General features: G+C 39.8%; 4 protein-coding genes across 5 annotated transcripts; 1 reads left to right on the top strand and 3 right to left on the bottom strand.

The window, feature by feature from the left end:
• Positions 1-17,799: 17,799 nt before the first annotated feature.
• On the bottom strand, positions 17,800-111,790 carry LOC124212784 (ornithine decarboxylase-like). Its single transcript, XM_046613231.2, has 8 exons — positions 111,496-111,790; positions 76,273-76,488; positions 67,700-67,776; positions 30,322-30,497; positions 25,094-25,394; positions 20,434-20,673; positions 18,479-18,685; positions 17,800-17,960 (listed from the first exon to the last, which is right to left on the bottom strand). Exons 2-8 carry the CDS (start codon positions 76,445-76,447, stop codon positions 17,931-17,933), a joined length of 1,206 nt encoding a protein of 401 aa, XP_046469187.1. The 5' UTR covers positions 76,448-76,488; positions 111,496-111,790; the 3' UTR covers positions 17,800-17,930.
• Positions 59,490-64,928, bottom strand: LOC138190311 (uncharacterized). Of its 2 annotated transcripts, XM_069133851.1 has the most exons (3): positions 64,674-64,928; positions 63,294-64,365; positions 59,490-61,687 (listed from the first exon to the last, which is right to left on the bottom strand). In XM_069133851.1, exons 2-3 carry the CDS (start codon positions 63,640-63,642, stop codon positions 59,640-59,642), a joined length of 2,397 nt encoding a protein of 798 aa, XP_068989952.1. In that variant the 5' UTR covers positions 63,643-64,365; positions 64,674-64,928; the 3' UTR covers positions 59,490-59,639. The 2 variants fall into 2 exon arrangements, with proteins under 2 accessions (XP_068989952.1, XP_068989951.1); XM_069133850.1 differs by having other exon boundaries at positions 63,294-64,928.
• On the bottom strand, positions 80,940-85,440 carry LOC124212276 (uncharacterized). The gene is made up of 3 exons (XM_069133178.1): positions 83,517-85,440; positions 83,198-83,411; positions 80,940-81,327 (listed from the first exon to the last, which is right to left on the bottom strand). Exons 1-3 carry the CDS (start codon positions 85,438-85,440, stop codon positions 80,940-80,942), a joined length of 2,526 nt encoding a protein of 841 aa, XP_068989279.1.
• Positions 111,791-125,936: 14,146 nt separating the features above from the next.
• LOC124211997 (uncharacterized) lies at positions 125,937-127,553 on the top strand. Its single transcript, XM_046611644.2, has 2 exons — positions 125,937-127,379; positions 127,499-127,553. Exons 1-2 carry the CDS (start codon positions 127,044-127,046, stop codon positions 127,523-127,525), a joined length of 363 nt encoding a protein of 120 aa, XP_046467600.1. The 5' UTR covers positions 125,937-127,043; the 3' UTR covers positions 127,526-127,553.
• The last annotated feature ends 2,126 nt before the right edge of the window (positions 127,554-129,679 follow it).

Here is a 129,679-nt window from a genome sequence, read left to right as displayed (position 1 = left end):
CACGAGCGAGGGAGAAAAGGAGCGTCTCCTGTCGGCTGGCGTTCCACAGGGGTCCGTCCTCGGCCCCCTACTGTGGAACATCGTGTACGACGACCTGCTCCGAATGACCCTACCCGACGGAGTGAAGGCGATCGGCTTCGCGGACGATGTGGCTCTTGTGGTAACGGCAAGAACCCCTGAGCTGCTGGAACTGAAGACCACGGAGGCCATCGAATCTGCCCGAAGCTGGCTGACGGACAGAGGCCTGGACCTGGCGGAGCAAAAGACCGAGGTCGTGGTTCTCACCCGACGCCACAAGCTAAGGGTGAACCCGATCAAAGTCAAGGAGCACAGGGTTAAACCGGTAGCCAGTGCCAAGTACCTTGGCGTCATTATCGACGCCAAGCTGAACTTTGCCGATCACATCCGGAGCGCGGCGGACAAGGCCACGAGGGTGGCAAGCATGATAGGGAGGTTAATGCCCAACGTAGGTGGTCCGGCCTACACCAGGAGGAGGCTGCTGGCCAGCGTCACATACTCTGTGGCGCTCTACGGCGCCCCGGTGTGGGCAGACGCCCTCGAGATCGCCCGGAACAGGGCGAGGCTAGCAGCGGCGGGGAGGACCTGTGCCCTCAGGGTAGTCTCCGGGTACCGCACGGTATCAACAGCAGCCGTGATGGTGCTCGCCAGCCTGATCCCTCTCCACCTCCTGGCGAAGGAGCGAAAAGCGATCTCGACAGCGGAGGCCGAGGGAAGACTGGGCAAGGCCGCAAGAAACCGGCTTAGAAAAGAGGTGGGGCAGAGGACCTTAGTCGAGTGGGACAAGGAATGGTCGGAAGAGGAGAGCGGGGCATGGACAAGGAAAGCCATACCCTCAGTGGTACCCTGGGTGGACAGAAGGTTCGGCCAGATGGACTTTCATCTCACCCAGGGCCTCACGGGCCATGGATGCTTCGGTGAGTACCTCAAACGAATAGGTAATGAGGTAACACCGAGGTGCCATCACTGCAGCAACCGCAACGACGATGCAGACCATACCTGGTTCCACTGCCCGGCATGGGAGGAACTCAGGGAGGAAATGAGGAAGGCCACGGGACAAGTCGAAGGCATCGCTGAATTGGTCAAGGCGATGCTGGAGAGCACGGAAAAGTGGAACGCGGCCGCCCAGTTTATAGGCCGGGTGCTGCGAGATAAGGAAGAGGCCGAAAGGACGAGGAGACAAGGAGGCCAACCCGGACGACAAGCCAGGCAGGTGACCAGACTAGTAGGCAGGCTGAGGGGGGGGGGCTGCCGGGTGCGCGTGTGACCTATCATACGCACACACGGTGTGCTTCCGCAGCGGCGGCCTGCTGAAGGACCTGAAGGACCGGAATGATCGCGAAACAGGGCACCCGGAGAAATGTGGTATCGACGCCACTTTCAGAAGGGTGGAAGACTTGGCAGCCGACCACGCGGCCAAACAGATCAGACGAGGGGAGCCCCGGCCTCCGGGTACCAGGCCAACGGAGGAGGAAGCGATGGTCCGGATGACCTACGGTGATGTGAATTACCTGGGTAATAACCGGGCCATCCTCTACCTCAAGAGACGGTATGGGGGGACCCAGCAGCTGGTCAATTCGACCAGTCCGCTGAAAATGCACCCCCCCTGGCGTGACGCGGTGGTGCTGGACGGGACAGTGTTCATCGCCAGCTGTCAGTGTGGCAGCTCGGCGGAGCACAAGCGTATGTTCCCGCACTACCGCACCACCGTGGAGAACGGGACTACCAAGTCTAACTGGAGGGTGACGGTGGAGGCGGCAAGAACCGGCGTGACAGTGCAGAGGGGACACCACATCCGCACCACGCAAAACATGCTAGTGCGGTGCGGAAACAGTGAGGTGAAAGGTGACGCATGGAGGGGGTGTACAAGAAAAGGTGCGCGAAGACACCCCCCCACGAACAGGTGAACTAGTAAAAGTGGTCACATCGTAGATTAGATTAGATTAATAGGAATAGGTGACTAGGCTGTTTAATGAACTGATTAAACAACAACAGCCAGTAAGACAGGACTGCATACAAACTAGCGTAAGAACATCAGTTGGTACGCTAGCGTATGGTTTAGAATAAGTAAATAGGATAAAAGTGATATTAGTAGGGACACGGCGCGCGGCAGCCTGGCTAAACAGGTCAGTGCCACGCCACAAGAGGAAGTGAGAGGCCAGGAAAACAGGCCGGCCACAGGGACGGGGTGAAGTAATGCGAAAGCGGTTCCGCCCCGTCCCGGATGATGAGCGGAGGAGGGGTTTTAGCCGGTAGGAATCCGGCACTATCCGACGATATCCATACGAACAACCGGATGTCTTTGAAGATTTCCCCTTCGCCGCTGGAAAAAAAAAAAAAAAAAAAAGGTTGTGTTAAGTTGGAGTAACGTTGACGTAGGTTAGGTTATAGAAACCTCGAAGCCGTCGCGCCAACCGCGAATTGCTCAAGAATCATTGAACTATCGAAGCTAGCGATCAAGCTTGATCGAATAAATCATTTCAGAAAGTATTTTATCAATTTAGGTTAGGTTGGACAGTCTTGGATTAGGATAGGTTTATATTAGGTCGGGTTGTAGTGTCTTGGGTCAAGTTAGGTTACGTTAGGTCAAGTCCTACCGTCTTAGGTCAGGTTAGCTTTTACTCCGCTGGGTTCGGTCGGGTTAGAGCTATGGATGATATAGGTAAGGAGGACTATCTCCGCGTACAGAAAGTGTCCGTAAAGCTGAGGTAAAGAAATTGAGATCGCGTCGCTGCGTGAAAAATTGTATCCATTTTTCAAACTTCACTGAGTTGACGAGTTATAAAAGTACATAGTTAGAAAAGAACAAAAATGGTTCTCCAATGAGAGAAGATTTCTGTAAGTACCAAGTTTCATCATCTTGCTCATTATAAATGTTTTTATCGTAATATGTTTAAGAGTTTTTGAATCGTTTAATTATTTGTGTTTATGTGTGCAAAGAAAAAGTATTCAAGTTTTGGGAATTCTTCATTTATTTTTATTGTTCATTGTTCATGATAGTGTTCTGCGGCACATGGTTTTCGCTCTTTTTATTCGAAGTGTTTGTGTAGCATTTTGATTTAAATTTGGTTGTTTATACTTGTTTACAGTATCTGCCGAGGACTCTAGAGTCCCTAGGGTGGGTCAGTATAAAGGATTTTAAGAAACGCCGCCAAGGTGGGGCGGAAATTCGAAGTGAAATTGCATATTTCCGAGGGCTAGCTAACTGCCGATGGCAGGGGACGATTTCTTAGACTTCTTCGGCATCAGATGGCTGATCGATGGGTGGTGGGGGCAATGCTGCCCCTTCGAGGATTGGGATCACCCGGCGTGGCACGCGCCGGAGGCATTGTGGGCGGTTTACCACCCGAATTACTAAACATCTCCCCCAATGACTTTCTTTGAATGTTTTAAAATAAAAACAAAGGGTTATATATCAACCCGTTATATATCATATTTGATTGTATCTATATATTAAAACTCATTTCCCCTCCAAATAGTTTGTAAGTTAGTTATAGATTATTTTCAGGTTTAGCTGTAAATTTTTTTCAAATATAGCGTCGTTTATCTTGGTTACGTAACGTTGGTAAAATTTGGTTCGATGTTGTGTCTTGATCTTTTTGTTTGGGGATTCATCCGAGAAATTTTATATGGTATTTTGATTTACTAAAATGCTTGTGCTATTCGTAATACCGTTTATTGTTTGCATTTCCACCTCTTGATTTTGATCTTGTGCTCGTCTAGTATCGTTTGATTGACTCGGTATTTTTGCCAGATCGTTATCTATGCATGTACGGAGATTTATTTATTGCTGTTATTATTATTATCATCCTTATTATCATCATTTTTATTATTATTATTGATGATATGTTACACCTGTATGCATAAGGGAAGAGAATGTGGAGATATTTTGTATGATTAAATATTTTATTGTAATTCTTAGACGAATCACAGTTTCCGTGTGAAAAATGTACATGCAGCGGGTTGCAAGCCGGTGTGTTTACCGATTCAAGGATAGTGAGCGGGGTGAGGTTGCGAAATTAATCAATATGGTTGTTCATCCGACTAAGCAAAAATCAAAAACCTGCACATCCCAACCAACGGGGGGTGGGGAGGGCATCTGATGGGAAAAAAAATCGGTCAACGAAAAAGCAGGTAGTGGGCAGCGCGCTGTGGTGACTGGGTGGAGGGCTGCAGTGATGGACCACCGCAGCCATCAAAGAATGAAAAAATTTTATGACAAACAAGTCTGAGCCTGCATACCCCAACCCTGATCAGCGTGGGGCATGTGATCGGAAAAATCGGTCAACGGAAAGGAGGTAGCGAGCAGTGTTTGGCGTGAGAAGAATCTTGTCTTGCCAACTCTTGGCCGGATGCTTTGTGCACATACAGTTTTATGGTTTATGACTCTTTATAGCGACCCAGTCCGAACCTGCACACCCTCAACCATATTAGCGTGGAGCATGTGTTGGGAAAAAATCGATCATCAAACTTCAGGTAGCGATCTCTTGAGAAAATTTTCCCAGCTCATACTGTTGTCGCGTTATATTTTTGCCTGTATGTCACGTGGTGTACACCCCATGAACGATTGGCTGATTGGTTTTTGCTAGGTAGAGGGTGAGCGTGTTTCCTTTCGTACAAATCCGAATAGCTGTTTGAAACTTCTCTAGCATTTTAAAAAATCCCTCGTGCAGAAACAGGTGTTTGACAAAGTGAGTGGTGACAAAAGGTGTTCATTCGAAAACCCGAAGACTTCAAAGAGTTTCTACTTTTGTGTGTACTTCATAGAATATATATATAGTGATACACCAATCCTCTTACGATACTTCGAATGCCGATTCAATTTTCGTAATGATTATCACATTTGATTAGTATGGTAACGAAGTTTTTTGATTTGTTTCAACTTTTCTGTATTCAGCATCATTCCCTCCCTTCCTCTTTCGCTCTCTCTCTCTCCCTCTCTCTCTCGCGCTCTCCCCCTCTCACTACGACGGGCCGCAATCACCTGGGCAAGGTTTTCTGCAGTTTCCTTCCTTGACCCTTGTACGAATGCGGGTGTTTCTATTGAGCATCTTAAGACAGCTGCAGCCGCATAATGATGGGCGCTAATCCATCTCTTCCCTTGTCCCACACAGGTCTACGTAGACATCTGGGGGGGCGCACTCTGACGGGTATGACGGGAACTGACAGCAAAAAATAAAATAAAATAAACAAATATTCAAAGCATCCAACTCTTATTTTTCAACTGTTCACCCCCAACCACATGATAAATAAAATTTACCATCTTGCGGCGAGCATTGAAAACATCACGCAGAGTCGATCGATGAAATATCGACTGATCGATAATGCGATGGAGGGGGCGCCACATACCACGAACCTGCGGTAACGGCCGGTAACACCAAACTGTCAGTAAGATCGGAGATGACAATTTCGTCGGTAGAATGTTTGCCATCTATCAATGAAAAAGTGTGTAATGTCTGCTCATCCGACGGTAAAAAAATCAAAATGGCTGCTCATCCCACGAAGCAAAAAATCCCATTGTCAAACTGTCTGACGTTAAAAAAATTGAAAATGGTCGCTCATCCGACTAATCAATAATCGACATGACCCCTCACCTGACTGAGCAAAAATCAAAATGTCTGCACATCCGACTAAGCAAACAATTCATTGTCGAACTGTCTGTCGGTAAAATCGGGTGAAAATACAGGTAGCGCCATCTATGGTAACGCTGCAGTCGGTAACAATCTTGTGGGTAAGGCTCACCATCGCGGTGGTAACATACCGACTGTCGGTAAGGAATCGGGATACGCTCCCCGTACGCCGCCATTTTGTTGTCCGGAACTGTCGTCTATACACTACCCAGATTGTATATTCTGCGACGACGCTAACGAGCTGGTGGAACGTCTCCATTTGCTTATGGCATCTCAAGTGATTGAGAATACGAGTCACATAATGAAATTATGATGATTCTAATAGAATTACGGGAAGCCGGAGTCATTTATTAACCAATTGTCGTCGACTCTGTAATTATTTACGAAATGACCGTCGACGTGTTTAGACGTCAGCTAAATAAAAATACAGCTGCGAGCACTCGCGGTCCTCCGGGTGTCGGGTTTCAAATAACAAAATTCGGATGGGCATTACGATATACGGAACAAGAGACTGTGAATGTTCCAATGTGAATGTCGCAGATCCCGCAGAGCCAAACGATGCTGTAACTTTAAAAACCTTAAGACGAAAATTCAACGTGCTGCAAAAACAAATCGACAACCTTGACCAAATGATCAAAGCTCTGGAGATCACCACGGAGAAAGCCTTGGATACCTTTTACATGGACTTTAAAACGGGCAGAGACTTGTCGATTCGAAACGCAGAAATCATTTCCAAATTGTACGCCAGACTAAGAGCGTTGGAATATGAACGAGAAAAAGCAAGCACTAGTGACGGAACTGCATAAGCCTGCACGCCGGAATCACCCACGTCGACGTGTAGACGTGCGCGGCATCGACGAGACCTCGCAGGCGGATCTTGTTGATAAGATGTCGTACGCTGGACAAAACAAAGGCTACAAGTACATACTCACAGTTATTGATATCTTCTCAAAGTACGTGTGGGCTATAACGATAAAGAGCAAGTCTGGAGATGATGTTAAGCAGGCAATGGAATTTGTGCTTGTCCAAGGACGGGTACCGAAAAATTTACACGTCGACAGAGGAACGGAATTTTACAACTCGAAATCTGAATCTCTTATGTCACGCTACGGAATCAAACTTTACTCCACGTACAGTAATTTGAAGGCTTCGATCTGTAAACGTTTCAATCGTACGCTGGAAGGTAAAATGTGGACACCGTTCAGCACGCAAGGAAGCTACGAGTGGCTCGACATCTTACCCGATTTGATATCGACCTACAACATCACGAAACATCCAACCATACGAATGAAATCGTCGGATGTCACCGTTGCAAACGAGAGGCTGTTATTACGTCAGGCGTACCGAGGGCTTCGAGCGATATTTACCAAATCGGCAAAGTTCAAATCCGGATCAATTGGACGACTGAAATATTCACGATAAGTCGAGGGGAAAATACCCATCCTGTGACGTACAAGCTCAAAGACTACCGAGATCAACCCATCGCTGGTGATTTCTACGAATAAGAGCTCATGAAGGTTCAATATCCGGATATCTATCTGGTGGAGAAGGTGCTCAAGAAGCGTGAAAGAAAAATAAATGTTAAATGATTAGGTTTTTACAATACACACAACAGTTGGATAAACGAATCGGACATGTGACATTTGAATAAATGAATTTTTTGTAAAAACGTATGTGCCTCTTCATTTTCTACCGGATACATAACAAGTATTTTACATCTTAATTTTTCAGACAATCGACAGACATATGCATCGTTGTACAATTTTTATATTTCGGAGCGTTCTTATTCACTATCTTACATAATAATATTTTATACATCATGGTACAGTTATAAATTAAATCCTACATACATAACGATACGGTAATTACAAAGCTAAGGTGCAGGCTTATAGCCCCACGGAAGCGTGTCCGTTGTGTTTTGAATCACGATCCGCTTGTGGTCATTCCAGCTCAATGGCACTTTCTGCTGTTCTACATTGTATACCTCATGCTTTCGACTTAACATCAAATGCTGATTTGTAGACAAATTTTCACGTTTGAAAGCACATTCCAAATAATCGTTGAAAGTTATTTTTCTTAACGCGGATCCTTTGACACCTTTGGCACGTCTATTGTCTTTCTCATCTCCCAAGACTCGGAATGCGTAAAATTTTGCTCTTAATCCTACGAATTCCAACATTATTTTCCCGTTATTCTCATCTTTCATTAAGCCGAGAACTTTTTTGTTAGCTAGAGGCATTTCATAAGCGTTATCAAGCGGATAATCAGACGTATCGAATTTATGCAAGTCCTCCTTCATATGTTTGTATATGTCGGGAACGGTAAAGTTGTAAATCAAACTGTAAATATCCATATACATTAATTTTGTTCGGTTGCCAAATTTCCGTTTAATGTAATTATAATGAAAATCGTAGATGTATGTTTTAGTGTTTTAGACAATGGTTTATTCAACTTGACTTTCGTTTTACTTATTTCGACGATTATTATATCTTTGTCGAAAACGGTGCAGCTGTGAGAATTAGGTTTAGCTATGGTAGCTCTAGCACCGTACCGTCCATCCCATTAGGCGATCAATCAAACATCTCTGTACTTTAGTCCGTTTTCCATTGTTTTGCCAAAAACTGCGTTGTTCATCAGTTTGTAAAAATTTTTTTCGAATTTATTGTGAGATTTTTTCCGCACAAAGGTATTCAAATATATGTAATTTTTTAGCCACGGTGCTTCTCGAAATCTGAGAACTTTGTGAATTTTGAGTAATTTTAAGCCTAATTCCAAACATTGCTTCAATACGCGATAGTGAACAACGTAGTTTTTCTTGGAAAGTAGCGTGGTCGTCAGTTTTGGCTGTTTATTGTTCGAAATCGGAGGTACATAGTGCTCAGGACACAATGGTAAGTCTTTATGAATTTCATGTAACTCCTCAGGATATTCCAAATCTACCTCCAGTATCTAACCGAACTCCGTATCGTTCGGGATGGCAAGATCGTCGCACTCTCTGAAACCTGACACCCTTTCGAAGGACTGACATGGCAGAGCATAGCTCATAGCTGCACTGTACAAATTATTAACGTCAAAGTACACGAGGTAAGATTCTTCGACCTCAGGAATGACTACTTCACCCATGTACCTGTCGTTAGCTTTCGCGTATCCGTTCGAGCACTGTGACACACCACCACAAATACCTTTTTCGACAAACATAACCAGGTCTATGTCGGTGAGAAGCTCGAGTCCGATGCCTGTATATTTTAACATTGCATCAAACGACAGACCAGGCGCTGTAAAATAGTGTAACGGGTCCAGTTTGTACGTCGTCCAGCATTTTTGTCGAAAATTTTAAAAAACGTCAGCCAGTAAAAACACGTCCGTCTGTAACTACAAGTCCGAATACTCTCCCAAAATTGTAACGTTGAAAGTACGCCATACGTCGCACGCGTGTGCGTAATCGTCATCTGATATATTCCGGTCATTCAATTTTGAATAAAACTGTTCTTCAACTGGTAAATGTTTCTCCTCGAGCTTCTCCCAACTGTCTATGTATTCGTACGGGAAGACACCTTTCCTAGTCAATAACCGAAATTTGGTCAAGCTACTGCACAATTTACGTGTTGTTGTTTTTTGACAATCGTCCAGATACGATGATAATTTATCGAGGCTGCTAGGCATGAAACGGTACGAATCTATGAAATGGAACGTTACATCCGTTCCCTTAACGAATTTAGTGAAGGAAATGTACTTTTCTTTATTAACAGGTAATAGTTTAACAGTACCTTCGAATGACGTTGCCAGGGCTTTGATCAGAAAATGCGAATCGTAACCCAACAGATTGTGGAATATCACTGGGATAGTGTGCGAATTTTGGTAATTTAGATTACAGCTGCGGTGAGCAGCACCATGGTACTTTCCCGTGAAATGACAGTGATCCCGATGTTTCACGTCTGTGAGTGCAAACGGTTTTTCGCAACTATGACAGATCTTTGATAAATCAAATTCGTTGATCTGATTGCAATTTACTGCTTCCATGGGGACAACAGTCTTGTAATATCCCACTAATGAACGTGCCAATTCCTTCAACTCGTTTGTAAACGATTGGATGCAAGTCTCTCCGCGATTAATTTTGAATTTTGAAAGCAAATCGTCAAATGCACAATGTAGATAGTAAGCTATACTATATGGAAGATGCTTCTGATAAATTGTTCTTTTACCCATCTTTTTGAGCGTAGGTTCCAGTAAACATTCTAGATCTGCGTAGATACAAAACGGAACGGTTTCTTTGTGCTTGAAATTTTTGAGTTTCAGTATCTTTTCCTCCTCTGTAGGTAGAATAACTTTGGTTTTGTTTAAATTCATGCAATCTACATTATGCTTGAAAGAACACTTTTCAGATTGAAAGTGAGTCACACATCTATCACATAACCAAGTACGACATTTATGTTTAGAAATTTGGGAACTTGTTAATCTCGACAAATTTCGAATCCATGCAAAATTGACATTCTTTTCAATATTTTCCATACCATAATCATCATCATCATCGTCGTTTTCAGTCTCTATCACTAAAAGATGGATTATAGGTTTATCAGACTTGTTTCGGCTCAAATAAATGGGTACGATTTCACTGCGCTTTTGTTTTTCCGTACTATCTATACCATAAACGTTGATTGAAAGTTTGTTGAGTTTTTCAAATTTTGGAATCTGGTCTAAAGACATTGGAAAATGCAAACCGTCGTATTGTAGCACTTAGCTGAAATGTGGATATGAAGTGATTTCGCTGGGATTGTTGTTGGCTGGAAAGGGGGCTGCGGTGACCGACCACACAAAGCAATATGAGTCGCTGTTATGGATGTTGACGACAGCCTTCTTATCTTGAATATCTTTGGGTAGTGGTGTGTATGTGAACACACCGCCTCGCAGTGGCAAACCAGAGTCTTTCTCTTGAAAATCTTCCACCTTGGTCAACACTTTTTGCTTTGCGTTCTCTTCGAACCACCAGTGTATGTCAGCTGGCTGGAGGATGATCTGGTTTCTGGTGTTGGAATATTTCATTTCTTCAACAAGTTCGGCGTTTTTTGTTACGCCAAATTTGCAGGTTGAGATGCAGTTGGCTTTTAAACCTCCAGCCTTTCGTAGCATTCTCTACATTCTGACAACGATGAGGTGTTTGGAATCTTCGAAAAATCTGTTCAAGTCCTTGTGTCGTAGATTGATGACGGCTCCCGTTCGAATTCGGCTCTCGAAAGCTGTCTCCAAATCTTCCCACCGTACTTAATCGCCCCACCACTTTTCGAAATTATTTAAATTTGGCTGTCAACGATTTCAGAATTCCAATTGTAGTCAAAATTCTTGTTTTCTCCCCGATCGTTGAGGCGTTGTTGCGTAAGATTTTATTCAAAAGCCTGGTATTTTGGGTTCCGAATCGAACCCACTTTTGAATATCTGCCAGTGACGATTTTTCAGTTGAAATCTTGAACACCGTTTCCATGATTTGTATTAATTTCAAACACTTTTCGAAATCCATGTTTGTTTCTTCTTCTTTCGATCAGGCGATTGGCAAAGATATACTTGCAAAGCTTGATTCAGAATGACTGCTCTATGTTGGCACGGTCCCTTTTATGGGTAAACAACGAAGTGACTCACACATTACCGAAAATTCATGAACAGCCGTATGCAATATTCTTCAACGAAAAAAATTTCAAGATATTTCTCGAACGAACCTGCAGCACGTGTAAGATGGCAAGGCAGTTCTTGGAATTTGGCGAAGAAGTTTCGCACGCCTTATGTATGAGAGAGAGCTGTGAGAGTGAACTAATCGCTAGAGTTATACATGGAACTGTGATAGGCTTAGTAGATATCGTTCTCCAAGAGCGTTATGGGCATGTTTTACTTTGCCCACGGTGTCAGTTTCACGATTTCGAGGCCTACGCACTAGTGCAGTAGGACAGAGTGAGAAAGATATATCCTGCAAACGTAACCGACAAGTTTCAACCACTTTATGATTTGGTATTAGTTTAATTGTGAACCTAAAACATATGGAGAAGCTGTACGAAGAGTAGGGTGCTCCGTCCGTCTGATGAATTCATTAGCAGTCGATCTTTCGAACTGTTAAGGTGGGTGATTGAAATCAGTGCACTTATACAGTTTTTTTACCTTAAGTGTACAACAATTTTCGATTTTACTTGAGTGAATAGAAATAATTTAACGTATGTGCGTTTTTTCAGGTTATTTTCAAGAAAAAAACATTTCAAAACGTTTCAAATACATCGTGATTTCGATCGGTGAGTTGTACAAGAATATCAATTCCTTTTTTTTTTACAACATTCTGTGATCAATAATCAATACGTCAGCCATATATTAATTTTTTTTCAGAAAATGGAGTACGTATACATTTTATCCAATGTGCGTGTACCGCAAGAATGGGCCCACTACCTGCCCCGAGACTTCTTAGTTAGAGCGGTTCAACTCGCGATCACAGCCTACGGGGATGGTAGCTGGAACCATATTCTCCATTCACCATTAAGAGAGGGAAATGGCACTTTGTTATTCCAGAAAGTGTAAGGTGAAGAGTAATATGCGATGAATTTCATGACTTTTATAATAAGTTCCATTAACTGGTTTCTTTACTTATTAATTTTTTATTTTTTCGTTTTTTTTGACAACGAAAACCTCGAAACTTTTGTGATACATACATGTCTTACGTTTCTAAAATATCATTTCACAACTTTTAGAACAAATTTGATAAATACTTTTGTGTGTGATACATCATACCTTAAATTTCCAAAGTTATTGTATGTTTCAGAGAGCTGTAAACAACAACAGCATTCAACGTAACCAACGTAGTAGTAGTATATATACTTAGTTAATGTGGAGTATAGCAGAAAAATAAAAGCTTTGAGAAAAAATTTACACAATTTTCTTAAAGGTTATGAAACGTAGAATAATTGGAAACTTCTTCGAAAGTTTTTTGTTAAGTTTTTGAAATTGGTTCTTGATCACGTTTAGTAGTCGCACGGTCCATGCTGGTAAGAAGGAGACGCTGCACACGTTGTCTAGATACGGTGTACAAATTAGGCGTGAGTCGACGCATATTTGAATTCAATTTGACCATACTGGCCGCCCAGATACTGCAAGAGCAACTGCTCCTCCTCCATCGTCTGCACCAATTTCTGATATTGGGTCTCGTCCTCGTTCAGCAGTCGCACAATCCGTGTCGGTAAGAATACGCTGAATTCGTTGTTCAGGTCTGTGACGACATGGTGTCCAAACCTCGTTTGGATTCGACGAATCTTGGTGACTTTATAGATTTTGAAAATTTCCAGCTTCGTCAATTTCTTCGTCGGCAGAAATTCATTCATGCTTGCAACTTTGTTGAGTTTTGTGAAATCCTTTTTTTTTGGAAAGTCTTAGTAGTTACGTGTTTCTTGATAAATTCATATTTGCGAACTTTTTTGTCCCTTTGTTGAGTTCTGAGTTCTGGTTAATAACGGTTTCCAAGTCGTGAATATTTTTTAAGAACAGATCGATTCGTTGTTTTAATTCTGCTTTGTTTGACGTTCTCCTCATGAGAGCTGAAGATGCAAGACTATCTTTCTGGCTTGAAATTCAGACTTTCATAGCCGTATTCCTCACACCAGGCACACAGAATCCTTGAAAAACTTCTAGAAGCTACCGAAGCTAACCCATTTTGTACAGACGGTGAACCTGGTTGGATGTTACAGATTTCCGTTAGAGCCATTCAGAATTCGACGTCGCTTCGAAATCTATTGTTCGCAGACCGCTCGCCGTCAAGTCGAAACTCGTCGAATGCGTTGTTTATCAATCTAAGTTTCCGAGAATCTTTCGGGGTCAAAGCAGCTCTTTCTCACGGTCCCGGACTGCTCGCTGTCAAGTCGAAACTTGTCGAACGCATTGTTAGTCAGCCCACATTCGTTCAGGGTGGAAGCAGCCTTATACAAATTTCAGAACCTTCCAGAATTCAACGTCGCACCGCAATCCGTTGTCGGCAGGCCGCTCAATGTCGAGTCGAAACACGTCGGACGAATTGTTTGTCAGCCTAGATTCTTTCAAGGACGTTGCATGAGCCTCCTATCGTCGTACTCCCGCCCTCGAAACCTCTCGATCGCCGGAGAATCTTCTCGAACCTTCTGGAAGCTCTCAAAGCCTAACACATGCCAGGATTCTCGGTCGAACGTTCGAGGATCTACGGGGTCCGCTCGAACGCCTGAGGATTCACGGAGTGCGCTCGGTAATGCAGTTATCGATCCTGCTCGATGAACATGATTTTCTTTACCGACAAAGAGCACAATTTATCCCACAAGGGGTAATACCACGGCAATTTCAGGAATTTTTTACCAACGATCATGGTTATTTGGGAGATTTTCTTACCGAACCTGCGGTCTGCAGAGCACGTTTTATCTTACGAGAGTGAGGGTAACCTTCAAGGGTTTGCGTCTGGGATGCGCGGATAGGCGGCTTAGTCGGTAAAGAAGGTGTTTGTACTCAGAACCGGCCTTGTATATCTACTAACTACGAATTTCATGTGACGATTATTTACAAAAATTTCTACGATTAATTATAAATCGAGAAATTTGGACAAGTGCGTAGTTTTGGCATAGAATTTTTTCGTAGATTATTGTACTTTTTCATAGATGTTCGTACATTTTTGTAATCTGCTCTAAACCGTTGGAGTTAATTTTCCGTAGTAATACATATTTTTTGTGTAGATTATTGTGCATTTTCCTAAAAAATTTAATTTTCCGTAGATTATCGTAGATTGGCGTAATTTCCTTAACTTTTTGGTGTTGATATTTGTACAAAACCATAGTAGGTAGATTATCGTACTTTTGCGTAATTTATCGTAGTTTTGTTTTACTTCTCTGTAATCCTGTGGTCATAATTTCTATGAAAGTTGATAATTTTTCGTAGATCATCGTATTTTTAGATTAGTTTTTTTTTCTTATAAGAGTTACCTAATTGAGATAAACCTGGCGTAAATAATTTCTACGTCAAACTGCGGAAATTTTCCGGTTGTAGAAAATCGTAGATAATAGTAGAAAATTGCAAAAAAACGTAAAAGATGGTAGATAATCGTCAAAAGTCGTGGTATTTTTCGCAGAAAAGTACAATTTTCTGTAAAATATTACGAAAATCTATGACTTCCCACGGAAAATAATAAAAATTGAATATTACAAATGGATTAATTTTTTTTCGTAGAATTTCGTAGCAAACTACGCAGATTAACTAACAGTTATGAATATTTACGACTATCTACGAAAAATGACGAAAGTTGTATATTCGAAGCAGATTCGATTTTGTTTCATAGAATCTCGCAGAAAACTACACGGATCAACGAAAAAGAACGAATATCTACGACTTTTTATGAAAGATGATTTTATTTCTGTACCCAAATACTACGAATTTTCCTGCGTAGAACTTCGTTAAATTTTAGCAATGTGCAAATTTCGACGGAAAATTACTAATTTTGACGAAGAATTATGAAAATATACATTTTTCTATTAAAACTAATTACAATTTCGAACCTAAACCATATGCTAGATCTCGCATCTCTTTCATAAGGAAAACTTATTGCACACAAGTTAAGTGTTGGAGAAAATTTGTTTTTACCGCGCGCGATCTCAGCGCCTCTCTCAGCTCCTCTAGCACCCCCTTGCTTTCCCTTGGTCCTGCGCCCTTTTTTTCCCCTATATCATCCTTTTTGTAATCAAAACGCATCTTTATGTTCTCTAAATAAATCTGTTTCTTTCTCGTATATCCGAAGTGCAATCTATTTGTATCTGTAAAAAACCCAACATTAAGTACCGTGCAAAATTTGGTTATATATATGAAAACTGATCTTCTCAACTTCTGAGTACGATTTTAACGGATTTAGAGAATCTGTCGTGTATTTTTGAACTCATCTTACCCTAATTATGTGAGTCTTATGAAAGAAAAACTTAGCTCAAAATCGATCATCCACGAAAGAGTACAATCTTTTACGACAAAGTATAATAATCGACAGAAGACTATGATTTTGTACGAATATCAAGGCCACAACGTTGAGGAAATTACGCCAATCTACAATAATTTACATGGAAGTAGCATTTTTCACGAAAATCTACAATAGTACACAAACAAATACGCATTTCTACGAAAAATTAATTTAAGTTTAAAACTTGAGAAAAGTACTACATATCAATGAAAAAATTCTATGCCAGAACTACGCACGTGTCCGAAATCCTCTACTTAATCGTAGAAATTTGAAAATAAAATACGCAGATTGGCGTAGAAATTATTCCCACCAGGACAGATCAGTTCAAAATTATACGACAGATTTTCTAAATCCGTCTGGATCGTACTCAGAAGATGAGAAGATCAGTCTTCGGATATAGACCCAAGTTTTACTTGGTGCTCAACTTGCCTGCAATAAGTTTTCCTTGCGAGAGAGACGCTACATCTAGCAGATGGTTTGGGTCCGAAATGGTAACTGGATTTCATCTGTACTAATCGATGCCTAAACCTCTACTCTGACTAGTCTGGTCGATGTTTCAATCTCTTCTCTATGAAGTCTAAAATTGTTTTCAGACTATTCTGTTCGGCGTTTCAATCTCTTCTGTTTTCTGCACTGAATCAGGGTTGAATTGATGGAAAAGTAGAAGGGTTTAAGAGTCGCATTCTCTCGCTAGTGTAAAACGATTAAGTGAGGCTGATTAATACTTGAGGGTAAGGTTTCTGATTAGCGAGTAATATCTTGGCGGGGTGTTAGCGCGAGACGATTAGTTCAGGAAAGCAAGCAGCGAGGCGCTAATTGGTCAAATCGTTGTTAAAACAAAGGCACTATCCCTAGTTCTGAGAATAAGGGCTTTCTTATCTGTGAGCTATAATATCCATGGTTTCTCTTCCTACGTTTCCTGAAATCTATTGCAAGTGTTTATCGCTCTGTGAAATTGCGGCTGAGATTATAATGTGAAAGCTAATGTTGAAGGGTATAACGGTCAAATGTGAAAATTATATATACGCTGCTTAATGCTTCATAGATATATCAAGGAGAGGTATATGAGTTTGGCTGATGAAATAACGGGCAATATGGCGTGAGAGAACTATCGATACAAGGGTATTGCACGTTATGTTGGTAACCGTGTATGTCTGTATCAATCTAAGAAGTATGGTAAAAGTGCGTAAGGCTATCTTATGGTAACTGCACCTTGGTAAGGGCAGGCTTCAGAGAGGGCGCCGTCGTATTTATCGACTGGATTGTAACAACTATATAATAAGATGTCATAAGCAATAACCAATCGCAACTGGGATAAATGTGTCCTTTCTTCGGACTCGCTAATAACCTTACATGCTTTAACACCAAAGCTCTTAACCCTATTTTTAATAATAAATACCAGATTTACGATCTTACTGCCAACGGACATAAATGTACCTACATAAGCCTAGATCCGATGTATTGTAGGAATTTTTGGAAATGCCAAAGCAGAGATTACAGCCAATATGAATATTATTGAAGATTTTGATAAAAAAAGTGACAGGGTTCGATCTAGAATTTCGAATCAGAAAAGAATTTTTTGAAAAAGACGACAACATATATTAGTAATGTAGGCAGAACCAAAGGACTCGATTACTGTAATTTATCTGGTGATTTCGACATAAAATCTTAGTTCGGAGGAACCCTCATTAGTAAAGAAAACATTTTCTCAATTTCTGGAATAAAATCCGACTACACGTATTGATAGATATCGCCCACCCGCATGTGTTAGGTACTAACTATACACTCAATGACACAATACGTAAAAATGAGCTATTCAAAATTGCGTATGCGCCAACGTCGTCTTACCGCACCGTTTAAACTTTACACACGCTCCAGAGGTCTCAAAAATTGAACTTTCCAAGCAAATGATGCAAAAATGCATCCCCATGAATGCAGCAGTTCTGAATGAAATCTTACTAATGAACCGTAATAATTACAGACTAGTGTAAGACAGTCTCACGAGGTGTAGAACTTTCAATAAGGTCAAGGCTACGGTCGATTAGCATTGCAAATCCAAATTCTTGACCTTATGGTTACAATAAGTTTGCCGAGGATTTCATGGAATTATATCGTAGCATTGAAGCATTTTCTTTCAATTAGGTTTTACAGTATGTTTCGAGTGTGCACATATTTAACTGTGAATTTTTTATTTATTTTACTCTGTTTATTTTTTAACATACTTGTGAAATATGTAACAAATGTTGTGTGAACGAAAAGAGAACTCCATGCTTCTTTTTTCCGTCGAGCATATCAGGCATCTTTCAACAGCAAGCTTGGTTAACAATGAATTCCTGCAACCATGCAAATTGAATAATATCAACAGCTCCTGGAGAGCTTATAATATATTGAGTGACGATTCGTTTCTTAACAGTTTATACTTGTACGATTTTCAATACATTGTCATCAGTTGTACCCTTTAGTCGCCAAAAATATTAAAGATTGATGAAATGATGCAGCAAGCGGAAAGAGTAGCTGGTAACGTTGACCAATTTTGGAACCAATAAGTTTTATTATGTGTATGGTGATCGTATTGTTAAGAAAATAAAACTCTTTTGAAAATTATATTTTTTTTTATACGACCTCCAGCTTCAAAGATTGACACACGCGTACAAGTTAATAATTTTAACGGCGATTCTTTGAAGTTGAATCGAGCTTTGCAGAAGTCATACAATAGTCACAGAATTAGGACAAGTTCCGATTACCTTTTGATTGATGAACTGATCTGATTGGTATTTTATTTTAATTGAACGATCATAGAACTGAGGGGTCATGCCAAAGATTGCGTCAACCGAGCGACTTAGTATCTTACCATATCTTTTCGGGTAATTGAAAATACTGCAGGTCGGTGAAAGCCGTTGAAGTTTACAGCAAAAGACACCGTATAGGCGCCCATATTGGGCCACACCAGCCAATCGCCAATTTTCAATTCCGGGAATTCGCAATCACGCACGACGCAATCGTAGGTATCGCACGTTGGACCCCAAAACGAGGATGGATGGGTCTTTTCGTTCGGCGGCTGAAAACCGAAATTTTCAATTGAACAAATAAAGGTATTATTTTTTACCGTATCAGGTATATCGTTCTGCTACGATATTGCGTATTGAAAACGCTAATTCACTTGGTGCAGAATCGACTGTTACATGACAGGTAAATGCGACCCAAAACGTAAGTTCGCAGTCGCCACAGGGTCATGTTTTTTACCTTTTACCACACATTTAACCCTTTCAGTCATAGTGGGACCGCTACGGTCCCACCTTTTAAAAAATCACCTCAGAGCTCTAGTATTGAACCAAGGCCTCTGAAAATATGTATCTAGGGGCTTTTTGACTCGCTCATCACGAATATGAGGTCAGATTTTGAAAATTCAAAATGGTGGATCCGCTATAGTCGATCCAATTGGGCAATGTGACAATAAAAATTTCAATCACGTGAAATCTTACTTTATCAGGAATATTCCTGCGAATATACATTAGGAATAAATATTTCAGTTCATTTGAGATGAAATTTGAGATAATTAAAATCCGTGGTTCCTCATCATTATCATTCATATATATATGTGCGTGCGTGCGTCATAATAGGGATATTGAAAAAAAAACAAGTCGAAGAAAAAAATAATAAAAAAACACTAAAAGAAAAAAAAAAAACACGAAAAATAAAAAAAAAAAACACAAAAAACTGAAAAACGCAACAAAAAAAAACAGAAAAAAAAACAAGCAAAAAAGTGGAACTAGATGCTCTCCACGTCCTCGTCGTTAGTTCCGGATAGGGCTAAGAGAGAGACGCGAATATAGACAAAGAAAGATAAGATGGCATTTGCCATCTTGGATTTAGAAATTCTGAAGTTATGACTTCAGATTCGTGATCAGCCATTCCAAAATCCCCCAAATGACTAAATTCAGGCCAAAATATTGAGCAGAAAGATATAAGATATAAAACTTGACGTCCACCATATCGGATCCGCCATTTTGAGTTTTAAAAATCTAATGCCAGATTCGTAATCAGCGACCCTGAAAACCCCTAAGTACAAAGTTTTAGAAGAATTAATAAGTATTTGGAATTTCACGTCCGCAATATTGGATCCGCCATTTTGTATTTTCAAAATCTAATGCCGGATTCATAATCAGCGACCCCGAAAACCTCTGGGTACCAATTTTCATCGAAATCGGTGCAGATGAAAACTGCATGACTGAAAGGGTTAAGGTCATGTCTCTTACCTTTACCGACCGAGCAAACTCACTCCATTTCTTCCTATAATAAATAAACAACCGAACGGAAAAGACCCAAATTTTGACGGTGCATCGCTCTTTTGTAGCGGAATTCAGGAAAATTACTCATATCCCGAACATTGTCGAAAATAAGAATGTTTTTTTGACACATATTACTGTTCCCACATTTCCCGCATTTCAGGAGTCAAAAGGCGCATAGGCGAGATACTTTGTGCAATCCCGGAAAGAACGAGGAGTAAAATTTACCATCGTGAGACTGTTGTCAGGCAATATTTAGGTCGCTAGACGAAAATAAAGGAACGCTAGGCAAAGTCGTATCACGTATCAAAGACACACGCAATTTTTTGACGATTTTCGGAACATAAGTAACTTTCCAAAGTTCCACTAAAAAAGAGCGACGCACCGTCGAAATTTGAACCCTGTCCGTTCGTTGGTTTATTAATTATCAAAAGAGAAGGGTGAGTTTGCTCGGTTGGTAAGGGTAGGAGTATTACATAATCTTAAAGAACAAACCACGGACAAACCCATTCGGACTCACCTTATTCAGAGGACGAGGTATTCTGGTATTGATATTCATCATAATTTCGCCAAAGGATCCGTAAGTACCGTCGTTCATGTAGTACATGTATCTCGTGCCACTTTTTTCCTTTACAGTTCGTTTCCCGTAAACCAAACTTGCGAGGGTTAGGGCTGAGTGGACGTAATATCTTCCAGTTTCGCTAATTATTCTTATCGATGGATCAATTTCATCGAGCACCTCGTTGATTGCCACGGCAAACTGAGGAGAATTGAAAAATCATAAAATGTCACCTTATACCGTGGAGATGCTTTGTCCCGCGTCACGTTATCGACTGGATATAGAGATCGTGCGTAAAATTCACGGCAGCGCCAAATCGATTCTATTTGTCCCAACCGACGGTCATTTTTCCCTGTCTGTGCCAATGACTCAGCCAATCATAAATTTCCGTGGTTACGCCATGGCACGAAATTAATCAATCGTTTTGAATCGTCCTGTCGCATAGGGACAGTTAATAACGGTTTACTCGGTATTTCTGAGACTATTGTAACAACCGATAGCACAACAACTAACCTTCACTTTTCTTACACCGCGAGAAGGCATTTTTTCGGTAAACATATTTGTTCTTTCGAAAAAATGATGACAAATAACCGCCAGACTATTTGTCAAAGTTAACGCAAGTCGCGTCGATAGGGACAATTTTGGCTACTCGCGGTGCTACTCGTACTCACGCTCGGTCCCTATACATACCTAACAGCTGGGCTAGGTAACGTTCAAAATAGTTTTATGTTAAATATGCAATTTAAATGCAAAATGACATATTTCATTCTTTATTTCAAATAGATTTAAACAGGTCTTTTCTGTTTTATGTTTTATATGAAAAAATTTAAGCATTAAGCTATTTGTAAAATGCCTCTGTTGAAATAAATTTAAATCTTTTTCCTAAAATTCCGTGGCCAATCTTCTAAAACGACATTTTCTCACACTGTAATAAGCAATGACAGGTCTTCACTCAATTTTCAACTTGAAGAGAGTTTATTTAGCAATGCATCAATTCATTTGCTGGAATAAAGCTATGATTTCGTAGATATCTTGAATTTATTGCATGCATGAAAAGCAAACATGCCTATCTGTAGTCTGTCATTGAAGAGAGACAAGAGCGTTTTAAATAATACCACAAATAAACAGCATGGGATTGAGAAGATTCTGGAATTTCTGAAAACTGTTGAGGAACTTTTTAAATATAGTACGTGTATAACAGTATGAGGGTTTTCACCGTCTGTCTTTTGTTGCCAATAACCAAACAGTCCCTCACGAAACGTCATAATATCCAATCTTGTACCTAAATTATTCATATTAAGAGTCTATATATCTTTGGTTTGTTTAATGATGTTAAGTTATTGGTGACACTAGTTGAAATAAACTATTTTGTGAACTAAAAGTAACCACTTAAGATGATACACTTAATATTATAAAAATTCAAATAGTCACATACGATTAATTATCTTGAATCTTAAAAATTAATATTCCCACATCTCTTCCCGAACATCCTTTGTCTCCCACTGCCCCCCCCCCCCCCCCCCACCCCTCGCTACCACTACCAAGACACCTAGAAAGGATCTGGAAATAGTCAGTAAATAAACAATTGTTGATAACGATGAACATACCAAATTTAGACGGTATGCGGAACAAAATTGGCCGAATAGAATATGCCATCAATCATGCGATATGAAACAATACAAACAGACATGAACTCGGTAAATTGGCTACCAGGAAACCGCGTGCCTGACAACGAAGCTGTTGAAAGATATGGCTACAAAGGATGGAAGCAACAGACAAACCATAAAAATGACGAACCACTGGGAAGGGCAACCCAATCAGCAAAAAAAAAAGTTAAAGAAAAAAACATGAACCACCGAACCATGCATGGATCGAACTTAACAAAAAAAAAAAAATTAAAAAACGAAGTGAGATTTCATAAAATACTCAAAATCAATGGAGGAGAAGATATGAGATGGAGGAGGAGAAACATAGATGCAGTTAAAGAAAGATGAAAAGTAGAAACTATGACTTAAATAAAAAAAAAAAAAACGAAAGGACGACAAGCGCCATCCGCAAACATCATCTTTCCGGACATTTGCTCCGAAAACATCGTCTTTCCCGACATGCTCCCCCAGTGTTCTGTTCAGGAATGTGAAATGTAATTTTCTCAAATAGAAAAAACTGCCAGATTGCCCCTTGATATGCCTTACTTTGGAAGGTGGTTTCACCCCCTTAAAGTGTTTAATCGCAGGTGAAAAAAAAATACGCGTCGTTTAGTTTTTAATCTACTATAACATATTAAAAAAGAAATCAAATCTAAGAGATCGATCTGATTCGATCATATATTATTGTAGCAAGACTTGATATGAAAAAATCATCCATTCGAGTTTAGCTCTGTGTTAAAAATTAGCAATACCCGACGTTACCTGGGTTAAAATTGGTTTCTCATTAGTTAAAATTGGATTACTCGGAAGATTCTCATAAAGAAAAAATATAGCATTCACAGAAGAGAATTATCGAATCTTGAGGGTTTTTGACCCCCTCCCCCCTCTTTTGCCATCTTCTCTATCAGATTCAAAGGCCGCCCCTTCAAATCACATGAAAAAAATGCCCCCCCCCCCCCCTCCCCCGCGACTAACCCTAGTCTCCCACGGTTACCAGAAGGAATATGACTTTTTGCATATGACCGCGGAATTTCTAACTCCGCCCTACGGCCAATTACTTTTTGTCATGATCTGACAACAACCTGTCCGCCTTCTGCAAACCCGATCACGTAATTTATGAATGCTCCCAGAGATCTGCATAGGATGGTCGCGCGATCAGCAGCATTACAGATCTAGCTCCGCTTCTCCCACTTATGCCATATTTCCCCCTACCAATAACCTTACCTCGCTATGGGCAATCGAAGTGGTCGGTCAACGGTGGGTCTCAGCCATAGCTCAGTTAGTAGAGAACTTATAACATTTTAATCAATTATTGACTCAAAATTTTACCTAAAAAGTTGAATGTAACGTAACTTATAGCACTTCGGGAGCTATAAAGAACATTTTCAAAAAAGTTTCATCAAAATCCTGCAAATAGATTTTAAGTTAAATCTCCACAAACATATATACAAAGAATTTTATGTACTAAGTATAGATTTACAACCTGATAAACTTCCGAAATTTCTAACGCGGAATACAGTGCGATGTAACATAACACGAAATACATTCTACAATTATAGCAATTCCCTTTCCGCAAATATGATGCATGCAGCGGTGATCCGTAGTTGCTTGTGTCATACATTACAAGACAGAATAAATCATTTTCACAGGTTATGAGGTATACTCTAAATCGTATGCGTAGGGGGAAGTCCCGTAACGCCGGACGGCACCTAGTACCGGACACACGTCGTATATCCCAAAGTAAACAAAGTATCAATAGTTTGTTTGTGTGGTTGGAACTTGCACAATGGACGTAGCGATGTGGATGCGCTGCACGTGGCAGTGAGCGCCCGTGTATCGCCAAAAGACAGTTGAACATTTGAGCTGGCACAAATTTACGTCACGCCTAAGTTTCGCGTTTATTTATTTTAAACAACGCATGATTTTGTTCTTTTATTTTTGGTCTGGGATGTTTCTTGGTATGTATTCTTTCAGATAATGGTCAGTAAAAGTTGATATATTTGCAAACAAGCACATATTTCATTATTTAGCTGTGCATTACGGGTCCCTAATATCGGACACCCGATTTGTCCCCCAATTTTTTCTCTGAATTTGACTATTTATACAAAATTTGTTCTGAAGTGCTTTAGTGTTATTCTACCATGGCTAATCAATCAAAAATACTCGAAAGAGGAAAATGGTCCGAAGGAACTATGAAGAAGGCAGTTCAAAGAGTCTTGAGTGGCAACATGACAGGTAGAGAAGCTGCAGTGAAATATGAAGTACCATAAAGTACTTGTGCGATCGTGTGAAGATTATGAGAAGTAGAGGCGAATGTACTTTTAAGCCTCGAGTGGACTTCTTCACGACGCAGGAAGACTGAGAAAGTGCGATTTTGACTTCGTCGCCGTACGAGACCATGCTCGAAGAAAAAGAAAACGTCAAAATGTCAAAGGCAAATACAAGTACAAACAGAAGAAAGCCTATTGACAATAAACTTGCTGCGAAACCGAAAAAACGTAAGACAACTGTAGAGTTTGTTGGCGATTCTTCAATTGAAACACGCGAAGCAACGCAAAGAAAAACCATGTGCCTTGTATGCCTTGAAGAGAACGATGAGGATTGGATTCAGTGCTGCAATTCCAAGGAATGGGTGCATTAGATGTGCGCAGACATCCCTGAGAGCTTTGACAAATATATATGTGACCACTGCAAAATTCATTAAATTTTAAGACATTTTTTCCATCCGTACTATTAGTGTCCGGTACTAGGGGACACTTCTTTGACACCCTAGTTTTTGTTACTAAATAAAATTGTATTTCATTCTTAGTTTAACGTTATATACTAATTCCAAAAGTTCCTATATTGTTAAACATATTCTAAAGATTATAACAAAAATAAAAATAATCATGTTTTCACTTAAATAACGATTTTATTAACGAATAACCTTAGGTGTCCGTCACTGGGGGGACTTTCCCCTATGCATATTTACCCACCTGGTTGATTGAACTACCATTTTCGCCGACAAAGGCCTCCCCGATGTTTATCAGCTTAATCCCCTCTAGTCCCAGTGACTTGGCGAAATCAATCATGCCCAATGCCATCCTTAATCCGCGGGTATAGGCAGACGGCTTCGCATACTGATTACCCACGTTGAAACTAAATCCAACCACGCTAATTCCAAGTTCCTTAGCCTTTCTCAATATCTTCGGTACTTCATTGACAGGATCGCAACCTTGTTTCACTCCAATTCTTCTTACCTCCGTTGTCGAATCGCATCCGAAGTTAATGAGAATTCTGTCAAATTATGAAAAAGAAATGTTAGTCAGAAGGCGTGAAGTAAGAATAGTATATTATGCTACAAGTGCGGAAAATGTGCGATATCAGATCAGTGTGAAATTTGTAGCGTGAGTCACGGTGTAAGGAAGTAAGGTGTGTTCTTGCGCATTACTTCGGCCAATGAGAACGTACCCCCACATGGCGTTATTTTGAGCACTATTTTTAAAAGCTATGAAACAGCCATTCATTCTTACGTCCATCGAATCTTATTTGATGCGGGAATAATATTCAAATGTTAAATAATTGGTTACAACGGTTATGTTGTACTTTTTTCGACAGAAACAGAATTTTCGTCGTGACGTCATATGGGGATCAGGTGACTTTGCTACTGCACATCTCCGTTTAGAGCACGCCTTGTTTCCCTACGACATGGCGTGATCCGCAAACACTTTTGGCACGTCCCGCTAACTTCGTAGTCATGTATACCGTGAGTTTTCCTAGACGCGGAACGGCTGTGCGCCTGATTCAGGCAATCGGAGTTACAACTTATATTCAGGTTGAGCATTGTATTCCACTGCGGCCATCCCAAACATTGTAAAAACGAATAATATTCGACGTTGTCAAAATAAATAATATTTGACCTTTGAAAAGTTGAAATACTCGTAAACTACGCGTTGTTGTTAGATTTAAGAATACCTAACTAGTTCCAACTAGGCCTTTGAGCATCGTCGTTTCTGTTTATTTCCCCGCAATTCTACTTATACTTAATGCAGGTCACATCCAACCTTCAACAGGTTACGGGTCCAGGCCCAGAGTGGTATTGTAATTGTGAGAATTGTGATGGAGCGAAAGCACAAAGGACAAGTTCTCTAAACCAAGTTAATTTCGGATATTCAAGATGGCGTCAGCAAGCTTCGGTGCATCGATAGAAAAACTATCGGGACGTGAAAGTTATAACACATGGCAGTTCACGGTTCAAACATACTTGCAACATGAAGAACTATAAGAATGCGTCACAGGGGAAGAAACTGACGCTAAGAAAATCATGAAAGCAAAGTCAAAAATCATTTTGATTGAACCAGTAAACTGTGTACATATTCAAAATACGACGATGGCCAAAGACGTGTGGGATAAACTGAAAGCAGCATTTGAGGACTCCGGGCTCACAAGAAGAGTAAAATTACCAAGGACACTGGTAACGTCTCGTCTTGAAAGCTGTGAAATCGTAGCAGAATATGTCAATCAAGTAGTGAGTACTGCTCACAAATTGACCGGGATAAGATTTGAGGTCAGTGATGAGTGGATTGGCACGTTTTTATTAGCAGGTTTACCGGATGAATATAAACCAAAGATCATGGGCATAGAGAGCTTCGGCACCAATATCACAGGAGATGCTATGAGAACAAAACTTTTGCAAGACATTGAATCAACCTTTTCAACCACCGAGAGTGCCTTTTACAGTAAAAATGTTAAGAAAAAATATACTTAGAAAAAGGGACCGCATTGTTTTGGGTGCAATCGACACGGACACAAAACAGCAGACTGTCCTCAAAAAAACGACAAGGTAGTCGAAAACAAGAAAGTAGGAAATCAAACAAGTGAATAACAAATCGAAGAAGTCGGTAGCGGAGTTATGCGCGGGATTCTCAACTGGCAAAGCGAACTCCGAGGACTGGATTGTAGATTCAGGAGCGTCGATGCACATGACTATGCAAGGGGACTGGTTGAAGAGCACAGGTGACACTCAAATTAAAGAGATTGTCATAGCTAATGAGTCTAAAATGCAAGTAACTAAAAAAGGTACCGTTGAAGTTCAATTAAGCCTGTGTGGAAATGTCAAATCAATAGAAGTCAAAGATATTTTACATGTACGGAATCTATCTATTAACTTGTTTTCCGTAAGACGAATCATACAGAAAGGCGACCATGTGGAGTTCAATGCAAAAGACTGTCGAAAATTTGACGGAGCGAACCTAGTGGCAGCTGCAATGTTGGTGGACGACATGTTTAAACTGAATGTGCATAAAAGCCTTCGTCTAATGGCTTATATTAGCGAAGGTAACAATTTGAGGCATCGCAGACTGGGCACATCAATCTCAATGATCTTAAAAAATTGAAGAATGGCTACGTTACAGGAGTTGATTAAAACGACAGCAAAGACAACCACACCTGCACTGCATGTCTGAAAGGTAAACAAAGCAGACTAGGTTTTTCCGATTTTAAAACATGTACAACTGAGATATTGTAACTGGTTCATTCGGATTTATGTGACCCTATGGAAACCAAATCGTTAGGTGGAACCAAATATTTTTTCACATTGATTAACGATTTTTCACGTAAGCTGTATGTATATTTCCTAGAAAATAAGACTGAAGTAGCACAAACATTTGAAAATTTCAAAAATCTTGTAGAAAATCAGACTAGAAAAAGGATAAAATACCCTTCACAAAAAAAGGATAAAAACCTTAAGAACTGATAATGGCAAAGAATATTGCAATAATGAGTTACTTAGGTTATTGCAGAAGGCTGGAATCCAACATCAAACCTCAAACCCCTATACCCCAGAACAGAATGGGGCAGCAGAGGGAATGAATCGGACCATAGTAGAGAGGGCGAAAAGCATGATATTCGATGCTGGATTGAAGCCTCAGTTTTGGGCTGAAGCAGTTTCAACAGCAGCATACATCAATCGTTCGCCAACTAAAGGATTACAGAACCTGAAAAAAATTCCGGAAAAGGTGTGGTCAGGAGTCAAACCTGATTTCAAGCATTTGAGAATTTTCGGTTGCAAGGCCATGGTCTACGTACCAAAACAAAAACGACGCAAGTGGGACGCTAAGTCGTAAAAGCTGATTTCTGTCGGTTACTGTGAGGAAACCAAAGGTAATCGATTCATTCGACCGTATTCAAACAAATTGGTAAAGAGCAGAAATGTTGTCTTCGTAGAAAAACTAGCACCTACTCATGAAACGTCGCTCACCGAAAATCAAACCATACCAAAACCACTTATACTTCAGATCAAGAGGACAAAGAAGTAAGTGAAACTAATGAAGCGGCGACTGAGTCCGATTATGAATCGGCGTCTGCCTCGGAAGATTTCGCAGAATATCATACGACAGAAGACTCTACCGCAGAGAACTTGTCAATAGAAGCAGAACCACTAAACATAGGTGGGGACACAGCGAAAGCCTCCCGAAATGGACGATTACGTATTATACTTATCTCAAGCAAATGAAGCAAGTGATCCCTTGACAGTTGAACAAGCTCTGAATAGTCATGAAGCTCGACATTGGCAAAAGGCCATGGCAGAAGAATATCAGTCCTTGAAAGAAAATAACAGTTACGAACTTATAGATTTACCCCCGAATAGAAAACCTATTAGCAGTAAAACGCCAAGGTGTTTAAAACCAAAACAGACGATAAAGGTGATGTACTACGACACAAGGCCAGGCTCCTGATCAAGGGATGCGCCCAAAGAAAAGGTGTGGATTACGAGGAGACTTTCGCACCTGTAGTTGGGTATAGTTCAATAAGATATCTGATGGCTCTGGTAGCAAAACATGACTCGGATATTGAAAAGATGAATGCTGTAACCGCGTTTCCACAAGGGGATCTCCACGAAGAAGTATGCATAGTTCCATCGAAGGAATTCTACAATGGGAACAAAGTATGGCATTTGAGAAAGGCCATATACGGCTTAAAGCAAGCAAGTCGGTAATGGAATATTAAGCTAGATGCAGAATTGAAGAGAGCAGGGCTAAAACAATCCAGAGTAGACCCGTGTATATATTGTTATAAAGGGTGAAATCATCAATCACCCATGTTATCGTCTTTCTAATGATCTAGTAGTCATCTTAAACTGTAAGCTTTCATATGTCATAAAATGAATAGGGTTGCTGCGTCAACAAATATTATTGTAAAAACAGTCAGTCTCTGGACTTTAAAAAGAGAACTTCGTGTCAAAATATATCCACTTTCTTTCTCAAATAATCCTCGTTTCGTGAGACACCTTTGGCTCGGCGTACGCTTAATTCACACAGAGAACCCATTGATTCTCTTAGTCCATTCGTACTTTTCCCCGTTGTTACAATATTATAAAACATCGGGCGTGAAGATGCTGTTTTTGGCAGTGTAGGTCGACAATCTGTTGATTTTTACGAATGACTAACTCACTAAGGAAAATGTGAAGAGTAAACTGAAGAAATGCTTAAAAATGCTTCACCGTTTTCTTGATAAGAACTCCTATTTTAAAATTATCCTCTTTTCCAAACGCATCGCCCTTCTGCCTGTGTTGACTCCAATCTTATCTCTCTTCATCTCTTCCCTGACAATATATCCCCATGCTGTTCTATGTACCCAAAGTTCCCCTCCAAGGTATTTGCATTCCTTTTATCCCCTTTTATTCTTCCCAGCCTAATATTTCCACTCCACGAAAAATTGAATTATGAATTTATATCGTAAGTGGTACTTTAAAAATTTCAATTCCCAAACACTTTTGTAATTTATTTATGTACATGAAAAAAATTCAATTGAACGAAAATTGTACTATTTTATTCTCATACTTTTCATTTATTCTATCAAATGAACTGACGTTTGGTTTCAAGTCATAAAAGCTATCAATAATTGAAGTTTCTTCAGTTACTCATTATGAAGATAACTCGAGTTCATTTTTTTTCTTCTTTGATTCTCCCATCACAAAAGCAGCTCGTGATAGAATATTAATTGAGCACCGGTTACAAATTTGATTTTCTACTAAAAGTTTTTTAATTACACATTACATAAATAAATAATAATTGTATGTGTAATGGGATCAAAAAGGTATAAGTCAAAAACTAAGAACATTGCATAAAAATAAAGCGAACGTGGCTTGTAACTATAATAAATAAACATTGGAATGTACTACGGGAGAACAATTATTCGCCTTATATTTTACGAATATACTCACTTCGCCTCCGGAAATATGCTCTTGATTTTGTCCATTTCAAATTCATTGCAGTCAACCGTGAGTATGTCCACTCCGACTTTCCGAGCAAATCTGATGTGCGAATGCAGTTTTACGGCACTAGAGAAAATTACACGTTCCCTCGGTACCCCGCTCGATAGTACTTGCTCGATCTCATACTGAAACACATTTGGTTTTTATATCATCTTGCCTCGCATCGAGCTCACACAAGATCTGCAATGATATACCAGTGAGCATAATACTTACGGAGAGAACTTGCCAGCTATAACCCACGGATTTGCACGAGACTTCGCAGAATGAAAAAGTAATAAAAATAAACGAAGACTTATTTCGGCTTATCGAAAATCACTCGACCGTTTCGGAAGAAGTAATGGGTCAAGCAGATCAGTAGTGGCACAATTGCTAGCGTTCCGACGTCGATTTTTTGCGCCTCATTTTCAAGTCCGGACGAATTTTTGTTTCTTCATTTTTTCGTTAAAGTATGCTTCACGAATGTTCCTTATTTTATTAATAAATATAAGGGGGCTATATTTAAATTATAATTCGTCATTCCATAGCAATTTTCCGAAATATGGTACAGAGTATTAGGTTGAAAAATAACAGGAAATAACAAATGTACAATAGCGAGTAGTTTAATTTTTATGTTTATTGTTACATTATTACAATTTAAGGAAATCCGGTGTATTTCTCGGGGTGGTAATTATTAAAAAAAATATTCAAAACATAAAAATTCTGTACACCACGAGCAACGCACGAAGGCACTTTTCTCACAGTCACATTTCTCGCTATCTGGTGATAATATTACGACAAACCATGCATACCGAATCATTTTCTCACATGCTAGCGCTTGCAATTGATTATGAACAAGGCGTATATTTCAATTACGTCACGTCTACTTGTAATATAAGACAACATGAAATAAGACTGCAGCAAAAGTGCCTTCGTGCGTTGCTCATGGTGTGCGGAATTTTTATGTTACGAATGTTTTTATGATAAGTATGACCCCGAGGAATACACCGGATTTTCTTAAATTGTAATAATGTAACAATAAACATAAAAATCAAACTACTCGCTATTATACATTTGTTATTTCCTATTATTTTTCGACCTAATACCCTGTACCATATTTCGGAAAAATGGACAATTGTTATGGAATGACGAATTATAATTTACATATAGCGCCCTTATTCTTATCAATAAAATAAGGAACATAGGTGAACCATACTTTGACGAAAAAATTAAGTAAAAAAAAAAGTGTGTGTGTCAGCTCCGACGCACGACCGGAGTTTACTCCTTACGAGCGATAATTATGATATATATCGAATAGAAAAAGAGGGTAAATGAACGCATCCTCCAAAATGATAAGAGAAACAAACATATATCTGTAATTATTCGGATTATTTATATTACTTCAATAAAAGCGTTGTACATAAAAATACACGTATCAATGCATAGAAGTACAAGAAAACTTTAAAATCAAAACATTAAAGGTTTATGGTTAGGTTGCTGTTTGAGTACGTTGTATCGATACATTAATGCTACTATATTTATTTATTATACAGCATGCATACCCTGTACTCGGCAGCAGTATATGTACAAGTTGCGGCAGAACTTCGTAACACGCAGGGACACAACACTCACGTACAAACATACGCACACATTCAACTCTCAGACCAGAGGTAGTGAACTATACCGGGACAATCTCTTGAAACTATACATACAATGCGCATGCGCCAAATAATTCAATCTCATTGGTCGGTGAAATCGCCGTGCGGCGATGTTTTCGTCTGCTGAGCAGAGCGCCAACGTACACAAAATGAAACTAAAGCTGTAAATCTCTCGCGCGTAAAGCCGTGGATTGAGGTTATGCTGCTGTTTATTTTTACGTAACGTGAATTGTGTAAGAAGAACAGTATCGTTCAGCAATACCGCGGTCGATGTCGGAAGATATTCAACCGACGCAATAAAGAATTTAACGGAAAAGCAAATATCAAATGATACAGAAATTGGGTGTTATTTATTGAAAGAAGAAATCTGAAATTCAATGTGAAATGTCTTTAATTAACAAGTGGGAGTCTGGACAAACAGAGGTAGGTAAGTAAAAACAAAGTTTATTGTGAACAGATTCTTTATTTACATAAAATTAAAAATGCGTCTCATTAACGATTTATGTTTTGTGCATTTTATTGGAAATTAGTTGTATCAAAAAATACCAAAAGATCCTGTCTGATAATAATAGCTTCTAATATTTTCAGGTACGAAATAATTCATTGTCAAAGCGGGACTAAATTTGTCAGGCATGGAAGCATGTAGGTAAATTTCTAATTACGTGATCCTTGACTATTACAATATTTTAACATGGATTCAATGATAAAATTAGTTTTTTTTCAGCAGGCTCGAAGTTTAAACTTTGATTAACACGAGGAAAATTATGCCTTACCTGATGGTCAAAACGTTTAGGTGGCAAGGATCCTGGTTTCTCGAGCGGTGCAATCATTATAACCATCGAACCTGGTTGTTCCGTCAGACATCAGGTGCCAGAGTGAATTTCATCAGGCCATCGCCACCTTCTTAACATTAGTTGATGCAAAATTGAAGAGCGGGATATACTACAGATGATAATGGCTGAATATCCCATCATTTTACTTTGATCGAGCCAATAGCGATAAGTTTGTTACTTAACCGTTGCTGCCAATTCATTCTACCGAGGAATCATTCTGTGCACCATTGCAATTCAAGCATTATTATTGACCAGCATTGTTTTTCAAACTTTATACCATTTAATTTGGTATCTTATTTTGAAGCTCACTTTTACTCTCTTTGGCATTAAATTCAGATAAATAGTTTTTCAAGTCCTCAATTAGATTGTAGGGTTAAATTATGCTAGGCAAACTGAATCAATCTAAATCTAGAATTGTTAAATAACTTCAGTTAAAAATGTCTTTAAATTTAATCTTAATTGACGGTGTCATCAGGCTAGCTAGTTGTACGATAACTTAAAACCAAATTCAATTTTACACTCTTTATAGGGTCCTACGCTAAGACTGAAAGCTTGTGAATCTCCATTTACCACAATTATTTCTGCATTTCATGTTAGCATTGTCTGGAGCAAAAAAAATCTCATTTTGAGATTGGAAATGGAACCTGAAACGCAGGAGTTATTCGGTAGCACGAATTGAAAACCAAGAATTTTATAATGGTTCTTGCAACAAAGGGACTCCTTCCAAATATCCTTGTTACAAGGTGATGTTCGGAGAACTATGAAGAAGATATTGTATCGGATTACATTATTTGGAAAAAAATCTTCATAAACTTCGTTAAAAATTAGATATTAATTTATTTTGATGGAAGAAGGGACACAATCTTGAATCCGATAAGTCAATATCCTCGTAATAATTTTCTGACATTACTCTAAAACATGATTGTCCTTGAAGCTAATTGTGACGTTAAGGCGCATTTTGAGAAAGTTGATTTTCAACTTGTGTCATAGGATGTGATTTACGTTCCTGGTTTCTACGCTTCCGATTAGATTTTCTTTGTTTCGAACCGCACTAACATGAAATACAGAAATCATTTTAATAAATCTAATATTACTTGAATTTTCAATTTGAGTATTAGGTTCCCTTCATTTATTTAATCGAACATCATTGAAAATTTGCGAAAGAACTCTGATAATCATTAGAAAATTTTTAATAGTAGTAGGAATAATTTATTGATCGGAAAAAATACATTGACTATCGACTATTTGTAAATTTTGTTGAACTATTTTCGAGAAAAAAAAAGATTCACCATTCTGTTACAGATAGTGAGATATTTAAATTTCTTGAACGCTCGGTCTAATGTCTCATTTTCAAAAGTGATAAAATTTAATATTACCACCTGAAATCACAAGAGAGTGAGAAAGTTGCTTAGTTGCTTGAAAGTGGCGATGATCTTTGTACGTGTGATAAATTGAATAGGCAGATAACAAGAAATATTAGAGATGTAATTATTTTGGCCGTATCACCTGTTGATAGAAAAAAATTTCATTGTTATTTCTAATGTACGAAATAATAAAAGTGATCAAATAAAATGTTTTCACCTACCTCCTGCGTTTCTTCCAAGCACCCAACATTCAAACAGATTTCTCATGTCAGTCGAATAAAGCCAATTTTCAAAGAGCATTAGCATCATCTTTCCGAGTCACTACCTCGACTGTTTGAGATTCTAACTTCAAAAATTCGTATTAACTACATCGCCGCCAGAAACAGAGTTTGACATCTGAAACTCGGAGTGGCCAGCCTGTCCGAGCAGCCTATAAAACTCGCGCATGCGCATTGTATGTATACTTTCAAGAGATTGTCCCGGTACAGTGACACTACGAAGCACCGCACAAAGAGGAGACCCCGAGTATAGGATACGCTGTGTAATGTATTCCATCTCATTCTGTTGCACGTTCAATATATATGTTTGTCTCTTTATATAACGCCTCAAGTTTTCGTGTTACACTTGATTTTACTCCTCATATAATTTCCGTACCGGGCCCTGTAACTTAAATCGTTTCTTAAGGATAAACTCCAAAAATTGGTCGAGACTTGAATACGAGCGGTAAAAACTCACCGCTGTAACACTAGCCACTGCGCCACCGATCCGCTCTTGCGTGGTGCACGCGAGTAGATACATAAAGCGGTTAAAGTCGAAACTTTAACTGTTATTTTATTTGAAACGATGGTGTTGACGGATAAGCTGAAATACGTATTCGTTTGTTTTTATTACTTTTTCATTCTGCAAAGTCTCGTGCAGATTCATGGGTTACAATTGGCTGGTTTTCCCGCTGGGACCCATATTTTTTTTGCAGCTTTTTATTTATTACACTAATTTTTTCTTAACAACTGTCGAATTTTTTGGTTCCACATGGCCCCTGAAATATTGAGAGAGTATCGTTTCTACAAGTGCCGCTCTTACAATTTCGTTCCTCTCAATTCGCTTCAAAAGTTTCGTTTCTACACGTGCCGTTCCTACAAATTCGTTTCTCATACATGCAGTTGTCAATTCCGTACATTTTGATTTAATTCAATTCAATCTAATTTAATTTAAATTATTTGACCGCTATTTTTAGAAATGAACTCGTAGGATTGGTACTTATAGAAACGTTCCTCTTTCTGGTGAAAATTCTTACTACTATGATTTTCCACAGAAATTGGAACATTTCGTATTATTTCGTACAACATTGTATACATGCATAGATTTCGTAAAGAATTGTTAGTTTTCGTTAAAAATTGTATCATCTTGTAAATGTGTTACTGAAAATATATAAAATTTCATGAAAATCTATAAGACTTTCTGAGGAACTATGCATATTTACAATTTTTCAAGAAAACAATTTATTGTAAAAAATTGTGGAAAATGTTCCAATTTTAATGTATCATCGATTTCCATCGCATCCACTGCAAGTAGATCCAATAATAAATGCCACAAGATTTATAAATTATCTTGTACTGGTCGGGATAAACTTGGCGGGTGCTTGTTGTCTTGAACATGCTATTATACCTGTTACTCTCCAGATAGGTACGATCAAAAATCCCCGTGAAAAATAAATAGTATAAGGGGACGAAGAAATTAGCGGCCTGAAAGTGAAGGACCTGCAAAAAGGAATCATGTTCTAAAAGCTCTGTGACAGAGCACGCTGCTTTCAAAGCAAAACTTAAATTCTTACTCATAAATATGAGTTGTAATTTCAAGGAAGATATTATCGAAGAGGTTACCAGAGCATCAAATCCTACAAACTTGGGGCGTGGTCAATAGGTACAAATAAAAACTTTTTTGCAAGGGGAACGGGGTATAATCATTTCCAAGAATAATATAGCTTATATATTGTGACGTGGATTTTTCCCGCTCCTCGGTCACTCGGAGAAAATGACCGAGAACTTACCGCGTGCACAATAATTTGGCGTCCACGATGTACCCTCGATTTAAAAACAATATCGCGAAGATTTGTTGGGCGCCTGGCGTGATAAACACGCCTCGAAATCATTGATGCGCTATGCCGCGACGATATGCTCGGTAGCTCATTACCGCGGAGAGGGGAGGGGTAAGTTTTGGGTAGAGAGAAGGGTGTGAAATACGCAACGCCCACAGGTTATGTTATGAAGCAATGATAAGATCAACTAATGTATTTTCTTCCAACGATGATACAAAAAGAAAACTAATAACAAAAAGTTAATAATTCAAACGTCGCTCCTCGCGACTCCAAATACAAACGGGAAACAATAATTCTTAATTCGCTATTCGCGATTCCTACGCAAATGCTTAGATTTAACAAACAAAAAAAAAAATCATATAACAGAAAAGAAGAAAGAAAATTAAATGAATAAATCTGAACGACCTCTTAGTCCTACTTGCGCTAGTTGCTGCCTTAATAATAAACACCATCTCCAATACGAAAAAAAAAACAGAATTTTACTCGACGCGCTAACCGCGTCCGTCCTCTACTAACTACGGCGCTAACCGCCGCTTAACAATAAACCGCTAGACAAAAACTAAACCGAAATCATAATCGACGCGCTAACCGTCATCGATAATAAATCTATAAAATTTCTTAAGCCTCCGTGCGCTAATCGCCATCTTACTAATAAACAATAATTCATAAACTAAAACAAAAGAATGTGACTCGACGCGCTAACCGCGACCAAATTAATAAATCTAGTAAGCTTTTTATTCGTGCTTATTTATAGCGTATTATTACACATCCGAGCTCCAGTCGTAGTCGCCATTCCCAAAAAGTTCGCAAACGGTCCCGCAAATCCGAGCGTCTATGCACGTAGATGCGCGACCTATACGAGAGCTGACACTTTATTCACACGCAGACTCGACGAGACCCTGTAGTAGTATAGCAAGGCGGGTTCTACACGCAGATTCCTGTTACCGACACTTACCGACATTCTCCCCAGACTCAAACCTTTTCCGCGATGACGTTACAGTCTGCCGTACCGGCTTGCGGTCAAAACCGTGCAACCTTACCGACAGTTGTATCGGTCGGAGGTCAAAATCATGCTGTCTTACCGACAATCTTACCGACCGAAGGTCAAAGTCTGTAGTGCTCGCCTGCCAACGGTAGAGGGCGCAGCGGGGGCGAGAACTTTTTTACCGTCCCACATTCTTTTCCCACGATAGGACTGCTGATGTGTAACGTTAGACACTCCAAATTCTTTTTCCACGGTAGAACTGCTGATGTGTAACATCAACCACCCCCACATTCCTTTCCCACGTTATCAACCACGTGACATTCCAAAATTAATGGTTCCGAGAATTGTTTTTCACTTACTCGGATGTCGGTTTGACATTCAAGGTCGACCGATAGCCGCGGTACATTCAAAGCCATGGATCTGCGGTGTTGGGTTACTATCGCTCTGGGAATGCTGAAAGGTGCGCGCGCATACACAAACATACGTACAGCTACCCTATAAAAAGGACGCTCATCACTGCAAACGATCATTAAGTCACAACTTGTCAAGTTTACGTGAGGAAAAAGCTCAAGATGGAATCCGCGAAGTGTTTGAGATTGATCGATATTATGGAATCGGCGTACAAAATCTTGGACAAATCATCATCAACAGCAGAGATTCAGAAATGGATAAAATTTGGAAGTCAAAATATTCGGCTTCTAAACAAAATTTTGCGAAAGGCTTCATCGATTGGAGAAAAGATGAGAATTATCACAACGATCGGACTCTTGAAAGCGCTCGCGGAAAAATTCAAACGTCTTCAGAAAACGGGTGGAGGTACGCGGAAAGTAAGAAGAAGCGATCGAGTTCACTGGGAAGATTTGGAATCAGCTTTCGAGGAGAGAATTCGAACTGGATCCATCGTCAATTTGAAGCATAAAGATGTGGAGAGATTTCTAGAAGACGCAAAGGTACTAGCTGTGACGAGACTAAAAAACGCTCCGAAGAAAGACAGGAGCTTGAAAGCCAACGTTATCCTGGTTTGTAAATTTGAAGTTAGAAAAGATGATCGCACGGTGAAAGAGATCAAATTTTTTAATACGAGAAACGAAATCATCCTCCAGACAACGGATATCAACGAATGGTTCATCGAAAACGCGACAGAGCATTTGTTGAAAAAGGTGGAAGATTTCCAGGAAAAGGATTCAGGCTGGTCGCTGACTGAAATAATCAATTTGACTGTGAATATCAACAAGTACGTGTCACTACGAGGCGGTGTCTTCACATACACACCACTACCCAAAGATATTCAAGATAAGAAGGCTGTCGTCAACATCCGTAACAGCGACTCGTATTGCTTTCTTTGGTCGGTCACCGCAGCTCTGTTCCCAGCCGACAACAACAATCCCAGTAAAATTACTTCATATCCGCATTTCAGCTTAGTCCTACAATACGACGGTTTGCATTTTCCAATTTCTTTAGACCAGATTCCAAAATTTGAAAAACTCAACAAACTTTCAATCAACGTTTATGGTATGGATAGTACGGAAAAACAAAAGCGCAGTGAAATCGTACCCATTTATTTGAGCCGAAACAAGCCTGAAAAACCTGTAATTCATCTTTTAGCAATAGAAACTGAAATCACTGACGATGACGATGATGATGTCGATATGGAAAATTATGAAAAAAATAGAATCTTTCATTTTACTTGTATTCGAAATTTGTCTCGATTAACAAGTTCTCAAAGTTCTAAACGTAATGGTCGTACTTGGTTGTGCGATAGATGTTTGACTTACTTTCATTCTGAAAGATGTTTGACAAAGCACAATGTAGATTGCATGAATTTAAACAAAACTAAAGTTATTCTACCTACAGATGAGGAAAAAATACTGAAATTCAAAAATTTCAAGCATAAAGAAATCGTTCCATTCTGCATTTACGCGGATCTCGAATGTTTACTGGAACCTACGCTCAAAAAGATGGGTACAAGAACAATTTATCAGAAGCATCTTCCGTATAGTATAACTTACTATCTACATTGTGCGTTTGACGATTCGCTTTCAAAATTCAAAATTAATCGCGGAAAAACTTGCATTCAATGGTTTGTGAATGAGTTAGCGGAATTGGCACATTCGTTAGCAGTTTATTTCAAAACTGTTGTACCGATGGAACCGCTCAATTTCAATTTCATTTGTGAAAAACCGTTTACACTCACAGACGTGAAACATCGTGATCACTGCCATTTCACGGGAAAGTACCGTGGTGCTGCTCATCGAGGTTGGAATCTAAATTACCAAACTTCGCACACTATCCCAGTGATATTCCACAATCTGTCGGGTTATGATTCACATTTTCTGATCAAAGCACTGGCCACATCGTTCGAGGGCACAATTGAGCTTCTACCCGTAAACAAAGAAAAGTACATTTCTTTTATAAAATATGTCGAGGGGACAGATATAAAGTTTAGATTCGTAGATTCGTACCGTTTCATGCCCAGTATTCTTGAGAAATTAGCAACGCATCTCGGTGATGATCAGAAATCAATCACACGAAAATTTTATCGTAGCTCAAATAAATTTCAGTTATTGACCAGAAAAGGAGTGTTCCCGTACGAATACATAGACAGTTGGGAGAAGCTCAAGGACAGACAGCTACCATCCAAACAACAATTTTACTCAAAATTAAATGATCGGGATATATCAGACGACGACTATGCACATGCATGTAAAGTTTGGCAAACTTTCAACGTTCAAACTTTGGGAGAGTATTCGGACTTGTATTTACAGACGGACGTGTTTTTACTAGCCAACGTTTTTCAAAACTTTCGACAGAGCTGTTGAACGACGTACAACCTGGACCCGTTACATTACTACACCGCGCCCGGTCTGTCGTTTGATGCGATGTTAAAGTGTACCGACATCGAGCTCGAGCTTCTCACCGACATAAATATGGTTATGTTTATCGAAAAAGGTATTGGTGGTGGTGTGTCACAGTGCTCGAACAGATACGCTAAGGCTAACAACAGGTACATGGAAGAGAAATTCGATCCTGAGGTCGAAAAATCTTATCTCATGTACTTTGACGTTAATAATTTGTACGGTGCTGCTATGAGCTTTGCTCTGCCATAAAGTTCCTTCGAATGGTTAACAGACTTCGGACAATGCGACGTTCTTACCATCTCGGACGATGCGGAGTTTGGTTACATACTAGAGGTGGATTTGGAATATCCTGAGGAATTGCATGAAATTCATAAGGATTTACCACTGTGTCCGGAGCACTATATACCTCCGATCTCGAATAGTAAGCAACCAAAATTGATGCCCACGCTACTTTCCAAGAAAAACTACGTTGTTCACCATAGCGTTTTGAAACAATGCTTACAATTAGGCTTAAAATTACTCAAAATTCACAGAGTTCTCAAATTCACACAAACTCCGTAGCTCAAAAAATACATAGATTTGAATACCGATTTGCGCAAAAAATCTCACAACGAATTCGAGAAAAATTTTTACAAACTGATGAACAACGCAGTTTTTGGCAAAAGAATGAAAAATGTTAGGAAGTATAGAGATGTCAGGCTGATCACGAAATGGGATGGAAGATACGGTGCTAAAGCTACTATAGCCAAACCCAATTTTCACAGCTGCACCGTTTTCGACAAAGATATAATTATCGTTGAAATGAGTAAGACGAAAGTCAAGTTGAATAAACCATTGTATGCAGGTTTCTCCATCATGGATCTGGCTACAACATATATCTACGATTTACATTATAATTATATTAAGCAGAAATTCGGCAACCGAGCAAAATTAATGTATACGGATACCGACAGTTTGATTTACAATTTTACCGTACCCGATATATACGAACATATGAAGGAGGACTTGCATAAATTCGATACGTCTGATTATCCGCTTGACAACGTTTATGGAATGCCTCTAGCGAACAAAAAAGTTCTCGGCTTGATGAAAGCTGAGAATAACGGAAAAATAATGCTGGAATTTGTAGGATTGAAAGCTAAATTGTACGCATTCCGAGACTTGGGAGATGAGAAAGATAATAGACGTGCCAAAGGTGTCAAACGATCAGCGTTGAGAAAAATAACTTTCAACGATTATTTGGAATGTGTTTTGAACCGTGAAAATTTGTCTACAAATCAACATTTGATATTGAGTCGAAAGCACGAGGTGTACACCGTAGAACAGCAGAAAGTGGCACTGAGCTGGAATGACGACAAGCGGATCGTGTTTCAAAACACAACCGACACGCTTCCGTGGGGCTACAAGCCTGCACCTTAGCTTCGTAATTTATAACTGTACCATGATGTATAAAATATTATTATTATGTAGGATAGTGAATAAGAACGCTCCGAAGTATAAAAAATTGTACAACGATGCATATGTCTGTCGATTGTCTAAAAAATAAAGACGCATACTTGTTATGTGTTGGGTATAAAATAAATAGACACATACGTTTTTACAAAAAATTCATTTATTCAAATGTTACACATCCGATTCGTTTATCCAACTGTTGTGTGTATTGTCAAAACCTAACCATTTAACATATATTTTTCTTCCACGCTTCTTGAGCACCTTCTCCACCAGATAGATATCCGCATGTTCAACCTTGAGGAGCTCTTGTTCGTAGAAACCACCAGTGATGGGTTGATCTCGGTAGTCTTTGAGCTTGTACGTCACAGGATGAGTATTTTCCACTCGACTGTTCGTGAATATTTCAGTCGTCCAATTGGGAGTGTAACCTTTCTCGAAGACATTTTTGAATTCGCTGATTCGAATTTTGTCGCCGGATTTGAATTTTGCCGATATGGTAGGTATCGCTCGAAGCCCTCCGTACGCCTGACGTAATAACAGCCTCTCGTTTGCAACGGTGACATCCGACGGTTTCATTCTTATGTTTCGGTGTTTGACGTTGTTGTAAGCCGAAACCAAATCAGATAAGATATCGAGCCACTTGTAGCTTCCTTGCATGCCGAACCGTTTTCACATTTTACCTTTCAGCGTGCGATTGAAACGTTCACAAATCGAAGCCTTCAAATTACTGTACGTGGAGTAAAGTTTGATTCCGTAGCGTGTCGTAAGCGATTCAAATTTCGAGTTGTAAAATTCCGTTCCTCTGTCGACGTGTAAATTTTTCGACACCCGTCCTTGAACAAGCACAGATTCCATTGCTTTCGTAACATCATCTCCAGACTTGCTCTTTATCGGTACAGCCCACGCATACTTTGAAAAAATATCAATGACTGTGAGCATGTACTTGTAGCCTTTGTTTTGTCCAGCGTATGACGTCATATCATCAAGATCCGCCTGCCAGATCTCGTCGATGCCGCGCACGTCTCCACGTTGACGCGGGTAATTCCGGCGTGCAGGTTTATGCAGTTCCGTCACCAGTGCTTGCTTTTCCTCGTTCATATTCCAACGCTCTCAGTCGGGTGTCCAATTGAGAAATGTGATCAGCGTTTCGAATCGACGGGTCTCTGCCTGTTTTAAAGTCTGTGTAAAAGGTATCCAACGCTTTCTCCGTGGTGAGCTCTAAAACTTTGATCACTTGATCGAGGTTGTCGATTTGTTTTTGCAGCACGTTGAATTTTCGTCTCCAGATTTTCAAAGTTACAGCATTGTTCGGCTCTGCGGGATCTGCGACATTGCACAGTCTCTTGTTCCGTATATCGTAATGCCCGTCCGCTGTTATTTGAAATCCGACACGCGGAGGACCGCGAGTGCTCGCGGCCGTGTTTTCATCCAGATGCCGTCCAAACACGTCGACGCTCATCTCGGTAATGAATGCGAAAACGATGAGAGCTGCTTAACAAATGATTCCTGCTCCGCATAGCTCTTCGATAATGGAGATTATTTCGTTATTGTGACTCGGATTTTCCGCTGCCTGAGATGCCAGGAGTAAACGAAGACGCTCCACTAACTCGTTTGGATCATCCCAGACGACGTATTCCGTTTCAACACCTTGTCGAGTGATCATAGCTTGCGGAAGTAGACCTTTACCCTTTCGGCGAGGTGATAGGGAATAATCCACCAATTCGGCAACGACATTTTTGAATTTGTAACTGTTATCGTTTCGAACAGCCCTATCGGATGAGTAATACTTCTTATCGCGTTCGTTGCGAGGATTATGTTTTTAAAATTTTCCCGATCTCCGGCGCTCACAGAAGAACCGTCAGGCTTCTTTTTGAACAAAAGTTACAGCAAACCCTTCGTTTTCGGGTAACGCGTATCGCCAATACGAACGTAGTCACTCTCAAAAGATATCAACGAATCACCAATCATTAGTCCGTTTGAGAGGTTGCGTACACCGTACACGTTGTCCAATTCGCCTTTTGTCTTCGCATCTCTCATCAGTGCAAAATACTCATCCTCGATTTTCTCGACCGGTGTTTCTACGATTGTTTCATCTCCTGCCGAAGCAAAGGAATCGTCCATTTCCGAGACAGTTTCATTTTTCGTTTCATTTTTCATCTGCTTTATTTCTTCTTTAATTTCTTCCACCTCTTGTTTGACAGGTTTGGTATTTTTTGTAACATTCACCAGTTCTTGCAACGGAGTCACTACTGGTTGGAAAACGTCACTCAATTTCTGAGTCGTAGATTCCTTGCCCGACTTGAGCAATCTGTGTTTTCGACGGATCGCAGCACTTGCTTGAGCGATCTGATATAGGACATCATTTTGTTTGGAAATTTCGGAGCTTTGCATGTTGACGCAACTGAGTCTGCAACGCTACTGCGTCTCTCGCTGGAAATCGTTAGATTCTATTTCTTTTCCAGGCTAACGAAAGAATCGAATCCCCTTCTGTATCGTCCTTCGTCGAGCTCACCGTCTTTGTCGATCACCAGAAACCCGTACTTCTCACCGTTCCAGCATGCAGAGCACACACTTTCAAACTCTGTGCAAGACATATCGGTGTTTACATGGTCGTTGTATACGTGTCTCAGGTTCATATCGTCTTGTTTGAATAACACGAGTAAGTTTACGTTGTCGCGCACGAGATGTTGGGGAATACGCGCGTACGTCTGACAGAGATGGAAACAGTCAACGTCGTGATGTCTACCCATGCAAAAGTAGGCTCTAATATTGTCCTGCTTCTCGCACGCTACATCGTCAAATATGATTATTGAGTTGGGCCGTGCTTCTTTCGGTGTAATCACTTGCACACGCTCGGTAAACGCAAAATACTCCGTATTCTCAACATGGTCCAACAATTGCTTCAACAATCGGCATTTAGGTTGGTTGAGAGATTTTGAGTAGATGTAAATATTTTCAAATCTGAGACCGTTGGGATGGGTTATAAGTGGGAGCAACGCATTAGTTTTACCACAATTCGACGGTCCACAGAATATTGCACGTACACTATTCGGGAGTAATTCACCGTGCCGTTTGTGCCTTTTGACATTTTGCTCCGAAAGTTTGTCAAAATTCATCACGGGAAGCTTGGTAGCTTGTTTCTCAAACCGCATCTCGGACATGACTGATCGGATTTGCTATAAATACCCCGTTTTGAAGCACTTTTCTTTAATCAACGCACGAACATGATCGCGTACAGAGGTAAACGAAGCAGCAGCAGCAGGCGGCAACATCGTGGCAAGGGTCTGGTGAATAAAATCATCAACAGCCTTCCAGTCGAATTGCATGTACCTGGTTATCAGTACTGTGGGCCTGATAAAAAATTAACAAAGCGACTTGCGCGGGGTGATCCGGGAATCAATCTTCTCGACACAGCTTGCAAGGACCACGATATTGCTTACCAGCAGAATCGTGAAAATCTTGAAGTTAGAAACGAGGCTGATAGGGTGTTGGCTGAGAAAGCTTGGAAGGACGCAAATTTGGGTGAGAAGGTAGCCGCTTGGGCAATAGCTAATACAATGAAAGTAAAATCAAAACTCGGAATGGGAATTCGAAAGACAAAAAATGTAACCTTGAGAGAAATTATAAATGCTGCAAAACGTTCTATGGTTCCAGGCAACGATGCAAAAGTAGCTATCAAATCTGCGCTAAAGGGAGCTGAGAACGCCGTTAAAAAATCGGGTGGTAAATGCCAAGTGCGAACACCTCGCGTCCTACCGGTACCTTCAAAAGTCGGTGGTTTTCTACCGTTTCTGATCCCTATTTTCGCCGGACTTAGTGCTACAGGCGCGTTAGCCGGTGGTGCGGCAGGTATAGCAAAAGCTGTGAACCATGCAAGTGCTGCTAGACGAGAACTGGGAGAGAGCAAACGACACAACGAAACTATGGTGGCTATCGCGTTGGACAAAAGGCTTTATATGGAACCGTACAAAACAGGTCTTGGTCTCCATCTTTCAAAAGACTAGATGCGATGCTACCACGTCGAGCATTGACTGATTGTGACTTGTTGAAATATGCAAAAATTTTTAGGGTTCCGCATTTCTGCGGTGTTTTTATGCGCAACGAAATGCCCAAAAACGGTCCACGAAAAAACGAGTCAGCTATAATCAACCTTGACGACAAAGACGGTCCGGGAACACACTGGGTTGCATACAAGAAACGCGACAATAATATCGAATACTTTGACAGTTTCGGCAACCTTCAACCACCCTCAGATCTCATAAAATACCTCGGTGTTGGTAGCGTCAAGTACAATCATGAAAGGTACCAGGATTATGATACATTTGAATGCGGACACTTGTGTCTGAAATTTCTAAGTGGTGAGCTATTTAAACATGGTGCGTGATTCACAAAAGTCAGTCTACCACTCGCAGTCATGGATGGTTCGTTAACGTTAACGATTTCGAGAACCTCTTCGATACTTAAGGCACAATATTTTCCACCGATCGAACTTGCTCGTGATAAAAGTTATGCTCTTGGCTTGGTAGGATTGTTAACCTTTAATTCGATTCCCAACGTTGATGTCGGTCACAATAAAATTTACGTAGCTGATAAGGTGATCACCATACCTACCAGCAGCTACGAGATCAAGGACATAGAGAAGTATCTTCAAAACGTGCTAAGAAATACAGATATCAGGCTCGTCATCAAACCCAACAATAATACATTGCGCAGCGAAATCACATGCAACCACACGATTAACTTTGAGCCGAATGATTCCATTGCTCAACTTTTGGGATTCACACAACGTGTATTGGAGGTTGATAAAACTCACGAATCAGACGTGCCTGTAACTATACTCAAGGTCAACGCGTTGCGAGTCGAGTATAGCATTACAACGGGCGCCTACGTCGATTGACGCAAAGTACACACTATTCACGAGTTTTTACCGACTGTCCCACCAGGATATAAGATCGTGGAAGTACCGTCGCACGTCATTTACCTTCCGATCACCGTCAGGACCATAGATCACGTTCAGCTCCGGTTAGTGGATCAAGACGGGGACCTGGTTAATTTTCGTGGAGAAGTTATTACTGTGAGACTACATATCAAATCGCAATAAACGATGGGAATTGTATATAACAGACTGTCAAAGAGTAGGTATGTCAGTAAGTCGGCATGCCCCAATTAAGTCAGTCATCGATCGATTCTCGAACCGTTAACACCTCGGAACGTGGAGTTCCTGATAGCTCTGCGTCTGAAACTGACTACTTTTGGAAGAGGAATTTCTGACAACTAAAAATCCGATCCGAGGAAGAAATCTTAAACATTCAAACACCAGTCGTCTTTGACGAATCCGTTGCGCATCACGAGATTGACGCTCACAAACCTTACGCCTCGTCAACTTTCAATAGCAGCGATAAAATTCGAATGACCGCACAGCATCAGGATTTATGCATATTACCCAGCAAAAATTCGGAACATATCCATGGACGACTCCTCGAATTGATGTTACAGCTACTGTGAACACACAGCTCGTAAACAACGCGATCTGTCATCTGTTTGAAGAAATTCACTACGGAATTAATGCAGTTGAGGTTGATAGAAGCAAGAACGTTGGCTTGACAAGTCTCATGAAGGGTTACGCTTCCCTGCACCCTGGTCAGACTTGGCTGATGGAGAACGCTGGGTGGCTTGATGTAGAAGAAAAGAAAAAATTAAATGATGCCGAGGGTAATTTTGACGTACTGATACCGCTCAGCATGATATTGGGTTTCACTGAAGACTACCGCAAGATCGTTGTCAACGCTAAGCATGAGTTAATTTCGACGAGATCAAAAACTGACGTCAACGCTATCATGCAGACTCAAGGGGAGGAATTCAAAATCACGATCAATGCAGTGGAATGGCTAATACCGTATTTGAAACTCGCGGATCAGAAAAAATTTGACCTACTAAATTTCATTCAGGAAGATCCACCCATTTCGATGAGCTTCCGCAGTTGGGAATTGTAAGAATATCCCTTACATCCCACAACATCGAAACACGTTTGGACCGTGAAAACTTCCACTTAGCTTGAAACACCTCATTACGTCATTTTGGGTTTCCAAACAAGTAGAAAGAACAAGACCGGCAAGAACGCTGGTCATTTCGATCATTGCAATATCACGGACGTCAAGCTATTTTTGAACTCTCAATCTTATCCGTACGGTAACCTGAACCTCAACATGAGTCGTAATCTGTACGCGCTCCTGTATGAGATGTACGCAAACTTCCAAGCGACCTACTACGACAAGAACCCCGAGCCGTTACTAACAAAGAGTCAATTCCTTCGAGACGTCCCCTTATTCGTTATCGACTGTTCAGAACAAAACGAATCTTCGAAGTACGGACCTGTCGACATCCGTCTTGAATTTGAAGCTAAAGCCAACTTTCCCGCTGAAACGTCAGCGTACTGCTTGATTGTTCACGATCGTATTGTCGAATACAACCCGCTCAGTGGTGGGGTGAAAAAGTTGGTATAAAAGCTGACCCGTTCCCACCATCTCGCACAGTTCAAAGATGGAGCTTATCGTTGACATACAAGGCTTTCGTAGACCTTTCAACAATACCTTCACATTGAAAGAATTGGCTATAATTTCAATCTACTCGGAAGCATCTCCATCAATGTTTTTCTTCAAACCACCTTACGAATGGGATTGTCTGGACGTCAAATACAAAAGCCAAAATTTTTGGTTAGAACGCGATTTTCACGGTTTACCTTGGAGCTGTGGAACCATACCGTTTGAGGAAGTTGAGTGGACCATTGAAGACAGCCTGTGCAAAGCTGAAACCGTGTACGTAAAAGGAGAAGAAAAACGAGATTAGTTGCTTAAAATTGTCCCGAAAGTTCAAATCATCGATATGCTGGACTTTGACTGTCCGTCGCTTCAAACCTTGCAAAAAACTTCAGCTGTGTCTCTAAGATGCGACGTTTACACAATACCCAACGCAATCTGTGCAGCACAAAACGTTTTGATACTTCAAAAGTGGCGACAAAATCATCATACTGTTCGGATGGCGAGGGTGTACGATTTGTGTTACTACGCAGAAGCGTCTACAAGAACGGTCCCGCATTCCTGGCGAATATATCATCCTGGTTATGATACTATTGAATAGAATTATTGTACTATCGTTGTGAAGTAATTGTCAACTGTACCCTAAAAATTGTACTCAATAAAACTGTTTTTTAAAGAATATTCATGAAATGATCTTACATCTTCACCTTCACCTTAGCTCGTAAGAGAGAATTTTTTTCAATACAAAGCTTATGTAAGATTTAACCTTGCTCTCTATGCTTGACCGAGCTTTACACAAACCGAGTTATGTTTTGCATTCCTAGAGCGATAGTAACCCAACACCGCAGATCCTTGGCTCTGAATATATACTACCGCAGCTATCAGCCGACCTTGCACTCTGGTCTTGTCTTGACCAGTCCAAAATTCATCGTAGAGTTCACATGACAGTTACAAGACGCTAACGCAGCTCGAAACCCTCCATCGTTGCTCCGTGGTGTTCGGAGTAGCATTTTCTTAGATTTTAAGACTCAATTCTAGATACAATTACAAGGTACAAAACGTACGTAGGATCAAAGGTATACAAGATGTTTAGGCGATAAATGAAAAAATATTCATAATTTCAATCTTTTTTTTCTTTTGTTTATTGAACGTAAGACTTCCACAGGACACTGGATATTTGAATGTGATACTCAAATTATATGTATACGAATTCAAGTTGACCGTACGGTCCGTCAAGATAGCGTAGATGCAACCGTATCTCCTTACTGGCTGTCGTCACCTTCTGGAACAAATCTTCATCTTCTTGGAGGGCCTTGGTCAGTCGGTTTGGTAGAAAAATCGTGAAAGAGACCTCCAAGTCCAGAACGATTCTATCACCAAATTTGGTTTTAACCCGACGAACGCCACTGACTCGGTATTCGAAGTATACTTTGAGGTCCGAAAGCTTTTTCAAGGGCAGAAGTGTCTCCAGGCGAGCGACCTCGTTTAATTTTGAAAAGTCCATGATCGTTACTGTCGAGTTATATGTGCTCAAAATCTCTGGTGAGTCGATTGAGGTCAGATCTGATTTTCAGCAGATGTTTAACTTCCCCAATATTCTTGATGAGCAGTTCTAGTCGTTTCTTAAATTCACGTTGTTGTTACAGAGCACTTCTCATTTGCCCGAAGAACAGCTTCAGACTGGCGATGAAGTTTTCACTTTTGACTTATATAACGTTCCCCCACCACATAATTTGAAATTTGGTGGAGGGTAAGGAATGTCACGTGGTTGATGTCAAATACGTATGTTTGTGTATGCTCGCGCACCTTCTAGCATTCCCAGAGCGATAGTAACCCAACACCGCAGATCCATGGCTTTGAATCTACCGCAGCTATCGGTCGACCTTGGATATCAAACCGACATCTGAGTAAGTGAAAAACAATTCTCGGAACCATTAATTTTGGGATGTCACGTGGTTGATAACGTGGGAAAGGAATGTGGGACGGTAAAAAAGTTCTCGCCCCCACTGCGCCCTCTACCGTTGGCAGGCGAACACTACAGACTTTTACCTTCGGTCGGTAAGATTGTCGGTAAAACAGCATGATTTCTACCTTCGATCGATACAACTGTCGGTAAGGTTGCACGGTTCAGACCTCAAGCCGGTACGGCAGACTGTGACGTCATCGCGGAAAAGGGTTTGAGTCGGGGGAGAATGTCGGTAAGTGTCGGTAACAGGAATCTGCGTGTAGAACCCACCTTGCTATATTACTCCTTGTGCAGTGGACTTTGGCTACACCTAATATCAAATCGAAATCGACTCCACTCGAAACCGTGACTACGCGAGACTTTACAGGAAATCAATCGACTCTACGCGTTATCGCGAAAATTCAGGCCACGGCCATCAACAAGGAGATCGGCAAACAAATTTCGAGTGCGACTCCAACTCAACAAGGAATTGGCCAACCGTTTACCGGTGCGCCGATCTAAATTGCACTCGAAATGCGTTCGCAAAGAATTAATAGCGCTTACCGCTTCGCAACCACACCAAGAACTCTCCGACACCGGCTTCTGCCATGTCACACACAATTCTCTAACTTTTAATTTACTTAACCGTGACCACCGCGAAACGTCACCAGGACTCAAGTATCGAGCTCCGCAAATCGGAGCCGCAATTCGAACATGCCTCGAACATAGGCGCTATCCGTTGTCAAAATTCTCCCGTTCTAATTGGCGTTTTCGTTACGAAATTCTTATAGCGTAACTTATCGCTATCGTTGATTCCTGCTGTCGCGGGGTATTGATTGGTTGTCCAGTCTCTGGTATCCCGTAGTTCGACAGTGGCGTGGTGACGACTTAGCGAGGTTGCCTGACGTCTGTGTGGAGAGGGGGAGGCTACGGCTCGCCGGCCACCAACGGGAATCTCGTCCGCCTTGAGTTCCCTCGCGGCAGAGCCTTACGTTGTCGCTCTCTCCGTAGCCTCGCGCGAGGCCCTCCTGTCCTCGCGATTCGTCGCGACGGCAATTCTGTAACGTCGTTCGAATTTGCCGCTGATCCCGTCTATGATGCCGCATGTACTCGAAACCAAAAAAAAAATAAACAAAAATCCTGAAAAATCGTCTTTGCCAAACCGAAAATTGCCCCCCCCCCCCCCCCCCCCCCCCCCTCGGAGTATCGGATGCGTGACTGTTGTCCTGGCGCTCATTTTTTTAAAGGATTCGCGGTCTGATCCGTGGGATCCCTAATTTCGAGTTCCATCTAGGGTTCGGGGAGCCGTTTGGAACGCGCATTGAAAATGCCACGTTACAATATATATATCTTATATTCCTCGACAATAATAGGTGATTTAGATAATTATGGAAAGGTAATAGTTCCAGACTTAGAAAATCTATTTGAGCAAGAAGAGTTGCATTTTTCGCCAAGCAAATGTAATCCATGAAGGCACTAGGCAAATACCAAACAAATTCTTGAAAATCTTAACGTAAAACTGGCTATTACAGACAATTAGTTTGTTCAATAAGATGCTGCAAAAGAGGAAACACCTGACTCATGGTCGGACATTATTACAAAAATTCTGTATAAAAAAAGGGGGATAAAATGGGGTGCGTGTATTCGTTGTGCTGGAGTATGAGGCATAATGTGTGTGTAAGAAACACTGGCGCTCATGGATAAATGTGCCATTTGGTGCCCTTCCACGACCGTGCGTATCACGAGAATTAGCAGATCAGCTGTCCTCGTTAGGCTTCGAGTTGTAAGCGTTAGTTCTCACGCAAGCCAATTTGTGGCGCTACGTGCCGGTGCAGGTGCAGCGGCGCCAGTTTAGCACCCACAGTGCGGGGTGGGGAAGCAAGAAGCTCAGTTCCTGGGCCGGATTCCGAACATCAAGCGAGTTCGAGTTAGTAAGTTCTACGGTGTTCCGCTCTCCATACTGTTATTATAGTCGATGGTTAATGAACATCACGATCGGTACAGAGCTTATCGATGTTAAATATTATTACAAAGTGGCACATGGACAAGTGGCAAAGGAGAGAAAAATAGATGTTAGTTCTGACGTTTGTTTGTATTAACCATACATAACCTCTTATTTCTTCTCAAAAGTTTGGGTGTTGAGTATACTGCATACTTCTCATTTTAGAGTTATGCTAGTGTGTGGGTAATTACCACGAGCAGATAGAGAACGATTTATTAGCCGCTAGATGGCACAGACCGCAAGTTCCTGAGCCATACACTATTCAGGAAAGAAGAGATTGACATGACACTCCAAATTTCCATTTCCACAAAGACGAACACGAACTCGCTTGATGTTCGGAATCCGGCTCCTGAGGAGACTCCTAGAACAGAAACAAATAGAAGCATATCTGCAGTACTCCGACGTGGGGACAAGTTTTCCTGCAGTTAGCGCCACTTACCTTTCCGTGGTTGCAATCAGTACTAAAGAGTAATGAGGAATTGGTAGTGGGAAATTCGAATTTAGAGTAGGAAATGCTTTTTCACCTATTATAAAATTATTACTATAAGAAGGGTAATTGAATAGATAATTCAATCAGACTAGTATATATTTGATGTCTTACGCAAAATATGTTCATCGCAAATTTCGCTAAATCTTCAGTGTTGAACTCGATGTTTCCGTATAAGAAATACATCTTTCTCATTTCTTGGAAATCTATGCCACACAGATGTTACATCAAAACAATTTAAAACGCAGCACTTTGCTTTTTTAGGCATATTTGCTTACAAACATTTCAAAACACTTTTTATATTAGCGCTATCAGAGTGAACGCGTTCAATCAACAGGTAGTTGTGAAATGTAATGAAATGTAAGATGGCGGCGACGTCACCAGTGCACTGCAAATTGCCCGGAACTGTTGCGCTAAGAGGCGTGCCGTGGTTGAACGCAGTACTAAACGGGAACCAGTCGGTCTATGACAGTTTCCAGGCCTTGACGACTCCGCGCAAGGGGTACGGTCGCCAATATTTGTGCAAACTTTTTAATAAAAACCGGTCTCAATTAAACTTCCGCCTTTACTTAAGAAACCTTCTGAAAACCTTCCACACTCCCCTTACAAAGTGTATCTCTAACATAATACAACGTTGTATATCGTCTAGTCATTCTGCGATACAGTTACTTAAAATGAAATCTATTTTCTGTTAGTGTTTTGCATCTACATAAAACGTTTCGATACTTTAACTAACCCTCTCCTTTCGCTTGATTAAGACTACAATTTCCTTAGCGCAACAAATGGAAAGCACTAGCTATTGACTCTAGTAAAAAATAAATAACTGATTAGCTAAGGTTTTCACGCAAAAGATAAACTCGAGAATGCTACTCTGGGCTAAGAAAGAAGCCATAATATCAGAGTGGCAAGTGAGTTTCTGAGAGGGCCGAGGATGTATAGTCAATTTATTCAATAATTTAACAATTTATTGAAAACACAAAAGCCACCAGTTCCTCCAGAATCACGCTAATTCACTCACTTGGGTAGATCGTAGAATGTTCACTTTTAGTAGTTTTATTCGCTTGTCAACTCCATTCTGACGTTTGCTTCTCGCGTATACGCAATAAATGATTTCGAGAAGATCGAACGTATCCAAACTGTGTTTATCAAGCGGCTACTAAAAATTCCAAACTGTGTATCAGGATATGCGCTAAGGTTGGAATTGGGGTAACCGCATACCTCGATGAACACATAATAAATTGGATAATGAAGGTACTGGATATGGATGATACAAGATATCAGAAAATTTATTTACTAAAGTAGCTTCACCTAATAGAATTTGATAAGAAGGGTGCAAAATGTAAGTGGACATTACAAACTAAAAAATTATTTTAGATCCAATGAATAAAGCATCAATATGGGACAATCTCACTACTGCGTCATTAATATCTCGTAAACAGGAACTATGTGAGAAGAAGGACAAATATTTGTGTAGTGTTGACCAGGGAAGATATGCAAATTCCAGTAGTCCCATTATTTACCCAGAAATTAAACAGAACCATGGAATACAAAATTGCCTTACAATGAATTGACTCGATAACAAATTCCAAATTAAATGGCAAACCAGATTATCAAATTTCTACAGCCGTAGAATAGTTGTGGGCGACACTATATATATGCTGAACAAGATCCCACCCTATTGTCATTATTGTGAATAGCACTGTATTAACTCGCTTATTGAATGTAAAAAATACGTTGAGGAAAAAGAAGAGTTAGAACTATCGAATAGCAATGAGCGTTTAGATCTCTTCGCACAGTTCAAACATCCAAACCTCGACGTAATTACCAAGTTTATAGTGCTAGTCAAACATGTTTTGAGCACACTCGGAATTATGCGAATAATCAATAAGTGCTACGTATGTGTGTACTACGAGCAAAGAGAGCTATGACTCCCATTGTAATACTTCTATGAAGTGAAACGATAAATTTGATCGATTACTTAATATTGAGCAATCCACGAACTGCGCCTACGAAAAATAAAGGGTTTCCTGTGCGTTTCAAGGGAATAACGAGTCAAAAAAATCCCACAAAAAGAACAATGTGAAAAAAGCAATTTTTATTTGGAATAGGTGTTCTTGTTTTCAAGTCTCGATACTGAATATTTTTACAATAATATTCGCTGGCTAAGTAACCACACAAGGGACAAATGATTAAACTCCTGACGAACACTACATCGGCCAGTCATGCCAGGGTGTATAAGGGGTGTGAACACAACTTCGGTACAGAATATATACAAAAATTAAAGACAGACTATTTAAAAATGAATAAAGAAAGATAAGAGAAACAATTCGAACGATAGAAAGACAATTTACATTTACAATTTTAACGTTATGAACGTTTTGACAAATAATTTATGTATTGATTGACTGAACGAATAAATATACAATCTGATTTACGGCTATTACTACAAGATTGAAGGAAACCCAATAAAAATTTCATTTTTATAATTTATACATTAAACATGGCATGAAACGTATAATTAAACGATCAATCGAACTTACCTAAGTGAAGTTCTATCGTAATTGTAAGAAGCGCCTTCTCCGATGATCAAATGGTAGTACCCCTTCCTTGCCAGTGCTGCCACAACGTTTATGGTGACGAAAACAAACATCCCGCGAGCCCTGACTTCTCAGTCCGCGGCGTCCGTTCCAATTCCGTCATTGTTTTTAAAGTGCTACGGTATCAATTTTTCGGGCTATCGCATTATAGTAGGGAATAACCAAGGGTGGGACCTGATCATCGGAGAAGGCGCTTCTTAACATTACGATAGAACTTCACTTAGGTAAGTTTGCTTAATCGTTTAGTTGTATTCCGCGCCTTCTCCTCAGATCAAATGGTAGATGTTTATAGTAGATACGGTAGATATATTCTGATGAATTGTGCTTAACACATAAGTTATTATAATTAATAAACAAAATAACTCGACTTATCTTTACAGTTTTAAAATTGCTTTGGCGAAACTATCTTGCTCTGATCCTATTTCCCTATTGTAAAACCTTGCGAAGGTTTTTGACTCCGTCGTCCATCCTGTAGTTTTTCTAATCGTGTCTACACTAACTCCCCTTCTCTTTGCAGCTGATGTTGACGCGTGCCTTGTACTATAGGCCGAAAAAATAGACGTGTCTATTCCACTTTTTTGCAGCGTATTCTTAATCCATTGACTTAAGGACTGTGATGAAACTGCCTTGTGGGGTTTTTTCAAGAGATGAACAAAGCGTTTTCTTCTTTCCGAATGCTTTCCGTCTTTAAAATATATTGCTCTACTGCTGAAGCAACACAGACCGCTGGATTCTCGTGAAAAATTGGCAAAATTATTGTTGGCTGTATACGATTGTGTTTTGAAGTTTTCAACGGCGCTGGAATCTTTATTTCAATTCTTTCGCCGATTTTCTTACAATTTCTTCTATCAATTGCTGCCAACGTTTGTATTCTGTGACCTGTAGCGAGCGCTAAAAGCGTGACTGTTTTTTGGGAAAGTATTTCCAACGACATATTCTCATATGGGAACCATTTTCCTACGAAATCCAATACAATTTTCGGATCCCAAATTCTGTCGTATTTTAGCTCCGCTGGTCGTAACTTGGATAGGCCCCTACAAAACCGTTTTATCAAAGGATTTATGCCGATCTCTGGTCCCAGAATTAAAGCGATGGCTGACCGCGCTGAGTTTATCGATCCATATGCCGCCCCATTTTCAAATTCGTTTGTGAAAAATTTTAAAACATCCGTAATCTGCGCTTCGAAGATTCGCGTGTTTGACCGGTGACAAAATGCCCACCATTTCTTGAGTGTTCCTTCATATTGACGAAGCGACGAGTCACTCAGAGAGGCCAAAGCTACTTTGATTGATTCTTCCGGCATCCCCTTTTTAAATAAGCCTGCCGGATGATATTCCTGCTACCACGGAAAGTTGCGCCCACAGGGGATGTGGTGTCCTGTCGGAAAAAAGCAACTATTTTTTGTTAGGCTTGAAATTAATCGGTTTCCATGCGGATACCATGGCTGAGAAGGCCAGTTGGGTATCACTAAAATGCCTCTAGCTCTTTCGCTATCAATCTTCTTTTTTACTCTCGAAATAATTGCAAAAAGGGGGAACGCATAGAAAAATATTTTGCTCCAATCAACGGTAAAGGCTTTAATAGCTTGCGCATCTGGGTCTTTCTTCCACGAAACATACTCTTCACATTTTGTGTTGACTCTTGTTGCGAATAAATCGATATTTGGTTTACCAAATGTATGACAGATCTCTTTAACCCTTTCAGTCATGCATTTTTCATCTGCACCGATTTCGATGAAAATTGGTACTCGGGAGTTTTCGGGGTCGCTGATTACGAATCTGGCATTAGATTTATATCTTATATCTTTCTGCTCAATATTTTGGCCTGAATTAAGTCATTTGGGGGATTTTGGAATGGCTGATCACGAATCTGAAGTCATAACTTCAGAATTTCTAAATCCAAGATGGCAAATGCCATCTTATCTTTCTTTGTCTATATTCGCGTCTCTCTCTTAGCCCTACCCGGAACTAACGACGAGGACGTGGAGAGCATCTAGTTCCACTTTTTTGCTTGTTTTTTTTTCTGTTTGTTTTTTTTCCTGTTTTTTTTGTTGCTTTTTTCAGTTTTTTGTGTTTTTTCTTTTATTTTTCGTGTTTTTTTTTTTTTTTTTTACTTTTTAGTATTTTTTATTGTTTTTTTTTTACTTGTTTTTTTTTCAATATCCCTATTATGACGCACGCACGCACATACATATATCAATGATAATGATAAGGAACCATGGATTTTAATTATCTCAAATTTCATCTCAAATGAACTGAAATATTTATTCCTAATGTATATTCGAAGGAATATTCCTGATAAAGTCAGATTTCACGTGATTGAAATTTTTATTGTCACATTGCCCAATTGGATCGACTATAGCGGATCCACCATTTCGAATTTTCAAAATATGACCTCATATTCGTGATAAGCGACTCAAAAAACCCCTAGATACGTATTTTCAGAGGCCTTGGTTCAATACTAGAGCTCTGAGGTGATTTTTTAAAAGGTGGGACCGTAGCGATCCCACTATGACTGAAAGGGTTAAAGGCAGCTTTTGAGATCTCGGATTCAGTCTCTGGTTCGAGTCTTCTTGATTCGTAATCCGCGATAGTATTTTCTTCCGACTTTATATATGAAACAAAAACCCAGAGATTTCTTTTTTCGCACCACTGCCATTGTTCCGTAGGAAAAGTAAAAACATAAATATATATGTATATCAGCACATATATACACACACATAAACAAATAACATTTGCTAGCTCGCGAGAGTCTTCTTTCAAAAAAAAGGACTCTTGTTGTAGCAACTGAAGTTTCAGTTATCGCGAAACCTTTTTTTCGCACGCACGGAGTCCCGGAGCAAAAAACATATAAACCCATATAAAATCGAATACACCTTCTTAAAGCAATTGCCTTTGGCAAACGAATTATACGATCGAGCGCTGTCTCTCAACTAAATCATACGATCGAGCGCTGTCTCTCAACTGAATCATACGATCGAGCTTGTCTCTCACAATATAACGCGACGGGCTGACGAGCCCGTCCGTAGGAGTCGAGCATTTTCTCCTCCTGACTTTCCTCGTGGAGTCGAGCGGTCTCCTCCCAATTCCCACACTTAATCATTCACACGTTATTAAATATTCATACCTCTTCGATATTTAATTGATTTCATCTAACCTTTGCTCTTGTGTTGAAATATAAATAAATTTGGGTTTTTTATGCCTTACGGCTTTTTCCCAACTAAATTCCCTGGTCCAAGTTATTTTCACATAGAATAAGTGTCTTCGTAAGTTTCCTCGTTCATGAATAAACAGCCATATCAGTTTTGCTATTTTACTTAATTTTTCGATTTGCATTCCCCCCGTATGATTAATATAAGCAATCGCTGTGGTGTTGTCTATCCTTAAAAGGATATCGCAATCTGCCTTGTTTTCCGCGAAGCATTTTAAACCGAAAAACGCAGCTAAAAGCTCGAGATAATTGATATGGTCTTTCTGTTCCGTTTTACTCCAAAACCCGTGCGCTCTTTCGTCCTCTACACACGCTCCCCATCCTTTCAAGGACGCGTCAGAACAAATCTCCATGCAAAATTTCTTTCCTGTGATTGAGTCGCAGACCGCCGTCACATTTGAGTTCCACCACAAGAAATCTTCTCGGGTGTTCGATGATATTACCATTTGGGCCTCGTTTCCGTGACTATCCCTTAGAGCATAAAATTATTCTCGTTCAAGATCTTTCACATATACTCAATCATATTTCACCGCCTGACAATAAGAGCCGAGTTTCCCTGTCAACGACGCAAATTCACGTATCTTACACTTGCGTAGCTTTTTGAATTTTTTGATTAATTGCGTAACTGTTAATTTTTTCTCCATTGGTAATTCGATTTTCATCTCTCTTGAGTTCAAAATAAAGCCCAAATATTTACACTTTCTCATTGGAATTAGTTGACTCTTTGCTTGATTTATAATGAACCCTAATCTCTCTAATAATTCGCGTGTTTGCAGAACATTAGGGGCCGTACTTAAATTACGTAACGGAATTTGAAGAACTTTTCAACCCCTACCCCCCCTGTGTATCAGATCATAACAAAATGTCAACCCCCCCTCCCCCCGTCCCAAATTGTACGTAATTTTTCGGAATCAAATAACGAAATAGCATGAAATTTTATTAAAATCATTTGTATTTTTCATTATTCTTTTATTTATTAATTCTTAATTAATTATTAATTATTAATTATTAATTATTAATTATTAATTAATTATTAATTATTCAATTATATTATTAATTTAAGATAAAAAACTTGAAATATTCTTTTCTTATAAACTATTGTATTATATTATTTCTACTTAAAATATATTTTATTAAAATTTCGCATAAAAAATAAATCTTTCTATAAAATTTTTTTAGAAAACTTTAACGTAATATTTGGTAAGAAACTGATAAGTCTACTATCACTCATGATATTATTCGCAATTTGACTTTAGCAGTTAGTTTTAACTACATAATGTCATCGGTCCATGGAGTGTTAAGCCAGTCTCCAACGTTTTTAACTATTGGTATACAATCCTTACTGTCCAGTACTGAGTCATTTTCGAGTAGGATACAATCGTTATCAACACTTTCTATGTCAATCCATTCTGTTTCTTCAGTGAATGGTGATTCCAATTGACAAAGTAGTTCTCTGCCTCTACGAGCAATGACGCGTTGTGGTCTAATTCTCGAAGTTTCAAGCGGCGCTCCACGGGGATGGACATTTTTTCGATGTTTTAGAGCACCTTTTTTTGATGAAGTATAAAATCCACAAAACTGACATATTCTACTTGCAAGATCAGCCTGAATAGAAGGGCAGTAAAAATCATAGGGCAGAATTGAAAATTGTGATGATTCTGGCTTCATATTCAATGACAAACGTAAGAGAAGAGGAGCAAACTTAAACTCTGTTTTATCATTAGGTGGTGGTATCGTCAGACCTGAATCAGTCATTTTCAAGGGATATGGGGGTGGCAAATGTCCGTCAGGAAGTAATGACTTTAAATTACTCCTAAACTCTGTGCAGCATTCAGATCTTCCACACTTTACAATCTGTAAACAATACTGACTTTCAAAAACATGTCTACAATACCAGTTTGAGTTAGGAAGATCAACAGAAAGTACTGAAGCAGTTGATAGAGAAGATATATATTCTGCATGCACTGAGTATCCGTCGATTTCCATGCGGTTCCATACATCACAGAGAACATTTCCTGCGTGCTCAAAATTTTTTATTTCTAATTCGTTATCAATAGTCTTTCCTTGATCATTTAAATGTGACCCAAAATGATCGTAAGGTAAAATAAGACCGGAAAGTTCCCTGCTCAACGGTGCCATTCTTCTTTCAACTCGATTGAATGCGCTTCTACCTGGCGCGTTTGTGAAAATAAAGAGAGCATCCAGATCATGATCCTTAAAATGCTTAATTCCTTGAGCAATGACTTTCTCATACCTAGGGTTTTCATCTGGCCCACCATCTACTGACAACATCCAAATCGGTTTGGGAATTCCATTTATACTATTCTTCATAATTATCTGAAAACTATCGAGATCGAGCAGCCGTTCAAGATCATTAGCATGAGTAGCTGCAGCCGAAGAACTGTGTTTACCACTCCTAATAGCAATATAAGTAGGACCTGAATACGATACATCTTTTGTTTCTCCTTGGCCGTCTGGTTTGATAACAATGCCAGTATAAACTGATGGAATCAGTTTATGTCCACCAGCAATCACCCAGTCATGGTCAGGAAGACTTACTCTGTATTGTAAATGCATTAGAAGTGGAGCTTGAACTTTAGCTGCCGTTTTTCCTATTGGTACCCGCGCTTTATCGTCTTGTGAGATGAATGCAACTTGATTAGGTCCAAGGATTGAAGCTAAACATTCTAAACTTCTTATCGTAGCCATACAGAAATTTTGATCAACATGGCTCTTGTGTAAATCAGCTTGAGGTCGTGAAAGCTTTACAGGAACAGTCGCCACATGACGTTTCCCTTCGAGAGAACGCGAGCTTCGTGGTAGTAAACGGAGATAAGTGGCAGTTCGAGACAAATTAAAACCAGCTTCCGAAAGTTGCTCTCGTAGTTGGTCAAGAGTTTTACAAGCTCTAATTGTCTCAGAACGACGTCGAACATCTGCAGATGCGTTATGAGACGCAATTTCCACAATTGACTTAAAAATTTCAGGTTGATCAATTTCTATTCTTGGGCGTCCTGGCTGTTCTCTAATTTTCAAAATTTGTGCGTTATTTTTATTTTCTTCACAAATTAATTTTAACTGAGAATTACGTTCATTTCTAAATATTTTTTGTCTTTCCGCATTCTGTTGTAGACTCTTTAACTTCGATTTTTGCGTCTCTAAATCCAATTTTAATTTTTTAATAATTCTACGATTATCTTCATCGCCAAAACCTGCATCACGCTTCGCTATTTCAAAATTAAGTTGACTCTCACATTCTTGAATTTTTGATCGTAACGTATCTTGAGCTGGGGTAGAAATTTTCCGTTTCTTTGTACCTGTCATTTAAAAATAATTTGTTGGTGATTAACAATTATAATTTTTCGCGAGTAATATTTATAGGGCAGAAAACTAGATAATATATTCTTATAGAATATAACGAGATATCAAAAGTATACATAATAAAATAATTTTACCAGCCGTAATGGAAAGAGCTTCATCATTATCATTAGAAGAAACTTGAGGACTATTAGCAGATGAAGTAACATTGAGATTCGAAACAGAAGGTAGAGAGGCACAAGCTACAGCTTTTGTTGAACAGAAAGAGCTTGAGGCAGGCTTCTACAGTGTAAAAAAATTATTTAATTACAATTTTTACAGTGAAAAATAAAAAATTCATTGCAAAATTTGACTGAACATAAAAAAACTACAATCATAAATTATGTTTAAAATAATCAAGTGAAAAACAAACCTTCAAAAATAATAAGATATTTTCTGATTTTTTTTGCATCAACAAAGAGGTGTACTCTTTAATCTTTGCTTCTGCTTTTTCAGCAATTTCGAGTTTTGTTTTGCAAGACTCTTTTAACTCTTTCCAAATTTGATTCAGGTTAATTTGAGCTTGCTGTGCAGATATCTCCCGATGGCTTTTTTTGTATGCATCAAATAATCTTTGATATACTTTATTGAGATCATAATCCATTATGCAAATAAAATTATTACTTTCGTATAAGTTAAATCAATATGTATTGAATGTTTATAGATCACCAAGTATCATAGGTTATAAACTTATAAATCTACTTCTTTACCGACCTTATAAATTTATACTGTAAGTTGAGTGATCTAATGCCAAGAGCTACCGCAGCGCGCTAGTTTCAAAATGTTAAAGGTTTGGCTATAACAGAATCTGGCGCGGGAATTCAGTTTGAATTTTTTTATTAATTATCCAAAAATTTTACATTCAATTCAAAAAATTACGTACAAGCATCAAAAGACCCCCTCCCCCGTATCGTAACAAAGTGTAACAATCGAGTCTGACCCCTCCCCTCCCTTACGTTTGTTACGTAATTTAAGTATGGCCCCTTATCTGCACAATCGTTGCTATCTCTTCCGAGAAGCCAGATATCGTCCAAATAAATTACTGACGTATATCCGCGTTGCCTCAATTGCGAAACTACGGGTTTCATTATTTTTTTGAAAACGTAAGGCGCCGTATTTAACCCAAAAGGTAAACACGTAAACTCAAACAGATGCCCTTCGAATCGGAACCGTAAGTATTTTCTGTGCGATTCTTCTATTGCTATCAAATAATGTGCATCTTTTAAATCTGTTGTCGGCATGATACAATCCTTATGCATCAGATCCTTTACTGTACGTATATCTTCGAATTTGAAGTGCACGTTTTCATTGAATTTATTCAGCTTTTTTAAATTCAAGATCAGACGACAAGAGCCATTAGGATTTGGAATTAAAAATATATTCGAGATAAATTGCCCTGTTGTTTCCTGACATTTGCGAATTGCTCCATTTTTTAATAATTATCCGATCTTGTCATAAATTTGCTTCTTTTCAGTCTCCGACCAAACCTGTTTCTTTGGTGATATTTCCTGCCCAACTTTTTCAGCAAATGGTAACTTGTACCCGTTTACCCATTGAATAATTTACCTCTGTACCCTCGAGATTTTCCCAGGCCGACAAGAATTTTCTCAATCTCCCCGCCGGAGTACGCACCGAGTCTTCTACTTGCGGTTGTGCGATCGTCCTTTCGATGACGTCCTCCGAACACTCTTCCTCTCGATACTCGGGTTCTGCTTGTAATATTGCCCGTTTGTCTGTATTGCCTGCTCATCGTCGCTCCACGACCCCGTGTTGTCTGTCGGGGCGGGCCTTTCCAGTTTTTGCCTGTTGCTGGGAGGAAGTGGAGGCTTTTACTGCTGGTTTCAGCTCCTTTGACGAGCGTTCCAGCAATTTTGCTGTCTTGAGTGTCCCTTCGAGCTCTTTTCCGAACAGCCATTCATCCATAATCGTCGCGTTCAGTGTATCTTTCATAGTGGCGTTAAGATGTGCGAGGATTATCAAGCGTCTTGTCGTAGATTCTTGACGCTGTAGGTGTACGAGAATGTTTGACACATGGCTCAAGGTGGTCAGCAACAACATATTGTCCGGATTCACCCCTTTGAGAAGGTTAAATATAATAGGACCTAAGAACGCGAGACACAGCGATACGTCTTTTTGTTTCTCCACCATTCGCTTGGCTCTTGTAATAATCGGCTCGAGAAGAGATGCTTTTACTTCCGGATTCAATTTTAGTGGTTCCATTATTCAGTAATTTTTCGGAATTTGATATTCTTTGAAAATATCTCTTTTGGAAGGCCCTCTTTCAGGATGCTTATTTATCTGACTAAAATATCATTATGTATCGCTGGGCCGAGTTTCTTCTCCGCGTCTATACATTTCCCTATCGCCACCAGCAATTTCTCGTCGAGTATTGGCTCTGTAGTAGTAACTTGTACCTCTGAAATTGAGCTAATGTGCTTGTCAGTCATATCAGGTGGCGACGATGCTACTCGTGTTGACAATGGGAGAAATTTGTCCTACTCTTTCCCATGAGTCTGCTTGTCTTGAACTTCTTGTCTCACTTTACTTTAAGACGGCAGTAGTTGGTCCAACGGTATCAGCGGCGGCCTGTGGTGATGGATCTCCGATTCCTCTGAATCTTCGGAGGTAGACTTCGTACCTATAATATGTATACATACCAGATTGAGCCTCTCTGTAAATCTATTTTTTTTTTTTTTTTTTTTAAACGCCATATATATACATATATTCATATATATTGAGCTGGCTCGCCGTTATTATGCTTGCTTATTTTGAACCCTGTTCTGTAAGTCATTTCCCAGATCTTGTCTGTTTTATTTTCAGAATTTTATTCTGTACGTTATACGGCAGATCTTGTCCGCATTATCATCAGAAACTTGTTCTGCATATAACTCTCTTGTGACGCCGTACTTCGGTGCTGTCTGTGAACAGAAGTGAGGTTAAACTTACGTCTTTTCTCCAACCGACGAATCGTGTCCCTTTGCTTCTTCGATTCTTTTTTCAGTCGTTTTATTTCCTTCAATATTTTGTTTTCGTCCTTCTCCGCACGTTTCTTCTTGTGTCCTATAGTTATTTTCCCGTAACTAAGCACAATTTATTTCCATGACGTGGCTTCCTTGGCACAAAGAAAAGGAATGACGGAATTGGAACGGACGCCCCGGACCGAGGAGTCGGGGCGCGCGGGATGTTTTTTTCGACACTATAAACGTTGTGGCAGCACTGGCAAGGAAGGGGTATACCATTTGATCTGAGGAGAAGGCGCGGAATACAATAAATTTATTCAGATTGTACCTATCACTAATTGTATATATTTTAATATCAAGATAATATTGTTATTTTGTTTAATGACTTTTCAATTTTCCATTTGAGCATAATTAAATAAAAAATTATGAAATATTAAAAACTTCTTTTTGTAGTAAAAATGTTGTAATAAATGACAAAGTATTCCGTACTCTAAATTTGAATTTCCCGCGACCGATTCCTTATTAGCCTTTTTGATATCGATTGCAAACCTGGCAAGGTAAATGGTACTAACTGCAGGAAAACTTGTCCCTGCCTCGAAGCACGACAGTTACGGTTCTATTTGTTTCTATTCTAGGAGTCGGCCCCGCACTAGTAATAAAGAGATTGCATTCCCATTCCAAAGATGGGATAGTAAATTCGGCTCGAAAAGGAAAGGCGTCCGCCAGAAGGAAGAAATGGACAACGAGTGGAGCATGCGCAGTACGTTCGTAGCTACCTTTCTCTCTCGCAGAAAGTGCCAATGAGAGAGTTCTGACTATGGAGCGTATAGAAGGAGGGCACTCTCTAATGAATGGCGCGTTCAAAATGTGGACAAACTCGGGATTCAAGTAAGGATATACAAAATAAACGACGTGGTGCTGATTGATACTAAGTTGAGTGATGAAATTGAATGTGTTGCGGATCATGGAGAGAGGCTCCGGGCGATGTGCGACCTGCGCGACGGGGTGCGCGCTCATATGCATCGTGTATAATTGTGTCTCTTTTACACACGTTCTCGTTGCGGAGCCGAGCCTACGCCGGTCAGCCAGGCTTCACGTTAGTGAGTGAGCATTGGGCTAGGCTGATTGTGAGGCAGATAACAACGAGCCCAAAATATATTGAGATGACATAAAACTGGATCGGGATCCCAGATTTCGTCGTACTTTGACAGCTGAGGAATTAATTGCGCAACGCCTCTAAAAAATCTTTTAATTATACGGTGTTGCCTTATATTTTTTCAGACTATTAGTGCTAGAGCTAATTGATATGAATTCAATGTGCCATACATTCTAATGTTGCTTAAGCTACTTGTCAAAAACTCAATAGTACGTGCGATAGAAGTTGCAAATGGACAAATTTTGTTGTTTCGGAAAAAAATGCATCAGACATTCAATAGCTTACGATACTATTTAATTGTTTCTTCCGTTAACAATGCTATTATTACCGGTATAGCGGTACAGAGTCTTGAGGTAGTCCTATCAAGTTAAATGTTTACCCGATAACTTCCCGGCAACCGGCAAACTGACTCTCGAAACGGACAATGATGCCTAAAATTATCATTTAATAAATCATTTTGAGGTGTCAAGTGAATCAGCTCTGTTATGAGTAATTTTTGAAATAGGGGGTATCATGACTGTGTAGGCCAGAAGGGTACAACCAAAATACCTTCTGCTTTGTCCCAAATTATTTTCCTAATCGTCCTCAAAATTATCACAAACCGCGGGAACGCGTAAAGTATGTAAGTATGTCCACAAAACAATCAATGTGTCTATCACTGCAGCTTCCAGTTAGTTGTGCCATAAAACGAATTTATCACATTTCGCATTCACGTTTGGGGCGAACAAATCTACATTAAAATCACCAAAAAATAACTTTACTCTCTTATAAGCCCTAATAGCTAGTTTCCATACAGTTTCGCTTGGTCTGACTCTCGATTCCTCATCGGCTTCTTTATTATTGCTTAATATATGAAAAAAAAAATATATCCATAAATTGCAAGCTTTACACTACTTCCGAATTTCTTCGTCAAGTCTCAACAGTTCTGGAAGTTGAATACTACCCATGCGATTTATATAAGACAACACCGTTGTGTTGCCCACGTGGAGTAATATTTCACAAGAACGCTTATTTTTTTTCAAAATATTGTAGACCATAAAACACAGTTTTCAACTCTAGAAAGTAAATATTTTCCTCTCGTTCCTGACTATTCTAGAACCCATGTGACTGATCTCTGTCATAGCTAGCGATGCCCTTGACGGTTAACGATACATCACTAAAGATTCCCATCTTAAATTTACCTTCCCTAATTGGATTGATTATTACAACCGAAGACCACACTCCAAACTTCGCAAAAGTAGATTAAATAATAGCTGTTTATTTTACTCTTCAAGACTTTCGCGGTCTTTCACATATATGGATTTGACTATTTTCACGTATGGTTACTTCCTCCTCTTTCCTTTTCCTCTATCATACATCCATCACTGACCCTATATCGTGACTCCCTTCTCTCACTAAAATATTTACGTTACTTGGCCCGTCTCTCTTTCACCCTTTTCTCACTGACTGCGTCTTCTTGCCGCACTTGACTTACATATCTTCTCTTTACGCTGTCACATTTCCCACTTCCTAGATGTCGTCACTTTTCTTCCTAGCCACCTTCCCCACTTTTCCGGCCTCTTCTATTCTCATTTCCTCTTTCTTTCCCTACTCACCTGTCCTATTCTGCCAGATTTTCCCTCTTTTTTCGCACGTTCTCAATCATATGTGTCACTCACACTGCTCTGGGAACGGAAGTCTATGTAATTCTATGTAAATATCCGATTGGCTTAGGGCAAACGTACAGGAAAAGAGGCATGCTGCACACTGCTGTACTAACATAATGCGAGTCGATCACCCGGATTTGCATCAAAATAATCCTGTTTTCACAACTCACGTAGCCTATCAGTAATTGTAAACTGGTTACTGTATCTTACCTTTGATGCGCAATCAAAACCGATGTTGAGAGCAGCCAAACTTGCGACCACCGATGGATCAGGATTGCATCTCGTAGCTGAAATTGAGTATTTCTGATAAGCAATTGTTGTACATTGTAGAATCATTTCGAGGAGTGGCATGTTCGATAAGCTACTGAGGTTGAAAATAACGGCTGAGTTAGTAGAATGTAAGAATGCGTGAGAATGCTTATATTCTGTTTATTTTCCACGGACCGATCCGAGTCGCAGCTAAAGTCCAATTTCCTTTTGAAAACCATTCCCCTTGCATACGAGCTCAAAATTACTCGACACTGACTTGGAGTTAAAATTAATTGTTGTTAGAAATAGCAATCTAGTATTATCATAGTATTTCATTACGTTTAAATGCACGCGCATTCCCTTCGCTATGATGAGTGACATCTATACATTAAAACTATATCCATGTTACCGCTCCCCCTCCTCCTTTTTCCGTTTTTTATCTCAGTAGCAGTATGTAGACTTATTCATTAATTAATAAAATCCTTGATTTTCGTTGCAATCACGACTTCTTGTGTCAAATATAACCCAATACCTATAACAATTGTAGACATATGAAATCTAAAGTTAGTATAAGCCTAATAGTAATATGGCCTAATAGGCTAGTCAAATACCTAACGGTCAGTTTTACGCGACACACACAAGCAACAGCTGTCAGCTACTTGGAATAGTAGGGTCTCAATTCTGTGACTTTTGTGACTTTTCCCTCGCGTGACGCACTTTCACCTGTTCACCCTTTTTATTTCTGCAGGCACTGTTTCAATAGTGCGTGTGCATTTGCGCGTAACAGAATCAAAATCTGATTCTGTTACGGATCCCTACTGAGCACGCTAGTACTGTGTAGTAGGGGTCGTGCCTCTGGGGGAAATGCCGCACGATTGGGCCTCGATTCGATGAGATTGGTTCCACTCTTCTCAAAGAATCGAGACCCGACTGTAAAGATGCGACGCATGCCGGCAGACGCCGAGGTTAGCCGACGCCACCTATACGGAGTCGAAGGACACCGAGCGGCAGGACAGAGACAAGCTCGCGGAACACGGACACGCACAGGCTTATAGAGATAGCCCTACTGAAACCCTAATTAAAAAGAGAAAGTAGCCGCGGGAAACTGACCTCTTTCTCGCACAGTCCGAAGAGTGAGGAGCAGCCGCCCAGCGGGAAAATCAATAAAACAAGCGAGGAGGTATAGTTGTATGAGTCTATATGTTTTCCCCGCCAAATCACCGATTAGACTGATAGATCGGACTTCCGCTGTTACTTTCTCTTTCTTATTAGGGCTTCAGCTCGATGCATGGACTGTACAATCTATTTCCATAAGCGATGCGGACACGGTGTAGGAACGACAAACACCCAGGACAGCCGAAGCGAGTTGACGTCAACAATACTGAGTTGTGAGATTTTTGTAGGTATGGGGATATATATATGTACAAAGGGTTGGGTGTTGAATCCCTGATTCCTAGATGGATGTATATGTATATAGAAAGTGAAGAGTCAAGTCTTCATAGGTGTTGCTGTATATATTGTAACGTGGCATTTCGGACAGACATGCCCGTTACAAGGTACTCCCTGAACCTTGGGTGGAATTCAGGAATAAGGGTTTCGGAGATCGAGTCGCGAGATAATAATAGAGAGCGCCAGAACTGGAGTCACGCATCCGGGTTTCGACAGGGACGAAATAGCGAATTACGATTGAGATATTGCAGGCTTTTGTTTTTATTTTTTTTTCGAGTACACCGGCCACACGCCAGCGACCAACTCCGACGCCGAAGGTATTTCGAGGCAAGGCGAAACCGCGGAGATTTCGCGGGAAGGATATCGAGGCTGCAGAGGGGGAGACAACGGAGATCCCTGCAGCGCGGGAATCCAAGGCGGAAGCGATTCCCGCTGGCGGCCGGCGCGCCGCAGCCTCCCCGCTCACCCCACCTACACCCAACCGAGGCAACCGCGAGAGACCAGCTAGCGACGAGGGAGCACCATCCCGCCCAACCCTAGGACCCCGTAGAGCTGCGCGGAAGACGACATCACGATCTAGCGTTAAGTTCTGCGTCGCGTAGCGACGATAGGTGCGCGTCAGGTTGCGCAATCTCCAAAATCGATGACAGATCGATTGTTGCGCGTTCTTAGGGTAATGACGTTACGAAGGACGAGACCGGCGTTGCGGCCGATCGACCATGAGAGATCACTCGAGTTCTGGCGACCAACCCAGGTTGAAGTCCGTAGCGAAGTAGATTCGTGTTTCGAGTTTTGTCCGAAAGAAATTGGTAGTTGCGAGGGAGGATGGCTAGTGTGAATCACGAGGGAGTCGGGGCATTCGTCTTCTGGATGTGGAGCGGTAAGCGCTGCTAATATTCTTTCGAGAGAATTTCGAGAGACATCAATTAAAGGCTTGCCGAGGAACGGATAGTCATAGAGGGTTTGCGTTAGCGAAAGTACTCGAAATTCTTTAGCCGATAAATCTGCTTGGTGACCGTAGCCTGAGTTGCGCGGAACAACGTAGAGCCAATTTTAAGTGACCGACCTGGTCGAGTAGCTTCACGGGTTTCAGTCGCGGCAGGACAACTGTAATTTGAGATTAACCAAATTCCGTTACCCCGGGTCACGTCAAACCAAGTGCGATAAATTGTAGCTTCGCGTGTAGGTCGCGAATCGTCAAAAGGGGAAGCGTTCGCACTCGCGATAGGCGTTGAGACGTCGTGGAGAAAGTCGAGTTCGGATGCGTTTAAAATAACAGCCAGGCGATCCCAGTGGTGACCGGCGCTATTAAAAATACCGGCTCGAGATGTGATTCGCGCGTCGAGTTACGTTCTTTTGTTGTTTGAGTATTGAATAATTGTGTATTGTTAAGTGGCGATTAGCGCCGACGTTAGTAGAAGACGGTCGCGCCTGGCGCGCCGAGAAAAATTCTTTTTTTTTTTGTTTTGAAGATAGCGTTTGTTATTAACGCAGCGACTAGCGCACGTAGGCAGTAGAGGTCTTCTAGATCTATTACTTTTTTTTTGGTCTTTCTTTTTTTGTTAAACCTAAGCATTTAATTTTGAATCACGCATAGCGACTTACGGATTATTATTTCTCTGGCTTTGTAATTGGAATCGCGAGAAGCGACTTGTACAGCATTATTAATTTTATTTTTGTATTATCGCTGGCTAGAAATATATTATTGGAATTTTATATTAACTTGGCTAAATTACCCCTCCCCTCTCCGCGGTACTGAGCTGCCGAGTATCTGGTCGCGGTATATCGCATTACCGATTTCGAGGCGTGTTGATCACGCCAGGCGCCCAACAAATTTCGCGATCTCGTTTTAGGTCCAGGATACCTCGCGGACGCCGATTGATTGTGCACGCGGAAAGTTCTCGGTCATCTTCTCCGAGTGACCGAGGGGCAAGAAAAATCCCCGTCACAATATGTAGGGTGAAGGATTGAATCAGTAAAGGCATAATGGTACATACTGTAACGTGGCATTTTTGATGAAACCCCTGAACCCTGGGCGGGACCAAACTTAAGGGGTTTCCGAGATTCAGTAGCGAAGTATTTGTAAATAGGTGCCTGAACTGGAGTCACGCATCTGAAATTACGAGAGGGGACACTGTAGCGAATAAGATATTTCAGGCTTTTTGTTTTTCGAGTTTCAACGGCATCAAGTAGAAAATCAGCAACGAATTCGAGGAAATTTCGGGATGACGGAATAGCGATGATTATGACGGTGGGATGTCGAGAGGCTGCGGAGGGGGAGCCAACGAAGATCCCTGTATTGCGGGAATCCAAGGCGGACGCGATTCCTGCAGCGACCGGCGCACCGCAGCCTTCCCCCTTCGCCCTGCCAACAGTCGACCGATGAATTTGCAGCGAGCTGACTGACGACGAGAGAGCACCACCCCGCTCACCCCCGGGACATCATGGAGCTGCGCGGAGGACGAATTTGCGATCTAGCGTTCACTACTGCGCCGTGATGCTACGAAAGGTGCGCGTCGAGTTGTGCAATCTACGAAATCGATTACGGATCGATTATTGCGTATTCTTGTGAGTATGACGTCACGTAGGGCATAGCATATCGAGATCCGTGTTGCGGCAGGTCGTCAATTTGAAAGATCACTCTAGTTCTGGCGATCGTGCCAGATAGTCACGTTTTGGAGTTTCGCGAAGCAATGGAGCCGCCTGAGGATCACAAGGGGGTTGGAGAATTTGTTGCATGGATACAGAACGGTAAGCGCTGCTTATATCCTTGTGAATTAATTTCGAGAATAGTTTCGTAAAGGCTTGCCAAATAACGGATAACCATTTTGGATTTGCGTTGTCGAAAAGTACTCAAAATTCTTTTGCCGATTCTTTTGCTTGGTGACCGTAGCCTGAGTTGCGCGTGTTGGAATAGAATAAATTTTGAGTAGTTGAGAATGTTGAGTAGAGTGACGGTTTTGAGTTGCATCTTTCTCGTTTTTGAAATTACGTATAGTCCGAATTCCGCTGTACCGGGTTGAGCCGCGTTATCGCGTTTTTCGGTGTCACCTCTCGGATAGGTCGTGAATTTCCGAAATGGCGTGTTCGAATTAGCAAATAACGTTTTTGGGGACTTCGAGAAAATTTGAGTTCGGATGCGTTGCGATAGTGTTTAGTTGAGGTGACGTTTAGTTGCGTTTGCGTTTAGTTGAATCCACGTTTAGTTAAAATGTTTTGTCGAATTCACGTTAAGTAAAGATTACGTTAATTGAGTTACGTTAAATTGATATTGCGTATGATTGAGGTTGCGTTTTCATTGAGTCTAGTTGAGTAGCGGTTGAGATGAGAAGTTCGTGTTATTGAGTTTCAGTTGAGTCTGAATTATGTTGGCGGTTGAGAATTTGTTTCGTCGAATTTCACATAAGGTTGAACTCTGTGGATGTCGTTTAGTTGAGTTAAGTAGAAAATAAGGTTTATCTTAATTTAAGTTGTCAAGTTTAGCTTTTTTTCGGTAATTCAATCATATACTCATCTATCTTTCCATCTTATTATTAGCGGTTTTGTACATATAACGAATTTTGAAGAAGAACTCTGATAACTCGTTTGTAAACTCGTGCTTTTTCGTGAATGCTTTACTTGATGTATATATATTGTGAGGCTGATTTTTACTGCACTTCGGCCACCCGGAGAAATGACCGAGAACTTACAGCGCGCACAATAATTTCACCGCCCACGATGTGAGCTGAAAAAAAGATCTTATTACCGATATCGCGAGATTCTATTGGGCACCTGGCGTGGTTAACACGCCTCGAGATCTTTGTCTTCGCTAAACCTCGGGACTATGCTCGGTAGCTCAGTACCGCAGAGAAGAGAGGGGTAATTTTTGGAGCGAGAGAGACACTCGACAACAACACGCTATTTACCAAAAATGATATAAAATAATATATTTTACAATAGTAGCAATACAAAAACAAAAAAAAAAGTAATTCCAAATTCGCTCTTCACGATCCAAAATCACACAACAGAAAATTATTCGTAACCTACGCTATTTCTTAATCTACTGAGCTTCTAGCTCCCTAACTAAAATCGAACTCACTATTTACGAACCTGTAACACGCAACTCTTAATTCGAAACCTAGGACCTTTAACACTACAGCACTAAATGCTCGAAACCGAAACTATAACTAATTTATGGACGGTGCGCCACCGAACTATCGAACAGATGGCGTTCTCAATATCACCCGACTCGGAGTTTCGACGCTACCTCGAGCTGCCTTAAATGTAAACTTGACAACTTAAATTAAGATGAACATTATTCTCTACTTAGCTCAACCAAACCACATCTACGGAGTTCAACCTTGTGCGAAACTCAACTAAACAAATTTCGGCAATTCGCGACCTACTCGAGAGGTGACACTGAAAAACCCGATATCCCAACTCGACCCTGTAAAGCGGAATTCGGGCTGTACTTAAATTTAAAACCGAAAAAGATTTAACTCAAAACCGTAACTCTACTCAAAATTTTCGACTTCTCAAAATTTATTCATCTCTATAACGCGCAACTCAGGCTACGGTCACCAAGCAAAAAAATCGGCAAACGAATTTCGAGTACTTTTCGCCAATGCAAATCCAAAATGGCTATCCGTTATTCGGCAAGCCGTTACTAGATTACTCCCGAAATTCAGTCGCGAGGATATAAGCAGCGCTTACCCTTCTACGCAACAAATTCTCCAACACCCTCGTGATTTTTAGGCGGCTCCATTGTTTCGCAAAACTACAAAAAGTGACTATCTCGTACGATCGCCAGAACTAGAGTAATTTCCAAAATCGACGACCGGCCGCAACACGGATCTCGGTATGTTATCCCCTACGTGACGTCATACCCACAAGAATACGCAATAATCGATCCGTTGTCGATTTCGTAGATTGCGCAACTCGACGCGCACCTTTCGTAGCATCGCGTTGCAGAACTTAACGCTAGATCGCAATTTTGTCCTCCGCGCAGCTCCATGATGTCCTGGGGGCGAGCGGGGTGGTGCTCCCTCCACGAAGCAAGAGGGAAGGAGACCGAACTCTGCCGAGGCCGCATCCCAAAAGTGGGATCAATTTTCCAGCGATAAGTGAACAGTTCGCTGCGAAGAATAGCCAAGATGACGAGTCACGCATGCGCAGTATGACTCAGCTGCGTCCTTGTCTCTCTCGCATAAAATGCGAGTGAGACAGTTTTGTTATGACAGTGAGGTTAGTTTTTACGGTAAGATGTCAGCGTGACGTGTACTGCAGTGCAAAACCAAATATAAAGACAAAAATAACAATCAAACGTTGTTTAAAGCTCCGTCGGTACGTAACGTGATCATAGAGTGATGGTAAAACAAAATTATACTTCTATTTATGTTTATTACCAGATTGTACAATAAATTGAAATTGCCAACAACAAGCAAGAAATATCGTTTTTATGTATATATCTAATTTGTAAATCCTTATATCCTACATCCTAACCTTATCTCCTAATTCTCGTCACTGTCGCTGATAATTTCTATTATGTAAAACTTTTATATATCCTGATTCTCTCATTTCCTACTTTAGCTGATACATTTTGAGTATTAAATTGTGTAAAACTTGTATACATCCTGATTCTCCTATTTACCATTTACAATTTTCGTATTGAACATGATTGATAAATTGTTCACATTTAAAGCATGATTGTAAAGAATGGTTGTTCAATATCCTAATGATCTGGCAAAGGCATTTTATCTACGTTGTTCAGAAGAACAATAAACTGATCCATATTAACAAGGATAATACATTCTGAGAGCGGCCAAATTTTATTGTTTATGTCTATTTCAACGTGCATATCTGGTAAAACAGCAATCCTTTTCCTGATCCTACAATCCTTTTCCATCTTTTGTAGACCAAAAAATGTGTGATCTCCTCATGTAAAACCCCAACTTGGTGCTGGTAAAATACTTGCACATAGCTTTTTCCTAAAATACGTGTAATTAAATTCGTTACGTACTTGCTCCATATCTGTAAGAACGTCCAGAATGATTCAAATGCTCCACTATTCACGGCTTAAAGTTCCATAAACAACGTTCGTAAAATACTCACCTATGATTTCTGACTTCGCAGCGTTTTCACGTTTCTTTTTTGCAAATAATAAAGCGATATTTCTAATTCTACCATTATGCCAAGAAATTATTATGCACCATAACCTCGTGAACTTGCTGTCACAACAACAAAACTGTCTCACTTACACTTTATGCGAGAGATACAAAGACACAGCTAAATCGTACTGCGCATGCGTGACTCGTCATCTTGGTTATTCTTCGCAGCGAACTGCTCACTTATTGCTGGAAAATTGATCCCACTTTTGGGATCGGAGTTCGGTCTCCTTCCCTCTTACTTCGTGGCTCCCTCGTCGCTAGTCGGTCCTTCGCAAATTCGTTGGTCAACTGTTGGCGGGATGAGCGGGGGAGGCTGCGGCGCGTCGGCCGCCAGCGAGAATTGCGTCCGCCTTGGATTCCCGCGATGCACGGATCTTCGTTGGCTCCCCCTCTGCAGCCTTGAAATCCTTCCTTTGAAATCGTCGCTATTCCGCCATTCGACAATTTTCTCCAATTCGTTGCTGATTTCCTAATTGATGCCGTTGAATCTCGAAAAATAAAAAGAAACAAAAAGCCTGAAATGTCTTATTCGCGCTTCGGTACAGTGTCCCCTCTCGGAATTTTGGACACGTGACTCCATTTCTGGCGTTCTTTTGCAAATACTTCGCTACTCAACCTTGGCAAACCTTAATTTTATGCTTCACTCAGGGTTCCGAGAGCTACTTGTAACGGGCATCAAAAAAGCCACGTTACAGTGTACACACATATACACACACACTTATTGTTTGTACTCTTTAACTAATTATATTCTATCTGATCGGACACTTGCAGTGGATACCTACCCCCCAAGAAGTAATAAGGAATGTTAAAATACTTTATCGTTAACGCTGTAACGCAACCGATTAATAATTATATACCTATCTTACTCTGGTGGAATCCATGCGAATATGCAAACAATGTGCATACTGCAACACGGTTTTCAAGCTTTGTTGTACTCACCAAAGTACGGCTCTACCCTTGGAATTTTCGAACGCCAAGTTCTGTGTTTCTCAACGATGTCGCCGACATCCAGAATATAAAAAGCATCTTCTTGGTCATTACTTTCGATTATTTCCTTGATAACTGCAATGTTATCCATCTCATCGTTGATAAGCATAACCTTGTCCAAGTTCATGTCCAAGCCAGATTCGTAGTGAGCTATCGTCACAAGCACACCTATAATTTGAACAACATGAAAACTATTTATGTTGATACCTGGAATGCATTTGCATTGTATGTTACTCATTCGAAAATATGCGCACAGCTATTTCTGCATTAGTCAAGTTCATGATTTTTACTCGAACTTTAAAACTGTTTTGCTGTCAATTGGTGGCTGAGTCGGACTGAGGCACTATCATAAGAAATGAATTATCAAAATATCGATTTCTGAAATTTGACACACTCTTCTAGTCTGAAACGTTGAGTTTGTCCAGTTTTTAGAAAAAGTTCATGAAATTGACCAATCAGTTGTTATGGGGTCGATGGTTGTGGTCATGACGAGCGGCTTCAATGACCGCATCCATACCCGACCTTAATGTTACTAGTGCCTATTTCGGGTTCATAACCCGTCGACTACGCGTACATATAAAACCTAATTTCAAACATGGATTATACATCCATGATGCGGAACTTATTATTTTTCGACCAAAATAACAATGATATTAAAATACGCACTAGAAGTCGTTGATCGTCTGTTAAGAGATACATGCCAATGCAATGAACCATAACTATTTATAGTAGGAAGTAAACTATTCAAAGTTTTCGGAGTAGTATAGGTATGAGAGTTCTGAGTACAAACACCTTCTTTACCGACCAAGCCGCTCCGCGCACCCCAGACGCAAACCCTTGAAGGTTACCCCCACTCTCGTCAGATAAAACGTGCTCTGCCGTACCGACTCGAGGTCAAAAACGTGCAACCTTACCGACAGTTGTATCGGTCGACGGTGAAAAATCGCACTGCCTTACCGACAATTCTTATCGGTGGAGGGTCGAAATCATGCTGTTTTACCGACAATCCGACCGACCGGAGGTCAAAGTCTGTAGTGCTCGTCTGCCAACGGTAGAGGGTGCAGCGGGGGCGAGAACTTTTTTACCATCCCGCATTCCTTTCCCACGTTATCAACCACGTGACATCCCAAAATTAATAGTTCCGAGAATTGTTTTTTATCCACCCGGATATCGCTGATGTGTAACATCAACCACCTCACATTCCTTTTGTACGTTATCAACCACGCGACATTCCAAAATTGATGGTTCTGAGAATTGTTTTTCACTTACTCGGATGTCGGTTTGATGTCCAAGGTCGACCGATAACCGCGGTACATTCAGATCCATGAATCTGCGGTGTTGTATTACTATCGCTCTAAGAATGCTAAAAGGTGCGCGCGCATACACAAACATACGTGTTTGATATCAACCACGTGACATTCCTTACCCTCCACCAAATTTCAAATTATATGGTGGGGGAATGTTATATAAGTCAAAAGTGAAAACTTCATCGTCAGTCTGAAGCTGTTCTTCTTCTTGCAAAAGAGAAGTGCTTTGGAACAACCACGTGAATTGAAGAAACGACTAGAACTGCTCATCAAGAATATTGGAGAAGTAAAACATCTGCTGAAAATCAGATCTGACCTCATTCAACTCACAAGAGATTTTGAGCACATACAACTCAACAGTAACGATTATGGACTTTTCAGAATTGAACGAAGTCGCTCGCCTGGAGACACTTCTGCCCTTGAAAAAGCTTTCGGACCTCGAAGTATACTTCGAATACCGAGTCAGTGGCGTTCGTCGGGTTAAAACGAAATTTGGTGATAAAATCGTTCTGGACTTGAAGGACTCTTTTACGATTTTTCTACCGAACCGACTGACCAAGGCCCTCCACGAAAATGAAGATTTGTTCCAGAAGGTGACGACAGCCAGTAACGAGAGACGGTTGCATCTACACTATCTTGGCGGACCGTACGGTCAACTTGAATTCGTATACGTATAATCTGAGTATCACATTCAAATATTCAGTGTCCTGTGGAAGTCTTACGTTCAACAAACAAAAACAAAAAAGAATGAAATTATGAATATTTTTTCATTTATCGTCTAACCATCTTGTGTACCTTTAATCCTACGTACGTTTTGTACCTTGTAATTGTATCTAGAATTAAGTCTGAAAATCTAAGAGAATGCTACTTCGAACAGCACTAAGCAACGATGGAGGGTTTCGAGCTGCGTTTGCGTCTTGTAACTGTAATGTGAACTCTACGATTAATTTTGGACGGGTTCAGACAAGACCAGAGTGAAAGGTCGACCGATAGCTGCGGTAGTATACATTCAGAGCCAAGGATCTGCGGTGTTGAGTTACTATTGCTCTAGGAATGAAAAACATAACTCGGTTTGAGTACAGCTCGGTCAAGGATGGAGAGCAAGGTTGAATCATACATAAGCTTTACATTGAAAAAAATTCTCTCTTAAGAGCTAAGGTGAAGATGAAGGTGTAAAATTATTGCATGAATATTCTTTAAGAAACAGTTTTATTGAGTACAATTTTTAGGATACAGTTGACAATTACTTTACAACAATAGTACAATAATTCTATTCAACAGTATTATAACCAGGATGGTATATTCGCCAAGAATGCGGGACCGTTCTTGTAGATGCTTCTGCGCAGTAACACAAATCGTACACCCTCGCCATCCGAACAGTTTGATGATTTTGTAGTCAATTTTGAAGTATCAAAACGTTTTGTGCTACACAGATTGCGTTGGGTATTGTATGAATGTCGCATCTTGGAGACACAGTTGAAGTTTTTTGCAAGGTTTGAAGCGACGGGCAGTCAAAGTCCAACATATCGATGATTTGAACTTTCGGGACAATTTTAAGCAACCAATCTCGTTTTTCTTCTCCTTTTACGTACACGGTTTCAGCTTTGCACAGCCTGTCTTCAATGGTCCACTCAACTTCCTCAAAAGGTATGGTTCCACAGCTCCAAGGTAAACCGTGAAAATCGCGTTCTAACCAAGAATTTTGGTTTTTGTATGTGACGTCCAGTAAATCCCATTCGTAAGGTGGCTTGAAGAAAAACATTGATGGAGATGCTTCCAAGTAGATTGAAATTATAGCCAATTCTTTCAATGTAAAGGTATTGTTGAAAGGTCTACGAAAGCTTTGTATGTCAAAGATAAGCTCCATCTTTGAACTGTGCGAGATGGTGGAAACGGGTCAGCTTTTATACCAACTTTTTCACTCCACCACTGGGCGGGTTGTATTCGACAATACGATCGTGAAAAATCAAGCAGTACGCCGATGTTTCAGCGGGAAAGTTGGCCTTAGCTTCAAATTCAAGACGGATGTCGACAGGTCTGTACTTCAAAGATTCGTTTTGTTTCGAACAGTCGATAACGAATAAGGGGACGTCTCGAAGGAATTCACTCTTTGTCAGTAACGGCTCGGGGTTCTTGTCGTAGTAGGTAGCTTGGAAGTTTGCGTACATCTCGTACAGGAGCGCGTTCAGATTACGACTCATGTTGAGGTTCAGGTTACCGTACGGATAAGATTGAGAGTTCAAAAATAGCTTGACGTCCGTGATATTGCAATGATCGAAATGACCAGCGTTCTTGCCGGTCTTGTTCTTTCTACTTGTTTGGAAACCCAAAATGACGTAACGAGGTTTTTCAAGCTGAGTGGAAGTTTTCACAGTCCAAACGTGTTTCGATGTTGTGGGAAGTAAAAGATTTTCGTACAATTCCTAACTGCGGAAGCTCATCGAAATAGGTGCATCATTCTGAACGAAATTTAATAGGTCAACTTTTTTCTGATCCGCGAGTTTCAAATACGGTATTAGCCATTCCACTGCATTGATCGTGATTTTGAATTCCTCCTCTTGAGTCTGCATGATAGCGTTGACGTCAATTTTTGATCTCGTCAAAATCAACTCATGTTCAGCGTTGACAACGATCTTGCGGTAGTCTTCAGCGAAACCCAATATCATGCTGAGCGGTATCAGTACGTCAAAATTACCCTCGGCATCGGTTAATTTTTTCTTCTCTTCTCCGTCAGCCAAGTCTGACCAGGGTGCAGGGAAGCGTGACCCTTCATGAGACTTGTCAAGTCAACGTTCTTGCTTCTATCAATCTCAACTGAATTAATTTCGTAGCAAATTTCTTCAACAGATGACAGATCGCGTTGGTTACGAGCTGTGTGTTCACAGTAGCTGTACCATCAGGTTTGACGAGTCGTCCATGGATATGTACCGAACTTTTGCTGGGTAATATGCATAAATCCTGATGCTGAACGATGATTCGAATTTTATCGCTGTTGTTGAAAGTTGACGAGGCGTAAGGTTTGTGAGCGTGAATCTCGTAATGCACAACGGATTCGTCAAAGACGACTGGTGTTTGAATGTTTGAGATTTCTTCCTCCATGGTACGTAGCAGATGATAAAAAAGCAAAATCGGATTTTCAGTCGTCGGAAATTCCTCTTCCAAAAGCGGTTAGTTTCAGACCCAGAGCTATCAGGAATCGACGTTTCGAGGTGTTAACGGTTCGAGAATCGATCGATGACTGACTTGATCGGGGCATGCCGACTTACTGATATACCTACTCTTTGACAGTCTGTTATATACAATTCCCATCGTTTATTGCGATTTGATATGTAGTTTCACAGTAATAACTTCTCCACGAAAACTACCCAGGCCTCCGTCTTGATCCACTAACCGGAGCTGAACGTGATCTATGGTCCTGACGGTAATCGGAAGGTAAATGACGTGCGACGGTACTTCCATGATCTTATATCCTGGTTGGACAGTCTGGAAAAACTCGTGAATAGTGTGTACTTTGTGTACATTGACGTAGGCGCCCGTTGCAATGCTACACTCGACTCGCAACGCGTTGACCTTGAGTATAGTTACAGGCACGTCCGATTCGTGAGTTTTGTCAACCTCCAGTACACGTGGTGTAAATCCCAAAAGTTGAGCAATGGAATCATTCGGCTCAAAGTTAATCGTGTGGTTGCATGTGATTTCGCTGCGTAATGTATTATTGTTGGGTTTGATGGCGAGCCTGATGTCTGTATTTCTTAGCACGTTTTGAAGATACTTCTCTATGTCCTCGATCTCGTAGCTGCCGGTAGGTATGGTGATCACTTTGTCAGCTACGTAAATTTTATTGTGACCGACATCAACGTTGGGAATCGAATTAAAGGTTAACAATTCTACCAAGCCAAGAGCATAACTTTTATGACGAGCAAGTTCGATCGATCAGTTGGGAAATATTGTGCCTCGAGAATCGAAGAGGTTCCCGAAATCGTTAACGTTAACGAATCATCAATGGCTGCGAGTGGTAGACTGACTTTGATGAATCACGCACCATGTTTATGGGTAAGTAGTAGAGATACGAGAGTTCTGAATAAAAAAAATGGCGGCGTACCGGCAGCGTATCCCGATTCCTTACTGACAGTCGGTATGTAACCACAGTGATGGTAAGCCTCACCCACGATATTGTTACCGGCTGAAACGTTGACATAGACAGCGCCACCAGTATTTTTGCCCGATTTTACCGACAGACAGTTTGACAATGAATTATTTGCTCAGTCAGATGAGCAGCCATTTTGATTTGTTTATCGTCAGACAGTTTGATAATGGGATTTTTTGCTTAGCCGCATGAACTTCCATTTTGATTTTTTCATCGTCGGATGAGCAAACATTTCAAATTTTTAATTTTTTTTTTTTTTTCCAGATGGTAAACATTTCACCGACGAAATTGAAACCCCAATCTTACCGACAGTTGGCGTTACCGGGTGTGATAAGATGATAACTTTTTCATTTATCATGTGATCGGGTAAACGTTTCAAAATAAGGGTTGGATGCTTTGAATATTCGTCTATTTTATTTTATTTTTTGCTGTCAGTTCCCATTATACCTGTTAGAGTATGCCCCCAGAGGTCTATGTAGACCTGTGTGGGACAAGGAAAGAGATGGATTAGCGCCCATCATTATGCGGCTGCAGCTGTCTTAAGATGTTCAATAGAAACACTCGCATTCGTACAAGGGGCAAGGGAGGAAATTGCGGAAAACCTTCCTGGGTGATTGAGGCCCCTCTTAGTAGGAGGGGGGAGAGAGAGGGAGGAGAGAGAGAGAGAGAGAGAGAGAGAGAGAGAGAGAGAGAGAGAGAGAGAGAGAGAGAGAGAGAGAGAGAGAGAGAGAGAGAGAGAGAGAGAGAGAAAAGCGTTTATTCAGAATGTCCTGGGGCAAGGTACCCCCAATGTTGAACTCTCGATAGAACGTAAAAAACAGAAACATGTAACAGAGTGAGGAACATTTAAATTAAATTAAATCTATGCTTATTAAAGAACACATGCTATCAGGGTGGTACTACAAACCTAGTTAACTAATGAGCTAATCCTACAAGGAACATACATGTATGAGTCGTAATACATTGACATTTGGAAAATAAGATGTAGGGTATTTAGGGAACACACGATTATAATTTCTTCCAACGCCTTTATTAGTCCATACAATCTTCGAGCCGGACACCAGCACGGCTCGGCGACAATTGACTCGTCTCTTGACCACACACACACACTCTCTCATATCCTCGCTAGCTCACGCTACCCGTTACGGATACTACATAAGACAATCATATCTCATATGTTAAGTCAGACATAGGCAGTAAGAGTTACGAATGCGCAGTACGGCTGGCCAGGTATTCTTTAAGTTTCAGCTTAAAAACAGGCAAGGAAGATGATTCACGAATGCAGGTAGGCAATGAGTTCCACAGGACACAGGCGGATATCAGGAAAGATTTCTGATACACTGCAGTGCGGTGGACAGGGATACATAAATCGAGTGGGTCACCTCTAGTGTCTCGGTGACGTTTTGCCGACATAAACACTAACTCGTCAGACAGATAACTAGGTGTCCCAAGACTCAGAACATTGTATAAAAAGATTCCCAACAGGTACTTGTGCCTATCAGCTAGATCGAGCCATCCGAGCATATAGTAGTATGGGCTGATATGTTCATATTTATGCACATCAAATATAAATCTTACGCAGGAGTTAAGGGCATGCTTCAACTTAAGCTCCAAACCAGCCGTCATATCGCAGTAAACTAGTGAACAGTAATCGGGATGAGGTAGGATTAACGAGCTTACAAGCGACGAGCGCAGACGAGTTGGTAAGAGTTCTTTATTAGTTTTGAGTTGCCATAACGTACCATGCACTCTCCTCGAAACACTCAGCACCTGTTCCGACCAAGTCAAGGTATTATTAATTATAACACCCAGATTCCTAGCTTGGGTGACATACGGGATAACCGCGTCACCGACTCGTATAGGGGGGACATCCGATGATCCAATTAAGCTACGGTACCGAGCACTACTGATTATAAGAGCTTTTGTTTTGGAGGTATTGAGTAAAAGCATATTCCTCTGCACCCGTTCATATATTATCGCGACGTCCTCGTTTACGCTCACCACAGCCTGAGAGAGTTCATGAGGATAACAGTGTAAATAAATTTGTAAGTCATCCGCATACATCATATGCTTACAATGTTTCAACTGATAGGGCATGTCCTTTATGAAAATAGAGAAAAGAAGAGGCCCTAAAACAGTGCCTTGTGGTACACCACAGGAAACATCCTTCCACGAGGAAAGCTTGCTGTCCTGTCCTATAGTAGCCTGTTTTCTGCCGCACAAGTAGGACAGAAACCAGTTCAAGGCCGAACTAGATACCTTAAGGTCCGCAAGCTTGGTGATCAGGAGTGGATAATTTACCATGTCAAATGCCTTACGTAAATCAAACAGGACCAGCACCGTGCATTTTCTGTCATCGATGGCACGCCTTATATCGTCTGTGACTCTGATAAGAGCAGACTGCGCACTATACCCCTTCCGGAAACCCGATTGGTACGGATCACGATAGTCGTTAAGGTCAAGATACCGAGAAACTTGGTCGAACACAATTCGCTCAAGTGACTTGGAGAGTGAGCAGCCAATAGATATAGGCCGGAAGTCCTGCATACTACCAGGGATCTTAATTTTCGGAATAGGTCGAACGAGCGAGCTTTTCCAGAGCGTAGGATGAACATTGTTTGACAGTGAGAAGTTGAATATATCGAGGATAGGCAGGAGTATCGTAGGCATGCACAATTTCAGAAAGGAAAGTGGAATAGCGTCGATGCCCATGGTATTAGATTTAGATTGGAACAGGTTACGCATGAGCCATTCTGGAGTAACTGCATTAAAATAAAAGTTATCGTCTCTAAAAGGTATAAGACGTGGCACCATGGTAGCCAGTTTACCCACGGTACTGTGATGCATGTCGCGCTCGAATGGTTCTGCAAAGAAATTGTTTAAATCTTCCAGAGATATATTCTGCGGTAAATTAGCATCTTTTGATTTAACAATCCCAATACTTCGGAGTTCACGCCAAATTAACCTTTGATCCTTGATCCCTCTGAACTTATCCATAAAAAATTTGCTTTTAGCGGTCGAGATCAGCGACTTAACACGACCACGCAAGTCCCTGTATTTATCTCTAATAAGCGTTGACTTAGTTCTCCTGAAAGCTTTATACACAGAATTCCGCTGTCTTATAAGTATCTTAATATTGTCATCCAGCCAAGGGGCTGGAGGACGCCTCAAACGAGCCGTGCGGACAGGGGCATGCTTATTTACTGTGTTAGCTACGATAGTATTAAATGAATTAACTTTTAAGTCAATCGACGTAGCAGCAAATACCTGCGACCAGTCGCAGGATTCCATGGCAGTTTTGAAAGCCTGGGAATCAAAGGACTTGAAGTCCCTATATTTGATGACACGTGGCTCGATCTTACCCGTAGTAAACAGGAGGCGAACGCTAATCAAGTCGTGATTTGATAAAAAGGCGACAGGTGATTGTGTAAAATCAGAAACCCTAGAGAGGTCATTAACCACGCAGATATCAAGCCATATACCACTCGTAGCCGTGTGGTGCGTTGGACGGTACGGAATAATATTCATGCTCACGCTGGAGAAAAAGGATTTTAGGTTATTGGCATTAAAATTATTGGAACACAGGTCTGCATTAAAATCGCCCATGACAGTGATGCTATTATAGGCTTGATTATACTGCAGGAAGGCCTCTTCAAAATCTGACATGTGGCCAATCTTAGGCGGACGTTATACCACGCAGAAGGCCATCTTAGACATACTAGTGCTGGAAATTTCAGCGATCAAAAACTCCGGCCTCGCGGAGTAGGCAGAGGTGGAGGTTACAAGAACTTTTGCTTCAAGTGACCGATGAACATACAACGCTACACCCCCGCCACCGATGACGGTACGGTCGCAACGAAGAATATTGTAGCCTGACAGGTGAACAGCTTGATCAGGTATATGTGGTTTCAGCCAGGATTTCGATACAGCAATTAGATAATAGTGTTTTGAGCAGAAATAGCCGCGAAACTCATCTATATGACATACCAACGACTGGGCGTTCACGTGGGAGGCATCAATATACTTACACACAGCCATTGCGAATATAATATACAACAAGAATATCAAAACAAGCTGATGGGTCACAGCCCAACTTATCATAGATAAATAGACCGGCACAAAAATAAACAGTGACCATACATTTGATGTGATTATCAACAGTAGCTAAAAGGCTACCATGTAAAAGGATTAACCCATAGCATGAGCAGTTTGAATACAAAGCAAAAAGTATACGCAGTAAACAAAATCAAAATCCTAATGCGAGCAGCTGAACAAGCAAGTAATCAAAACAAGAGGTAAGTAAGAGTAGTTGCTATGAGGGTCTAGTTGGGATGTCGGCGATCTTCAAGATGTGTATAAGCGGAGCCCCATCTTTTTCCCTCGTATAAACATTGCCATTCTTCGTCCAGGCATACTTGACCACCTTCGCTCGTTTGGCAGCCCTTGCCGCCGCGAAGAGCTTACGTGATAAGGGCGTCAGACTTTCGCTGATGAAGATGTCGTGAACCTCGTTGTCCTTCCATTGTAAATCATGTGTTGTGAGTTTACCCCTTTGCTTACGGGCGCTAGCTACTAAATGTACCGCTGTGTCACGACGAGTGAAAACGGCGGTGATCGGGGATGGACGAGCTGCATCATTGGACGGAAGACGGTATATCGAACTGACATCCATAGCCTTGATGTTAAGTCCGAGTGAATCGCCGACAGAAGAGAGGATGTTACACAAGTCCTCGTTATCCCTAGACGGAACTCTACTGATTTCTACTGCGTTGAGGGCCAGTTTTTGCTGAAGCTTATTATTTTCCACCTGTAACGCGTCGACCTGTGATTTTAAGTTAGACAAGGCATCCCGAGTGGATTCACCTCCCGCATCCACCTCCACCAGCCTAGCTTCCAGCCCAGTAATCCTGACCGAATTAGCCTGAGTAACTTCGTGACACGCTTCTGAAGATTTTATTATTTCCACGGTTTGGCGATTCTGGCTCTCCTTGTATTCCCGTAGTGTCGCTGTATTAGCCTGAATAGCCTTCATGATATCCGATAACGAAGGCTGTGCACACGGGCTATCCCCACTGTCCTTCGCACCCTTGTTAGAACCAGCCATTGAGACGTTACGCGAGGAGAGTGCACCAGGTATTTGTCTTTTATTGAGACAAGAGCTGCAAGATCCCGATGAGGTTATAAACTTTTTACAGTTGGAACTGCGATTTGGGCCCAAACTCATTACGGTCAGGCAGCGACGAGTAGTGTGAAACCTCGGTATAGATCACCAACACACAGAAAGATAGCTAGGCGGTATTGCTTTGACCGTAAGAGAAGGATAGTCAGCACAACACAATAGTCCGAGCACGACAGGTTAAGCGCCAATAGAATTCGTCGGTCAACAACGAATCATCTGTCCCCAGAATCAGCTGATCTACGTCAAACTGACAGCCGTTACACTTCGACCACAGCGAAAAACTACACTAATATCGGTAAAAAAAAGAGAGAGAGAGAGAGAGACTCATAGGACTGGAAATCATAAGAAGGATATTGCAATGATATATTGTTAATATACACAGACCTGAGCCGAACCAAGAAGAAATCGGAAATAATTCATACTGAATTTAATAAATGAATTTATTATGCCTGAGCACTCAACAAACCCTGCTCTAACTGCAAAAAATTTGCACAAAGTTGTTATTTAAATGTATTTACAATAGGGGAGGAAGTGATATTAGCTGGTAGAGTGCCAGAGATATGCTGCAGTGAGTCGAAACGAGCAGTGATACGTTGCTGTTCTATGAAAAGGGATGTGAAAAATGGAGGAAGAAGGAAGTCGAAAAGAACGTCACAGATCACGGTCGAGTTTGGGAAGGAGAAGCTTTAGATAGAGAGGTGATTTCATAAAGAGGATACGGTATGTCATTATGCCAAGAAAATATCTTCGACGATTGCTCACATTTAGCCAATTCAGCTGTAGACGGTAAGGAGTAATGCGTTCATCACGACGTAAATTAAAAATGAAACGAATGGACGAGTTTATCAAATGCTGAAGTTTAGTATTTAGTTTGTCAGTTAAGTCATTATACATACATACTATATATATTTGTACTCCGTCACATGAGTTATAACAAAGCACTGCTTCATCTACAGAATAGCGTTAACACAACAATGGCACGTCTGAGGCCAATACCCCAAAGAAACGACTTGCTAATTTTAAGAGAGATTTATTCATTAAGCTAATACCTGTCTATTTTCTACTTTTGTATCGCACTACGAGGGTACCGGATATGGTGGCGCCGAGGTCATGGGCCAGGTCAACAGCAACATATCATCAGCCACAGAAGACCGAATATCGCTAATCCAACTTCAGATAGATTCCTACTTAATTGTGTACAGGGTCGTGCGTATTGCACAACGAAGACCTTCAATTTAGACTTCTTGGCCAGGAACCGATCCATCGAATACCGCTACTGCCGCTTAGATGCATCACCGATGGCATACAGGGCTGTGCGTCAAACCACAACGAAGGCTCCCATCGACGATTCTTATCAGCCTGGGGCTGAACAAACCATATCGCCAACTATTCCGTCAAATATTAAGCCACAGCGTGTTTGCCTGATGCACATGCTTTATCGAAAGGCTGCGGTGTGATAACAAGCCCGGAGTAGCGGACCACGTCGACCTGTTATATGCAATATGGGGATTCGGTACAAGAGCCATCGCCACCAGGACGTCTCAGTATAAGACCAATGAACGAGTACCGATGTGCAGCGCCGGAGAAATAGTCAGCACGGAGAGTACCAGCATAGTAAGGAGTCGGCAGAGGATCTGTACCTTTTTTATATCAATACCGCAATGTAGAGTCGGAAAACTTCCCAATATAAAAGGCTTCCGTGATTCTATAGTAAAAAAATGAGAATTAAAGGATGAGATATGGAACGAAATAAAGTAATCAAAACACTCGATTGAGCCAAGAAAATTATTGCAATTTATTAACTCGTAGGGGAAAAGTCGATGAGGCATAAAAACCCCTTATTATATAGTAATAAAATCGTGTCAAGAGTGTATGAGGTGTAAGTGTACGATCAATGGTTTTGTCTCGCATGTAGAGAGCTGCCGTGAGATTCAGAGGCCTGAAGGCGTGAACCTACGGAAGTTCGATTGACTGACGAGAACCTGCTGTTTGTAATTGGAGCAGAAAGAAACAGAGACTCAACTGAGAGGATGGGGAAAATGAGAATACCTAAGATGATCCGCGGCGATGTTATCGTTACCGTAGACTCGATCAGACTGAGAGCTATGAGCGTCAATTCCGGGTTATTTATCGCCATTCATCTAACGATCAGCGCCATCTTTCGCTATTAACGACGATCCACCGATTCGGGTACCCCCGCGATCGCACCTAAACTTGCCGCGGCTTGCTGTTAGCGGTAGAGATTCGAGGTATCAGACGGGGTAGAAAGCGCGCACGGACATGGGAAAGGAATGGATAAGTTTGGTCTGAACACGCAACATTGTGAGTAAGATCATTATATCCAATTATCGTTGCTCCACGTATAAGATCTGTTTACGCATCAATCAAAATACCGTGAGGGATACACCTTCCTCTCTCACACGTAGCAGCGGACCGCAATCCCTCTACATATTGCTTCACGGATCGATATTTCAATATATGTCAACGATGGAGGAGAAGACGAAGAAAGATGGACTACCGCCCATCTTAACTGCTGACCCGTCTCATGTGATTCTGCTGGCTCAATTAACGATTGCACCGGATGAAGAGAAAATCATGTGACGGTAGCATGCCGAAAATCGGCTGGGATTGCCAGGATCACTGCTCATCCCGGCACATTCAGCATTGCGACTATCTAAGAAATTTCTTAAGTCTAAAGAATCCTGTTAGTTTCTAAGAATTAAGAATTCTTAGACTATTTTTAAAGAAATTTCTCGATTGCTGATATCGTAACACTAAAGAACAGTTGCCGATAGTTCTGTACATATGTGCGTATTCGTTTGGCTCGAGGTCTTTAACATTTACCGACTCTCCACCGGAACTGAAATAGGGGGCTTGGAATGAGAATGGACTTGAACCACATTTAAATTTACCTTAATTCAATTTCAATCTCGTTACAAACCTTCAGATTTCCTAGACTAGTGGAAACTTGATATATACCCATTTATAACGGGCATATGGTAAGATGCGAGGGCACCGTTCGACAGAGTTTCAACTATTTCTTACACAGACACGGGGATTCGCCACGCAAGGAATCTGATGTACCCAAGGCAGAATGGTGCGTGGGTTGACAGCCGAACAGCGGGTGAGCGAGAGGTCCACGTTGTGAGACTCCAAGCGTAAATTGTTGTACAACTCGAGCTCTTTCATTTTTTTAATATATGTAGACAAAACATTTCAGACTTCGTAAAAGTTCGCGAAACAAGAAGAAGGTGTAAAGAGATTTTGACTCCTGTTTTATCCTGCGGCCAGTGCTTAGGGACGTGTAATCAGGTTTTTCACATCGTGTATAAACGTGGATAATTTTCGTTCTTTTATAGGTGGAATAATAAAATACCAATTGCCAAAATCTTTTGACAGTAAGATTCATAACTGCGGACTTATTTCATTTTTATACCATCCGATTTGATGTACACTCATGCCGTGCGGATAGGATAAAGATAAAATATATTTTTTCATCCTTTTCTTTTACCTTGATCATGAAATCTTAATTGATAAAACACCTTTAAATATTATTTATTCGCTGGGCTGAGTTCAGACGAATGCAGCTGTACATCGTCCAATGAACAAATGCATAAACGAGCTGGAAAAAACGACAACAGTCCGTTGACTCATATACGAGTAAGGTGTGTTCAAAAAGTAAGGTGACTTTATATTTTTATGAAAATCTATTTATTTATTCATCAATATTTATGTTGTCCCCTTCAAAGTAATCCCCCTCAGATATAATACACTTGTGCCAACGCTTTTTCCAATCCTCAAAGCACTTCTGATAAGCACTTTCTGGTATAGCTTTGAGCTCTTCCAGCGATGCAGTCTTTATCTCCTCAATCGTTGCAAATCTCCGTCCTTTCATAGGTCTCTTCAGTTTTGGGAACAGGAAAAAGTCGCATGGGGCCAAATCCGGTGAATATGGTGGCTGAGGCATGATTGTGGTGTTGTTTTTGGTCAAAAAACCTCTCACAAGCAACGATGAGTGAGCAGGTGCATTATCGTGATGCAAAAGCCACGAATTGTTTTTCCACAATTCCGGACGTTTCCTTCGTATTGCTTCTCGCAAACGGCGCATAACTTCAAGGTAATACTCTTTATTGACCGTACGACCTTTTGGTAAGAACTCCTGATACACTACGCCACGGTAATCGAAGAAAACAGTTAGCAAAACCTTGACATTTGATCGAACTTGGCGTGCTTTTTTCGGTCTTGGCTCTCCTGGGCTCTTCCACTGGGACGATTGGACTTTGGTTTCGATGTCATAACCATATACCCATGATTCGTCACCAGTTATGACCCTTTTGAGTAAATCAGGATCATCATTGACGTCATTCAACAGCTCCTGAGCGATGCTCATGCGACGATTCTTCTGGTCAAAATTAAGCAGTTTCGGAACAAACTTCGCTGACACACGTCTCATACCCAAAACATCCGAAAAAATTTCATGGCACGAGCCAACCGATATGCCAACATCCTCAGCAACTTCTCTGATAGTGATTCGACGATTTTCCAAAACAATTTTCTTCACTGCTTCAACGTTTTCATCTGTTGTTGACGTGCTGGGGCGTCCAGAGCGAGGTTCGTCATTGGCATCTTCTCGGCCATCTTGGAAGAGCTTGTACCACTTATAAACGTTTTTTTTACTAAGAGTAGACTCACCGTATGCCACTGTCAACATTTCAAGTGTTTTGGAGCACTTAATTCCATTTTTTACACAAAATTTGATGCAAATTCTTCGATCCATTTTTCTTGATAGCAAAAAATCGCCGAGCACACCAAAATACGTCTCACCTTTGTATCTGTCAAAAACAAACTAAACATGCTATACACTTGAAACTGTGTACAGATGTTCGGGACAAGTGTACCAACATAACATAAAAAAAAATCGAAGATCGAACGGACATAGCCCGCGAAATTAGAAAAGTCACCTTACTTTTTGAACACACCTCTATACAAATATATAATTTGAATTAGGACCTGGATCCCGCCTAAACGTTTGTTATGCAAAAGCGCAAAAGGCGACTGCTATTGCGTTTCAAAATTTGCAACAAAGAATGTACAACCGTTGGAGGCAAATCGAATTTAAGAAAACACGATGCCAGCGAAAAGCATTGTGCAAAAGCTAAAGCCGTTACCGTAAAGCAACTTTGTATGTCAGCCTGCTTTAAAAAACTACCCTGCTGTCTCAACGAGAAAAAAAGACGGAAATTCGGCTACCGGCGTTTATACCCGAACGCAATATAGCATTGAACGTAATCGATTGTATGGTTCCGCTGCTACAATTAATCGCCACAGATTCCGAGGTGGTCAAAAAACATTACGTGTAGCAGAAGAAAATGCACGCAGATCATCAAGAACGTAACTGGCGTGATCAGTTTGGAGATGATTGTTCAGTCTTTACGAGAAAATAAATTGACAGACGTGAGTTCTTTCAAACATCTCTTTATAATCACCAGATATTTTGATGGAAACTTGATATTTGATCAATTTTTCGGATTGGTTCCTGTTTCTGATGCTATCGCTATAAGTATTTATTATTTAACTGGCGTTGTTTTCGCAACAAATGATATCCCAAAGAGAGAAAATTTTATCGGATATGCCTGAGACGGAGCAAGTAACATGTTTGGCATGAATCTAATGATGTTCCAAACCTCTTCACTATGGAATGTACTTGACATCCGTTTGCGTTATGCGCGACCTACGCGTGCGCCACGTCACCGCGGATAACTAAAGTGATTTGCGGAGATGTGTATAATCATCTGAACAACAGCCATAAGCGACTGGAGGAGTATTCGCTTTGTGCACGACGAAAAGTGGCGCCACTCGTGACCGGTACCGGCGTTCTCCGTTGCATGAATGTACAATGCATTGTACGAGTATATGCGAGTTGTTAGATGATATATACGAATTGAAAAGGGATATAGGTTATAGGCAATCTTTGCGAAGCGGTAAGAAATGGAGAGAAACCATATTCCAGAACTCTGAAAATGATCATAACGTACTTTTAACGTCTACAGATGAAATAAGCACACCCCGTCCCCCTCTGTCAGTTGTATAGTTCTGACGGGCGGGAAACAGCTGACCGCGGCGATTTCAATTCGAATCTATCTCGCACGTCGATTCTTTCAGCACTCGAAAAAATGGATGTACAGTAGACGCTAGATATATGGCCTTACTGCGGGGCCTGAGGAGAGGAGAATTCTCCGAAATGGCTCGCTGCCGAATGCTCCCATTGCTAGCGTCGGAAGCGAAAGCCGTGCGCGGCGAGGGGCGGGGGGGGGGGATGACAGTACTGCGCAGCGGGAGACGGGCGCGCTGAGGTGGGGGATGCCGCGTTGGGTGTTATGTGTGACCGTGCGTGTAGAGGGACATTCGCTCCCATGGCTTTATACTTAATGGCCATTTATCTAGCGCCTACTATACTTATAAGAACAGGCTATCAGGCCATTAGTCATTCAATAAAATTCGATATGGAAACTGAACATAAAGAAAAAGCGTTAGCTGCATCTTACGTCATTCGAGTAGAAAAGCTACGTAATGCAGAGGTGAGTGAATTGATACGCAGTAGTGTCATTTGCCAAACGTCTGTCTCTTCAGCTCCATTCAAGGTGAGATTGCAGGTAAGTTGGTGAAATATTTTAATTTAATAGAATGTTTTCAGAAATTCAGAAGTTGAAGCCGGAGTACACAAATGTGATTTTAAAGTATAGAAGTTCGATTGTTACAATTATGCAGTTGATTCTAAAGAAAAATATTATTACATGAATATTTTTATTACAAACGTTATCTGATATACCTCGATTTTTTGCAGCTCAACCCTGATCGACGCGTGATATTTGTATCATGCGTGTCACAGACAGGTGGAAGATGCAAGTACGTGTACAGCCTGATTTATTTCATTAACTCAGATTCGAGTTCAACTAGTCTGGAACAGGAGTGGGGTTACTGACAGATATCCAGTTGGGTAAAAATTTATATTCGAAGGGCATTGTCATCACGCAGAACTTCAACTTAAAGTCTCCAAAAAGTCATAAGTCGTTCCCTACTGCCTGAAACTTGCAGACCAACCATGTGCTCTATTAGCATACCTTCGAGAACATAATTCAACCGAAACATAGCGTGCTGTTAATATAGTTTTGGGTTTTGTATTTGACAAAGTTCTTTCGATCAGCAGACAGTTCAATTGTGAGGCATGTGCATTGACTTTAATTTTGTTTTCGAAAGAATCTGAATTGTATTCTGATAGTTTGAATACCGCAGATGAGATCCTTTTGGATCTTTATCGTCAACAAGTTTTGCTTACAGAAATTGCTATCGTTGAATTGGGCGTCCTAACGGAAAAATAGTCAAATTCTGAGATATGGTTTTCTGTTAGAAAACTTAGGATCTCTGCTTGTTCTAAAGCATATTCATATCAAAGTTCGAAATTAAAAGAGTGTAAGTTCTCTCCTTGACGATTTTTTCAATCCTTTTGATTTAAAGGGAGCGGCGAAGAAAGCTGTGGAGTATAGCACCAGAAATGAAATGGTAGCTATTTCAGAATATGAAAATACTTTCAACTCCGGGGCTGCACGCATAGGTCTTTTCGTTTTGCATTCACAACCATGGCTTCGTAGTCCGGTTAATTTAGCCATAAAAATAGTGATCGAAACACAAAAATTCCGACAGAACTGAATTTTGGTAGAGACCTTGGGTTTACCATTATAAAGAAAAAGAAAAAAATCCCCATCGATCCCATGGGTGCTAAAAAAGTTATTCAAGGTCAAAGGTCAAAATTTTCGGTTTTTTCGATTTTTTTTTCTCGTTAATGGCGTTACGTCCAGCATACCACTTCTCTCTATTTTTCCTACTTGCTAACTTTCCCACCGTTCTTATATGAATCTCATGGTCTCTGTCCTGTCCTCTTATCTCTACCTAGTATCACGCTATTCACTATCGCGCTTACTCATCTAATTCTATTCCCTTCCTTCAGCGTCTTCACACCTTTTCTGCACCCGTACGTTTCAATTCTCTAGCGACACTCCTATTCTAACTCTCAACAACTTCACATCTAGACTTCTTACATTGCTTCATACAGCACACTTCGTTTTTACCGCCATCTCAGCTTCTTCCAAATAAATATATAAGTAATATCTCAAACAAACCCTACGTTATTCGATCCTCATACTGATTTCCGGTTCACCTAGTTCGTAAAAGTGAAGCCAACCGGTTTACTCCTACCGCTCAGGAGTAAACTCCATTCACGGACGTAACAACGGTTAATTTTATCAAAAAAATAGCTCAGACCAAAATTGTAGATCATAAAATTATCCACTTATACTTTTTTTCCTCAGAATTATCATTTCTGAGATATCGCGATTCTGAAAGTCGAACGTGTTACATTCTATATAATATGCACGCATATGTCACGGATATACATAGTATATGTATAGCATATATAGTAGAGTGTCCCAAAAAAACCGACTATTTTTTTTTTTTCAAAGAACATTGAAAAATCGTCAGAGTATCTCTAGAAAATGACCCTGTGAAAATATAAGCTCTTAATATTAATATTTAGAGGTGGCGATTTGTAATTTTCTATTTCCCATTTAAATAACATGGGAAAATTTTTTTTTGAACTTTGGAATTTTGTGATGGGATAACGAGCTACTTCATAAGTATGACAAAATCAGGTCTTATAGGAAATTTGATGCTCTACAAAAAAGGTCTGATTGACATTTTGCGTAAATCCAGCCGTTTCAAAAATATCGAGCCTCAAACTTCGGACTGTTTAAAATTATGCTTTTTTTTTCGTAAATACAACAAAAATTAATTTATATGTATTATAAACCCAGAATTATCAACTGAACAATAAATATATGCATATATTTGACGGAATGCAGATCCGAAATTATTAATAATTTGACAAATGATAGTTTTTATTGATTTTTAGCGAAAAATATTTACTTACCTATTAATAAATAAACTGTCAAGTTGAACGATTATCACAATAAAATGTAATCAGTAGCGTAATGATACGAGAAGAAACATATAATAGTACAAAAGCTTGGAAGGCAATTATGTACAATAGTTGGTAGAGGGCGCAAATAAAAATTGTATTATTAATCCTACCGAAATTGGGATTACTAATCCACTTAACTTAGCAGATAACAGAAGAAAATTGATATGAAGTGAAATAGACTATAAACATATGACTATGCAAATAGTAAATATATTATTAATACATAATACAAATAAATTTATAATAAACTTCTACGAATTTTTTTAGGTAAGTAAATATTTTTCGCTAAAAATCAATAAAAATTATCATTCGTCAAATTATTAATAATTTCGGATCTGCATTCCGTCAAATATATGCATATATTTATTGTTCAGTTGATAATTCTGAGTTTATAATACATATAAATTAATTTTTGTTGTATTTACGAAAAAAAAAAAGCATAATTTTAAACAGTCCGAAGTTTGAGGCTCGATATTTTTGAAACGGCTGGATTTACGCAAAATGTCAATCAGACCTTTTTTGTAGAGCATCAAATTTCCTATAAGACCTGATTTTGTCATACTTATGAAGTAGCTCGTTATCCCATCACAAAATTCCAAAGTTCAAAAAAAAATTTTCCCATGTTATTTAAATGGGAAATAGAAAATTACAAATCGCCACCTCTAAATATTAATATTAAGAGCTTATATTTTCACAGGGTAATTTTCTAAAGATACTCTGACGATTTTTCAATGTTCTTTGAAAAAAAAAAAATAGTCGGTTTTTTTGGGACACTCTAATATATAGTATATATACATAGTGTATATATTAGGGTGTTTCAAAAAAAGACGATTTTTTTTTCTTATGGTGTCCCAAAATTGATAGTGTACTTGAAAACAAAAATTTTGGCGCCAATATGAGCTCTTAATATCAATAGTAAGGTTTGCCTCTATCCATTTCTTTATTTTCCGTTTAAATAAATCGGGAAATTTTTTTTTTTATTTTTGAAATTCTATTACTTTGGAACGGTTCATTGTAACAACAATCTTAAAAAAGAGATTTGTAGGAAATTTCACGCTCTACAAAAAATGTCTGATGGTCAAAGTTCCTCAGATCAACCGTTTCAACGATATCAGCGATCAAAAATAACACTAATCAAAAATTTCAAATATTTTCCAATAAAACTACAAAAAATTATCATATGTCATATTTATATTATTTTTTATGTAAAATTACTTTAACTACAACATAAATACTACATCAGCAATGTATAGAAAGGGCAAAACTTCAGTAGTAAAATTATTCGAAAAAAAAGATATGATTGACTGCGCAAAAGTATTTAAAGAAACTGATTCTTCTCCACAAACAATAATTACAGCAGGAATTCGCTTTCTCCTTGCTGTTTATGGAGCTCCAAAAAAAATTGATTGTCGAGATAAATACCGAAATTTAACCTTTGTCAAAAATACTCGACACAAGAAGCAAGTACAATTATGATGTCTCCCCCCAACATCGGCATCTGCTATTCAACGCTTGTATCAAATATTCTATCAAGTTCAGACATGGCTGGGCAATCAACTTAACCCAGAAGACTGGGGTTGAAAATTCATAGATAATACTTTGGAACCGATTCAAAATTTACTGCCACCCGCTCCAGAAAAACGCCTTAATTCTATTTTTTGCAATTGCAAAAAAGGTTGCAGTGGCAAATGTGGCTGCAAAAAAGTAGGATTACTGTGTTCTCCAGCATGTACCAATTGCCAAGGTCAGTCTTGTTCAAATGTCCAATTAAATACGACAGAGGAAGATTCATGTGATTTTGATGAAGAGATAACTGGTTCATCTGCATTTGAAGAATTGATGAACATCCAGCAAGAGGAAGGGGAAGAAGAAGAAGAAATCGAACAAGACATGACTGTTGAAGTAGACGTTGAAGAGTATGAATCAGATTAAAATATGAAAAAAATCAAAATTACAATTAAAGTCAATATCCAATATCAATATCAATATTCATTATGCATTTAAAAAAGTATTGTCCCTGAAAATTACATTATAATAGTTCGTGGAATAGGCTTACTGGGGAAACCACGTAAAAAAAAAAACGCGTCGAGTACACTACCTCACAGGTGGCGTGGAAATGTGTGCATATCATGTATAACGTGACTCTTACAATCGCGACATCTCAGAAATGGTGACTCTCGGAAAAAAAATTATAAGCACCATTTTTGTCGATAATTTTAGGATCCACAACTTTAGTCTGAGGTACTTGTTCAATAAAACTCACCGTTTTCGACAAAAATTCAAAAAACCTCAAATTTTGACCTTTGACCCCGAATAACTTTTGTAGCGCACATGGGATTAATGGGGACTTTTGAAACTTTCTTTCTCATGGTGAACCCAAGCTCTCCACAAAAATTCAGCTTTCCCCCAATTTTGGCTATTTCAAATGTCTAGATTGACCGGGCTACATGTCCTACACACGACGAGTAGTCTGACCAGCGAACAGCAACAGTCGATAAAAGGGCCGGGGGACCCTTCAACAGTCCACTGCAAGGGTTTGCAGGTGGCATTATCGACAAGCAGGGGTGGGCCCAACCAAATAATCCCAATCAGTGAACCATCACAGTCGATGTAGGGGCCGGGGGACTTATCGACTGCCCCCTGCAAACAGCCAGCTGAAACGGGTCAGAAGTTGGCGCCATCACCAAGCAGGGGAGGGCCTAACCAAGTAGTCGACGATCAGGAGGTTACGAACCCCTCGTCGCCTGCAGACGAGCAGCTCAGTGCGCCTGCTTTGTCACACCCTGGGCCAGGCATTGATGAGGATACATTGAGAATGCTTGGAAAGGACCACGAGTCGACGACTCAAACGTGGGGGTTTTACACCTGCAATCAGCAGCGAGATGGTCCAACTGGATTTCAGAAGTACTGAAAAAACAGGTCAATGAAGATCTGCTACAAACATATCCTCGAGCTGGCAATTGCCTCTTAGAGGCGCAAACTTTGAATCCCAAGGTTGCGGTTACTATGAACGACGCATCCTTAAAGCGGGACAAGTTTGCTTCTAAAATACAGAGCCTTACGGGCTCAGCGATGCTTGAGATAGCCCTGGGCTTGGCTATCTCTCTGATTCTGGATGAGAACGGCGAAGAAGGATTGGACAAGAATCAGCTATTGGAATACCTGTGTGACTCAGGTATATTATGGGCTGAATCACATCACCAGGAGGCTTTGTCAAGAAAATCTTTTATTCTTCCTGGAATGGAGAAAAACATCAGAGAAATTTTAGAAAAAAGTAAATCAGATAGATTTCTGTTCGGAGAAAATCTATCTGATAAAATCAAGTCGACAAAGTCTATGGAAAAAATAGCTGCTGACTTCAAACAGAAGACGACTTTCAAAAAAGTTTCGCTGAAACCATCCAATCAGTTAAATTGGAGACCCCCACCCTCACGGTACCTGGGACAGAGGGGTGTGGGTAACAGGAAATCCTCGACCATCAAATTCTCCAGGAACAAAATATCGACGAAACTAAAACTGGGCTAGAAACCCTCGACCTCACAAGCCCAGGACAAAACATCTTTTCACAGGAAGGAACACCAACTGAAGACTTAGAGATAAATAAGAGGGCGGGAAGGTTGAAATTCTTTCTCGACAAATGGAAATTGATTACCAATAGTACATTTGTTTTAAACTGTATCGAGTAATACAAAATTAACTTTACCAAACCTGTACACCAGGGTTGAAAACCTCCGAATGCGAAATTTGGCTCTCTCAAGGAGCTACAGGAATATCAAACTGTTATCAACAGGTGAAAGATATAGGCGCTATAGTCCCGTGCAGTTATGAGGAAGGACTATTTGTTTCATCATATTTTCTAGTCGACAAGCCAGATGGCGGTAAGAGATTCTTTTTAAACCTGAAGAGGTTGAATGAGTTTATGGCTGCAGAACACTTCAAGTTAGAAGATGTTAAAATGGCATCAAAATTGGTCACAGAGGGAGACTACATGGCTCATATAGACCTTAAGGATGCCTATTTTTCAATCCCTATGCATCGAAAACGCCGTAAATACCTTAGATTCCAGTTTGGAAATCACTTATATGAATTTGTTTGCCTAGCATTTGACTTGTCCACAGCACCTTTCGTATTTACTAAAGTTCTAAAGCCAGTAGTAAATTTAATACGTACAAAAGGTTATGTATCGGTTATCTATCTGGATGACATCTTATGTATAGGTCGAAATTTTGAATCATGCAAATCAAATGTGGTTTATATAATAAGCTATTTGCAAGCACTTGGATTTATTGTTAACGAAAAGAAAAGTAAGCTGTCTCCCAGCAACAGATGTCAGTTTTTGGGGTTCATCCTGGACTCCAGAAATTTCACCCCGGAGTTACCAGAGTCCAAAAGACATGAGATTCGGAACATGATTGAGGAACTCAGCAACACAAAATCTTGCAAGATAAGGAATTTCGCCCAATTTATAGGTAATCTGATAGCGGCCTGCCCAGCTATCAAATATTGTTGGCTGTACACTAAGCTTTTTGAAAGACAAAAATTTCTAGCATTATTAGTTAATGACAACAATTATGAGGCTCATATGAACTTGCCTCAGATTCTACAAGAGGATTCCACGTGGTGGAAATAAAATATTGTGTCGTCTTCTAACCCCTTTAATGCACATATGTTCGTGAGAATGATCTACTCAGATGCATCGCAGTCGGGATGGGGCGCTTTCTATAACGGAGAAGGGTCCCATGGACTGTGGTCAGCTGAGGAGAAAGCGTGTCATATCAATTATCTGGAGTTGCTCGCTATCTTTTTAGCCTTAAAAACATTTGCTCCTGACCTAAATAGCTGCGAGGTTTTCCTGCGGGTAGACAATACGACGGCAATCTCCTACGTGAATCGTATAGGTGGAATTCAATATCCACGTCTGAATAATCTTGCAAAAAAGATCTGGCAATGGTGCGAACTGCGGAGTCTTCGAATATTCGCATCATACATCCCTTCGAAGGAGAACGTCGAGGCAGACAGGGAATCAAGGCTCAATAATATAGACACTGAATGGGCACTCGGAGAGACAGCCTTTGAACAAATTAATGAACGTTTTGGATAGTCAGCGATAGACCTTTTCGCTTCTAGGGTTAATAATAAATACAAGGTTTTTTGCTCATGGTTCAAAGATCCCGAAGGATCTTTCGTTGACGCGTTTACATTAAACTGGTCTACATATCGTTTCTACGCATTCCCTCCGTTCTCTCTTATACCAAGAGTTCTGTAAAAAATAATAAAATAAAGCCTGTGGTATTGTGGTCTCCCCGTTTTGGACCTCACAGCCTTGGTTCCCCAGGTTCTACTCCCCCCTTTTGGAAGAATCATTGATATTACAACCGTCCAGGTACTTATTATTATCGCCTTGCAGATCAATCCAATATCCTCTGGTCAACAAACTATCATTGATTGTCGGCAAGTTATCAGGACAGCATTTACAAAGAGGAAAATCTCGATTCCTGCAGCAGAAACACTGATGGCTTCCTTATCCAAAGCAACTGTAAGGCAATACTCAGGCCCAATTAAGAGCTGGTGGCAATATTGTAAAACAAGGAAGATCGATCCTTATTATTTTAAGGAAACAGATTGGTTGGAATTTCTTTCGAACAAATTCCAGACAGGAGCATCTTACGGTTCCTTGAACTCCATGACAGCTGCAATATCTCTGATAGCGAAAGAAAATTTTCCATGAAATATAATCCTGAAGAGATTCTTCAGAGAAGTATACAAATGCCGTCCGTCGAAACCTAGATACAACAGAACGTGGGACCCGACTATAGTTTTAGATTACCTATCTAAATTGTACCCACTAGAAACTCTAAAACTATCAGAATTGACTGGTAAGCTAGTTACCCTATTGGCTCTCGGCGCGGCTCACAGACTCCAAATGCTATCGCTCATCAAAATCAGCAATATTAAAAGACTATCTGATGGCCTGGAGGTAGAGATTATGGACCTTATGAAAACTTCCAGAGCAGGAGTTAAACAACCTGTTCTGAAACTTCCCTTCTTCTCAGAAAAACCTCATTTCCGTATAGCCAGTACAGTAGGGAGATATTTGGAAGTAACCAAAGACTTGAGAAAAGACTGTGACGAGTTATTAATCACATAAGAAACCGTACAAAAAGGCCTCTATGCAAACAATTAGCCGGTGGATAAAAACTGTTCTAACGCAGAGCGGGGTAAACGAGGAATTTACAGCCTATTGTACTCGGCCCGCGTCGACCTCGCCCGCCTTACGAAAGGGCGTAGATATTAATGTAATTAAAGAGACAGCTGGTTGGTCGAAATTCTCGCAAGTATTTGCAACATTTTATAACCGACCCTTAAAAGAAACCGGAAGAACGTTTGCGGAGGCTGTGTTCTTATAAAAATGTTGCTTCATTAATGCCAAACTATTACTATTAGTATATTAGTAATAATCAAAGTTATAAAGCTATTGTTACTTAAGCCACAAATCGACTATATGTATGGTCGAAATATATGTACGATATATATACACACACATATATATGAGGTATTCCATGCCAACTGAGAGGTCATTTTCCCTGACCCCCGCCAATTTGCTTCATTATTTTTTTAAAAAAGAATGATTGGGACGAAAAATCTGAAAAAAATGGTGAGTGCTTTTTTTAGGTTGCAGAATCATATAAAAAATAATTAAGCTAATTTATAATTTGTATACATACAAAATAAGAAAAATTATTTCTCTAAAAAAATATTTGAAAAATACAAAAAATCAATTCTCCACACTGAACTACGGCTCAAAATGTTTGTTTTGGGACCCAGAAATTATGTGAATTTTTGTAAAAAATAACATTTTTTTTTAGGACCATAAAAGGGCTTGTAACATTTTTTAAAAAAGAATGTTTGGAACGAAAAATCTGAAAAAAATGGTGAGTGCTTTTTTAGGTTGTAGAATCATATAAAAAATAATGAAGCAAATTGGCGGGGGTCAGGAAAAATGTCCTCTCAGTTGGCATGGAATACCTCATATATATATAGATATATAGAGAGAGATATATATGAAAAAAGGGGTATTTTCAGATTGTATTTCAAAAGATTATAAAATAAAAGAGAACTCTAAACATCTACGTTTCATAATTCTGAGAACGAGACCAGATATAATTGATAGATCAAACGAGCTTACTATTATATATCAATGGTGTAACGTAAGGGTATAAATGATTACTCACAACACAGCGGGATGATATTTAACGTATGGATTTATTATGTATAAGGATACGGCTATGCAACGAGCATGCCGGAGTACATATGTGCTTGTCGGAGCCATGCACACAACTGACTCGCTCTCTGAACGTGAGAGTAGAGGCGCTACGGTATCACACATACATATGCAACTAGGAATGTATATCAATACATTACAACTTTCCCTCTTGTTTAATAAGAAGCCTCGGAGAGCGTCGTGGCATTGGTTTTATTAATTGATCTGAGTGTCGTTTATGCATCTCACCCGAGTCTGCTTGTACAGTATAGGTTTGCGGCGCAGTTTGCTTAACTATTTTACCATGAACTCTCTTCTCGTCTCTTACCCCGTGCGCATCCATATAAACATTATCGCCAACCTCGAGTATAACATTGCGATTACCGGCTCTCGCTAATATTTGACGCCTTTGTTGGCATTCCACATAATCAGATGCACTTGGCTTTAAGGTATCGAATTTGTTTCTTATCTCGCGGTTGTACATTATACTCGCCGGGCTTCTACCTGTAGTTATGTGTGGGTAATTTCTGTAATCAAATAAGAATAGATTTGTGGCATATTCTACACTCTTACCCCCTTTTACTATTTTTTTTACCTTATCTTTGAAGGTTTGTATAAAGTTTTCTGCCGCACCGTTTGTGGCTGGGTGGTACGGAGGCGAAAAGGAGTGTCGAACATTATTTAGTTTTAAAAATGTTAAGAATTCTAGACTTCTGAATGGAGGCCCTCCGTCTGTTACAACGTGCATAGGCAATCCAAATCTAACAAAAAGATTTTTGAATTCTTTTATGACTCTTTTCGCATCCGTATTGTTTTTACAATTTATTATTTCTGGCCATTTGCTACTCGCATCTATTACAATCAAATACGTATCATTTCCAAATTTGGCAAAATCACAATGTATTCGTCCCCACACTTTGGTAGGCCACGGCCAAGGTGTGAGTGGCATTTTATTTGGTGCTTTACGTTCGATTAAACACGTTTTACAATTATTTGCAATATTCTCTATTTCGGCGTCTATACCTGGCCAGTACACATACGAGCGGGCAAACATTTTCATTTTCACCATTCCAAAATGTGTGGCGTGAAGCTCGTTTAAGATAGTAGAACGCATTGACTCAGGAATGCACGCGCGTATTCCCCAAAACAGACAACCCTTTTCTACTGTAAGTTCAAATCTAATTTTATAATATTGTTTTTCTCTATCCGATAAGTCATCAAAATAAGGCCATTCTCTTGTTACATATCGTATTACATTTTTTAGAACCTCATCTTTTTTGCTTTCAGATTCTAGCATCTTGCTATCAAAAGCTGTTGCTGAATCTTCAAAAAAGTTTATATACAGTGGATCTTGATTACACATAATTGAAATATCTATAGGGTCCTCAATCGGTAGACGCGATAGCGCATCTGCATTTGCATTATTTTCAGACTTTACGTGCTCAATTCGATACTTAAATCCGGAAAGGAAATACGCGTACCTTTGTAATCTATTGTCTGCCGTTTGAGGTAATCCCTTCCTAGGCCCTAATATTAGCTCTAACGGTTTATTATCAGTGCGGAGAGTTATCACTCTGCCAAATATAAATTGGTAGAATTTTTTAAAACCGAAGACAATAGCCATCGCTTCTTTGTCAATTATGTTACGTTTTAGTTCCTTGATTGCAATTCTTTTAGAAGCGTAAGCTATTGGCCTTTCTGACTTATCTTTATAACGGTGCGATAAAATCGCGGATAACCCATAGTCTGACGCGTCGCATGCTAATATTATCTCTTCAGATGGGTCATAGTGTGCTAAAAAACTTTGTGCACTTAATTCAGTTTTTAGCCATATGAATGCATTTTCACATGCATCATCCCATTCTAGCTTTTTCTTACTCAGTAAGTCATACAAGGGTGCTAATTTTGTCGATCTATTCTCTAAGAATCGAGCGTAAAAATTTACAAGACCTAAAAAGGAAGCTAGTTGCTTATCATTTTTAGGGCGCGGGGCTTCAACCATTGCTTTTACTTTTGAATCGGATTTGTGTAATCCATCTTTGTCTATTGTAAAACCCAAAACCTCTATTTTATTTTTTAAAATGTTACATTTGAATTTATTTAATCGTAAGTTACAATCGTCTAATCTTTCACATGTTTTTAAAAGACTATCATCATGCTCTTCTCTATTTTTACCTGATATGTAAATATTATCTAGGTAAGCGATAACGCCTTTTATACCGCGTAGAATTTCGTCCATTTTGCGTTGCACATCTGCTGGTTGTTGTGAGACCCCCTCTGGTATTTTTGTATATCTAAATAACCCTTTATGTGTTGTAATAGTTAATAATTCCGCGGAGCTAGCATCTACAGGAAATTGCATGTACTGATGTTTCATATCAAGTTCCGAGTAAAATTTGCCACCTTGCAATTCTGCAAAAATTTCATCTATGGTATGCAGCGGATATTTATCAATTACTATGTGAGGGTTTAGTGTAAGTTTAAAGTCACCGCATATACGGATAACATCTCTCGATTTTGGTACCGGAACAATTGGTGTAGCCCACTCTGAAAATTCTACTGGAACAATATGTCCTAACCTTTCTAGTCTTTTCAATTCAATTTCAATAAGATGTTTTAAGGCATATGCTACGTGCCTACATTTTAGCGCAATAGGTTTTGTGTTTTCTTTTATGTGAATCTTTATAAAACTTTTGTTATATACACCCGGCGTGTCGCTAAATAATCTTTCAAATTTTGTTGTTATATAATCATACAAGTTATCTATTTTATATAATTGACATTTGTCTGAAGTTGGTAAATTAAGAGGCCACACTCCAAATTCTTTTAGCCACAATCGACCTATTAATGCCGGTCCCGGCCCAGGTAAAACAAAACAATTTAAAGTTTTCTCTACGTTATTAAATACTATTTTTACATCGATTAATTCGCCTAGTGGCTTTTGTGGTTGACCGCAATACGCTTTCAATTCACTTGTTGTATTATGTAATTTCAAGTTTGAAAAATATTGATCATAAATTCTTTTTGAAATAACAGTAGCGTAAGTGCCCGAATCAACTTCAAAATAAACATTGATGCCGTTTACATTTAATAATATAAACATAGGGGTTGCTTCAACATTTTGTTTACTTGTATGTTTATATAATGCATTACTCTCATTACTCTTAACCTTAGCACAATTGTAAGCGTCATTTTCTAATTTTGGATTTGCATTTACATTAACATGCGGTACATCGTCATTTACAATATTTGTTTTACAATCTACTATAGTTTCATATTCGTTATATTCAGTAAGATTCAATTTGAAAAAATCATATTCGCTTGACTCTTCGACTCGTTCATCATTTTCCGATTGCAGTAAGTTAACATTTGTATTTGTCGGAAATTTATTTCCCGTAAAACTACATACTTGGGCTAAATGCCCTTTTACATTACACTGATGGCACACCAAATCACGATATCTGCACTCCTCACGCGTGTGATTTCCCTTGCCGCAACAAGAGCACTTCACTACACTTGTTTTCTGCGTTGATCGTTGACCTTGCCATGCTTCGCTTGATGATCGTTGATTTCTGTGTTGTTGCTGCTGTCTTCCGTTGTAGTTATTTTTATATCCTTGGTTTCTTCCTTGATAACTGCTGCCTCGATGCTGCTGCCATGGTTGTCTAGCACCGCGTAATGCAAATACATCTGCTTTTGCATTTCTTGTATCTAATGCATTTTCTGAAGATGCGGCGTCTTTTTCTGCTGACTCTCGAGTGGTAGCAATTTCACATGCTATTTTAAATGTCAGAGATTTTTCTTCAAACAGTTTCACTCGGGTATTTCTATCTTTTATTCCGCAAACAAACTGGTCCTTCAGTGCATCATCCAGGTTACTAAAATTGCAATATAGCGATAGTTTTTTTAGGCGCGCTACGAAATCAGCAATAGTTTCGTTTTCTTTTTGACTGGCTTTGTGAAAAGTGCAGCGCTCCATTGTCTCTGATGGTTTTGGTTTAAGGTGGTCAGACATGAGTTTTATATTTTCGGCGAACGAAGTATCTTTTATTTTCTTTGGAGCCACGAGCTGTTTCAATAGTGCGTGTGCGTCGTCGCTTAAATGCGTAACCAAGTTTGCTATTTTAATCGACTCGTCCGTGATCTTTTTTGCGGTGAAAAAGAAATCTAATTTATCTTCAAACAGCTCCCAATCGTCGTCTAAGTTAAATTGAAAATGTGGATCGCCCATATCGCTATCTTTGTCTGAATCGACGTTGCTAGTGTCGTCGCTGCTGGACTTATCGTTTGCTACCTTTTCTTGTGTAGGTAACGTAGTTTTCTTAATTGGTTTTTTTGATTCCGACCCGTCTACTTGCGTTTGTGAGCTCGCTGCTTGCTCTGATGTTTCTTTCTTTTCACTTTTTTTTATTTCTGATCTAAGTAATTCACGCAACGTGTTATAATTTTCACCCTCTTCAAATGCTACACCTCTGTTTTGTAATTCTTGTATTATCTCTCCTTTGTTTAGATTTTGTATCCAGCCTGTTTTATTCGACATTAGTTTGCAACGTTGCTCCTTTGAATGTAATTTTATGAACTATTAGCCCCTTCCGACTAAATATAGTGACCGATTTATTTTCTTTTTTTAGAACAATTTTCACTGCGTAATACGCCTTTCCGTATTACGCTTAACTGCAAATCTTCAATTGCTTCCCGAACACGTGTTTGCCACTAACCTCAAAATAGTTTTTGAGCGCGTGGTAAAGGTTTATCTGTAATAGTACGCGGGATTCTTTTTCTCGTCGCCAGTTATTATATATCAATGGTGTAACGTAAGGGTATAAATGATTACTCACAACACAGCGGGATGATATTTAACGTATGGATTTATTATGTATAAGGATACGGCTATGCAACGAGCATGCCGGAGTACATATGTGCTTGTCGGAGCCATGCACACAACTGACTCGCTCTCTGAACGTGAGAGTAGAGGCGCTACGGTATCACACATACATATGCAACTAGGAATGTATATCAATACATTACACTTACCTGAAGTGAAGTACGATCTAAATTATATGCTGGTCTCGTTCGAGAGGATTACAACCCACCCCAAAGCTCTACCTAAAAACTGCTCCCCACCCCAAGGAAATATTAAGTAACAAACTGTCATTTCCTTATTTTATTATTTTATTATTTTAAACTTTAAAAATTATGAAGCATAGACGTAAGCAGATAGAGAGAGAGGGTATTCTCTCTTTTTACTCTGAACATGTGGTGGCATCGTAGTGGAACTAGCAATACTACGTTTTGTAATCCTCTCGGACGAGACCAGCATATAATTTAGATCGAACTTCAATTCAGGTAAGTTCGTTTGATCTATCAAATATCACTATGGTTGACTCTTAAGGTAGTACCGTGATAAATCACTTTTCTTACAATATCTTTCAATTTTTGAATACACATAATTTGAAGTGTCCTTTATACGTAGGAATTTTTTTTAATAGTCCTTGCGGTACTAAATTTTGCAATATTAGCGATCAAAAGTCGTACAATTTACATGTATTCCCTATCCCGACCGTAGTTAGAGTGAGCATTTTATTTAATAACAGCTATACTTTTCTTAGAATTTTTTTTAAAAACTGAGAATTATTAATTGAGGATATAACAAGTAATTTTTTTCAAAAAAAACATAAACAAGCAGTATTCATTTTTTTGTAAATAATTCTTAAAGTTTGTTGCTTTTAATGATTTTCAAACTTTCTCTCATAACCTGACCCGTGAGAAATAGTGACTTGGCAACGTTGCCCTACGCGGGAAGTTTAAAATGCCGTAAAGGCCCAACGAATTGAAATAAATGTCTAAATTTAATCGCGAAGTCATTGAGTATTATTTTCAGTCTCCAATTATAACTAACCTCAAATTGATTTCATAACAATACATTTCTCTACAACACCTGCTTGAGGGGCAAGAGATACTGAGGTAGAATGCAACGTTGCCAAGTCAGACAAAAGACGCAATGGGAAAATTTTTATACTTCTGCGCATGTGAGAGGAGGCACAAAGGTTTACTGTATCTCAACTACTTTTTACTTTAGTTATAATGTTTTATACAGGGGATATTTCTCTGGAAGTTGAGGACTGCTGCTATTACGGTACTACCTTAACTGCCTGACTTTGGTTGAATTTGATTATGTGTTGTTTCTCGTTAGTGAATGATCATTAGTTAGCTTAAAAATTCTCACAGTTTATCTTTGAGTCTTATTATCTTTTCTATATCTTCTCTGATTTGACTATAAGTTGCTTTATTATCGAATATCTGTGAGGAATTAATATCATAAGCGTACCGCGTGCGCGATCCTATACTGCTGCGCAGTATAACACGTCGTTCTTTGACTTTGGAATATTGCGCCGCACCGAATAACACCTTTCTTATTATTTCTCTTTTGGATAACCTACAGACTTAGATGTTTGTAATGGTGTTAGTATGAACATCTAAATCTGTAAGTTGTCAAAAGTTAAGTAAGTAAACAAAAAACATCCGATACAAAAATTCTTATAATCCTTGCTTAATTTAACTTTCTCTTCATAAATATTAATTTGTTTCAGTTATTTATAGATTTTGTTAAATGTAAACATACACCTAGCTAAGCTAAATATAATTAAATGACACATGTAATCCAAATCTATAACGTTGAGATGTACAAATCAATATTAATAAATTCAAATAGGTTTATATAAAACATTTAAAAAAAATAAGAGACAACATATGACATAAAAAATTATTGTTTATAGCGTGAAGATGGTCAGCAGGCAGCCCGACCGAAACGTTGTTATAAGAAATTAACGGTTCTACGTGACCTACTTCGAAGAATTACCTCACTTCATATGTTAATTAGTGATATCATTTTTATTGATTAGGACTGTATTAAATTATGTTGAACAAGGCTTCCTGCGAGAGAAATCATGGGCGCCCCTGTGCCACGTTTGGTTATCTCTCCGACATACATATTTTACACTAACTTCAGATGGGCGACTTACGTTCAACAGCGCCACCCTTATTTGCACCTAAAATCAGCTCACTTTTTATAACCCTAAAATATCTCTCCTTCTATACACTCCAGAATGAAGAGTGTTTTGATATGGAGAATTTTTTTTTATTGCCATCGAGATAGATCTTTTTGTTGCCATGGAACACAAATTTATTATAGAAAATTGAAAACAACTCTCATTCAAACCTGGTTTTACATTGCATAATGTTTAGAACACACGGCATTAGAAAGTTTGCTGGCGGAAAACGTTGCTACGTATCTGGCATATCTCGAAGAGAAATTCACGTAAACGAAGTATAAAATTGTGGTCGACGTCGCTACTAACTTTATGTCTTTTGCAGAGATTACAGCACATTCATTCAGATTTGACTTGATATGTGTAAAATCGATTACAGAAATTGCAATCAATTTCAATCAACAACTCTTAGTTATATTTTAAGGCGATGAGGTTTCGTTTATGTAAAGGTCAATGGTGTGTACATATTCATTACGACGTTTCGGTCGGACCTGGCCCACCACTTTCAGACAGTTCAAGTTCGAATAAAAAAATCCCAATTTCGTTATTTGAGAATCAATTTGGCGGAATTCAATAAGGAAGATACGACTACGTTCTGCTTCACCATTCTTTTCCGAACTTCAGTTAACACTTATGGATTGATATGCAAAGTATCTGTACATGCGTGTTTTGTACACATGTGTGAAATACATTTTTGCGGACAAAACTAGTGTGTGACAATTGGAGTGAAGATTGAAGTATTCGATTTCGTTGTCAGAGAGAAGAAAAGAGCAGATTCTACCGAAAAATGTAAGAATAGAGAGACACGCCAGGTTTTTTGGTAAAATCTACTTCGTAAAATGCAGAATTAACTTTAATATTATACATGGAGTTTGGCTAGCTACAGACACACACTTACTTATACATACATACGTACATTAGATTTACTTTAGATTCAGTAAAAACCAGTGTTTGGAGTGTAACATCTGCTAGATTTATAGTTAAAAATATAGTATTTCTTATCTACTCTTTTTCTTCTCTCCGTGTACACTGGACTGATTTTAAACCAAATATACGGTTACACATGGCAAGGAGACCGGTGGGAAAATTGCGATCAATATTCGAAAAATTAAAATATCGCTTCAGCCAATAGCTGACAAAAATCACACCACGAAAGTTTTTGAGGTTTTTCAGTAAAATTTGAAGTGCTTGCACTTACCGAAATAACGTGAATCAGGTCACAATCCAACCAACCCGTAATCTTGGCCGTCTCGAAACATACAATTTGCACTAAACTTAACAAACTGAAATTGATGAAATTTTGGTACGTGAAACGAAAAATAAAGATCTAGCGTTACGTTAGCTAGTCAAGAAAAGAGTTAGTCCGTCAAATCTCAACTGAGTGCCGATGTCATAAAAATATTTCTTATAGAGTAGGCAAGGAATGTGAGCGCGCAATATAAGTGGGAGCATCACAGATTCATAATCAGACAGAGAGCGTAAATACTAGGAATGGACATGTTTGTATGTTAGACGATTAAGCTGTAGCGCTCAAGACTATTCCTCTAATATATACGAGATCTTGGAGCAAGAAAAAAATATGTTGTAGAAAGGGATGGCTGTGTGGTATTCGATTATAGTAGTGGTGTACATGGACATGGTACAATCAGTCAAGCCATCATTTGAACAGGTGTCTTAGGTGCGCTGTCAAACGTGTTGTTAATTAATGCCACGAGGCTGAAGTTAATAACGTCAACATAACAAAACGTCAGAGGAAAAATCATTATTGTGTTGTTTTAGAATGACTTTCAAGGAGTGGTCTTTTCAATGAGAGTATATCTTGTTGATGATGGTTTACTAAATTTCAGATATTCCTAAAGGTGTGAAGTAACGATTTCTTCTAAATATGCATCGTTATAGTAATAGTGCTAACTTCATTCTGGTAGAATGAGGAAGGAATCGAGTTTCCTAAATATGAGTACTGTGACGATATTATAAATACAAAATTACCCGTGAAATTTTGCTTAGCACAGCAATCTCGATTCAGGCGTCAGGCGGGAGAAACGGCTTAGCATTTGAAAGAGTCTACGGAAAGACGCCCAACCAACCGGTTCATAATTCCCCGTCGTGATTGTTTAATAATTGTAAACGATAATTTAAATCAAAGTAACACATCGACCTCGACAGTAAACATCCGTACGAATCTTAACGTGTAAGTCAAAAATAAAAAACAAAGTTAAGTTACGAGATCCAAGGAATCAACAATTTTTACAAACTTCTTCGCATTACGGAATCGCCGCGAAGAAAACTCAAGACGACCGTGGATTCCAAATTTTATCAGAAGATTCGCAAATTCACATGGACAATTACACGACGGAGCTGCTGCCGAGTATTAAATCAAGGGATAAGTGATTTTTAATATATTTATGACTGACCAACTTTTTACCTCATCACTATAGACAATTTTATATCCTAGTGTGAATTCCGGCTTATTTTATCTTAATTTATTTGTGAATGTTTGGAATGAATGTGTAATTTTAATCGTTAGAACAATGGACAGGATTTAAAGAGTTTTTTGTATGTTATTTATATTTTAGTTATATTTCATCTACATTTTATTTATATTTCATTTATATTTAATTTTTTCCATTTATAGTCAATGTCATACTTACTATCGTACTCGTAATTTTTTTTTTTTTGTAAGCCTGTCCATTCACTTCATATTTTTTCTTTTATGTTGACAATAGACTCAAATTCTTTACCGTCCCCTTATTGACATATGTTTTTGACCTCCCACATTAATCAGAATATAGGCAAAAACAAAAATAAAAACATTTATTTACAGTACAATGTTTTGCTTTATATCACGATTTACTGAATCTCTGATAATTCTAAAGATGCAGAATAACAGTTTACCTTGAGAATTACATCAACGTTGCGAACTGTAACCTGATATGAGGCTGAAGTTACTAACTTTAACGTAACGATATATCAGGAGAAAAATCGTTATTGGGCAATTTGAGGATCACTTTCAAGGAGTTGACTGTTCAGAATTAGTTTATATTTTATAATGGTTTATTGAATTTCGGAAGGTCACAAGGTGCGACTTAGCGATCTTCCCCAAAGATGCATCGTTACAGTAACGTTACTAACTTCATCCTCATTTAAGTTAACCGGGGTGGTAAAATAAATTTACAAGGGCAGAAACTTTATATGCAAGATATGTATTAAATATAATGAAGAATTCTGCACGAAGAGACTTTTAGTATAAATATTGGTTTTATTGCGTATGAAAAATGATCACAAAATATAAGAACTTAGAGATAAACGAGATACTGTTACAAAAATTCACATAGTGGCTATAAAAATGCCAAGCTGAAATATGTTTTTAAAATAACTCATAAGAAATGTAGAATCTTGCATTAAGCGATTTTACAATTTTTATTTTATCCATATTGCACTTATTACAAGTATAATTACAAAAATAACAAATCACATCCAATTTTTCTGTATACATATAACAATATTTAATACCTTAGATTATGACCGTGGACTATGATTTTAGAATTGCAGAGGGAAAGTTTTGTCTTTTGGAAATAATGGATTGTAAATAATTGTTTTTATTTTTGTTTTTGCCTATATTCTGATTATTGTGGGAGGTCACAAACATATGTCAATAAGGGGACGGTGAAGAATTTGAATCTATTGTCAACATAAAAGAAAAAAAATATGAAATCAATGGACAGGCTTACAAAAAAAAAATGACGAGTACGATAATAAGTATGACATTGACTATAAATGGAAAAAATTAAATATAAATAAAATATAAATGAAATATAAATAACATATAAATAAAACGTGAATAAAAAATAAATAGAATATAAATGAAATATAAATAACATATAAGTAAAACTTGAATGAAAAATAAATAAAATATAAGGGGAATATAAATAAAATATAAATAAAATGTAGATGAAATATAACTAAAATATAAATAACATACAAAAACTCTCTAAATCCTGTCCATTGTTCTAACGATTAAAATGACACATTCATTCCAAAAATTCACAAATAAATTAAGATAAAATACGCCGGAATTCACACTGGGATATAAAATTGTCTATAGTGATGATGTAAAAAGTTGGTCAGTCATAAATATATTAAAAATCACTTATCCCTTGATTTAATACTCGGCAGCAGCTTCGTCGTGTAATTGTCCATGTGATTTTGCGAATCTTTTCATAAAATTTGGAATCCACGATCGTCTTAACTTTTCTTCGCGGCGATTCCGTAATGACGTTTAGATTCGTATGGATATTAACTGGCGAGGACGATGTGTGAATTTTAATTTTAATTCTCGTTTACAGTGATTGAATAATCACTACGGGGAATTACAAACCGGTTGGTTGGGCGCCTTCTCGTAGACTCTTTCAAATGCTAAGCCGTTTCTCCCGCCTGATGCCTGGATCGAGATGGCTGTGCTAAGCAAAACCTCGCGAGCACTTCCGAATCTATAATATCGTCACAGGATTTATTATAAAATGCTGCAAAACCATACGAATTTTCTGTCCGACCCACAGTAGGTCTAATAACCTCTAAATTTATGCCTTGCTTCAGAGCAGCCGAAGTGGCTGCGTGCCGTGTAGAATGAGGTTAAAAAATTAACACATCTATGCCACTTTTACTTAATGATGATTTGACCCACCTACTCGTACGTATTGATTGTGAGGTGACAGCCTTGTGTAGTTTTTTAGTTGCGACGAACAGTCTATCTTTATTTTTTTAAATATCTTTGGGCAGTTCAATATACCTTGACATTACTGTCAATACACATACCTTAGCATCTTGCTCAAACGGCAATACTGTTAAAGGCTGAAATCGCACTGAACTAGAAGTCTGTATTTTGATAGGTAATCTAATTTGTAATCCTTCCGCAGAAGTAGATTTTATTTTGCTGATATTAATACTAGCTAGTGTCTGGCCTCTATGAACTGAACAAAATGCCAGCAAGATTACAATATTTTATCTCAAGGTTTGTACGTTCAAGGTTTCTAAGGGCTCGAGACTTTTTAGATAATTTAAAACTCGACACATTTCACGCGGAAAAATATTTTGGACATGATGGTCCTAATTGGTCGTCTCCTATTTTATCATTAGAAATCAAAGCGACGGCAGATCTGTATGTGTTTAGTGTGGCATATGATGCTGCGGACTTACAACTATGTTTTTCAAAACTTGAGGTGCCGCTGACCTGGCATGTCCTATATATATTTCGTGACGTCAGAAGCGGGGAAATCGCCCGCACAAATCCTGATAAAACGGGGGTATGAATCTGACTGGGAAAATTTTTAAAAGATAGCTTGAATAAAATTGTACGTCTGTATCTCAGTCACTACTATCGCAGATCATTGATAACGTCTAATAAAAATAATGATGAACTCAATAAAATCACGTCGCGTCAAACATGGCCGATCGGGCTAGCGACTTGTTGAATATTCACCGTTTGTACGATATTAGAATTTCTTTCACTTTTGCCAGGGAGATACCGACGTACAAAAACACACACGTAATCCGGGAAAACCTATAGCACCAGTCAGTTTTCTGTAAATATGTCACGATTTGTGCGGGCGATTTTCAGGTGACAGGAGCCCGTTCTGATGCACGAAAAGTCTGTAATTTAGTTCAACGTTGAACCTCCAGAAGCGCTGTAGTCGATCGAAGCGGTACCAGATGGTAAGACGACATGGTAATACGCACACGCCCTATGTTTCTGCTAAAGCAACAATCTGCAGTGCCGACGAGAGCATAGGCTTTTAGGTGGATACGAAAAAATGTACAACTCACTCAGAATAACCGCTAGATTTTGAAACTCGTGCATATCATAAGGCATCGTTTGGAAATTGTAACATCAGTTCACAATCGCGGTAACTATTCGTAATCGCACGTAGCCCGACTGTATGTGAACGAGGCATTCCATGCGAAACCGACCAACCCGTGACCCCGACCAATTTCGATTCTATCGAAAATTTTACATTTTCTTGTACCTGCCAAAAGCAGTCTTTCTGAAATATTTTAGATGTTTGTCTCAACCCATCCAAACACCTTAAATTTATCAAAATTTCGCACAATTTTTTTTTTAAATGCTCATGGCTTTTCCAAAACCCGATATTAAAATAACATACTGTTTCTTTTCTCGTTTTGAGTCGTAGTTCTGCAAAAAAAATTATTCTTTTTCATTTTATTGAAGGGTTTTGGGGCATTCTACATCGAGTACGCACCACTTAAATCTGCCTTTTTTCATCGATTTGATAGAAAATCATTAACAAAAACGAAAATACCTATCCCTTAATTCCTGTTCGTCGAAAAGGCAGATATAAATGGAGAATAATTGACGTAGAATGCCCCATATACGCTCCGGATATCCTCATCTAACAGTAGCATCGATGTCCGCAAAATTGTCATACTTACAGATTATTGACCGAAAGATTAGATGCGGCAGTAAAATAAATACCGAAATTGCAGGAAACACGCAAGTATAGGCGTGAGGGTTTAGGGTTGAGATAAAAAATTGTGCTCTTGAACAGACCATTATTTATTTATTTACTGAAAATTTGGGGGGGGGGGAGGGGTGGGCCGGTTGCTAATCGTCCGAGCCTGTTTTAAAGATTACCCTAATACATACGCGAAATTGTTTCTGAACCGGATGTGTTTAACAATACTAGAAATACATCCCGCAAAAAATCTATGTCATTGTACATACATACAATTACTGCGTACAACGGTTCAAGATTCGTGGCAAATATTTTACAGGGCCGATCCTTGTTAAAATTCTGATGAAGATTTGCTTGCCAATTTTTTCTGTTTTTAATTCTCAACAAATAAGGATTTCATTTATTTGCTTCGTTTCATTTGTCAATTACGCCTAGTTCTGAATGATGCTACCAAAATTTTTTTTTACATCAGACGAACTACCTGAAAGTTACTCATTAGGTGGAAATCGTTATAAAACTACATACCGTGACTTCTCGTAGATGGTATACGCTACGGATAAGCTAGGGAGTTTTGGGTTGGTTTCTGCATCGTATACGGCCTACGAAAAGTCGGGGTATGTGTTACTGCTGTACATCAAAGTCCGGCACAATCCGGCCAGTGTGTATACATATATTTGTTACAAACAAAAATAATCTTGTGAGTGCAACAATGGATAAGTTACGTCCCACGGCTGAACCGAAAAAAGGTTAAATTTGACGCGCCGACGAACGAATCGTTTGTTGCGATGGTAAGTGTTTTATACTGCAAATTTCTGTTATGCAATTATAGATATCATTTACAAGAATCCTGCCAAATCTGCACTTGCTATGCAGGGTGATTCGTAATTCACAGCAAATACTTGACAGGGCGAATCCTTGTCAAAATTGGAGTCGAAAGTTCCTAAGAAATTTTTCGGGAAAACGCCTTTTTTCATTCAAAGAAAAGGAAATTTAATTTTTTCGGATTTCTGTTTCGATCAACCTTTTAATTTCTTGGGTCATCGTCAGAATTGATATCGAAATTCCCCGGTTAATTTGTAAATAATTTTGTACGAAAATTTTTTTCTCACAGCTGTCTCGCAGGGGTCACTGGGAGTGTAAATTCAAAATGGCGACCAAATCATGCTTATGCGTATATTCCAAAAATGGTTTTTTAGGTTAAAATGGTTTTTCTTGAATAACTCGGCCGGTTTTGATTTTGCAGAAAAACCGTGGAAACAAAAGTTGTATAAATTTTGATTCCCTACAAGTTTAGGTCTTACAGTTTTTCTTCTAGGATCAAGATTTTTGGAATTAAACCTGAAAAAAGCGACAAATTCGAAATATTTCCATTATCTCGTTTATTTTCAACTTAATGGCATAAATGAATAGCAACAAACTTGTTGAGAATCAAATTCTGAACAACTTCGGTTCCTACCTTTTTTTCCAAAAATCGATATTTTAGGAATTCAACCCGAAAAGGAAGGATTCTCCGTCAACTCGGCCACTTTTTTTTCGACCATCTCAGATCTGCCCCATAATTGGTTACATCAAAGTAATACTAAAAGTTACTCCATGTGAACTTTTTCAGATTTTTCATCTCATTATTTGAGAAATTGCCGTTTTTTTTTCAAATGAATATACATTACCGTTCATAAGTATGGAAAAACTCGCCCCAGAGTGTTCTTACTGTACCCATGATGCTCATTGTATTTCTACGAAAATGTATACCGTTGAGGAGTGGTGAGGGACTTCCAGCATTTTCATAGTATAGAAAAAAAATGTAGAAAACAAATCGTCTTGGTTACGTTTGCTTCGAAAGAGTGGCGTTCGAAAGATCGTCGTTTTGTTGACATTTGTTTCGATCGTCGTTCTGTTATACATTTTTCAAAACATTGAGTAACCAAATTGTATACGTGTTTCAAATTTTCTTTTTTCTGTTCTCTTCATATATAATCATTTTGATTTTTCGTTAGGAGTGTGCAGAACATAAGAATTGCTGAATGCTTCGTTGCGAATACCACAATTTTATCGGAGCCTAGATTCGAATGCTCGGAGAGTTTAATTATTATAATCGTACGGTAATTTTCTTTTCCGATAATTGGAGAAATTTACACGTGTTGACATATACCCTAAGTACGATGCAAATATGCGAGAAATTTCAAATCTTAAGGAAAATAAATATTACGACTGAGTAGTATAGCAAGGGGGGTTCTGGATAGAAACACCTTCTCTACCGACCGAGCCGACCAGTCCGCCTATACATTCTCCCCAGACTCAAACCCTTTTCCGCTCCGCGCAGCTCAGACTCAAACCCTTTTCCGCGATGACGTCACAGTCTGCCGTACCGAAGGTCAATTACCGACAGTTGTATCGATCGAGGGTCAAAATCGTGCTGTTTTACCTACAATCTTACCGACAGTTGTATCGATCGAGGGTCAAAATCGTGCTGTTTTACCGATAATCTTACCGACCGAAGGTCTGTAGTGCTCGCCTGTCCCACGATAGGACTGCTGATGTGTAACATGAACCACTCCGAATTCCTTTCCCACGGTAGGACTGCTGACGTGTAACGTCAACCACCTCACATTCCTTTCCCACGTTATCAACCACGTGACATTCCAAAATTAATGGTTCCGAGAATTGTTTGTCTCAACGTCGCACCGAAATCCTTTGACCGCATACCGCTCACCGTCGAAACTTGTCGATCGCATTGTTTTGTCTAACCACCTTATCAACCACGTGACATTCCAAAATTAATGGTTCCGAGAATTTGCTGATGTGTAACATGAACCACCTCACATTCCTTTCCCACGTTATCAACCACGTGACATTCCAAAATTAATGGTTCCGAGAATCGTGTTTCACTTATTCGGTTTGATATCCAAGGTCGACCGATAGTCGCGGTACAGAGCCTGCGGTGTCGGGTTACTATCGCTCTTGGAATGCCAAAAGGTGCGCGCGCATCCGTACAGCTGCCCTATAAAAAGACGTCTATCGTGATCGTCACTCTGTTCTCATCGTATTCTCATTGTGAACTGTTCTCACTCGTGAAATAACCTCGAAACGCGATGGATCTAGCAAAAGTTAACCACGTCAGCCGCCTGGAGAATCTGCCAACCAAGAAGATGTCGGAACTCGAAATTGGGGGAGTGTACGACGTCAACGGGTTACGACTGGTCAAAACAAAATTCGGGGTACGTGTTCTGGCGACAATCGATGGAGAATACAACGTCTTCTTACCACCGAGAATCGCAAGAGTTCTACAAGAAGATTCCAGTCAGCTGACTGAAATGTGTAGCATGGCCGGGGAAAATCGTCTGCAAATGAAATACCTTGGTGGAGAATTCAACAAGTTCGAATTTTCATGCAGTTATGCGCCTTAAATGAACTATGCGATCCCCCTCTACTTCCACAAAATTCATCCACGGTTCAAACAATGTTCTGTGTGTGTAAGTCTTACGTATAATAAACAAAAAAGATTGAAATTATGAATATTTTTTCATTTATCCATCCTGTATACCTTTAATCCTACGTACGTTTTGTATCTAGAATTAAGTCTCAAAATCTAAGAAAATGTCCGAACACCACTAAGCAACGACGGAGGGTTTCGAGCTGCAACTCTACGATGAGTATTTGGACGGGTTCAGACCGGAGTGCAAGGTCGGCCGATAGCCGCGGTCAGAGCCTGCGGTGTTGGGTTACTATCGCTCTAGGAATGCAAAACTCGGTTTGAGTACAGCTCGGTCAAGGATGGAGAGCAAGGTCGAATCTTACATAAGCTTCTGAAAAAAATTCTCTCTTAAGAGCTAAGGTGAAGGTATAAAATTATTTCATGAATATTCTTTAAAAGTTTTATTGAGTACAATTTTTAGAGTACGGTTGACAATTACTTCACAAAAAAATAGTACAATAATTCTATTCAACAGTGTCATGACCAGGGTGATATATTCGCCAGGAATGCGGGACCGTTCTTGTAGACGCTTCTGCGCAGTAACACAAATCGTACAGCCTCGCCATCCGGACAGTACGATGATTTTGTAGCCAATTCTGGAGTATGCAAACGTTTCGTGCTGCACAGATTGCGTTGGGTATTGTGTGAAGGTCGCATCTCAGAGACACAGCTGAAGTTTTTTGCAGGGTTTCAAGCGACGGGCAGTCAAAGTCCAACATATCGATAATTTCAACTTTCGGAACGATTTTGAGCAACCAATCTCGTTTTTCTTCTCCTTTTACGTACACGGTTTGAGCTTTGCACAGCCTGTCTTGAATGGTCCGCTCAACTTCCTCAAAAGGTACGGTTCCACAGCTCCAACGTAAGCCGTGAAAATCGCGTTCTAACCAAGAATTTTGGCTTTTGTATTTGACGTCCAGTAAATTCCATTTGTAAGGTGGTTTGAAGAAGAACACTGAAGGAGATGCTTCCGAGTAGATTGAAATTACAGCCAATTCTTTTAACGTAAAGGTGTTGTTGAGAGGTCTACGAAAGCCTTGTATGTCAACGATGAGCTCCATCTTTGAACTGTGCGAGATGGTGGAAACGGGTCAGCTTTTATACCAACTTTTTCACCCCACCACTGAGCGGGTTGTATTCGACAATACGATCGTGAACGATCAAGCAGTACGCCGATGTTTCAGCAGGAAAGTTGGCTTTAGCTTCAAATTCAAGACGGATGTCGACAGGTCCGTACTTCAAAGATTCGTTTTGTTTCGAACAGTCGATAACGAACAAGGGGACGTCTCGAAGGAATTCACTCTTTGTCAGCAACGGCTCGGGGTTCTTGTCGTAGTAGGTAGCTTGGAAGTTTGCGTACATCTCGTACAGGAGCGCGTAGAGATTACGACTCATGTTGAGGTTCAGGTTACCGTACGGATAAGATTGAGAGTTTAAGAATAGCTTGACGTCCGTGATATTGCAATGATCGAAATGACTTGCGTTCTTGCCGGTCTTGTTCTTTCTACTTGTTTGGAAACTTAAAATGACGTACCGAGGTTTTTCAAGCTGAGTGGAAGTTTTCACAGTCCAAACGTGTTTCGATGTCGTGGGAAGTAAGGGATATTCGTACAATTCCCAACTGCGGAAGCTCATCGAAACAGGCGGATCTCTCTGAATGAAATTTAGTAGGTCAACTTTTTTCTGATCCGCGAGTTTCAAATACGGTATTAGCCATTCCACTGCATTGATCGTGATTTTGAATTCCTCCTCCTGAGTCTGCATGATTGCGTTGGCGTCAGTTTTTGATCTCGTCAAAATTAACTCATGTTTAGCGTTGACAACGATCTTGCGGTAGTCTTCGGCGAAACCCAATATCATGCTGAGCGGTATCAGCACGTCAAAGTTACCATCGGCATCGGTTAATTTTTTCTTCTCTTCTACATCGAGCCATCCAGCGTTCTCCATCAGCCAAGTCTGACCAGGGTGCAGGGAAGCGTAACCCTTCATGAGACTTGTCAAGCCAACGTTCTTGCTTCTATCAACCTCAACTGCGTTAATTTCGTAGCGAATTTCTTCAAACAGATGACAGATGGCGTTGTTTACGAGCTGTGTGTTCACAGTAGCTGTACCATCAGGTTTGAGGAGTCGTCCGTGGATATGTACCGAACTTTTGCTGGGTAATATGCATAAATCCTGATGCTGAACGGTGATTCGAATTTCATCGCTGTTGTTGAAAGTTGACGAGGCGTAAGGTTTGTGAGCGTGAATCTCGTAATGCGCAACGGATTCGTCAAAGACGACTGGTGTTTGAATGCTCAAGATTTCCTCCTCCATGGCACGTAGCAGATGATAAAAAAGCAAAATCGGATTTTTATTTGTCGGAAATTCCTCTTCCAAAAGGTGTCAGTTTCAGACCCAGAGCTATCAGGAACTCCACGTTTCGAGGTGTTAGCGGTTCGGGAATCGAACGACGACTGACTTGATCGGGGCATGTCGACTTACTGATATACCTACTCTTTGACAGTCTGTTATATACGATTCCCATCGTTTATCGCGATTTGATGTGTAGTCTCACAGTGATAACTTCTCCACGAAAATTAACCAGGTCTCCGTCTTGATCCACTAACCGGAGCTGAACGTGATCTATGGTCTTGACGGTGATCGGAAGGTAAATGACGTGCGACGGTACTTCCACGATCTTATATCCTGGTGGGACGGTCGGGAAAAACTCGTGAATAGTGTGTACTTTGTGTCCATTGACGTAGGCGCCCGTTGTAATGCTACACTCGACTCGCAACGCGTTGACCTTGAGTATAGTTACAGGCACGTCCGATTCGTGAGTTTTGTCAACCTCCAGTACACGTGGTGTAAATCCCAAAAGTTGAGCAATGGAATCATTCGGCTCAAAGTTAATCGTGTGGTTGCATGTGATTTCGCTGCGTAATGTATTATTGTTGGGTTTGATGGCGAGCCTGATGTCTGTATTTCTTAGCACGTTTTGAAGATACTTCTCTATGTCCTCGATCTCGTAGCTGCCGGTAGGTATGGTGATCACTTTGTCAGCTACGTAAATTTTATTGTGACCGACATCAACGTTGGGAATCGAATTAAAGGTTAACAGCTCTACCAAGCCAAGAGCATAACTTTTATCACGAGCAAGTTCGATCGGTGGGAAATATTGTGCCTCGAGTATCGAAGAGATTCCCGAAATCGTTAACGTTAACGAATCATCCATGACTGCAAGTGGTAGACTGACTTTGACGAATCACGCACCATGTTTATATAGCTCGCCACTCAGAAATTTCAGACACAAGTGTCCGCATTCAAATGTATCGTAATCCTGGTACCTCTCATGATTGTATTTGACGCTACCAACGCCGAGGTATTTTATGAGGTCCGAGGGTGGTTGAAGGTTGCCGAAACTGTCAAAGTAATCGATATTGTTGTCGCGTTTCTTGTACGCAACCCAGTGTGTTCCCGGACCGTCTTTGTCGTCAAGGTTGATTATAGCTGACTCGTTTTTTCGTGGACCGTTTTCGGGCATTTCGTTTCGCATGAAAACACCGCGGAAATGCGGAACCCTCAAGATTTTTGCATATTTCAACAAGTCCCAATCAGTCAACGCTCGACGTGGTAGCGTCGCATCTAGTTTTTTGAAAGATGGAGACCAAGACCTGTTTTGTACGGTTTCATGTGAAGCCCTTTGCCCAACGCGATAGCTTCCATAGTTTTGTTGTGTCGTTTGCTTTCCTCCAATTCTCGTTTAGCCGCGCTCGCATCGTTCACAGCTTTTGCTATACCTGCCGCACCGCCGGCTAACGCACCCGTAGCGCTGAGACCGGCAAAAATAGGAATCAGAAACGGTAGAAAACCACCGACTTTCGAAGGTACCGGTAGGACGCGAGGTGTTCGCACTTTACATTTACCACCCGCTTTTTTAACGGCGTTCTCAGCTCCCTTCAGCGCAGATTCGATAGCTACTTTTGCATCGTTGCTTGGAACCATGGAACGTTTTGCAGCATTTACAATTTTTCTCAAGGTCACATTTTTTGACTTTCGCATTCCCATTCCGAGTTTTGATTTTACTTTCATTGTATTAGCTACTGCCCAAGCGGCTGCCTTCTCACCCAAATTTGCGTCCTTTGCGAGAACCCGTTTCCAAGCTTTCTCAGCCAACACCCTATCAGCCTCGTTTCTAACCTCAAGGTTCTCACGATTTTTCGAATACGCTATATCGTGTTCCTTACACGCTGCATCGAGAGGGTTGATACCGGAATCGCCTCTCGCGAGTCTTTTCGTCAACTTCGTACCGGGACCGCAGTATTGGTAACCGGGAACATGCAACTCGATCGGAAGTTTGTTGATGATTCTATTCACCAGACCCTTGCCACGATGTTGCCGCTTGCTGCTGCTGCTTCGTTTACCTCTGTACGCGATCATGTTCGTGCGTTGACTGAAGAAAAGTGCTATAAAACGGGGTATTTATAGCAAATCCGATCAGTCATGTCCGAGATGCGGTTTGAGAAACAACCTACCAAGCTTCCCGTGATGAATTTTGACAAACTTTCGGAGCAAAATGTCGAAAAGCACAAACGGCACGGTGAATTACTCCCGAACAGTGTACGTGCGATATTCTGTGGACCGTCGAATTGTGGTAAAACTAACGCGTTGCTCACACTTATAACCCATCCCAACGGACTCAGATTTGAAAATATCTACATCTACTCGAAATCTCTCAACCAACCTAAATACCGATTGTTGAAGCAATTGCTGGACCATGTTGAGAGTACGGAGTATTTTGCGTTTACCGAGCGTGAGCAAGTGATTCCACCGGAAGAAGCACGGCCCAACTCAATAATCATATTTGACGATGTAGCGTGCGAGAAGCAGGACAATATTAGAGCCTACTTTTGCATGGGTAGACATCACGACGTTGACTGTTTCTATCTCTGTCAGACGTACGCGCGTATTCCCAAACATCTCGTGCGCGACAACGTAAACTTACTCGTGTTATTCAAACAAGACGATATGAACCTGAGACACGTATACAACGATCATGTGAACACCGATATGTCTTACACAGAGTTTAAAAGTGTGTGCTCTGCATGCTGGAACGGTGAGAAGTACGGGTTTCTGGTGATCGACAAAGACAGTGAGCTCAACGAAGGACGATACAGGAGGGGATTCGATTCTTTTGTTAGCCTGGAAAAGGAATAAAATCTAGCGTTTTCGAGCGAGAGACGCAGTAGCGCTGCAGACTCAGTTGCGTCAACATGCAGAGCTCTGAAATTTCCAAGCAAAAAGATGTCCTACATCAGATCGCTCAAGCAAGTGCTGCGATCCGTCGAAAACACAGATTGCTCAAGTCGGGCAGGGAATCTACGACTCAGAAATTGAGTGACGTTTTCAAACCAGTAGTGACTCCGTTGCAAGAACTGGTGAATGTTACAAAAGACACCAAACCTGTCAAACAAGAGGTGGAAGAAATTAAAGAAGAAATAAAGGAGATGAAAAATGAAACGAAAAATGAAACTGTCTCGGAAATGGACGATTCCTTTGCTTCGGCGGGGGATGAAACAGTCGTAGAAACACCGGTCGAGGACGAGTATTTTGCACTGATGAGAGATGCGAAGACAAAAGGCGAATTGGACAACGTGTACGGTGTACGCAACCTCTCAAACGGACTGATGATCGGTGATTCGTTGATATTGTAACGATATTACATGCGAGTCACATAGAATATAAAGTAATTCGTATGTACGCGCCTTAAGCACATACAACGTTTCAAAATAAAGGGCAAACGCTTAACTCTAGGTGTCACGTCGGTCAAGATCACCTATCCGGTGAAATAAGTGTAACTCTCTCTCTCTGCGAGCCGGGGTCGAAGCGAACGGTCGATATAAAGTCTAGTCCTGTCATATTCACATTCTTATAATTTCGTTAACATTTGGGAAAACAAAACAAGCCAAAAAAAAAAAATTTGAGACGACGATTCATACAAGAAGTGTAACCCAACGCAATCCCAATCTTTCGGAGCCTGTGAGCCTAAAGAACAAATCCAAATATCTGATCGACGAACGACCACGCAGTATAATCGGTGAAGACCGATTCTATAAAAGGAATATCAAAGAACTTCAACATCCATGATCATCTACGGAGCCGTTAGGCCACCTCTCTTCATCAGAGATATTCCGAGCTAAGTCATCTTTTCATTACTGATTTGTAGGTGGATTGTGCCACAAATCTGTAATAGCCTTCTTAAGTCAGTATTTTATATCTTCGTCTGTTAACTTTATTGTAATCTCACCATAATTTAGAGTCCTTTGTCAGTAGATTCATTCTTTCACTAGAATCATTTTTAAATTTGAACCATAAAGGAAAAGAGAGCCAGTCTTTCGTTAATATGGTACAAAAATTTTACCAGAATAATTATATACAAAACGTCGGTAATCGCATTGAGTAATTTTAACGTGTGAATGAAAGAGTGAATGAGATTTTCTATGATTGCCTGTTCTTTTAAAAGGTTATACCAAAACTCAATAAATCTGTGTTCTACATTGTTTCCTCCTGATTTAATGTATTTTGTTTATTGAATATATCTAGATTTCTAATATAACATAAAATCAAAACGTATCGGTTGAACCTCAAAAAAAAAAAACCGTTACAAAATGGCGCCCGAACATAAAGTTTAGACATAAAGAAAGTAAACATAGGATTAAATTTGAAACTTCGTCGTTGAATGTTTGTATGATTGACCTTAGGTAGTAATTGTAAGAAACATATATTACGCGATAAATAGAAATATAAGAATTTCAAAAGTACATGGCACCAACGATTAAAAGAACACCTGTTAAAACTAGGTCAAGGATCACAAATAAACCAAGGAGGTCAGAACCTGACATATCAAAAGCAGGCAATAGTCAAATACGAAATAATACAGGCGAGATGGAGGGAGAACTGGAGCGTTTGAAGGAGGAAATGGCGAGTTTCGCGGGTTTACGAAATGCGATTGAACAGCTACAGGCACAACAAGCAACTAACGCACAGCTGGCAAACGAAGTCGCATTGTTGAAGCTCCAGAACGAACAACAAAGACAGGCTCTTCAACAGATACAGAATCCAGTTCAACAACCAGTTACCAATAACGATCAAATATCGGTGAGTGAGTTAATAGTAAGTTTGCAACGAAGTCACATTGATGCCAAAGCTCCCGAGTTTACAGATGAAGAAGTTATAAATCCTATTGAATATTTGGAAAATTTGGAAAATTATTTCAGGTTAAAATGTGTGAAGGAAGAGTGTAAATTGTCGATAGTCGAAAGTAAATTATCAGGTAGAGCAAAAATATGGTGGGAAGCGAGTAAAGAAACTATCAACACGTATAATGATTTTAAAGAAGCCTTTAAAAATAAATTTTATTCCATTCCAATCCAAGTTAAAGTCAAAACAAGGTGGAGTTCAAGAAGGTATAATCAACAGGATGGTTCACTTCAAACATATTTTTTTAAACAGCTTAAGGAAGCAAAATACCTATTACCGAAACTAGACCAGTTCGAAATAAACTATACCATTATCCAACAATTACCATATAAAATTCGTGATACTCTAGCAACTGTGAATATGGCGGATACAAAAATAATAGAACAAGCTTTATCGCAATTAGATGTAAATTATGAAGAAAGAAACAATAATAAACACAAATATCAAAATCAAAGTAACAACAATCAAGGGAATAATGTAAACAACATGCAAATTCAACATAAACAACAGCAACAGATAAATAATACAAGTAGGCAACAAAATTATCCAAATGCTGCAAACAACTTTTATCAAAATCCTCAATTTGGTACAAACTTATCACCATGGCAATATCAACCGCAAGTTCAAACATCAACAAGCAACCAAATGAATTTACCAAACGTCAATTATCCACCACCTTATTTCTCAGGAACCAATAATCAGATACAGTCATTACAAACTCAAATGCAAACTAACACCAATAATTTACAAACCAGTCCAAATAGAAATTTAAACTAATAAACAGCTCGATGTGTATAAGTCCGACATCGAGTTGGGATTATGCAAATTTAGTTGAGGACTTAATGCACGAAATTGGTAATGCTGAAGAAAAAATTGAAAGAGTAAAACAAAACTTATCGAAGGGTCCAAATGTAGTAATAAATGTGTTAAATTATCGAATGGTAGCTTTATTTGATTCAGGAAGCCAAGTAACATGTATGTCTGAAAAAGTATATAAATCTCTCAAAGGTAATCATAGTTTAAATGAACTACCAGTTACAAATGTAGTAGTTTTACCAGCAATTGGGAAAAAGCCCACAGCGGTTAAGCGACAAATTTTGGTTGATGTTCATATGGGATCGCAGAAAATCACAACAGCTTTTTTAATTATACCGCATCTGTCTAGCAGTGTGATTTTTGGTAACGATTGGCTTGATATTAATAAAGTAGTTTTAGATTACGGTCAGAAAACAATTAGTATTAAAGGTAAAGTAATAGCTCCACCACTTTTCTCATACGACCGGGAACCTGCGGAAAGGTTGAGCTCATTTGCACAAAACGCGAAAATATATATCAAAATTTTAAGAACTGAAGATTCAGAAAAAGAACATGAAAAAATAGGTAAAGAAATATTTAAAAAGAATTCAAAGAAAGAGAATAATAATGAAGAAAATAAAAATGATGATGAAGATATAAAAACAGTTTTTGAAAATATCACAACTAAAGATCCTGAATGTGATAATGATGATAAAATGTCAGAAACACATGAAAATGTGATGCAAATTGACAATGAATCTGATTGTGTAGAAGAGAATAAAATTGATGAAGAAACAGAAATAAATTTAAAATATATCTTTGTAGAAAATGATGAAATTGATAAAAATATTTTAGTAGATAAGGAAAATATATGTGTAGCAATAAGTGAATTTGATAAAATTGCATCGGTAGATCAAAGAGATAATCCGAGAAATAATGAATTAGAAAATCTAAATTTGATGTGTGTAAAAAATAATATAAAATGTAATGAATCTGTATTTCAAAATGTAAACGAACATGAACAAAATAACGCAGAAACAATAGAATCACAAGACCATAATTTTTACAAAAAGAATTTAGTTTGCCAGAAAACAGTAGAATCGGAAGATCACAATTTTTTGAAAGATAAATTGGATGAAAATATCGAATCAATTTTAATAGAACAAATTCAAGTAACAAGATCTCAAACAAATGATCAAAACTTTTTCGAATCTGTCCGGTCGATCGCGAATAATCTTATGGGTACAAGTGAAGAGCAAAAAGCTGAGCTGGAAAAATTGCTAATTAAATATGAAAAACTATTTTCAGAGAAAGCCGGATGTACAAACATTTATGAACACTCTATCAAATTACTAAAAGACAAGCCAATCGTTAAAAAATCATACCCGGTACCATTTAAACTT

The sequence above is a fragment of the Neodiprion pinetum genome, chromosome 2 (assembly GCF_021155775.2).
Source record: "Neodiprion pinetum isolate iyNeoPine1 chromosome 2, iyNeoPine1.2, whole genome shotgun sequence".
Taxonomy (NCBI): Eukaryota; Metazoa; Arthropoda; class Insecta; order Hymenoptera; family Diprionidae; genus Neodiprion; species Neodiprion pinetum.
Note: the sequence above shows the minus strand (reverse complement) of the source record. Positions and strands in the feature narration are given on the sequence as shown.

Bases quoted from the DNA above. Each gene is read 5' to 3' on its own strand.
- LOC124211997 (XM_046611644.2), top strand. From the start codon at position 127,044: ATGGCACCAACGATTAAAAGAACACCTGTTAAAACTAGGTCAAGGATC. The intron at 127,380-127,498 runs GTGAGTGAGTTA...AAATTATTTCAG, and splicing joins CCAATAACGATCAAATATCG to GTTAAAATGTGTGAAGGAAG.
- LOC124212276 (XM_069133178.1), bottom strand. From the start codon at position 85,440: ATGTCAGATTTTGAAGAGGCCTTCCTGCAGTATAATCAAGCCTATAAT. The intron at 83,412-83,516 runs GTACGTTATGGC...ACTGTTCACTAG, and splicing joins TGTTTCGAGGAGAGTGCATG to TTTACTGCGATATGACGGCT. The intron at 81,328-83,197 runs GTTAGTGTTTAT...TACATTACGCAG, and splicing joins CCTAGTTATCTGTCTGACGA to CGAAATCACATGCAACCACA.
- LOC124212784 (XM_046613231.2), bottom strand. From the start codon at position 76,447: ATGAACTTGGACAAGGTTATGCTTATCAACGATGAGATGGATAACATT. The intron at 18,686-20,433 runs GTGAGTCCGAAT...TTCGGTTTTCAG, and splicing joins TACCTCGTCCTCTGAATAAG to CCGCCGAACGAAAAGACCCA. The intron at 17,961-18,478 runs GTAAGATACTAA...GCATGGTTGCAG, and splicing joins CAATTACCCGAAAAGATATG to GAATTCATTGTTAACCAAGC.
- LOC138190311 (XM_069133850.1), bottom strand. From the start codon at position 63,642: ATGGCTGTTCGGAAAAGAGCTCGAAGGGACACTCAAGACAGCAAAATT. The intron at 61,688-63,293 runs GTAAATTATTCA...TTTAAATGACAG, and splicing joins AAAATCTCGAGGGTACAGAG to GTACAAAGAAACGGAAAATT.